General features: G+C 37.2%; 1 protein-coding gene across 15 annotated transcripts; it reads right to left on the bottom strand.

Annotated features, from left to right (window-relative positions):
• Positions 1-10,736: 10,736 nt before the first annotated feature.
• RNF111 (ring finger protein 111) lies at positions 10,737-91,515 on the bottom strand. Of its 15 annotated transcripts, none has more exons than XM_027123155.1 (15): positions 91,060-91,515; positions 90,099-90,145; positions 56,973-57,868; positions 45,014-45,140; positions 41,822-41,985; positions 38,873-39,067; positions 30,959-31,278; positions 27,450-27,708; positions 23,450-23,798; positions 21,621-21,773; positions 20,498-20,624; positions 16,893-16,985; positions 15,439-15,534; positions 14,068-14,195; positions 10,737-12,391 (listed from the first exon to the last, which is right to left on the bottom strand). In XM_027123155.1, exons 1-15 carry the CDS (start codon positions 91,066-91,068, stop codon positions 12,274-12,276), a joined length of 3,081 nt encoding a protein of 1,026 aa, XP_026978956.1. In that variant the 5' UTR covers positions 91,069-91,515; the 3' UTR covers positions 10,737-12,273. The 15 variants fall into 15 exon arrangements, with proteins under 15 accessions (XP_026978956.1, XP_026978961.1, XP_026978959.1 ...); XM_027123160.1 differs by having other exon boundaries at positions 14,068-14,171; positions 21,621-21,746; XM_027123158.1 differs by having other exon boundaries at positions 21,621-21,746; positions 91,060-91,514.
• Positions 91,516-117,867: the final 26,352 nt, after the last annotated feature.

The raw sequence follows: 117,867 nt of genomic DNA, 5'->3' as shown, positions 1-117,867 counted from the left end.
GGCTCACGGGCCCAGCCGCTCCGCAGCATGTGCAATCTTCCCAGACCGGGGCACAAACCCGCGTCCCCTGCATCGGCAGGCGGACTCTCAACCACTGCGCCACCAGGGAAGCCCTGGGGTCATTTTTTAAATTGAGGTATAATTGATACATATTAGTTTCAGGTGTACAACCTAATTATTTAACATTGTATATATTGCAAAATGATCACCACAATGAGTCTAATTAACATGTCATGTGTTATCTCAATCTAACAGATGAAGAAACTAAGGCTCAGAACAGTTCTATGTCTTGGACTGTGATTACAGTCCTCATAGGCTTCAGAGCTAGAGTTGCTACTCAAGTCTGATTGCAAAGCCCGTGCTCTTTCCACCGTATTTACCATTGTCCTCTCTACATTTGGCAGAAAGAGTGGGAAAAGCGTGAAACAGTCATCAAAGGGAATCAAACAGAAAATTAACCAAGGATAAATTTCCTGAAGGCCAATGGCCCTTTACATTATGGTAAAATTCTACATGATCAATACACTTTATTCTCATTTCTTGGTCAAGTACTGCTTCAAAAAGGTATGCATATGGGGCGGATATGGAGTGAAGGGAGAATATTGCGGGCATAGAGAGCACCCCAAGCAAAAGCACAGACCAATATTCGACCAGCATGACTGGAGACAAGGTGAGTGGCTTGGTTTGGCAGGAGTTATTGGACTTCAAGGTAGGTGTTGCCTAGTGTCTTCCAACCCCACGAAAGGACGTCTGAGACAGAAAGTCAGAGAGACAGATTCTGAGATTCCTACACAAATGTTTAGGTCCTGGAGTGCCAAACGGGAACTCTTCTTTTCTGACACCAAGATTCCTCAGTCTGGGGTAAAGTCTTACACTCTTGGCTGTCAGGACTATCCTGAATCTCCAGAGATTTGATTGCTGTTTGTCAGACCTTCCTCACTTCTAATTTCTTATTCAGCTACCCACCTTTTTCTCCTGTTCCTGGGATTCTTTCCCTCAGACTTCCAGGACCTTCCCCCAGTGGGAAAATTTCACAGTCAGATAGCCACTGTTGATGCAGAACTCAAGAACTTCAGGAGGCAAAAACTGTCCTGGGTCAGGTCAGAGCTGGAAACCTCACAGCTCTCCTAGAAGTGCCATCAACAGGCACTAGGACCATCTCAAGCTCAACCCAGCGAGCTGCTTCATTTGATCAAACATGCTAGATTATAAGCTACAGGAGGGCAGGGGTGTTGGTTCTGTGCCTAGAACAAATAAAGTGCTTATTTACTGTTGAATTTTTATTAGGATTTATGTGGGTTATGCACTAGATTATCATAAAAGTCCAAAAGCTCAGCTCATGGTCATGGTTTCTATATCCTTGAAGAATGCTTTTCTATTTCTGTTTTTGGTGACTTTCAGCAGCTGTTGTTCCAGATCACAGTGGAAGCATAAAGGGCCCAGTTTAACTTATACATCATTAATTGTGAATGAGACAATAAACAAATTACTATTTTCACCAGCTGATTTTTATCAGAACCCAGCTATCTTCCTAATTACTACCATGTTCTCTCCCTCAGTTGCTCTTATCCCATTTCTGTCCCCTACCCTAACTGCCTACCTCTTCCTGATTTCTTTTCTCTCTTAACTACCTAGAAGATAAATTTGCCATATTAAAATTAAAATGTCAGTGTTTGCAAGGCACTGCAGGGAACAGAGAGAAGGATAAAGTGCAAGCCATGCCCTCAAGTTCAAAACGAGGAAGGGGAGACAAATAGGAACAAAAGTATTTTAAGAGGCAGAACCCATAAAATATTGAGCAAAATAATATGATTAATTCAAAACAGGGATAGGTGAAGGAAGGCTTACTAGGAAGCGGACATTTGAGCTTTTAAAGGAAGGGTTAGATTTTGGCAAGCAGAGATGGCAAAGGCATTCAAGTAGAAACAATGAGAATAAATCTGTGGAAAAACAAAGCAGTCTGAGGCATCTGGATTATAGGAATGTTAAAGATAAAGCTGAAAAAGATCCAGAAAATGAGGAATCAAGGAACGTTTTTAAGAAGGATAATGACTTGGTTAGAACTTTGTTTTAGAAAGCTGACCCCTGGAGGCAGCACGAAGAATGGACTATGGAAAAAGTTTTCCCAGGTGAGATGTAACAAAAATCTGACTCGGATGAGTGTAGAGAATAAAAAAATGGAAACAGGTATGAGAGGCATTACTGAAGAAATGACAGAACCTTGATAAATGACTAAATATGGATGACAAGGGGAAAAAAATGCAAGGTAACTTAAAAGTTTTGAGTGGTTAGGTTAAAATTTTCTTTCAAATGTTACCCCAAATAAGTAACTTTCAATGCTAATTTCTTTGGGGGTAGGGGCAGGTCACTTTTCTTACAAAAAGAAAGACTTTTTTCTCTGCCTTGCTTGCATCCATCTTGACCCACTACTTTCACCTTGACCAATATGTAACCGTTATCTATCCCATGAAGGTAGCCTGGTTATCTGTTGCTGGCTGGGCAGGGTGCATGGGTATGTCCCAGTCTAGGGCCTGTAAGTCTGCTCAGTAGCAGGGAGACCCACAGAGGTAGAAAGACCTTTCTAGTACCTTCATGAGCCTCCACTCAAAATGAGTCTCTAAAATCTGGACCTCAAGCTTGCAGATTATTCAAGTTATTTTTGTTTTTTGTTTTGTTCTTTTAATCTACTAAATGCCTTGTATAAGCAAGAGGGCATTAAAAACTAGGTCCCTGCCCTCATGGTGCTTAAAATATAAGGTCCATGAAAGGATAACAATAGAATTTACTCATCCTTAGAAAGTGAGTAAAAAAGTAAAAGTTCTGTTGAGGATAATAAACCATTGTCTCGAGAGTTTTAATATTATGCTGTTCGATTATTCATGCATTTCCTGTTCTCTGTTATACCAGATAAACATTGTAAGACACTCTTAATTTTTGTATCATATCCTAATCAGCTTTGGTGGAAACTTGAGGAGCTACAGAATGCAGAGAATGTCCCAACTGGCGTATCAAGCTGGCTTTTCAGTAACTGCCCCCATTCTGGGCTAAACTGTGCCTGTGGGGTGTGCAGGCCTACCGGGACATGACAGCCAATCCCACTCTCACGCAGACGGTAGGGTGCAGACTGTGTCTCATTTCCCTTCAGTTTGTATTCCTTTTTCAATTTGTTCTTATTCTTTCCATTTCCACACCTTTCCTTTAGGAAACGTGTGCACCCTTGGAAAATACCACCATTCCAAGACCTAACTCATTAACATGAGTGAGTTCAGGTTAATGCCATACTTTTTAATGCTCAGGCCACAGCCAGAGTGATGATTACTTATAGGTATCATATTTTGAGGAATGTTTATAAACTAGAAATATCCAGAAAATGGTGACAAGAATAGGTAAGAGGCTTAAGATCCAGTCTAAACAAAAGGGTTCTAAGGATATTCCACTTTGAGAAGACACAAATAAATGAAGATGGCTGTCCTATAGTATCTGAAGAGCTAGCATATAGCAAGAAACCAGACTTATTTTTACATTGCTCCAAAATACAGAATAGGACCCTATGACTTATAGGAACATCTACCAAAGGAACAGAATTATTTTTTTTTAAGAATTAATGATTTTAACTGTTTACAAAAGAAATGTACTTCTTCAGTAAGTTGTGACCTCATCATCCCTGGAAGAATATAACCATGGGCATAATTGGATTAGTCAGGGTTCTTCAGAGATAGACAGATACATAGGGAATTGGCCCACACAATTGTGGAAGCTAACAAGTCCTACGATCTCCAGTCTGCAAGCTGGAGACTCAGAAGAGCCAAGGGTGTAGTTCCAGTCCAAGGCTGGTAGGCTAGCAACCCAGGAAGAGCCCATGTCTCAGTCTGAGTGCAGAGACACTCAGAGGGAAAAACAATGTCCCAACTTGAAAGCAGTGAAGAGGAGAAATTCTCCCTTACTCATGGGGTGTGGGAGGAGGAGAAGAGAGTCTTTTCGTTCTATTCAGGCCTTCAACTGATTGGATGAGGCCCACCTACATTAAGGAGATTGCTTTACACAGACTACAGATTCAAATCTTGATCTCATCTAGAAAACACCCCCCGAAATAGACCCAGAATAATGTTTCACCAAACGTCTGGGCACTCAATGGTGCAGTCAAATCGACACATTAAATTAACTTTCACAATAACCATCTATCAAGGACACTGCAGGACTTCCCTGGTGGTGCAGTGGTTAAGAATCTGCCTGCGAATGCAGGGGACACAGGTTCGAGCCCTGGTCTGGGAAGATCCCACATGCCGTGGAGCAACTAAGCCTGTGTACCACAACTACTGAGCCTGAGCTCTAGAGCCCACGAGCCACAACTACTGAAGCCCGCATGCCTAGGGCCCATGCTCCGCAACAAGAGAAGTCACTGCAATGAGAAGCCCACGCATTGGAACGAAGAGTAGCCCCTGCTAGCCACAACTAGAGAAAGCCCGCACGCAGCAATGGAGACCCAACACGGCCAAAAAATAAATTAAATTTTAAAAAAAGTTAAGAAAAAAAAAGAACACTGCAGAAAGAATTTCTAAATTACACAAAGATATGGCAGTCAAAGGAACAAAAATATCTCCATCACATAAGTTTCTTTTTCTCAAACATCAGTGTGGGGAAGTCAAAGTTCCTCCACCACTGATTCCTCCTCTGATGATTACACTTGAGAAAACAAACCATTTGCACACATGACTTCTCCATATGCTAAACTTTGGCTTGGGGGGAAAAATGTGTTCAGGAAGTTTGTACTAGGAATTATAACACAGCAATGGCACTTGTTTTACCTCACTGTGATTAATTAAAGATGGTCACAATTTTTTTTTTGCTGCTGCTACTTCTATTAATAGGTATAGTCTTTTTCCCCTCCCCTTGAATCTGGGCTAGTCTTGCTTTGACTCACAGAATATGGCAAAAATGACACTGTGCCAGTTCCAGGCCTAGGTCTTAGGAAGCCTGGCAGTTTCTTCTTTCTTAGAGCTCTGAGTCACCATGTAAAGAAGTCTAGCTCTCCCTCACTAGAGAAACCACATCAAGAGAGATGCCCAGGGACTTTCCTGGTGGTGCCGTGGTTAAGAATCTGCCTGCCAATGCAGGGGACACAGGTTCGAGCCCTGGTCCGGGAAGATCCCACATGCCACGGAGCAACTAAGCCCGTGAGCTGCAACTACTGAGCCTACGCTCTAGAGCCCGCGAGCCACAACTACTGAGCCCACGTGCCACAACTACTGAAGCCCGCGTGCCTAGGGCCCATGCTCCACAACAAGAAAAGCCACTGCAATGAGAAGCCCGCGCACCGCAATGAAGAGTAGCCCCCCTCGCCACAACTAGAGAAAGCCTGCACGCAGCAACGAAAACCCAACACAGCCAAAAATAAATTAATTAAAAAAAAAAAAAAAGAGAGAGAGATGCCCAGTGAGTCTTCAGCTGTCCCAGCCATCCCAGCTAAAGCATCAGACATCTAAGGGAGGCCACACTGGCATTCCATCCCAGTAGAGCTCCCAACTCAATACAGTCACATGAAGAACCCAGTGGTCACACCACACTGAGATATGAGCAGTTCCTGCCCAGCCCTGCCCATATTGTACAGTGATGACCAAATACATATTGTGTCTAAGTCACTAAGATTTGGTGTGGTTTGTTACACAATAGGTAACAGATATACTTACCTGGGAGTATTCTCAATCCTTGCACCAAATAAGCTTTTTTTGTTTGCTGGAAGTCTGTTTTGTTTTGTTTTGTTTTTCGCTGTATCAGGTCTTCATTGCTGCATGCAGGCTTTCTCTAGTTGTGGCGAGGGGGGTTACTCTTCACTGTGGTGCACGGGCTTCTCACTGTGGTGGTTTCTCTTGTTGTGGAGCATGGGCTCTAGGCACGTGGGCTTCAGTAGTTGCAGCACATGGGCTCAGTAGTTGTGGCTCACAGGCTTAGTTGCTCCGCAGCACGTGGGATCTTCCCGGACCAGGGATTGAACCCATGTCCCCTGCATTGGCAGGCGGATTCTTAACCACTGCACCACCAGGGGTATCCCTGCTACAAGTCTTGTATCTTACTGTTTCCTATGGTGTCATGGCTTAGGAAAACATAGCACAGTAGCTAGGATTTATAATTATTTGTAAACTGTGAACCTCAAAAACATTATTCTGGGACTTCCTTTGTGGTCCAGTGGTTAAGACTCTGTGCTTCCAATGCAGGGGGCCATGGGTTCGAACCCTGGTTGGGGAGCTAAGATCCCACATGCTGTGTGGCACAGCCAAAAAAAAAAAAAAATTATTCTTGGAAAATTTTTCACACGGGCAACTTGAATGCCTAAGCCATTTCCAGATATTTTGGCATTTGGTTACCTCCTGAGGGCACAGTTGATTTAGTGCTGAACCATGGGTCAGATGTAATGGAGAGCCCTGGGAAGGACTGAAACCAGTCTGATAGAATCTTTGGCCACAGAAGTCCAAGATGTCTAGAGACTGGGTCTTGACATAGGGGATAAGACAGTTACTAACTGTGGTGTTTTTAAAATGTGTACACAAATTCTTGCTATACCTTTCTTCAAATGTTGGAACCCAATCAACTCCTCTTGAATATAGGCTATATTTAGTGACTTGTTTCTAATGAATACAATGTGGCAAGAATGAGAGTATACCTTCTGTGACTAGATGAAAAATATCACTGTGGCTTCCTACTTGCTCTCTCTCTGTGGTCATTTGCTCTGGGGAAGCCAGCTACCCTGTTGTGAAGACATCTGAGTCCCACATAACAAGGAAGTGGGGTCTCTTGGCCAACAGCCAATAAGGAACTGAAGTCTCCTATCAACAGCCATGTGAGTGAGCCATCTTGGAAACACATCTTCCAGACCCAGTAATGACGAGAGATGACTGCAGCCCCAGCTATCACCTTGACTGTAACTTCATGAGACTCCCTGAGCCAGAAGCACCAAGCTAAGCTGCTCCCAAATTCCTGACCCACAGAAACTAAGATGTTTGATGTTTAAGCCACTAAGTTTTAGGGTCACCAAACAATAGGTAATACAAATCTTTGGGGTTTGGGGTGTGTGTGGCTAACAACAAAGTTCTAGGAACCCAGGTACACCACAGCTTATTCTCTGAGCAAATACTAACAGTACGGTAGTCTAGATAGCAGTTCAATAAAGATATCCATTCCTTTTTAAAGCCAAGCTGGAAGACTTACCATATCTCTTCCAATTCCCTTGTCGAAAACTCTTCTTGAGAATCTAAAAAACAGAATCCTTAGGATAACAAGTTTGGAGCATCCCATATTATGGGCCAGATTGGAAATCTGAGTATCTTGAGCTGTGCTACCAGCTACACAGGCAATGGCAGAAGCCAAACTCTTCCTTTCTGTAACACAACATATCAATAACAATCTGTAGAAGTTTACTCTCCAAAGCTCCCCGCCCCCGGCCCTGCACACATACTGTATATCACCACCTAAAGCAAAACTGACTCAGCGTAGCACACAATGAAAATTAGTATTTAGTGAATCTAACCATTCTCGGTAGCGATGATAAAGGATTAAAGGAGACATGCAATTTCTCTGGGCTAATCAAAAGCTTCTCCTGGCAACCTACAACTTCCACACACTCGTGGTCTCTCTAAGAATAAGCCTAGAAGCAGCTAATACAATAACAAAGGCAGCTCAGCAGTGTGCTTAATTAATCCTTAACGGGCACCAGATCCCTGCATAACACAATTTGATGGGAAGGAAAATTAGGAGAGATGGAGAAATTCTAGCTGTTAATCTCTCCGTAATATTTTATTTTAGCTCAGAGAGGCAAATGGTTTCATATCCTGTGCCACGTCTGATCTATTGGCAGCAGCTGCCTAAAACACAGCATTGGACGGTTTTTACGGGTAACTGTGCCTGATGTGACTTCAAAGCAAAGGAACATGTGCTGGGAATCTTCCATTCCTCTGGTAGAAGAAAAATTTGAAGGGCTGAAGAGGATTGTTCATTCTTATCTAGTAATCTGTTGCTTGGACTGGGTAAGAGTAAAGATTACAGCAAACACTGATCTATGGTTCAGCATCTTGCTATGCTACTATTTGTCAGCAAGGGCAAGGGTATTTGGGCGGTGGGGTGGGATGAGCAAGCACTGGGAGAACGTATCTTCTTAAGTATGTGCTATATGCAAAGCTCTTCACACTCATCTCATTTAATTCTAATAACAAACTATTTCTGTTACAGATAAGAAAGATGAAGCTCAGAAAGCTTAAGTTTTTTAGAGGTAAACAATTCTAAGCCCAAGTCTGTCTGACACCAGACTATATTCTTTTCAAAACTCCAAAAGATCAACTGTGTGGCCTGTGAATCTGTATAGAATACAGAGGAGAGAGAAAGAAAATATTCTTAGAAAGAAATAGCTGTTTTGGACATAACCCTTAATTCAAGGAAATGAGTGAAATCTATAACTGAGAGAAAATATTTCAATATTGCTATATCCAATATTGTGACATGTCAAGTCTTGAATAAGCAAGAAAATTTACTGTTGCCAGAGGTTTTGGAAGTTAAATTAGAAATCAGGATGCAGGGCTTCCCCGGTGGCACAGTGGTTAAGAACCCTCCTGCCAATGCAGGGGTGCCAGTGCAGGGGACACGCGTTCGAACCCTGGTCCGGGAAGGTCCCACATGCCGCGGAGCAGCTAAGTCCGTGCGCCACAACTAAGCCTGCACTCTAGAGCCCGCGAGCCACAACTACTGAAGCCTGAGTGCCACAACTTCTGAAGCCCACGCGCCTAGAGCTCACGTTCTGCAACAAGAGAAGCCACCGCAATGAGAAGCCCGCACACCGCAGCGAAGAGTAGCCCCCGCTCACCGCAACTAAAGAAAGCCCACGCGCGTAGCAACGAAGACCCAATACAGCCAAAAATAAACTAATTAATTTTTTAAAAATCAGGATGCAGTAATAACCAAAATGGGAAAAGAATTTGAAAAAGAATAGATCCATGTCTATGTATAACTGAATCACTCTGCTGTATACCTGAAACTAACAACATTGTAAATCAACTATACTCCAATATAAAATAAAAATTTTTAAAAATCAGAGATATGGGGACATATGTATATGTATAACTGATTCACTTTGTTATAAAGCAGAAACTAACACACCATTGTAAGGCAATTATACTCCAATAAAGATGTTAAAAAAAAATTCAGGATGCATTTTCTACAAAATTAAGCTATTCCCATTTATGAAAAACTAATTATGAAAAACTAATCATAAAATGTCTACAGCGTTTACATTTTAATTTGTATTACAAATAGCATTTTTAAAACAGAGCTAGTTTTCTGTCAAATAGTTATGGTTCAAATGATGAAATGTGCTAGCAGCTTAAACAAAATCACCAGATAAAAAAAATGTTTCAAGTATCAGTTTATCATTTGCTTATTAACAACGATGAACATTTCAAATGATGAAATGTGCTAGCAGCTTAAACAAAGTCACCAGATTAAAAAAAATGTTTCAAATATCAGTTTATCACTTGCATATTAACAACGATGAACATAAGGATTTGCTGACAAAAGAGTTTTTAAAGTATTTGGATAGCTATCACTGAAATTTTCGTTTTGACATGAGATGTAGCAGGATATGGAAGACACCAAAACAAAGCACAGAAAGTTAAAATACTAAAAATTATTTTCTTTCTCACTTGGTTCATTACTAATCACATTTTTCTGTAATTAATTGCAGTAGCTTAAGAAGCTCCTGCATTAACAATTCAGGTATATGCTACAAATACTTGCATAAAATAAATTTTAAAGTAATGATACTTTAGATTTTAAAAAAATCAGTAGCAATCATTAAACAGGTCAATAGGTAGTTGTGCATCTAAATCTGATATAATATTTAAAAAAGAGAGAAATCTATCTGTATTTGTGTTTTGGGGAGCATGAAGGCGGCCTCCATCGTATAGAATTCTCCCCATCTTAACCCTTGGCACAGACCCTGGGTTTTCCAGCGGTAAAGTCCTACATCCATCACAGGCTACCTGAAGACAGGCTACTAGCTCTTGTCCCTAGTAAGATGGCAGACAAAGTCTCTCTCTCTCTTTTTCTCTCTCTCATTCTGTCTTGCCACTCCTCCCACAACCCTTCTACAACTGCAGCTTAATCATCTAGTATTCTTTTTTTTTAATTTTTAAATTATTAATATAATTTTTTGGGGGGGCTGCATTGGGTCTTCATTGCGGTGCGCGGGCTTCTCATTGAGGTGGCTTCTTTTGTTGTGGAGCACGAGCTCTAGGCGCACGGGCTTCAGTAATTGCAGCACGCGGGCTCAGTAATTGTGGCTTGTGGGCTCTAGAGCGCAGACTCAGTAGTTGTGGCGCATGGGCTTAGTTGCCCGTCGGCAGGTGGGATCTTCCCGGACCAGGGGTCGAACCCGTGTCCCCTGCACTGGCAGGCTGATTCTTAACCACTGTACCACCAGGGAAGTCCCTAGTATTCTTTTTAAATATATTATTTTATATCCAAACTTATAAACCATAGTCCATCCTCCATCTCTACACATACTATGTTGAAGCATGCTGATACTGCCAATCACTACGGTGTAACATTTACTAATACAAAACAAGGGCAAGTAGCCATAACTGAATGAATACAAACATCAAATTATGCAAATGTCAACTTGAGCGAGATCACTGTTTTGAATTCCAAGACGTTCAGTGTAAACAGTTTTATAAAAATGAATTATGAAACACAAAGACAATAGAAATATAAGTTATTTATTAATCAATCCACTTACAAAGCAGGTGGCTTAATGCAAGCTTATCGACATCTTCACATATGACCCATGGGAACATGTCTTCCACATACAGACAGTGATGTTACTGACTGATGCATTTGCAATCTGGGGCATATTAAGCATATTTAGACAAATAAAATTAGGCTATCCTGTATATGAAAGTATCTTGATAATACACATCCTTAAGTGGATTAAAACTTTCTCCAAAGGAGAAATGTTAGTACATTAACTTAACTTTAATATTCTATATTATGCAGTAAATCTTAACTATAGAAATTAAAATTTTTAAATCAGTGATCGACTCTTGGTAATGTATGAAGTGGGAGTCTAAAACCAGAGCAACAGTAGGTTGACAGTATAATTTGTGCCTCACAGTATCTGCAGATTTACTGTTTTCAAGTTTAAAGAGAAATAAAACAAGAGACATGTAGATTCAGCTGACTTTATTTATCTTTAAACTAATAAAAATCCCTCTAAAAGTGATCCTGGGACCTTTAGAAGTTCTATGAATGCACAGATACCTGCCGATGACTGCAATTCTAAATCCTGACTAAATGTGTTTACAAAAATCAATGTAAGCAGATATCTTTAATATACGTGCTTAGCAGAAGACTGAACAAAATTCTACATGTCTTCTCCAATTTCCCTAAAATTTTGTTAAATCTGCAAGTATGTACAATCCAGCTAATTGAAATTACTATTTAGTGTTCATCAGAGCTGTTTCACAGCAGCAAAAATTGAATCTGGGAAATAAAGTTCTCAACAATGTAGGAAAAAGATAAATACAATCAGAACAGCAGTCTAGATGTATGATATCAATATTCAACTCTATCTGCATTGTGCTGAAAGGAAAAGGATACACCAAGAAAATTTCTATTGATCACTCTGGTGATGTGAATACCATCTGCATCTGATTGAAAATGGTTTGTATTCTGTTCCCAGTATCAAGAATGGTATTTAATTCAGAACTCCATATTGTAAATATACAGCAGCCATTTTGTCCTAATTAAGGAATGTCTTAATACACAATATTATCATTTTCTAGAGGATCTTTATACATTAAACTAAAGTACATGATTGATTAAATTAAACGTTAGTAATGGATAAAAAAAATTCGTAATTCTCAAGACCTGGTACTATGTAAAAAACAAAAAGACCACGAAGTTCTACTTACTAAAGCAGCTAATCTTGCCTGCAAGTTTAGGGTCACAAGCCCATAATATGTGCAAAGAAATGCAATACAAGGAACCATGCAAAAATACAGTAAAATGATACAGGAAAAATGTCAAATCTAGAAAAAAAAAAGCTTTTATAAATACATCAAAATCAACTGTATACATAAACTGTAGGTCTAGCATTAGTTGTACCATATAGCAGAGCCAGCACTCTAAGTTCACGGCTTCCAAATCTGCGCAGGTAAGTCATGCCATCTTTGGTAGACTGCAGTACCAGGAGGGTGGGAATGAGAGGGAGGGTAAGAGTTCTGAAACATGGTGTCAACTTTCACTTGGCAGCTGGGCCTCAATGTCCACTCTGCATATGGGGCACTTCTTATTGGTAATCAACCACTGGTCAACACACACTTGGTGGAAAAGGTGCATACAGGGAAGGCGTCTATTATAGGCAAACAAAACAAAAAGCAAAAATTAATTTTATGACAAGTGTAGTGGCATTTATTTTTAAACAAATGATACATGTAATAATTCAGTAATGTTCTGAAGTTACTAAACATTTTTCTCTTGTGTTAAAAAAACAAAACAAAAAAAACACCCCTCCGTACTCAAGAGTTACACCTACATTAAGTTAATACTCTGGGCAATATAATGTATAAATGACCAAGATAATTAACTGTCACAGGTATGGAATCAAATTATGTAAAATCTCAGGAATTTTAAGAACAACAATTACATTAGCAATTATTCCAGCTTTGCTTCTCTACATGAGCTGCCAATGCACTGGAGTTGGCAATATGTTTCCTGTAACATAATACTGTAAGTACATTTTTAAATATCAAATCATTGTATTTGTGAAGCACTTTCAAAAAAATCTCATTTAATTCTCTCTCAAAAGCCTTAGAAATTATGTTGTAAATATACAGCAGCCATATCATACTGATTAAGGAATGTCTTAATATGCAATATTATTTTCTGTCTACAGGATCTTTACATATTAAATTTAAGTACCTGATTGATTAAAGGTTAATAATATTGTTTTCATGTTATATCCACTTAATTCTACGCTACTCTTTTAAAATTAGGTTAAAAAGAGACGTTTACTTTAGTACACTACACTACCAATTGGAAATTGAGAAATAAAGAAAGCTTCCGTGCAATAACAGGGTAACATTAAATCTAAGTGTAACAGTAGGATAAAAGTTACTGACTTAAGTGTCCATTTCAACTTTCACCCCCGTTAAGAGTTGTCATACATTTCAGACTTCCTAATATTTTGTAAAAATAGCTAAAAAGAGGTGTTCCAATTATTCCTTGCACAGTATTGTCAATATTGTAAAAACAATTATCATCCATATTTATAAATCTTCACTGGAAATACAGTGTTCAAATAACCTTATACGTGGTATAGTAGACAACTTTTTATAACAATTTTTCTCTCTCTTAGCCAACTGAAGAAATACGATAAAGTTTTCCTTATAAACTAGGGCAACAAAACTACTATACAGTTTTTATATATGTTATAGAACTTGTTTCATATGGGATTATGTTACATTAGAAAAAACCAGAATAGGAACAAAACAATTAACTTAAGAGATTATAAAAAGAGAAGTCTAAAATTAATATTTGGTTAGCATAATAACATTTCCTAAATCACAAAGTTGCAAGAAGAAAACAGTCTACAAACTGAGAGGAAATTTTAGAACAAGATTACTTTATAAAAGATGCTGTAAAACAAACTGCATGGAGCTAATCTGGATCCCCCTCTTTAAGCTCTGGAGAATACATTAGTATATCTGTCTTGGCCTCCAAAGCCTCTCACCTCTCAAATTCTCCTTCCTGCAAGATTTAAAGAAGACATTTTTGACCACAAAATTTCCCTGGCCAAGTCTTGGTGTGGCCCCAAAACAGGCAGTATATTTCCCATCCACACCCCTTTGCTGTTAATACAGAGACTTTAATCTTTTTTATTTCACTCACTATAAGAAGGCAATTCTACATGTCAGAGACTGGTAACAGGGTATGCCAGGAGTAATCTTTATTTGGGTTCTGGTCTACTTTCAAATGAAATCTTGTACAGTTTTGACAATGGATTTTAGATAATTAGTGTCTAGTTACCTCACATCTTCACCTTCCTCTAAAATAGACAAACAGATAGTACATTTTTCCTCTGTGTCTTCCTCAGTCCCTTCTTCCCCATCTTGTTTGCAGTGCAGTTTCCTCTGTGAGAACCAATCAGTTGTTACCTTATTAGTAGAGATGACATTATTGAACAACTGAGTAAAGTCTGTGTTTATTTGAAAAACAAAACAAAACAAAACCACACATTCACCCACAACTTATTTCCCAGGCAAAACTGTCATGAATTCAAGGATGAATTAAGTGACTATTATCAACTAAGTGTTCTTGTAAGACCCTTAAATAATCAGCATCAAAAGCAAAATTAAAAGTAATAGAAATTCATTAGCTTGAAATTTATCATTTTTAATCCACAATTAGAATACTATATACTATTTTTGTCCTATCATGAGCACAGCCAAATAAACTTTATTTGGCTAATGAACATTTCAAATAACATTCAAAAAATTAATGCTAATTATAGTATTTAGCTTAAACAGTTGAAAGGACTTTAATGGTAATACCTCATTAATACTCTTAGAAAAAGGATGAACAATACAATGAACAGAAATTTCACACTTTATTAGTCTCTATAGCATAGAACACTGTTGTCTGTTGAAAGCAATTTATTTAACATGCCTAGTCCATAACTTCTAGATGTAATACTACATAAGGAATATAAGGGTAGAATATAAGAAATGTAGGTCAATTAAATGTCCATCAAAATAACTGACTAGTTAAATTATGGTACTACTGTGTGATGGAATTCTGTATAAGTGATTAAAAAGAATATGGATCATCTGTAGGTGCTGATACAGAATGAAAAGAAAATGTGCAAAAATGTGTGTATATTATCCCCTTTATTTTTAAAAGTGAAAGAAAAATATATACATATGCATATTATTAAAAATATGTGGAAGAATACCTAAGAAATGTTTAAGCATGATTTTTCTTCTGGGAAGGAAAACTAGGATCAGTAGGGTAACAGACTTCAGAGTATATATTTTTATACTTTCAATTTTTTAACTACATGCATGTATTGTTTTAATAATAAAAAATGTAGGGCTTCCCTGGTGGCGCAGTGGTTGAGAGTCCGCCTGCCGATGCAGGGGACGTGGGTTCATGCCCCGGTCCGGGAGGATCCCACATGCCGCGGAGCGGCTGGGCCCGTGAGCCATGGCCGCTGAGCCTGTGCGTCCGGAGCCTGTGCTCCGCAACGGGAGAGGCCACAACAGTGAGAGGCCCGCGTACCACAAAAAAAAAAAAAAAAAAAATGTAGTTGCTAGACTCCACAAACTCAAAGGAAGTCCATAATATTAAATGTTATGCATTTCAATAATAATGTAGATGTTTCATAAAATAAATTCTTACTTTTTTGTATTTATGTGGATATGTACATCTTTCAATTGTCCCCTGGGATGCTCCACGATTGACATTTCCTAGTCTTTCTTCCAAATGAATAAGTTCCTGAAGGTGAAGAATAACTAGTATTAAAAGTCAGGATGATTATTCCTTGAACAGCACTGTCAATACTGTAAAAGCAATAAAGTTCCATATTTATAAACCTGCAATGTAAATAGAGTATTCAAAAAGCCATATATACAGTAAGGCAAATGACTGTTTATAATTCTTTTCTCAGCCAACTGAAGTGGTATGGCAAAGTCATCCTTGCAGACTAGGGCAGCATATTACCGCATGGTACTATGTACATCAGTAAGCATGTGTGCATGCATGTAGAAGATGAAATCATTGTAGTAAAATAGGGAAACAGGTCAAACAATAGTTCTAAGTCCCAAAGACTCCAACTTCCAAACTGACATGAAGAAACAAAACTTTACATCAGGGACTTCCCTGGTGGTGCAGTGGTTAAGAATCCGCCTGCCAATGCAGGGGACAGGGGTTCGAGCCCTGGTCCAGGAAGATCCCACATGCCGCGGAGCAACTAAGCCCGTGTGCCGCAACTACTGAAGCCTGTGTGCCCTACAGCCCATGCTCCGCGACGAAGAGTAGCCCCCACTCGCCGTAACTAGAGAAAGCCCACGCGCCGCAACGAAGACCCAATGCAGCCAAAAATAAATAAATTTTTTAAAAAACCAAAAAACTTTACATCATATTCAAATGACTTGTTCTTCCTGAAAATTCAAACAAGAAGATATTTAGCGAAAAACTGAATTACTTAGGTTTATTTTTCTACAGCAATGCTTCTCTAAAAATTAAGCTTAGTCAAAAAGCATTAGGCATCGATTGTAGTAGGAAAATATTAGAAAAACCTAAATGATTTTCTAGGAGAATGGTTAAATTATATTCATCCACACAGTACAATATAAGAGCTATCGAAAACAATGAATTGGTCCAAAAAATGATAGTACTGATTTCCAAGATATATTGCAAAAGGTAGATTTATATAGAAAATGTTACTGCTCAATTCTAATGTATTACAAACATCACATGGGTTCAATAAAGCACGTGAGTCTACTGCATTTATTTTTGAAAAAAAGCATTAAGGTTTTTCTCCCACATTTGATAGTATGGTTCTTTATCTGATATTTATATTAATTCAATAAATTTCTACATTCTTCTGTATTAGATATTTTCATTTACTCTTCTTCAAATACTTGGGTAATTTCTGACACTAAAATTAATATCACTTATAAACTTTTCTATAATAATTCCTAGAAGCAATATCAGAAATTCAGGTATTTTACTGCTTTCTGATCCCCAGCCACTGCAGCAATCCTATACAGTTGTAAATATTAATATTACATATATTCTCTCTCTGCATTACGGATACTGTGGCAAATATCTTCATTAATTTTATTACATACCTCAAAATTGCCCCTGAAAGGACCTCTGAATGATGTTCCATCCAAGCCTGATGAAATGTAACGAATGTGAGGATAGCCTGCCATGTCAGGAACCTATTTTAGTAGAAGAGATAGGCTAAATCAATTAAGAATAGGCTCAAGTTTTGCTGCTACCATTGAATAATTCAGACACTCAATTCTCTCCATCCAGCTTCTCACAAAAATCAACTTCAATAAGTATTTATAGCTCCAAAAAAGCACTCTGTTAACAGGTTCCTCTTCAAAAATGATCTCTTTTATAATAACTCAAACCGTCATCAGAAGGAAAAAAAAAAGGGAACAGCAGTTCCACGAGACAACAATTCTCTTCTACTTGATTTATTTTGCACAAAGAATCCTAAGTAGAAAATACTCAAACCTAAGAACGATGTTCTTAGTAGCCTAAACGTATAAAGGCTAATATTTTATAAGATCTGATCAATTTCAGAGAGCTTTATTGAACAGTATTAAGAAACAGAAATGCACAAAACTTAACTTCAACATAAAAGTTTTACTCCCCTTCCTCTAACTCCCAAATAGTCAAAGGTACCCTTGGCTCCTTTTTTGGTTTGGCTCTGTTAGTGAAACTTTTAACAGTGTTTTCTAATTTTTTTGTTAGGCATGGTCAATCCTTATTATTCATGGATGTCTTTGTTGTGAACTCACCTACTTGAGAGAATTTATTTGAATTTATTTGTAACTCCAGAATCAATAGTCATGCTCTCACAGTCATTCATGGACCTGCACAGAGCAGCAAAAAATTTGACTTGCCCAATACGTGTTCCCAGCCTAGAGGAAGAAGACCCTGCCAAGTTGTTTCAGCTCTTACACTGGAAACAAGTGTCTTTTTTGCAATCTACTTAGTGCAATGTTTTTCACATTTTTGTGCTATTTATAGATCATTTTATTGTTTAAAATGGCTCCCAAACAAAATGCTTAATTGTTGGCTAGTGTTCCTAGTGCAAAAAGGTTGTGATGTGCTTTATGCAGAAAATATGTGTAGATAAGCTTCATTCAGGCATGAGTTATGGTGTTGCTGGCCATGAGATCAATGTTAATGAATCAACAGTATATGTCAAATAAGGTGTCTCTAAACAGAAAAACACATTAAAGCAACATAATGCATTGACTGGTTGTTGTGACTAGAAGCTTGCGATAACCTAGGGCTGTATTTACCCTTAGGAAAAATATTGGGTTAGCCAAAAAGTTCGTTCGGGGTTTTCTGTAACATCGTATGGAAAAACCCAAACGAACTTTTTGGCCACCCCAATAGTTCAACATCTCCTTAGTCAGCGTTCACAGCAAATCTACACAACATAACTACCATGAATAACAAGAGTTGACCGTAGTGTTAGGAAACGGAGATTCTGAGACAGAGCACCATCCTTCCATTTTTATAAATAAATCTCCAAAATTATTTTTTAATCAGCTTCCGCTGAATCGTAACATACTTCTAGCAGGTTTTACAGCTTTAAAAGACAATTCACACATGGAAAAGAATTTAAAATAAGCAATAACTTTTACCCTTAAAATAGCCTAGTATTTAAATATCTGCAATTTTCCTCATAATCAAGATCAATAGTATCCAGCTTTAAGCAGATAATCTAACTTCCTACACATCTCCAAGGCAAATGAAAAAAATCAGAAAGGAACTCCTGCCTTCCAAACCACTTAAAGCTGCACCTCTCCTGTAACCCTCCCTAGCCTCCTTTCTCTAGCTTTTAGGGGTAAACTTCCTCTTTCTCCTACTCAAAGGTCAGCTCTATCACCTGCTCCCCTCTTCTCCTATTCCCCGACCCTGGGTCATCCTTGATTAGCTGCTACCCACCCCTTTTCCGCGACATCTTCAAACAAGCCCTCCCTAATGCTAATGTTGTTCTGTCCTAAACCTAAAATTACCTTCAAGTTTCTCCAAACCTATATCACCTCTCTAAACCTGGAACAAATGCCAACCCTATTTCCCACTTTCCCTTCACAGCCAAGTTTATAAAGCAAGTAGTTTATATTCACAGTCTCCACCTTTTTTAACCTTCCTTACTGTAATCTAAGAGGCACCCCATCTCCATCCCTCACCACTACTGAAATCACTCTGACGAAAGCCGCCAATAACCATTCCCATGCCAAATGCATTCAACATTTTTCAAACTTTACTTTTTTGTGATGAAACGCTACTGACCATATTATTTTGACATACTTCTAACTTTATTTATCCTCAACTTCTCTAGCCAATTCTTGGAATTCTTTGTTTGAAGTACAGTATTATCATTTAAATATAGTATTATTATTCTCCAAGGTTTTTTTCAATCTCTTGTCAATCTGACAAATTAGATTAGATTAGATTTTCCTGGAAATCTAATCCTCTTCCATGGATTCATGTAATATGACAGATATGTGACACATATATATTGTACATTGACAGATCACAACCCATCTTTAACTCAGATACCAGTTTATTGTTTGGAGATCCAGACCATAAACCTAACTTCCTACTGGACATCCCACCTTGATACACATATTATCTCAGATTCAGTATGTCCAAAACCTAACTCACCTAATAACCCCTTCCCTAAACCCTCATCTAATATTCTCCAACTTAGTGAATGGCAACATCATATACCTAATAACCAAAGCTAGAAATCTGGAAGTCATCCTAAATATTACTCAAATGTATCCCATCATTTTTATGTCAACTGCCACTGCCCTTGTTCAGGCATTCACCAACTTTTATCTCTTCTACTATAATGTCCTATTTTACACACAACTAAAGAGGGGGTCTATTTAACTACAATCTGATTAAATCACTCTAACAACATAAATATGATCAAGACATTCCCCTTTCAATGGTTCCTGAGTCCTAGTTTCTTAGCAGGGCAGATACTTCATTGCTGAATGACCCTCACCCCTAAGATCTAGAAATACCAACTTACTTGGATTTCCTTGTGCTTATGCTATTTGAAAGCTCTTTACATGCTGTAGCCACTGTAAGAGTACCATTCCCAATTCTTCCAAAGCCTGCTTAGAAGTTGCATGTATAATAAAGTGTCTTGGCAACCTTCTCTGCAGTGCCTCTACCCCTACAAGACAAAACTACTCACTTCTCTGTACCACACAATATGTATTATGTGAAGAGCAAACTCAATTTTTGCGAAATTTGTTCTTTAGAACTCAAAATGGATCAACAAAATCTGAATCTGTTCAAATCAGATACAGAGAATTAATACAGTCCTGCTGATCAGAAAATAAAGTATGAATGCATTAGAACAGACCCATTACCACTTACAACAAAATAAAGCACATGTCCTAGGGAGAGTGGATCAAGATTGTCATCTTCACATAAAAAGAAAAAAATTTGTCATTTTTTACATTAAGAAGAATGTATTTTACAATGCAAATACAAACACATATTTTAATATATCTAATACCTTCTTATAGCACAGTTTCAATCTAATAATAATTCTCAACTTCTACTGAAACACCTATTAACAACTAATACATTAAAAATATTTCCAATAAAATATTTAATTTAGAAAAGGAAGAATAGTTTTCGAAGGCAACTATGTCAGAATTTTGAAAGGTTCCTATTTTACCATTAAAGGAAGAGCTCCTAATTGCAAGTGATGAAGTCGAGGTGGTGCATGGTAATGGGCCAAGTGAGGATGCAATGCTCCAGGTGTATAAGTAGCTGCAGTCACTCCAGCTTCAATTCCCAGTTCCCTGACAAAAGAGGAGAACAGTTTAAATTTTAGACATCTTTACAGTGTCTTTATTATCAACAGGAATGGGGGATGATGTTTACATTTTTTAAAGTAATCTGAAGATTCTTATCTTACTTAGCTGAGAAAAAAAGATAATTTAGCCCAAAGGATATAACTAATAATTTCAAATTCACTTTAGGAATTAACATTCAAAGATCCAATTTTGTGAGCGTGAGGAGCAAAGCACTTGCATTCAGCTTCACATCTCACAAAGGAAGGGAATACAATGAATGGCCCCTAAGGTTCCTTCCAATCTAAAAGTCTGATTCTTCTTGAGGAGCATATAGAATAGAGTTTGCTTTTTTGGTTTATATGAATGTGCTCGCAGGTCTTCCATTTGTTGGATAGTGCCTCTGGATTGTTGGCATCAAGGACAATTACCTTAGAAAGCAAGGGTAAACAAAATTTTAGAAAGAGTAAAATTTGGTAAATGCCAAATCTTCTTTTATTTATTTTCATTTTATGTTTTGTCTCTAAAGTCATTGTGGATCAAGATCTCAATGACTGCCCACAGACAACAGATCCAGAAAGAAAATTAATGCAAATCTGCTTCCATTTCTCTAGGAAAGAACACAAGCCTAGAGGATGCTGGCTGGATTTCCCCTGTCAACAGCAGGGGTTAAGGGTGGTACAGCAAATGTGAGTACAAAGGTGGGGGGCGGTGGATAAAGAAGTCATGAAAAGTTTAGGGAGTTAACTTTTGACGGTAGGTCCCTGAAAAACAACAACAACAAAAAGCTCTACTTCTGTTTGACACACTCCCTGCCCCAGAACTCAAGCTGCTACTCTTTCCTCTCCAGGTCTCTTAGGACTCACCCAGAGGCAGTGCTTCACAGATAAGCTGGAATTCAGTTTCTCCACACTACCCTTCTCTAGGCATTCCACTACAAAGTATCTCTTCCAGGTTTCCACCACAAGAAACTGAGCATAGCTTTGAAATAAACAAGATACTGACCAGGCAGATCTCTCTGGAGCCTGTCGAGGATGTGAGGACATAGTCTGAGGCACATGAATATGATGCCCATGACCATAGTTTGGATGCATCCTATGTGGATGGGGTGGGGGGCGTTCATGTGCCCGCCTGGAAACACAGAACACAAAAAGACCACTGGAAATAATTGAATAATTGGTTATTTCTTAGTGTAGAAAAAATAATATAGTATTACTATTACAAACATCTACAGATTAGTCTTGAAATTAATTCTATAAATTATAAAAATGTAATATAAAATAATTTAATGATTAATAATAAATCAAGAAACCATAATCCCACAAATTCTCACTGCTCATTTATTACAATGCCTCCAATCCGAATATCACCCAAGGAAAAAGGCAGTTTTAACATTATCTTGCATACCTGCTTTACAGCAAGTATTTTAAATAGAATAATAGGAACTAAATAAAATTTTAGAAATTAATATTCCAGCATATGCTACAGGCACAAAGAAGTTATTTTATATAAACATATAAAGCAGAAAAATGGAAACTATTTTATTTTGCTTCACCTTTATACTGTAATAATATTCATCCATTTTAATGGATAAAACTTCTAAGAAAAAAATTTTAACCTTGTGCATTTTTTTCAAACACACATGTCAACCCATCCAGGGAACTGACATTACCTCCATTCACACTTTGTCATCCCAGCTAATTATATTTTCTCTTTCTAGTCTAAAGTCTGTCAAATTTACAAATGCAAATAGTCATAAAGTTCTAAACAAATGGCACATAAGAAAAAACAGCTCCAGGGATTCATTTTTTATAGTCTAATTCTTACTATTAGTTTCGAACACATTTACAGATTTTGCATGTTTAATCTTAATTTTCTAGATACTGGAAGATATGAATATGAAATTGGTAACTTTCTATATAAAGGGTCACTATATTAGAATGGCAGAAACAGCCAGAGATTCTGAATATAACCTTAAATTATATAACTAAAGAAAGAAGTTACACAAGTGCCAGATTATTGATTAGATCAAGAGTTTTGCAAACGTTCTGGAAGGGCCAAATAGTTAATACTGTTCGCTCTATAGGCTACATGGTCTCTGTTGCAACTATTCAATTTAGTTTCTGTAGTGTGAAAGAAGCTACAGACAATACACAGATGAACAAGTGTAGCAGTTTTCCTGCAAACCTTTATTTACCAAAACAGGCAGGCAGAATAAGACCAACAAAGTATGCTGTCCTAAATTAGAACATCAGATCCTGAATTTTCAAAAGAAAACAAAAAGTTCAATTATAGTCTTTTCATAATGTTTGGGGAATATCTTTTTTTTGGGGGGGGGGATATCTTAATATTTAAATTTATAAATAAACTAAGTTAATAAGACTAGTTTTTCAATGTCAGCTGTTGAAAACTTCTACTAACACCCTTCTTCCCTCTGGTTGGTAACATAAAATAAATCAAACTCAATCTTTAATAACTTTACATCTTGTTACTCAGGATCACCAATTTTAACATTAATCTTTAGTATGGACTACTGAAGAAACAAAGATTAGCTTGCAAAAATAAATGACGTTGGGTTATATCCTGAAAGGGCTTTGATTTTATTAAATAACCTGATATAGATTTTTTTTTGTCAGCACCTACAACTCAGGATGAGACGGAGGAACATTCTGGTTCGTAAAGAATTAATTTCCCAGTGAACGGAGGATTAAGTTACATCACTATTAATTGAGGATAGCTACATCACTTCTACAGACTTTACAGGTTTAAAGACCAATGGAAATAGAAGGCGAAAGAATAAAGTGCGATTATTTTTTTAAAAACATAAAACATACGTTGGATGCTGCATCATTCTCCTTCTTTGAACTTCCATCCTCTGCATCACTTCATGAGGATGCAGTCTCTGTGCTGTAGGTGCTGTGGCTGGAATATGGTGTGAAATTGGCTGGTGCGTGGGAGGAAGATGCTGAGGGACTGGTGCAGCAGTACTGGCTAAATGCGTTGGAGGTGGAGGTGCCACGGGGTGAGATGTTGCATGAGAAGATATTTGAGAATGGAAAGCATGTACAGGATGAGGAATAACATAATCCACTTGAGGCGGAGGCTGAGTCTGAGGAGGAGGGTTTCCGTGAGAGTGGGGGCAGGCAGAGGTTTGATGATGAAGTGGTCTTGTCAAAGAAGCATCTGTAAGAAAAGCACAGGCACCATACAGTTGAGCATATATTGGCATAATACATTCCTATTATATTTTACAGACATATTAGCACATATTTAATTTTTATGAATACTTTATCGATGCTTGAGTCTGCTTAGTCCTGTTTGGCATCTTGCTTTCTTCTTTGAGTAATCATTGGTATCTTCTCATGTCAATATATATAGCTTTACTTCATTCACAGCTTCACAGCATTCCACTATACGAATGCACCAAAATTTATTGAAGAAATCGCCACTGATAAAAACTGGAAGTAATCCAAAGCTGCAATAAACATCTGTATGATTCCCCTTGTGCTCTTTCCTACATGCACGTACACGCGTGTGTACACACACGCATGTGCACGCACACACACACACACACTGCTCACAGAGGGTTTCTGTAGCATAAATTCCTATAAGCGGTTCTGAGTCTGAGAGAATAATTTAAATTCAGATACTGGTTGACAAAACACCCTTCCCAAAGTTTACATAATTAATTACCATCAGCAGTACACGAGAGCTCCTGCCTAATTACACTATCACTAAATTTTTTAAATGCTAACCAGAAAAAAATTATGTATTTATTTACCACTTACATTTCTTCCCAGAATTATCTATTCATATTCTTAGCCTATTATTCACCTTTTTCTTGTTGATTTATAAGTATTCCTTGTATACATGCAAGCTTTGTCATAAAAAGGTAGTATAAACATTTTTCCAAATTGTCTCCTGTCAATTTTACTCTGCCATACTCAAGTATTTTGCTTTTGTATAATCAAATGTATAAATTATATACTTATAAATACATAAATCTTGTTTTCCTTTGTCATTTACTGGTTATAGAGCACTAGAAAGAGGAAAGCAACTTGCGAGTCCTAGGCACAACTGCAAACATATACTTCCATTAGTGCACTTCTCCTCCTGCCCCATGCCACTTTTCCAGTACTACATTAAGAAGAAGGGGGTATATTTGCCAGGAACTTGCCACGGAAATCAGCCTTTATAAAGATGGTTTCGCCCATTTCTTCATCCTGAATCTTTATGTTGCAGAGTGACTGTTGAAAGGTCCCTCAGAGGAATACGTATCTCTCTTACTCTGAGGGATATGCATCTGTTTGAGGTCTAAAAATAAGTATGTCTCCTCTTTGGATTTTAGCTCTAATTTCATTTTATTTGTAAGATTTTTCTTGGTAGCCTGGTATGAAGCTACAGCAATTCTCTAGTTTCATTACAGAAAGACTGCCTTCAATTTTTAATTGCTTTGATTCATGCATCAGTGGTGAAAGTTAGGTAACCATGGACTCATTCAGCCATACTTCAAAGGAAACCTTGCTAGTATGTATTGTTATTTAAAGGAAATAGTCACTAAATATTCACAATATTTAAAGGAAACTTTCACTAAGCTCAATGTAAGTTGTGACATATTTTTAAACTGATTTTCTAAAAGTTATATTTTCAAATCAATGCTTTACGCTAAGAAGTCACAAAGCTCAGTACTCCTTGGTCATCAAAAAGGAAGTCACTAAGTTTTATCATTGTTAACTATCCTTCCTCAAATTTAGAGCATTTTTCCCAGTTTCATGTCAAGGTTTTCTACTTCTATAATCATTATACAAGAAAGAATATTCACAAATATAACAGAATTTTAAAGTCTTGTTTTGGAATGAATCAGTTTATTTAACTCTTCATTTTATTTTTTTCAACCTTACTGACGTATAATTAACAAATACAACAATATATTCAAAGTGTATAATATGATAATTTGACACATGTATACCACGTGAAATGATTACCACAATGTTTAATTAACATATCCATCACCTCACATAGTTGCCAGTTTTTGTGTGTGGTGAAAAATTCAGCCATCATTATAATACACTGTTTATCTAAACAAAACTGTATAAAGGTGACATATTCTGCCTTCCCACAGACCATTTCCCTTCTTCTCTATTTTATGTGTTCTTGCCACTAAAAACAAACAAACAAAAAACGTTCTTGATCTTGCTTCTTTAAAGTTCAGCATGTCACTTTAACCCAGCAATCTCACTCCCAGGAAGTTACCCTACACATAGACTAACAAACTACAAACAATTTAAGTGTCCATCAACAGAGGACTAATTTAATATACAATGGAATATTATGAGGTATTAAAAAAATGAGCTAGATTTTTATATTCTAATATGAAAAAAAATCTAAGATGTATTGTTGAATTTTAAAAAAACCAAAAATGAAAAAGCAAGAGGCAAATACTATGTTTGATATAATCCCATTTTTTAAAAAAAGGAGAGATATGTCATAATAACGTGTGGAGAAAGAAAATTTCTAAAAGGTTTTATAATAAACTATAAACAATTGGTACCTCTGAGGTATATTAGCATTAGTGGGAAGAAAGGAGAAGGGCTTTTAACTTCTCATTTTATATCATTCTGCAGTTTGAATTTCTTAGGATGTACACCAGTTACTTTTATGATAAAAGTAAAACCAGTTTAAGTCTAAAACATTTTTTTACTAGGACATAAAAGATGAATGGATACACTTATAAATTGCTTCAGTATATTATTTTTAAAGGGGAGGGGGAGAAAACCACACATTTTGAGTTCTCAATAAAAGATAATCAATTAAAGATGAATATCAACAAGTATTACAGAACAGCCTGTATATCATACCAGTGTTCACACACAGAATTTGCCCACTGGTCAATGCTTTGCAAAAACTAACTCGTTTCAAAACCTTTTTTCTACCTTATACTTTGAAGTTGCATTCTTGAAAAGCGATATATCACCAGATTTCATTGTACAAATTCTGGGTTGACTCCAGCTGTGCCTGCAGGACCCAGATTTTTAAAATTATAGGACTGGAAGAAGAGATCTAAGAAGATATATAATTGAAAATTATCCCTTGTATGTAATCAAAACAAAAGCAAATTTCCTTGCCAACTTTCTGGTTTACCCCTGGCATGAATTTTCAGTGTTTCTTTTAAATCAAAGTACTTAATAAGCTTCCATCTGATTATTAACCTATGATTTAACAGAGCAATAAATATATGTTACACAGCCTAAGGGTATTTCTCATTTCTTATGGTATCTCATAGATTTCAATTTCTTTAGAAAAGCCATGTCTGATTCTATTTTACTTGCTTGCATCAAATGAGTACAGAAACCTTTCTGCAACTGGCAAAGCTTTCTGTCAAGGAATTTTCTCTTGTGCCTCAGTTAAGCTTCAGAATTATTAATCAAAGTTTACTTTCCTATGTGTAGAAATGACTACTAAACTTACAAATTTCCTTTTACTCCTAAAGGATAAATCTAATTCCTTAAAATTTCCTTTTATAGGAATCTAAGGTGCCATTCAATGTACGAGTTCATAGATATTAATTAAAACGTAAATGTTAGTATGTCAAACAGACAAAATATACTTTTTTATTATTTTCCCAGACCTTTTACAACAACATCTGCCCTTTTTGCCTTAGAAGACTGTCTTGGGTACGTGAGGTAAATGAAATAGGAAAAATACACTCCACTCGTAGGCCAAGGAGGTACTAAAAATTTATAAACTAGTATTACTGAAAGGTTATTTCATGAGGAGAGGACGATGCTTCATCTATGTGCCTCTAAGCTCTTTGCCTGTTAAATTCATACTTACAAGGAGGCGGCATGTAATGTCGGCAAGATGACAGCGAGGCTTGTGGAGGGGGCTGGGGCTGGGGCTGTGCAACCACGCTGGATCCGTAACCATCTACTGATAATGGCTGGCTCGGGGCGGCAGCAGCAGCAGCCTGGTGGCCAAAGATTGCAGCTCGGGAAGAGGAAACAGGACAGCAGGGGTCAAAGGCAGATGCTCCATGAAAACCACCACTTCCATGACTTCTGATACCACTGCTGCTCAGGTCTACTGGCAATGCCTGCTGTATAAAGAGGAACTATGTTTTATCTTTCTAAAATTTGGTCAAAACATTGTTTCATGTTATATTATAAAAGTACTCCTAATGCAATCTAGAAAAATAGAATCTATGAATTTAAAACTGCTAAAAATTTTGAGTGTGAAGACCTACTGAGCACCAAGAAGATACTGTGTGCATCTTGGACTGTAAAAATTGTAGTGCTTATACACTTAAAATCTATAATCAATTTTAAATAATCAAGCATGAGATCATGCTGTAAGATGAACAAAAGTTAATTAATATATTATTTTAAGATCTGTTTCTCTTCCATTATCTAGATTTTAAGAGAGAAAGAAACTTTTAAATCATACTTCCATATCCTCCTTTACCCCAAAATTCTGATTGGTAATTTAGGACTCCTTTACAAAACATATTATCATACCACTGAAAACATTTAAGGCTCCAGGTAAAAATTTGTTCTGTTTTTAAACTGTACACAGCAAGCATTCAACTGAAACTCTTAATAGTGCAAACATTATCCAAGATAACAAAGGGCCTAAGATTATTCAAGCTAAACCATTAGCTAGCTTTTCCTCATAACTTTTTTCTCTTAAAAAAAAAAAGATTAAACCATGATTACTTTTATTAGGAATATAATTTTAGGGAAGGCCCATTTACCAAGTTGGAAAATCAAAGAGTCTAGATTCCATCTTTACTCAAAAGTAATTAAGTTTTTTCCCCTGAGCACTTTGAAAAGTGCTTAGTAAAACACTTTACCTTCTACTCTAGAGCAGATTACAGAAACAGAATTGCTTCTTTATATTCTTAAGTATTTTAAATACAAGTCTTTGCTTAGTGTTCAGTACAGCTGTAATTTTTAAAATATGATTAAAGAAAATAAAGATGTTATATATGGAATCACATGCAGGAATTGTTCAATACTGAAAGCTGAGGGGCTAGAGGTGAGGAAAGCTAGGGTAATGCATTTATTAGAGGCCCAGGTCACCCAGTCCACTGAGGAACCATAGTGGTCTTTGTACTTTTTAAAAATTTATTTTATTTTATTATTATTATTTTTTTAGAGACAGAGTTGTCTTTGTACTTTCAATGGCCTCCCAGCTCAGAGGATAACAGAAACATGAGAAACTCTGGATACTAAAAGGGAAGGAGGATGATGGTACAGGAGAAGCTGTAGGAAGGCGAAAAGAAAGAGCTACTTTCCTCTTCTATATTATGTGTCTACAATCAATTAAGTAAATGTCTGGGCTCTTTCTTTTAAGTTGGCAAATACAATATATGCTCCCAATTTGAATAAATAAAGTTTAAGAGTAATATTTTAAGACTGTGAATTATTACTTATGGTTCAAATCCTTTTCGTATTTTCCTATTTAGGCTAAAATTTGGCAAATGGACTGGAATATCAACATACTATGAAGGTGAGCAAATTTCCTATCTTCTTCTCCAGTCAGTGATTAAGAACACTCCCAGAGAGTGAGTTAAGTAGGGTGAAGGTCCTCCTAGAAGGAACCGAGGGTAAAGTTAAAAGTAGAGAATAAAAAGAAAAGGGGAAAAATCAACACAGAGAACCCTCTTCCTCAAAATTCCAACAGTTCATTCAATTATTATTATAGAAGGAAAAGGGAGGGTAAGCAAAATGGCACAGAAATGGCAAATATTACTTTACACAGCTCGTAAGTAGTGCATCACACTAAGTAAACTATTCTCTCAAAAGAGAAAGCTACATCAAAAGGAGTAGTACAGAGTCAAGTGATTACTGCAACTCCTCTCGTCAAGCCTAATCCTCCCCAATCTTTCTCTGCCTATCTACAGTCTGACACTCAATCATAAGACATCCACCCAATTATAAACCCTCAGATCAGTCTGCCTCTCCTCAACTTCCTGCTGTGTCCACACAGGTCTCAAACAGAGACTATACGAGGCTACCTCATGAGCATGTGTCTAATTTCAGAGTCCTACAAATAGCTACATCAATCTCAAAGCGTTCATATTTCCAAAACCTCATTCTTTGTTTACCTTCATACCCATTATAACCACTGAATGCCCGATCCTGCTGATTCTTCTCAAGCTTTGTGTACAGTCCAAACACCTCTACTTAGATATAGGTGAGTAGGTTACATCTATATTTTACACAAAAGAGATTCTTCCTCTAATTAACTCACTCAGGTTGCTTCCTCATTCCCAAGAGGTAGAACAGGTCTAGACAATCCATAGATGTTAATATGTAGAACTGTTATCAGAACCAAAACATCATCTAAAATCTCTTTAATAATATTTCCTACTAAACCCTTTCAGATTTCCTTTTGGTATCAGCAGCTAGTTTTTTCTTCTTAAGGGAACACCCCACTTTCTTAATTACTTTTAATTTGTCAGAACCAGAAGAGATAACCAGCGAAAATTTAAAAGATGAAGCAAGTACTTTAGGAAAGGTCAGAGGGTACAGTAAAGCAGCTGCTCTGAATTTCTTTTTGACTTTTTTCTAGCACATTTTTTAGCACGTGTCACTTACAGCTTTAAATTACATGTTTTGATTTTTAAAGTATGCACCACCAAGGTTTACGTCACGATTATACACAGAGACAATGGAGCAAAAGTTAAAACAGCACATAACACCTCACTTTATTTACTCCATGTGGCCACCAATATTAATGTAATATTATTTGACGTATCAAGCACTCACTAATAACATCAACTAATTTACTTAATTAGCAAAAAATTTCTTATAATTTTTGCTGACATTTCAATTTCCCACAAACTAAAAACCTCATCTGCTCCTGAGAAACGATGTCACAGGTCTGCATCTGAGACGGCTGTTTATTTCTAGATGAGTGGAGATTATAGGGAGGCTCCAGAATAGGAGGTAGGGTAGAGGAGGAAAAAATTGGGAGAATTCCCGAATTTCTCATGAATTAGGTTGACACTGCAGTTTCAACACTTTGTTTGAAATAAAATCCCAAAAGTTTAGATCCACCTACATTTAACTAAAAACACCTAAAAACATTCCAGAATAAAAATTAGTATCACGTCCAATTTTCTACATCCCTGGCCCCCTCAATTAGTTGCAATAATTTACATGAGAAAATCTTAAATACTTAATTTAAAAAAATCACACATCATTAAATTAGGCCACTCTTGCAGGGGCAACAAGAATGACTTATTTAGCATATAAAATTTATCATTAGGGTTTGTTTTTTTTCTTCTGAAGGAACCACAATTTTAAAAACTCAAGATGAACTCATCAAATTCCACATACCTGGTCATGGTAGCTGGTACCAGAACTACTATTTGCTCCACAAGGTGCCTGTACTTGTGGAGGTCTTTCCACAGGGCAAGTAGGATCACCAAAGGAGGGAGACACTGGCACAGCTGGGTGGGGAGTATGATGGTGGTGGTGATGATGCTGAAAATGGTGGCCATGCTGCTGAAAGCAACTTGCATGTGGATGTCCTAACGCATGGTGACTCTGAGACGACCCTCCACATGGCGAGTGCTGGGGACAGCAGGAAGGTAACCTTGGCATTGCAGGAGGGCCAGTTTCCGTTATAGCACTAGGTGCAGTTCTCCTTGAGTCATCTTGAAACGAAAAAATGCATAGAACCAAATGATCAAATATCACTGTGTAAAAGAAAGTGTATACTTCATATATGTGTATAAATGTGTATAAATAAGTAAATAATTAAGAAGTGATTACTGAATTCAAATATCTGTAAATAATAATGTGATACAGTCACATTCTTAACACGCATATCCTGTAATTTCAGGCAGTGATCTTCACTGGGATTTTCAGGCAAGCTTTAGGAGGCTTATATTTACCATGATGTTTAAATATGGCAATAGATCACCTTTTCCTAGGTCATTATAAATTATTAGGTTTTTTTTGTGTTTTTTTTTTGCGGTATGCGGGCCTCTCACTGTTGTGGCCTCTCCCGTTGCGGAGCACAGGCTCTGGATGTGCAGGCTCAGCGGCCATGGCTCACGGGCCCAGCCACTCCGCGGCATGTGGGATCTTCCCGGACCGGGGCACGAACCTGTGTCCCCTGCATCGGCAGGCGGACTCTCAACCACTGTGCCACCAGGGAAGCCCTAAATTGTATTTTAAAAACTCTAAAATAACATGGGAGTCTTTCCATTATATGCAACAAAGCTAAGGTTCTCCTGAGCTCCGTGAGCCTCCAATACTGTAAATCATTCCTATATAATGAAGACTACTATGTACTTCTTAAAATCTTATCCTCTTAAGACATAACTACACGGGCTTCCCTGGTGGCACAGTGGTTGAGAATCTGTCTGCCAATGCAGGGGACACGGGTTTGAGCCCTGGTCCGGGAACATCCCACACGCTGCGGAGCAACTAAGCCCGTGAGCCACAACTACTGAGCCTGTGCTCTAGAGCCCGCGAGCCACAACTACTGAGCCCGCATGCCACAACTACTGAAGCCCGGGTGCTTAGAGCCCATGCTCCGCAACAAGAGAAGCCACCGCACTGAGAAGCCCGCGAACCGCAACGAAGAGTAGCCCCCGCTCGCTGCAACTAGAGAAAGCCCACGCACAGCAATGAAGACCCAACGCAGCCAAAAATAAATAAATAAATTTATTAAAAAAAAAAAAAGATATAACCACCCAACTCAGAGCATATCTGGCTAAGTCTCATTAACTTCCAATGTCTTTTCCCTTCCTCTGGTCTCTAAACTCAGACCCAATAGAACATAAGAAATAAGACTCTACTATGTTGAAAATTAAAGGTCTCTTATAATGATCTAGTGACTCAAGGTGGAACAGTGGGAAAAAACATGGAGTCAGATGGGCCTGAGTTCTAATCCTGAGCCTGTCTAATCTGGAGCAATGTGACCTTAGGAAAGTTATTTAACCTCTTTCTCACCTATTAAATGTAGCAATAATTGCCTTGCATGGCTGTTGTTAGAAAAGATAATAATCCTCTAGGTATGAAATATCTGAGTCCTGATTATGCTCTGTCACATGCCCAGAGTTATTTTGAAGGTATATTCTTCCATGCCAAAAGAACAGCAGAAAGTGTCCCCAGAAGGTTTATCCTAGTGTTTCAAACTCCTCTAAAAAAAAGCACCCTTTCCTCAAACTACATGTTATGTGGAAATTAGATAAAACAGATAAAAATGGAGATAAATTTTTTTACTTAAAAATAAAAATTAGAAGAGTGGAAAACCCAAATCCCTGTCCTTCCCTTCCCCCACCCCCACGTGACTGATGAGGCATCTCTTCAGAGTCCTTAGGATTCTGGAGTACCACTGTTCTAGCCTTTTTTCTAGAGTAACCAATACCAGAGATACCCTGCTCCTATTTGGCTCACAGTACACAGCTATTCTATTCTGGGCCAATGTACCAAAATTAGGAATCTTCTGGTTCTTTACAAATAATACAAAAATCTAACCGAAACTGGCTTAAACAATAAAGGGAATTTATAGACTCACATAAATGAATCTGGGTAGGGATGCTTCAGGCTCTGACTGATGGGTCTGACTGCAGTACACCTCCCTGTAATTCTCCTGGGTCTGCCCTCCCATACATGTCCTATCCTGCTTTTGCTGATTCTCTTCTGGGCAAAGTCTGTGATCTAAACCCTGTTAGGCAGTATCTCTATTCTAAATCTATGTATATTGGTTCCCCCCACCCCAAGTTCCTACTCTGGCCTACTTGGGCTAATTTCCTGAACCCTTTTGTAAAGGTTCTTAACCTCAGAACTAGAATTCAGGAGTCTGTAAACTTGGATGGAAAAAAAATTACAAATTCTTACTAATCTCTAATAGCCTCCTGGAATTAGTACTACCTTGTTATCATCAGTTGAGAGGTTAAATATTACAAATAATTTGTATCAAAAAACAATGAAAGTCAAAAAGCTGTTCACTTTTAAAACATAAGTGACAGCAGATTCAAAGTCAGTTCTATAATTAAATCACTTTCATTCATTTGCATTCCAAATTTCTTGAGTAACCTGGACAGAGTCACAACTGGCATACCTGGAACTGACCATGATCAGCAGCCTATCTTCGCTATGCTGAATCAAACATTAAGTAGCTATTTCCCAAAGGCTGTAAGATTTACAACAATATCATTATTATAGGAACTTTACTTCCTACAACATTTTCAGGGTTATATCTCAGCCCCCACGTCAAAGTGTTACACAAGTAAATGTCATTTATTGTGTGTTACTTCAGAAAAGAAAATCGAAAACCTTTGGGACACTAAATCCATTCAGTGGATGGACTAAATGACCTTCATGATTCCTGCCAACTATGACACGTTAATTTTACAAACCCAATTATTTGAGGATTATGTGTAACTCTAAGACTCAGGAGATGAGTCTGTAACCAGAGCAAGAGGTCTAGGGACTGCTAGGGCCATGACTGAAGTAACAGATATGACACCTAACCTGTTTGGAAACGATCTGCCCTCTTGGTCTTCAATTATTTCACATACAAAACTCAGAGTGAGTGAAGAGGAAGCACAATGACTTTAATATCCTTAAGGCTGAACACATATTTAAGGGGTTATATGATTAACAGTATGGCCCCTAAAAGAGGACTGACCTTATAGCTCTACTTCTTATGGTACAGTTTTGGCTTCCAATTAAATTAATATCTATTTTCCTACAGTCCAGAAGCTCTTTGTTGCTCAAACAAGGTAGCAATCCAAAGTAAAGACAACTGAATCTCCTCTTGTTCAAGAGTTACTGACCAAAGAAAATTGCCACAGAGTAGAGGTGAAATACAAAGACATCTGATTGAGTAAATAAAACACTGCCTTTTTTATTAAAATTAGGCCGCTGAGTGGCCACTAAAAATAGATAATCGAAAATCTACACCGGAAGAATTAACTCCACAGCCCAGTGACACCAAGCTGGTTAAAATACTTTTATTGTAATTCTAGGAGGATTACTGAGATGTACTCATGCATTTATTCATTTATTTGGCAAGTCTTATACATAATAATGACATGGTTAAGGATCTACAAAGATACTGAAAAATGAAAGTCCTGGCCTTTAAAATAACGAATGGATATTGTCTGCCTTTGTTGTTTTATCTCTAGAAACTAGAAACATGCCTGCACAATGTAGGTGGTTCAATAAGCACTTGCTAAATTTAAGCTAACCGCACAGGGAGAAGAGGCATGCCTGCATGGTTGCAGCTTAGTGCTGAAAAAGAGAAAGACTTGACCTTTGGTCCTCAAGGAGCTCATCATCAAGTACGGAGAAAATTTAAAACAGAAATCAACCAGTATTATAACAGAAGCACTAGGTTCTAGGTACAGTATAGAGCAACACTGCCCCCCAGGGAATATCTGGCAACACCTGGGGATACTTTTGGTGTCACAGCTGGAGGGGAAGTAGTGCTACTGGTTATTAGTAGGGAGAAGCCAAGAATGCTGCTATGGCTACGGGGGCCGGGGTGGGGGGAAGGGGGGTGGGATGAATTGGGAGATTGGGATTGACATATTATACACTACTATGTATAAAAGTTAACTAATGAGAACCTACTGTACAGCACAGGGAACTCTACTCAATGCTCTGTGGTGACCTAAATGGGAAGGAAATCCAAGAAAGAGGGGATATATGTATACGTATAGCTGGTTCACTTTGCTGTACAGCAGAAACTAACACAACATTAAAGCATCTATACTCTAATAAAGATTAATTAAAAATATAATAATAATGCTGCTAATATCCTGCAATGCACAGGACAAGCCCCCCCCACACACACACACACAAACTGTCCAGCCCAAAGACAATAGTGCCAAGGTTGAGAAATCCTGGCATAAAGGAAGATTACAAGATCCAAGTCAGACTTTGTAGGTTTGAATTCTTGCTCCACTATCATATAACCTTAGACAAGTTACTTTACCTGTAAAATGAAAATAATAATAGAATCTGCCTCATAGGTTATTACAAAAATCAGAGTTAATATAAATAAATTATTGACCAATATTATGAGTTCAACAGATGTTAGCTATTATTATCCACTACAATTGTTAGCTCTGTTTATGTTGTGTTCCCGGTGTCTAGAACAGTGCCTGATACATAGTACGCAATCAATAAATACTTGCTGAATAAATGAATATATAAGATAGCATATACGCATAAAGCTAAGAACATTGAGAAGTCAGACAGATGATAAGCTGATTGGGGCATGTTGAGTTTGAGGTGACTGCAGAATGGTCCAGAGGAGAGGCGGTTGGATATGAAAGTTTAAAACAAGGAGAGTGTTCTGGAAGCACAATACGGTGAGTCATCGGCATACTGGTGGTAGGTGAAAACACCTACAGTTATGAGATGGACGAGTGAAAGAAGGGATGAAAATAGAGTCCTGGAAGAAAATAAGATGAGAAGAAAATTACTGCCAGATTTTTAAACATCATGTTTGTTTGTTCTGAAAGGAGTCAGAGTTAAAGTTAAATGAAGGAGTTTAAGGTGAAGAAGATCCACTTAGGTATACATAGACTTAACACAAATGTACACGTGCGTGTACGAAGGGGATGGAACCAACAAAGATGCTGAAGACACAGGGAAGATAACTGATAAAGCAAGGTCAAGGACACAAGAAAGGACAGGAGGTGGAGCATAGATAAAGAGACTGGAAACTATAAGAAGGAGTTAAGAGACCAGGAGTTAGGAGATATGGATAGGTATAAATACACAAAAGTTTTTATTAAAGGGACTGGAAGTTACAAGTATTCATGCTTGAGAACCTTCATTTATTTTTTTTATCCCCCCTACGCCCGGAAATGAGAGTCTTAAGAAGAATAAGAGAATTTTGGAATAGACACTGAGGGGAAGGAAAGAGAACCGATTGGGATTTATCACACTATGACAACTTATTACCAAAAGCCCAAGATTAGATACCATAAATTGATGAGGCATCAATCTGCATGGTTCTATGATTTTTACCAGTCCCATTTAGGAACCTGGATAAGAGAGAAGCTACATGGCTCAAGTGATTCAAGGTTGGAAATATACAAGAAGGTGCAAAGTAATGACAGGATGTGAAGAAAACAGGTAAATGATGTTCTACAGTCTTGGAAGGAAATAAAGCCAGCAGAATTGAACGCCCCTAATGTAATCTGAATATCTGTATGTGCTTCTATCAGATTCATATAGAGGAACAATCTGGCCTGGAACAAGGTTCTCCTAGTCTAGAGAAATACAACATGAGCAAGTCTATCCCAAGGGTGGTCATTAAAAGATAGAATAATATCATGAGAAGGCCATTCAGGCAGTGAAGTTACTACCTAATAGATTAAATGTGAATCCTAACTAAACAAGCGTGTTAAAAAATAAGTACATAAATAAAAGCTTTGAGACTGTCTTGAAATAAAGTTGGGACTGTTTCACATAACATCTAGATAAGCATAGGGTACATAAAGCTACCAGGAAAGACAGTGCACTCAATAAACGAAATAAAAGCCCGTTTCACTTCTGCCTACATTTTTTTTTTTTTCAAAGACACCCCTGAGAAATCTCCTTGTTTCCTCAAGTTTGCCTCAAGTCTCCTTTGCCTCAAGTTTCCAGGGAAGGGAGATCTAAACCAGACACAAGCAGTTTTCCAATCTGCTCAAGGTAAGTTACAGGGATATTATAAGAATTAAATATATTATTAAAAGCCAAAAAAAGATAGAAAATATATGGTGGTTTTGTTATTAATGGTGATATTATTGGTGATATAGTCAATCTACAAGCTATAGGGTCTATGATGTCTCTGTTACTAAACAGCAAGTTCCTATCTCTGTGCCGTCATTCAAGAGCGGAAAAAAGACTACTTTAAGACCCAGTTAATCTGAGATAAGAGTTAAAACTATAAAACTCTTAAAAGAAAACAGAGGAGTAAATCTTTGAGAACTTTGGTTAGGCAATGGTTTCTTAGATGTGACACCAAAAGAATAAACAACAACACAAAATATTGGGAAAATGACATCATCAAACTTTTTAAAACTCCCATTCCTATTTTCAATTCTTTTGGATACGGATCTAGGAGTGGACTTGTGGGTCATATGCTGCTAACTCTATGTTTCACTTTTTGAGGAACTGTCAAAGTGTTTTCTACAGTGGCTGCACCATTTTACATTCCCACCAGATATTAATAAAGGTTCCAGGGGCTTCCCTGGTGGCTCAGCGGTTAAGAATCCACCTGCCAGTGCGGGGGACATGGGTTTGAGCCCTGGTCCAGGAAGATCCCACATGCTGCAGAGCAAATGAGCCTGTGCACCACAACTACTGAGCCTGCGCTCTAGAGCCCGCAAGCCACAACTACTGAGCCCACGTGCCACAACTACTGAAGCCCGCGTACCTAGAGCCCGTGCTCTGCAATGAGAGAAGCTACCGCACTGAGAAGCCCGTGCACAGCAACGAAGAGTAGCCCCTGCTTGCCGCAACTAGAGAAAGCCCGCCTGCAGCAATGAAGACCCAACGCAGCCAAAAATAAATAAAATAAATAAATTTATAAAAAGAAAAATAAATAAAGGTTCCAATTTCTCTATATCCTTGTTAACCCTGCTTATCTTCTGATTTCCTGTTCTTTGTTTTTGTTTTGTTTAATTATAGATATCCTGGTGAGAGTAAAGTGGAATTTCATTCTGGTTTTGATTTGCTTTTCCCTAATAACGTTTTCATGTGCTTCTTGGTCATTTGTACAAATGACCTTCTTCTTTGGAAAAATGCCTATGTAAATTCTTTGCCCATTTTAAAACTGGGCTGCTTTTCTTTTTATTGTTGAGTTGTGCAAGTTCTTTATATATTCTGGATACTAGACCCTTATCCAATATATGATTTTTAAATATTTTTCTCCCATTCTGTAGGCTATCTTTTCACTTTCTTATAATTTCCTTTGATGTACAAAAATTTTAAATTTGATCAAGTCCTGTTTATTTATGTTTTTCTTTTGTTGCTTGTATTTTTGGTGTCAGCCATTCAATTCTCCCCCATCTCTTTCAGTTGAGCTGTAACACTCCAGTAACATAGCACACAGACTCAAATATGAAGTCGTAGTCTAATTCTAATAAAGACCACTTTGTTCACATATGATGCTTATTCTAAGAATACACTCTTGCTAACACAGCTAAAACCATAAAAACAACAATCCTTTTTCTAACAAAGAGTCCCCTCCCCGCTCTTCTTGTCTTTTCTTTTTCTTTTTTTACATACCTCCTGTAGAAGTACCACTCATACTATTGCTTGCAAGCATAGGTGAAGTCTCTGACACTGCGGAGGGTTGGCTACTAGTGACAGCTGAAGCAGTATCAGAGGGCTGCTCAGAGGTAGATGGATTTGAATTGTTAATGGAAGCGCTTGTGGTTTGTGATTCCATTCTCGTGGAAGTGGTTGGTACTACAGTAGGTTCTACAATATAGAAAATGTTTATTTAGCATTTCAAAGCAAATTAGGTAATGGGTTATATTTTAATAAAAGCTAACATTTTTATGATAATTATTAAAACAAAATATGAACCCTCTAATAAGTACAATATACAGTTAAAAAAAGTTTTCATAAAGTTAAACTGCAACATTAAAATGACATGTTATTGCATTTTTAAAAACCCAACACATATATGTATATTCCAATAATTCAAAGGACTAATATAGTTTTTTTGGGTAATGACCATGTAAGTTTTCTGATCACAAAGAAAAGAGGCAAAGTAAAAGTCCCTCTGCTATGTCCATACACATTGTCACAGGCTGTTAGAACAGTATACAAATTGTACTTTCTCTGGTTACATTATGGATTCTAGAGTCACACAGCTTGGATAGCAGTTCTGATTTCATCACTGACAGTATGATCTAGGATAAATTACTTAACCACTCTCTACTTCCCCACCTGTAGAACTAGGAAAGTACAGAATTTTCTTCATAGAACTGTGGTTAGGATGAACAGAGATCACACATATAAAGCACTTTATATGATGCTTTACAAGCAGTAGTCATTCAATAAACATTAGCTATGATTTTTAATAACCATTTTAATTTCTTACATGCCTTTTTGTATGTTTTTCCCCCAAATTTTTTGCCAATATTAATATTCATCAGTGCTTTCTAATAAAAAATTAAAGTTTTTATAGTAGAAATTAAAAGAAATTTCAGGCAGACCTTAACTTATGAATGAGTTATACTTTAGACCCTAATTGTTAAATGATTGTTTAAAAATTAAGAATAATGGGAATAAATCTGTGCAAAGCATAGTCACAATAATTAGACCTGAATTATCACTCTTTAAATGTGATATACAATGAGAGGACAACTATTCTATACAATGAAGTGAGGTCCGCTGATTCCTGAAACACAAATAGTACCTGTTAGTCTATATGGGACCCTGTACTTCAGATGCTTAAAGAAATATATTTGCCTAAACGTAAAAGGGGGAGGGAGGAACCTCTGTTGATTTGCAAATAGTTTATCTCAGTTTCTCAGTCTTATTGGTATTGACAGTGGCTGAATAATTCTTTGTTGGAGGTGGGAGGGGGGTCGGGGTGGACTGTCCTTTGCACTGTAGGATGTTTAGCAGCAACCCCAGCCTCTACCCATTAGATGTTAATAGCACTCTCCCCCAACTGTGAGAACCAAAAGTGTCTGTAGATATTGCCAAATGTCTCTAGGGGCACAAAATGGCCAGCAGGTAAGAACCACTGGTCTAACTGATAAACTTAAGTTTTGAATTTATTTTTAATAAGATAGAAGCCTTCCACTAAAAGAAACCAGTAGGGAGAAGGGGGCATCTGCTGATCACTGGAATACTTTTAACCTAAAAGTAAAAGTACTCTGTTTGAACTAAATTCTAGTGGGTTAAAAGGCTACTCTGTCACCTTTTGTTACTTTACCGGATGGCAGGTGTCACATGGGACAACACACAAAAAGTTTCCAAAAGAGCCATCAATATTTAATTGAGTAATCTTTAATTAATCCCTATTGTATTAACCACTGCCTTACAGATAATTTATGGTGCTTCAAAATAAAAACCGAGGGCTTCCCTGGTGGCGCAGTGGTTGAGAGTCCGTCTGCCGATGCAGGGGACGCGGGTTCGTGCCCCGGTCTGGGAAGATCCCACATGCCGCGGAGCGGCTGGGCCCGTTGAGCCAGGGCCGCTAAGCCTGCGCGTCTGGAGCCTGTGCTCCGCAACGGGAGAGGCCACAACAGTGAGAGGCCCGCATACCACAAAAAATAAATAAATAAAAATCATAAAAAAAATAAAAACCGAGACATTGTTAAATGAAATGTAGACAATGGGAATAAATTAGCCCTTAATAAACATCTTAATTCCAAAGTACTGCTACTCTGAAAGTTATGATCATCCAAACTGCAAACAGCCGATATGAGAGCTGATTGCACAAGGCCCCTAACTCTTCCTACCTAGCGAATGTATCTTTTCCAATTTATAGCTAACTGCCAAAATTAACAAATTCATATATGGCTTACTGTCTCCTTAAGGAAATTATGATTGACCATTTCCTTCTAAGATGTAACTATTACTATCTGAAGACCATTGTCACTATGAGGGAAAATTCACATGTCTTCATATATTCATACTTGCTACCACTTTCCCTAACCTCTGTTTACCAACTCTAGCTTTATTTCCTCAGTTACTTGGGTGCGGCTGTAAGCCAAAACAAAACACTAAAGCTGAGCAGCACATAAGGTAACCATATTATTACCCTGAAGGATAACACAACTTTTAAAAGAAAACTGAACATCTCAAATAACCAGTATTAACCATTTAAACTCAGTTATATTGCTTTCCTGTTCTGTATTTTTAAAGTGCTGTTTCTATTTTTCATAGCAAAGTTAAAGTATGATAACAATATTATAAATGAAAGTATCAATAACACGTAAGTCTGAGGATAGATCAAACCACCTCTTGTAAAAATAATTTTTTTCTAAGAAAATACCTACCAAGCAATGAAGTAATAATCAGAGAGAATTTTTAGACACAACTTACAAACTGAGGTTATTACATTAATTGAAAAATAACATTAGGATACCTGGCAACTTCCCTGTAATTTAACATATATTACCATTAAGCAGCAATAGAAGTTTCTAGCATATTAAGATACTTCATTTTAGCAAATCTTCTTCATAATTCTACACTGCTAGTGCTCCAACTTACCATCTTCATCAACAGTAAGGTCCACAACTTCTGCCGCATTCTGCCTCAAGGGCTGTATAACAGTAGAAATCCTACTGCGGTTCCGTGGCTCCTGTGGCCGACTTGTATGAGAACTTGAACCTTGGCTCCAGTGAGATCTATTGTGTCCAAGGGTTGAACGAGACCTTAAATAACAAAATTTTTAGTTACCTAAGAAATCATAAGCCTTTCTTACAAACTAAGTTGTGAAATTCTTCATTCAAGAATTCTCCAGAGGGGCTTCCCTGGTGGCGCAGTGGTTAAGAATCTGCCTGCCAATGCAGGGGACAAGGGTTCAAGCCCTGGTCTGGGAAGATCCCACATGCCGAAGAGCAACTAAGCCCGTGCGCCACAACTACTGAAGCCCACGCACCACAACTACTGAAGCCCGCAACAAGAGAAGCCACTGCAATGAGAAGCCCGCGCACCGCAATGAAGAGTAGCCCCCGCTCGCCGCAACTAGAGAAAGCCCGTGTACAGCAACGAAGACCCAACGCAGCCAAAAATAAATAAATAAATTAAATTAAAAAAAAAAAAGAATTCTCCAGAGAAATAATCATAATAGAATTTAAAATTCTGACTAGCATAATGTCTAGCACTCAATAAACATCTGCTGAATTAAATGTTCAACAAATGTTCACCAATCAACTGACCTCAGAAAATGAAAAATGATATGTTAGACCAATCACTGGTGTAAAATACAGGATTCTGTTTCAAGAATGCTGCTCCCTTTTCTATGTTTACTTTGAATATTCACCTGGGTTATAATCAATTATTTACATTTTATGTTAATACCTAAAATTATTCACCATAGGTATAATAACAAAAATATCAACACCCTAAACATTTAATGTTCACATGAATTTCTATGTTTAGTTTAGACTGGATCTGCAAAGCATGGCTTCGGGAGTCCCAAACCAAGCTAAGTTTCTGGGACTGTCTAAAAGAGATTCAAAGCACCGGAGAGAGTTCTTGCCATCAGGAGAGGTACGGATAGTTGTAGCTAGTTTACTATAAGAAACATCATCGTTTGAGCTGCTTTAGGCTTTAAAGGCATATAATCACAAACCCTCAACGCCGAATGCTTTTATCATCTTTTAATTATGTGTATTGTACTAAATTACTTACAGCATATATTTTATTTTAAAAAATTCTTAAAGGATTCACTGTAATGATCTGGACTAAGGGTACAGAGGGATAGTATGTAGAATATGCAGTCCTCAGGCTTCAAGGAGAAAAAGATAAATATGTTTTAGAAAGATGGGGCTTACGAAGTTGTTTTTTTCTCCTGCCCAAACTGAATGTAAAACTGCCTATAAGCTTATTGTCACTATGTATGGAAAGAGTGAGCCAGATGCACTAACATGCAGTCATCGTATAAGCTTGACCACTCAGAAGAGAACTCCGAAGTTCAAACTGAGCTGACAATGGCCTCAGCAATTACAGAGCCTAAAAGTTTAGAAAGAAGTTCAAATTCTAAAATTAAGTTTTCAAGTAACAGGAGTACAGAGGTTAAATCCTGAGACAGAGTTTTAAAAAAAAGACCGTGTATTCCAGCAAGAATTGTATAGATTAAGGCATGAAGGTAAACAAATATTTCAAGCTGAAATGGTTTTAGATAAGAATGATCACCATTTAAAATTCTTGAGAAACCAAGAGTATTTGATGAGAGACTGAGTAATCTATTATTTCTTAGAAGCTGTTAACAGCTGCAGAAACTTCCACGTCCACTATGCAGCACTTCTGTGAAAACTTCACAGGATGTCCTAACTCCAAATACAATGCTGAGTAAAGTACCAGCAAAAAACTTGATGTATGAGGAACAGTTTCACAGAGGCCTTAGTCGCCCCTATAATTAGTGGCAACTGTCAAATCTTGACACAAAGGGATCTGAAACACAGATACATTCTCTCTTGAACAGGAAGGGCCAAGAGCCAGCTAAAGTGACAAAGTTAATATTCTAGGTAACCATAAGGAAAATAAATATGGCTAATGAGCACTGTGTGTCTTTTTCAAGAGTACTGTCTATCACTATGTAAACGCATCTGCTTGAACATTTAAGCATCTACATGAAAGGAAAGCTCTCCAGTTCCACGAAAAAACAGGTCCTTAGTTTCAACAATTGTTATAGCTCATAAAAACTGAGTCAGCGTTGTACCAACCACTATGGACAGTCACAGAATAACTGTGGCACGTACTGTGGAGTATCAATTTTCCTCGGAGTCTGGGAAAATCATTTAAAACTTAAACAGGGATATATTATAGAGTGCTCTCTTCCATGCCATTAGAAGTAGTACTCCAATGGGAAAGTGGCAAGTAAAGAAGTACATTCTAGGTATGATTGTAACATGCTTCCAAAATAAGAATGCTTTTTTCTTAAATCAATAACAAATTAAAATACAATAAGCAAATGCATTTCTAAATTCATTCCAACACAAAAATTAAGATTCATCCACAGTTTGGTGTATCAGACGAAAGAGAGGAGTACTTCACTGCTTCCTTTACCAGTATTTGTAATCATCTAAAGCACAAAATGAATTGTGTTAGGGTCTCTCGCTCTCTTTTTTTTTTTCTGTCAAAGTGATTCTCAAAAGGGCAATGTCATTTCCAGTTATTTATCAAAACAAATGAGGATATATCATTCATTTTTTACTACAGGGCTTATATAAAATTACTGAGTGAAGGACAAAAAAATCCAAAAACTATGTTTTATACTAAGCTGTCCTACCATAATAGCATAAACATCACTAGTATTAATGAGATACCAATATCATTCCCAATACTTAAGTACTATTCACATCTACATTTCAGAGGAGTTTGTGAACTTTCTGAATCATAAAACAAATTCAATTTTATAAAACACCAAGTAAAACTGATGTTTATCTAGAGCAATGACTCAACACTCACTGTATACTTCGGTGCTTAAAAAAATACTGATTCCTAAGATTCTGGTTCAGCTGGTCTGGGCTATGATCCAGGCAACAATATATATTTTATCATCTTCCCAGATGAATCTAACACAGTCTGGTTTGACAACCACTAATCTGGTTGGTATACACACACTAAAACTAGGTAAAGAAAAAAAAAGTAAAAAATGCAAATATCTGCAGCACAAATGGGTCTAAACATTTACATCTAAAACTTCAAATATACAACCAGGAATTAAAATCTTACCGATAGCTTTCCCCAACTGTTACTATCTCCACTTCACTGTCAGTTGAGGTAACATTAATTTCTTCATTGGCAGTGATCTGGGGAGTGGAGGAAGCTTCTATCACCACAACATCTTCATCAATATTTCCTGGAAACAAAAAGAAAAAACATTTAAAGGGCATATGGGATAAACAACAAGGTCCTACTATACAGCACAAGGAACTATATTCAGTATCCTATGATAAACCACAATGGAAGAGAATACAAAAAATAAAAAAAAGGATGTGTATATATATATATATATATATATATGTATAACTAAATCACTTTGTATATATATGTTTAACTGAATACAAAAAAAGAATGTATATATATAACTGAATCACTTTGCAGAAATTAACACAACGTTGTAAATCAACTATACTTCAATTAAAAAAATAAAGAGCATATGCCTGTCAGCTAACTTAAAGACAAAATTTTTATTTTGACTTTGAAGACTGAAATTCATTATAAGAGTAAAATTCATCTGTCAAATCAAAGTTTTTAAAACCAGAGCTCACTATGCAAAGTGAAAACAGTACTTACTCTCTTAATTTGCACATTTGTTTCCTCTTATGATTTTTGTTTGTTCTTTACAAACTTTTAGTAGTTTCCATAAGAATTTGTATAATCTTATATAAAGATATTAATACTGTAATATCTAAAAGTACTGATTTAAGATCTTATGTAAGATATTCACATTCTATAAGATATCAACCCTTTGATATCTAAAATGAAGACACCACACTCTCTGTAAGTTTTCTTCAAGGTTTTTTAATTTATGTAATATGGTATTCTTTTAAGAAAAACACAGTAGCTTTTCAGTTTTGTGCTACAAAATCTGTAATTTTTTTGTACATGTTCTTTTCTAAAGTATTCCAAGTTCGGAAAGTGCTCACTCATCTAGAAGATGGTACATACTATATTTGGTGCAATGTGTTTCCTTAATATTTACTTCACCTAGAACTAATTTTTACTTATGGCATTAGATAAGATTATAAATAGAATCTGGCCCTGCTCAGTGAAATAACCCAGTCACAAAATAACACTGTATGATCTGACTTATGTGAGGCATCTAAAGTAGTCAAAGTCCTAGAGAAACTGGAATGGTGGTTACCAGAGCTGTGAGGCGGAAGGAAAAGGGAGTTGTTTAATGCGTATGGAGCTTCATATTGCAAGAAGAAAAAGTTCTGGAGATCTGTTTCACAACAACGTGAATATTCTTAAAACTACTGAACGGCATACTTTAAAATGGTCAAGATGGTTAAACAACAACAAAAAAGAAAAGTTATGCTCCATTTCTTCTCTTGCTATATTTTCCACAAATCTAGGGCTAAAATGTCTTTTTTTAAACATTCTTTTCTCTTCATTGCTATCACCTGTCAATGTAAAGATCAGACAACAGTTTACAAGTAATATCTTGTGAGAAGAATTTTCCCATAATAAGAATATTGAGAGCTTAAAATTTCACCCACTTTAAGTGTACATTTCACTGATTTTAGTGTGTTTATGGAGCACAGACATCATCTCAATCCAGTTTTAGAACATTTCCAACACCCTAAAAAGATCCCACATGCCCTATTTCAATCATTGTCCCTCTAACCCCATCCCTACATCCCTACAACAACTAACATGCTCTCTGTCATTATGGATTGATCTGTATTTTCAAGAGCTCAATATAAATGGAGTAATACATTACATATCCTTTCATATCTGGCTTATTTCACTGAGTGTACTTATTTTGCGATTCATTCATGTTGTGTGTATCAATAGTTCATTCTTTTTTACTGCTGGGCAGTATCCTATCATATGAATACATCACAGTTTGTTCATCCATTCTTCTGTTGATGGACATCTGAATTTTTCTCACTTTTGGCTATTACAAATAAATACACGTACTTCAGGCATACATGTACTTTCATTTTTCTTCGGTAAATACTTAGGAATGTAATTTCTAAATACTATGGTAAATTTATGTTTACCATTTTAATGAAGTGCCAAATTGTTTTCCTAAGTGACTGTTCAGTTTTACATTCCCACCAGGAAAATGGGGCTCCATTTTCTCTACATCTTCGCCACTAACTGTTACCATCTCTTTTTTATTATAGCTGTTCTACTGCATGTATAGTAGTATATATAGTAGTATATATTCTTTTCATTTTCTTAATGGTGTGTTATGAAACATAAAAGTCTTTCATTTTGATGAAGCCCAAATCAGCTATTTCTTTAATGGATCATGTTTTTGGTGAGCTTTTAAAGAAATCTCTGCATAACCAAAGGTGACTAAGAATTTGTATGTTTCTTCTAGAAGTTATATAATTTAGCTCTTACATTTAAGTCTGTGATCCATTTTGTTAATTTCTGTGTCTGACATGATATAAAAGGTCTAAATTCACCTTTTTAGCATGTAGATCCATAACTGTCCCAACACTATTTGTTGAAAAGACTGGAATAATTCTATTTTGATACTTAGTAGATTCAGGTTTTTCTAATTATTCTTCAGGATTATAAAATCAAGGGGAGAGAAAAATTCTTGAGATTTGGACTGGATTGGCATTAAGCATCACTAACAAAGCCCTGATATCTCTATAATATACATACTTTCATCCAAGAACATATCTGTCCAGTATCATATTTATAAACCTGTAGAAAAAGTGAAGGTTTGGTTTGATTATAATTGTAACTCTCTATAAAGCTACATAATTTTCTTCAAAGAAGCTAAATATACTCCTATTGAGATTATTCTTACACTCTTTATTCTCTTTGCTGCTCTTGTAAACATGCTCCCTTTCTTCATTACATTTTCTACTAGTACGGTGGCATTCCATTGATACCATATATTCATTTTTATCCAACTCTTACAGAACTCTTGCTTAGCACAATGACAACAAATGGCTCAACTTTCTTCTCGCTGTGGAATTTACGCAGTCTACATTCCTTCACCCGAGGCACCATTCCTAGACAACCTGGAATTTCATCTCTAATATACCTCTACATCATCAAATATCTGCACTACTTCAAAAGCTGGCCACTATCTGGAGGAGGTTACAAGCCCATGACAAAGATCTATAACATGCTCTCTGATACTCCAAAGAGGATAACAAGGAAGGCACTGGTAAATCACAGAGGCAATAAAAGATGATCTGATTGGAGAAATAGTTATTTTAAAAATATTCCAGGGCTTCCCTGGTGGCGCAGTGGTTGAGGGTCCGCCTGCCGGTGCAGGAGACACGGGTTCGTGCCCTGATCCGGGAGGATCCCACGTGCCGCGGAGCGGTTGGGCCCGTAAGCCATGGCTGCTGAGCCTGCGCGTCCGGAGCCTGTGCTCCGCAACGGGAGAGGTCACAACAGTGAAAGGCCCGCGTACCGCAAAAAAAAAAAAAAAAATTCCGTAATATTTCTATTTTGGAATACTTACAAATTGCTCTATCCATTAAATAGAAAAAAATTAAGATTTAAAAATTATGTGCAAATTTTTTAAAGTAGTTTCTAAGTTCTAAAGATTACACACATACACGTGTTCAGGTCAAACGTATTTTTAACAGCATAAATATAGGCAGAGAAAAACAAAATAGCAGCACTCAGTGGCTATTTAAAATAATATTATCGATTCAATTTCCAAATTACATTTCTAATTCTTCGTAATCACATACATGATGCAGCTTAAGGTAAGCGTACACAGGCAATCATATATTTAAAACTAAAAGCATTATATATAAAAATAAAAGACCGTGGTTTTTTTTTAAAAAAAAACCTCTCTTATTTTAACCCACCAACTGGACATTACCACTTCACATGGAGAAAAGCTACATCTATATATCAGCTTTATTAGTGATTTTTCTCCATATATGTATACATGAAATTTCTTTACAAGCCTGTTAAAAAAAAATCACCTAACATTATTAAACACCTTTTACACAGTTATGCAAAGTCAAATATAAATGTAACATTTTGAAGTTCCAATGATAAATGATACAAAGCTAGCTTTGCTAATGCATTAAAATTCAATTTATATAATTTTTTATGAACACAGAGATTGTATAACTAAAAGTTATATAAATAACTCATTTAGGCACTGTTACTCTTATTGCTTAAACATTTTTCTAAAAAGAATCTTTATAAGCATAACTTGAACATAATACATAAAAATTATGTAACTAAATAATAATCACAATTAGGCAAGATTTGGGCATCTTTAGAATGACTATTATTTAAAGCACAATTTAAAGGAAATATTCCTAAAATTATGAAGTTAACCTTAATACAGCTTTTAAAAAATCAAGACAATAGGTCACTTCTTATTGGGCCAATTTCATTTTCATGTCATTTGCATGCAGAAATATTAAAGGATGAGAGACTTGAGTGCAGCTAAGAGTGATGGGACTGCAGGTGATTTAGCTATTTCTTTTAAGATTACTTATTTTGCTTGTACTTATTTTGCTTGTACTTTTTAACATATTTTTGACTGGAGATGTAGTTTCGGCAAAAATCCCCCTGTCAATAATGTATTAATACATCATGAGAAAAATAAAATGTAATAAGCTGGGTAGTGTAACAATGGTAACAAAAACAATGGTTTCTCTGACAGAGGTCTTCAAGAACCCCCCAAAATCACTGATTATTCTGGTCCCCCTGTGCCTTACGTCTGGTATGATGCCAATAACAAGAATAGCTTGCAATATGTGAGCACATACTTTGTCCCATGTATAATATTCTGCATGTCTAGCTCCATGAAGAAACTGAAACTTAGAAAGTTTAAACGACTTGTCAAGCAAACATGAGCAACACTTGGAATTAACACCTAATTTCAATTCTAAACTCAGGCTCTTTACATGAAGTATATCACCATGCCGTAACTACTCAACAAGTTGGTGCTAATTACTATCAAATCTTCCTGTTACGCTACTGCTCCTGTCTTTTGCAGTCACAAAAGTTACTGAAGTTTTAACAGCTTTGACTCTTCTTTGGGACTCTTCTGTTGGGTATCTATCCAACAGAAACGAAAACATATACATACACAAAGAATCTGTACGCAAAGGTTCATAACAGCATTATTCACAATGGTCAAATACTAAAAACAATTAAATGTCCATCACCTGACTAATGGTAAACAAATCCATACAATGGAATACTATAAAGGAACTAAATAATAAAATAAGTAGAACAGAATAGAATTAAATTAAAATGAAATGAAATGAAATGAAACTAAGTACTGATATCTGCTACGACATGGATGAACCTCAAAAACACTATGCTAAGTAAAGAAGCCAGACACAAAAGACCACATATTGTATGATTTCATTTATATGAAATGTCCAGAAAAAGCGAGTCTATACAGACAGCAACAGATTAGAGGCTGTATGCGGAAGTGAGGGCAGGACAGGGATTAACTATAAACAAACAGGGATCCAGGATCTTTGGGGATTAATGGAAATGTTCTGAAACTGTACTGCAGTAATGGCTGCACAGCTCTGAATTTACTAAAAATCACTGAATTGTAAACTTAAAATGGATGAATTTTATGGTAGGTAAATTATACTTCAATGAAGCTGTTAAAAAAAAAAAACCCAAAAAAAACCACCTGTAAAACATTCCCTGCAAGATACAAAACTAGGGGGCTTCCCTGGTGGCACAGTGGTTGAGAATCCGCCTGCCAATGCAGAGGACACGGGTTCAATCCCTGGTCCGGGAAGATCCCACATGCCGTGGAGCAACTAAGCCCGTGCACCACAACTACTGAGCCCACGTGCCACAACTACTGAAGCCTGTGCGCCTAGAGCCCATGCTCCACAAGAGAAGCCACTGCAATGAGAAGCCCACACACTGCAACGAAGAGTGGCCCCCGTTCGCTGCAACTAGAGAAAGCCAGTGCACAGCAATGAAGACCCAACACAGCCAAAAATAAATAAATAAATAAAATAAATTTATTTTTAAAAAAAAGATACAAAACTAGATTTCAGTAAATGAAAAGACATTCCATACGCTCGAAGAGGAATACCCCAAATCCCAAAGATGTCAGATCACCCTAATTTAGCCTACAAATACAATCCCAATAAAAATATCATCATGTGTCTCCCCACTACCACCATCCTCAGATAAAAAGTTGATTATAAGTTCACTTGGAAGAATAAACAGGCAAGAATAACCAGGAAAACATGAAAGAGTCTATAATTAAAACAGTGTGCTTCTAGTGAGTGGACAGGCAGACCAACTAATGGAACAGTATGAAAGCTCCATAAATAGATCCAAATACTTATGGAAATTTAACATATGACAAGGGTGGCAACTCAAGTCAATAGGAAAGTTTTTAATGATTTGTTTGGGATAACTGGATAGCCACATGAGACAAAAAGGATCCATTCTTCACACTGTACATGAGGACAAACATCAAATAGATCTGTGCTTTATATGTTTAAAAAAAAAAAGGTAAACAATACAAGGGCTAGCGGGGAAATGGGTTAGTTTCCTTTTAAACTTGGAGTGGGAAAAACTTTCCTAATTATGATTCAAAAACCCAGAAACAGTAAAGGTCAATAAATGTGACTAATTCAAAAAAATTTTGGCAAGGTAAAGAAGTATTGCAGAGTCAAAAAACTAATGACCAATTTGAGGAAAATGTGTTATATAGGATGTATACCTCTAATATATAAAAAAAACTTCTAAAAATGAATGCAAGAATGAAGACCAACATTCTGACAGAAAAACAGGCAAATGAAATGAATAGATTGATCACAAGAAATGCAAATGACCTTTAAATACATGAAAAGACACACAAACATTAGTCATAAAAAATACAAATTAAAAATGTACTGACATACTATTTCTTGCCTCTCAGATGGGCCAAAAATTAAAATCTGACAACTAATTCTGCTGGAAAGGCTTTGGGAAAATAGGCACTTTCACACACTGCTGATGGACCCAAAATGGTTACGATCCTCTCAGAGAAATCTGGCCATATTTTTAAAATAACATACTCTTTTATCTTTGACTCAACAATTCCCTCCTAGAATTCTATCCCAAAGACACAATGGCAAAAACTATTAAATGACATATACAAAAAGCTATTCACTGCAATGCTATTCATAATAGTAAAAGTCTGCAAACTGTTCATCGATAGGGGACTAGTTGAACAAATTAGGGTATAACTATACAATGGAGTACTGTGGACCTGTGGAAAAAATAAAAGAGGAGTGAAAAAGAATGAATAGAGGGATGAAAGCCTATATATCCTTTATATCTCATCATATATAAACTTTTATTCCTCTATTATATCTCTATACTCTAACGACTGTATACATCGTTAAGTGAAAGAAAGAGATATATTTTGAGTAAGATAAGGGGAGGATGTATGTATGTGTGTGCGTATGTGTATATGTATATATATACATACACACACACATATATTTGATAATTTTTTAAATAAATATATTTTATTTATTTTACTTTTGTCTGTGTTGGGTCTTTGTTGCTACACGCGGGCTCTCTCTAGTTGCGGCGAGCGGGCGCTACTCTTCGTTATGTTGCATGTGCTTCTCATTGCGGTGGCTTCACTTGTTGCGGAGCTCGGCTCTCGGTGCGCGGGCTTCAGTAGTTGTGGCACACAGGCTCAGTAGTTGTGGCACGCAGGCTCAGTAGTTGTGGCGCACGGGCTAAGTTGCTCCGCAGCATGTGGGATCTTCCCAGACCAGGGCTTGAACCCATGTCCCCTGCACTGGCAGGCGGATTCTTAACCACTGTGCCACCAGGGAAGCCCTAATATTTTTGAGGAGAAAAAAAATGGAACAACAAACTAAAACAGAAACTAGTGAAAAATGATTATCTATTAGGGAGAAAAAGATAGGAAGAGAGGGCAGAGGTAGAAAACTAGACCTCAATGAATATATCTTGTTTAAAAGTTTTTACTTTGGAACCAGGTAAATATTTCACATAATTAAAAAGCAAAACTAAACAATTTTTACAAATCTCTTAAAAAACAAAACAAAATCCTTTGCAACAACCACAAATGATCCTAAATGCATATTAAATTGGTGGCATAACCACACAGAAAACCAGCCAAGGGAAAAAAAGGAACCACACAGAAAAATCTTTTATTATATTCAATAGAATTACTGTTAATAATAATTGTAGAGATTTTCATTTACATTCCTTTATGAGTGTTCACTTATGTCTACGTATTTATAGTTTGTATAGAATAAAAAAGTGATTAATAGTGTTAAGAATCCAGATTTTCAATGTGATAGTAAAGAGATCCAAAAATAAAACACAAGCTTACATAAAAACCCTAATCTTAAATTTTCAATGGAAATAGTCATATGAATTAATGATTTATCTTTCTAAAATCTTTACATTCCGAACTCTGTCCATTAAGAAAGACAAAAAGCAATGATAACCCAGTAGAACAATGAGCACTTTCGTTCCCAGTGGATAGCTTCTAACTATCACTTCTCAATAAAAGGAAATCAGGAGTGCTTGGAATGACTGGTTCCAGGTTTGGAACAGGAAATGTAAAGGATGAATCTGGACTATCTTGTTACATCAGAGAGTAATGAAGTTATCAAAGACTACTGGAGTGGCATCAAAAGGACACAAACCAGGGACTTCCCTTGTGACGCAGTGGTTAAGAACCCGCCTGCCAATGCAGGGGACACGGGTTCGAGCCCTGTTCTGGGAAGATCCCACATGCTGTGAAGCAACTGAGCCCGTGTGCCACAACTACTGAGCCTGCGTTCTAGAGCCTGCGAGCCACAGCTACTGAGCCCACGTGCTGCAACTACTGAAGCCCGCACACCTAGAGTCCATGCTCCGTAACAAGAGAAGCCACCACAATGAGAAGTCCACGCACAGCAACGAAGAGTAGCCCCCGCTCGCCGCAACTAGAGAAAGCCCGCATGCAGCAACGAAGACCCAACACAGCCAAAAATAAATAAAATTTTAAAAAAACAAACACACAAAAAGGACACAAACCAACTTGAAGATGCTCCCACTGGCCAAAGATGAAAGTATCTGAACATCAAAAAGAATAAAAAGACTGCAACACATCAACTATGCTAAAATTCATGAGTTCAAAATGATAATTGAAAATGAAAAACCTCTCTGAATATTGCTAAAGTTTATTCTGAAAAGTGGTAAATGAAGGTAAAGACTCAAGCATTCATCTTACATTTACTGTATCACCTTCATTTCAGAGTAAACAATTAGCTGATGCAGGGAGAATTCTTCCTTATGAAATAAGCTCCGTTAATAAATGTAACAGAATGATAGAAAGACAGCATTTTGCAACCCCTAATGAAATAATGGATCTAGGCAAGATCATCAAAGCTGCTGAAAGTATTACATGAAATGTTGATGGGGAACTTTATACTGGTAGGATCAGGATGACACCATCTGAAACCTCTAATCAATTTTAACATGCGATGCAACAGAAAGTACACAGCACCACCAAGGAAGAGTTGCTAAATCTAAGCAAGCTTTTAGATCCACCAGTTTGCAGGCAACATGTAGTATATAAAACAAGTTAAATGGTATGATGTCAGAAATTGTTCTGAATTCTCCACTAAAAAAAAAAAGTGAGAGATGGGCTTCCCTGGTGGCACAGCGGTTGAGGGTCCGCCTGACGATGCAGGGGACACGGGTTCGTGCCCCGCTCCGGGAAGATCCCACATGCCGCGGAGCGGCTGGGCCCGTAAGCCATGGCCGCTGAGCCTGCGCGTCCGGAGCCTGTGCTCCGCAACAGGAGAGGCCACAGCAGTGAAAGGCCCGTGTACGGCAAAAACGAAACAAAACAAAACAAAACAAAACAAAAACTGTCTAATGACTTAAAAAGTGGTTCTAGCAATTACCAAGTCACCAAAGTCTAAGGTGCCTGTGTGAATAAAACTGTTATCAGAAAATCTGGGTACCAATAAGCAATATTTCTAAATTGACATTTATTCAACATTTTATATATGCAAATAAATTAGTAACTTACTTTTAAGACATCTGACTTTTATTTTTGTGTGTGTGGTTTTTTAAAATATTTTTTAAATGTTTTATTATTAAAAACTAGTTTATAGGAAGGGTGGGAGGGAGACGCAAGAGGGAGGATATATGGGGATATATGTATATGTATAGCTGATTAACTTTGTTATAAAGCAGAAACTAACACACCCTTGTAAAGCAACTATACTCCAATAAAGATGTTTAAAAAAAAAAAAAACTAGTTTAAAACACTGATCTAGGAACCAGAAAACATCAGGAGTACTTGGCTTCAACTTTTGGATTTGTGTTTCGGAGACAAACAAGGATAATGTCTGAAAATAATGTAATTCTTCCAAGAGAGACAGTTTAAAAACCCACGTGCTACAATTAGTACTAAACAAGATTTTAAAATGAATTACAGAGTTCGCATTTATCTTGACTACTTGAGGATATATGAACTCCTTTCTTCCTAGATAAAAACAAAGATTCTGGCCTACATTTACTCTATTCTCATGCTTCCTACAAATACCAGGTCCTTAGAACTTCTGCTTTACATCACCAACCATCCTGCCTCATTAATTTCAAGCAGAAATTGGACTCTGCTGCTCCTACTCCCAAAACTAGAGTCTTCACATTCTAATTACCTGAGAAAAATGTGAAATGTGACATTAAGCAAGACAATGCCTATTCTCACCTCCCTCTTTCTCAAGAAACCTCAGGGAATGGTTGCTGTAACCGCCTTTCAGCTGCAGGTGATCTCAATTAACTCTTTTTAAAACAAATACTTGGGTAGGTTATAAAAAATGAACTAACCATAGCTAAGACTAAAATTAAGAACAAAGTTGCTGATTTCAGGGTTCTGGCAAGAATAGAAAAATAAACGTGGAAGAGGAAAGGGTGCCTTGGAAAAGGAAGGGACCCATATAGAAGGAGAGAAGAGGGAGAAATGGCATATCTGCACAGGAGACTAGTAAGTAGGCTTTGTCCTCAACAGGCAGGACATCAGGCAAAGACTAGGAAAGCGCTGTGTCAGTAATTGGAAACCATTATCTTAGCCGTTTAAAAAGCTCTCCCAACCCCACTTTCCTTACACTTTCACAAGAAATTAATCTTTTACCTCAGTTCAGACTTCACTCAATGCTCACTTCATCAAATTACCTTAAATTACAACAAACTGTAAAAATGGTTTATATGGAACATACACTTCAGAGACTGTACATGAACTTATTCTAGTTAAATATAACATTTATACACTTCAGAGACTGTACATGAACTTATTCTAAATATAACATTTACTGTGGTGAGGGGCGCACTCAAGCTAATCATCTATCGATTCATTTTTAACTGATTAATCATAGGCTCTACTGAGCACCCTCAGGACTAAAAGTTTGTGTTCCAGTATTAGAATAAAAGCTACCTCTCAAATGCTTGAAATTATTTTTCCGTTATAAAGAACATGACAAAGGAAGAGTAAACAGTAAGAATAGAGTACTTAAAAAAAAAATAAGCGTCTTTTTTTAGTGACTAGAATTGTTCTTACTGTAGTTGAATGTGAAAGAAATCTATCACATAGCTATCTGAAAAGGCACTCATAAAAGCTAAACGTAATAAGGAAGCACTATGGGAAAAAAAACTGTACCATAAATCAACAACTCACACAATATAATCTGATTATGTATAAAATAAAAACTTTTTCCAAAAAAAACCCCAATAAAACCTCTTGCTTTATTTTTGCCAGAAAAATAGAAAATTTTTAAATTTTCTATTTAAAATTTTAGAAATTTTTAAAATTTGTATCTTAGAATTGGGGTCATGGTTTAATACTACAGTTGGTAATTTATCTAGATGGCTTAAAAATTAAAGTTAATAGAGCCTCATATTCCTTCTAAATACAATGAAATCACTAAAATGTAGAAGAAAATAAGCACAAACACAATGCAATGGCTTCCATGCTATTCTGAAACTTAAGAAACAAAATTTTTACCTGAGGGAACAGTTGGATTGTTTTGGTGGTTTTCACTGGTAGAAACAAACAAATCTTCTCCTTCAGTTGATGAGCTGGAAGAGGATTCACTGCTGAGGTCATTCTCACTAGAACTACTAGAACTGGGGAGCAATGCATATTTTCTTCGGGCTAACACTTCTCGTTTTTTCCTCTGCATTAATATCCTCTCTTTTTGTTTCTGTGTCCTCTGGGAGGAATTATTTTTCACGAATCTCTTTCTGCATGGAAGTCTCCTTAATGAACTGCTATGAAAACAGGGTCTTTTCATTAACAATCCTGAAACAGATTCTGTCTCAGTCCGAGGCCACTTATGGGACCGTGCACTATGAGTTCTACTTTTAGCACTCAAAATTGCCTGGGAATGTCTTACAGAGACTTCTTTATCCTCATCTGAAGTCACAGTATCAGAGTCTCCAAAATGTAGACTAGATGAAGGAGAAGAAAGACAATCACTAAAAGAGGAATCGTTATCTTCATCACTTGGTGTTTCTAGGTGTTGTCTCAATCCTAATATTCCCTGGTTCTCTTTAGCACAATTTTGCATGTATGAAGGGCCAGCCTGCTGGCTTTTGCGTTTTTTCCTCACAACAACACTTTTTTCTTGCTCTTGTTGGTTACCATTCATGTCCTTCTCTTGTTTTTGAGAATCATCACACAAATGTGAGAATTCATTCCCCACTTTACTATTAATCATCTCAACTCTTGCAGGAAAACTTCTGGCTGCCCCAATGGGCTCTGGATGCAAGAGGATCCCTTTCAGACTCTCCTGTGTCTTTGGTGCATCAGAAGGAATCTCACTCTTCATATCCACTTTTAAGGTATAGAGCTTGTTATATTCAGGAGTCCATTGAGACATGGGAAACTTTAAGGAAGGCCTAGAAGACACAATAAGATATTAAAAAGATGGTTAATGTGTTTTATTATACTGTTTAAACAGTTCTCAGATTCCACTGAAAATATCCCTGTAATAGGGCAGAATTGCCTTTTCCTCATCAGAATATAAAATGGCTGTAACAAGTCAATTTTCTCTGATACCTCTTACCCCTAAACCCAATTTTTAGAAATAAAGATTACAGAACATAAGCCTACTTCAAAACTTCTATTAACCAAAAAACTGATCTTACTGTGTATCTTCCTAACTTTAGCAGCATAACATATTTGGTCAAAATCAAACAATTTCTCTAAAACCTATTATGGTAAAAATAGATAAAAGGATTAGAATTCAAAAGACTTTGATTAGTCAACACTGGTTTTCTCCTGGTATCACATTTTAAAGTGATAATTACATCAAATACTTTCTGTACATCTATATGGTTACTATGTTAGATATATTACTATAAACAACAAACTAATATAAATATAGCTTCTCTTTCATGGTTCTTTCCTTCATAGCACTCTAGTCTCTAACGAGAACCTGAACTCACCAATAGACAGTAGGCACAACTACTGCATTTCATAAAGTTTTAGATACATACCGAATGACCAGAGCCAAAACTGAACTGCTGAAGATCATTCAGTTAAAGCAACACAGCAGAGCATAAAATCAAACTTTCTACAGCTAATCTAAGAATCTAAATCATTAAATCTCTGAAATTATGAGCAGCTGAACAAGGGGACTTGAAATTATAGCATCTACATCAACTCAATGTACATATAAGAATGGTGATAATTTAAGGTAGTAAATATAATGACTCAAAATGGAATATACTTATTTAAAAGGTAGTTAATATGACAAATGAAAACCTTTACTAGTGCTAAAAATGATTTAAACAATGTTAACAATTTTAACTTAAGTTTTTATTGAAGTGTATAACAAAGACACATGTACTCTAAGTCTATAGCTCGGTGAATTCTCACACATCTATGTAACTAGCTCCAAGATCAAGAAACATAAGATAACCAGCACTCCAGAAATCCCCTTCCAGTCACTCCACCCACCAAGAGTTGTAACCATTAACTTAACTTCTAACACCATAGTTTTGTACTTAACGTGCACTTTGTAAACCACTTCCGAAAAAGAGAGGAAAAAAAGATAGATATTTAGTAGCAAGTTTTTTCTTCTCCACAAATGACAGTTACAGGAATAAACAACTTCACAGGTATATATTTTAGTATATAATTATTATCAAATAGATGAACAGATGACAGTAATTAAAAAATAAAACAACCTATTTCTATACGAAGCTATCAAAACCTCTATCTTCTTCAAGGGCAGGTGGTGGTGTATCCAAGATCAGTCATCAAGCCCTGTCTGGATCCACAGTAAAGGAGGAACAAAAAGATGGGTGAACACGTGGGTAGAGCAATGAGAAACTGTAAGAGGTGGCCAGTCACACAAGGATCACCATAATTAAATGCAAGAAAAAACAGGCCACAACGATAAGGCACAGGTATATGTGATTCAAGATTTAAGCTGGTCCCACTAGGATAGCTATAATAAAAAATACAGATAACAGCAAGTGCTGGCAAGGAAGTAAAGAAAATGGAACCCTCATACATTGCTGGTGGGAATGTAAAATGGTGTATACACTTTGGGAAAGTAGTTTGGCAGTTCCTCAAAAGATTAAACACAGAGTTATCATATGATCCAGCACTTCCACTCCAAGGTATACACCCAAGAGAAATAAAAACATACATCCATACAAAAATTTATACACAAATATTCATAACACCATTAGAGCTACTAATAAGAGCCAAAAAGTGTAAACAACATAAATGTCCATCAACTGATGAAAAAATAAATCCACAAAATGGATTAATACTCAGTAATCAAAAGAAATGAAGTACTGATTCATGTTACAACATGATACGAACCTCAAAAACACTATGCTAATTTAAAAAAAGGTAAAAAACCCCACATATTTTAAGATTCCTTTGATGGTTGTTCAACTCAGTGAATATTACGAAAACCACTGAGTTCAGTACACTTAAAGAGAGACTTGTATGGTATGTGGATTATATCTCGATAAAGCTGTTGCCAAAAAGTCAAGACGTAAAGTATCATAATTATCTGGGCATCAGATAATTATGAACCCCTCTTTTGATTCACATCAAAAAAATCATGTCACTTGAAAAAATCTGGGGTTCTTCTAGAAGTCATGTCTCCCAGGAGCTGTGCTGAGTTGGATCTCTGAGGAAACAGTCTTCATATGCTGAAGAAAAAAAGTGTCTTAGACTCCTCATCCTTAATTACTAAGTCACCCTCTGGGCCTTGGTAATGGAGATCCTGAGAGGCAATAAAAACTTGCCAAAAGAACAGATAAATTATGAGACCAGGAATATATAAGTGAATTTACAAAGAAGTGATTCATAGCATAATTTACTAAACTCAATTTCTTTTCCATCAGTTTATGCCCCAAAGCCAAAATAATGAACTCTTTATGGTTAACTCTGCTCTGGTTTTTGGTAAATTCTGTCTGCCCCATTCAAGGCAGGGAGGGAAAAAGGGAGAATGGTGGTGTATAATGTGGTGTGTGGTATGTGCATTTGTATACCAGTAACTGTTCTCTGCATTGTCATGCAGTCCTTAGATGCAATATTAACATCCCTTATAACCTGAGATGTTCCCACCAGGGGAGTACAAATGTATGCTCTATTTTGAACTAAGAAAAAGAAGAGAAGCAAGGTCATGTAAAGAAATAAATACCAATACTATATTTTTTTAACTAAAAAAGCAACAAGATTAACACAAAGGATCAATAAAGAATGTTCTGAACTATTTGCTATTTGATAAAATCATGATGTAGTCTTTTCTTTCTTTTTTTTTTAAATTTTATTTATTTACTTTTTTTTTTTTTTTTTGCGGTACGCGGGCCTCTCACTGCTGTGGCCTCTCCCGTTGCGGAGCACAGGCTCCGGACGCGCAGGCCCAGCGGCCATGGCTCACGGGCCCAAAACACTCTGCTGCATGTGGGATCCTCCCGGACCCGGGCACGAACCCACGTCCCCTGCATCGTCAGGCGGACTCAACCACTGCGCCACCAGGGAAGCCCTAGTCTTTTATTTCTGTAAAAATTACTGGCTGACCTAATTTACAAAGGAGGCAAGTTTGCACTAGATATATCTATCTCCTTGGCCACATTATGAATGGTTTGATATTATACAGTGTTTCAATACTGAAAACCATAACACTAGTCCCTCTTCGTACTGGTTTGATCCAATCATTTTATTGCTATAACAGCAGCATACCATTTACTCCTGACAGACAGTAGTTTAGGATACACAACTAGTAAATCTTGCATGAAAAAAAGCACAACAGCGGGCTTCGCTGGTGGCGCAGTGGTTGAGAGTCCACCTGCCGATGCAGGGGACACGGGTTCATGCCCCGGTCCAGGAAGATCCCACATGCCGCGGAGCGGCTGGGCCCGTGAGCCATGGCCGCTGAGCCTGTGCGTCCGGAGCCTATGCTCCGCGACGGGAGAGGCCACAACAGTGAGAGGCCCGCATACCGCAAAAAAAAAAAAAAAAAAAGCACGACAGCTAAAAAGGCTAACTTTCAGAACTAAAAATTAGGGTTAGGATTTGGCAATTTACATTATAAATTAAGCTTATATGAGGGTATAAGCTTAATAAGGGGGGTAAAAACCCATTAAGATTACCAATACAACTTTCAGGAACTGTACTTCTAAACTGTAATACAGTTTAGAAACAGTCACTATTATTAGTATGAACCTTCACTACCAAAGGTAAATATACTTTTTTATGATTTACACAATAGTTTAAATTTTGAATTTTTTAAATAATTAATTTTACAGAAATCTAAAGGAACAAGATTTTAAAAGAAATGTATAAGATAATTTTGAATCTTCTATAAAAGTTTTAGAGGTTTTCAGAAAATGAACTAGAAATATGTTTGCTGTTTATCTTCTTTCATATAATTACATGGAAAAAATTAATACTTGTGCCACAGGCATGTTTTAAACCTTTTCTCTTTCACTGATATTTATTTTACTTTGTGCCAGTTTAAGAATATTAAATCAATTGCCTGACAGAATACTTTCCTATTATTTAAATACTTTATAAAAACCACTACTTATAGCTAGATAACATAGACAGTATACTTTACATATTCCGAATAATGAAAATTCCATTAGTAAGAAAGAACAGTACCAACAGAGTGAAAAGGCAATCTACAGAATAGGAGAAAATGTTTGTAAATCATACATCAGATAAGGGATTGGTATGAAGAATATATAAAGAACTCCTGGAACTCAACAACAACAAAAAACAAATGACCCAATTAAAAATTAACTAAGGACTTGAATAGTCATTTTTCCAAAGAAGATATACAATAAGCACGTGAAATAAGCACATGTGCCGATAAGCACATGAAAATATGCCCAATGATTTCACTAACCATTACGGAAGTGTAAGTCAAAAATATGAGATACACTTCACCCATTAGGAAGGCTATCATCAAAAAAACCCAAAATAGCAAGTGCCAGTAAGGATGCACAAAAACTGGAACCCTTACGATGGTGGGAACATAAAATGGTGCAGTAGCTCCGGAAAAGGGTATGGCAATTCCTAAAACAATTAACACAGAATTAGTGTAGGATCTAGCAATTCCATTTCTGGTATATACCTAAAAGAAAGCAGGGACTTGAACAGATATTTCCGCACACACGTTCATAGCAGCATTATTCACAACAGCCAAAAGGTGGAAGCATCCTATGTGTCCAATGACAGATGAATGGATAAACAAAACGTGGTACACATACAACGGAATATTCAGCTTTAGAAATTTAGGAAGGAATCCACAGAAAAACCTGCACACATATGTTTACAGCAGCTTTATTCATAATTGGCAAAACTTGGAACCAAGATGTCCTTCAGGGGTTAATGGATAAACTGTGGTTTATCCAGACAACTGAATATTATTCAGTGCTAAAAAGAAAGAAGTTATCAAGTGATGAAAAGACATGGAAGTACCTTAAATGCATTATTATTACGTGAAAGAAGCCAACCTGAAAAGGCTACATTGTGTATGATTTCAACTATTTAACATTCTGGAAAAGGTAAAACTATGGAGAAAATCAGTGGTTGCAGATCAGTGGTTGCAGGGCAGGGGCTGGGGGAGGGGGAACAATGAATAGGTAGACCACAGAGGATTTTTCGGGCAGTGAAAATACTCCGATATTATGATGATGACTATATGCCATTATACATTTGTTTAAACCCACAGAAGGTACAACACCAAGAGTGAACCCTAAGGTAAACCATGAACCTTTGAGTGATTACGATGGGTCAATTTAGGTTCGTCCTTGGTTAAAAAAAAAGAAAAGTATCTTTTGATGACATATTGATAATGGGGAAGGCTATGCATACGTGGGGGCAGAAAGTATAAGAGGAATCTCTAAACCTTCCTTTCAATTTTGTTGTAAACCTAAAACTGCTCTAAAAACAAAAAGTTTAAAAAAAGAGGAAATTCTGACACATGCTACAACATGAACGGACCTTGAGGACATTAAGTGAAATAAGCCAGTCACAAAAGGTCAAATAGTATGAGTCCACTTATATAAGGTACATAGAGTAGTCAAATTCATAAAGACAGAAAGTAGAACGGTGGTTGCCAGGGACTAGGGGGAGGGGGAAGGGGAGTTAGTGTTACATGGGTACAGAGTTTCGGTTGGAGAGTACAAAAAAGTTCTGGACATGGATGGTGATGATGGTTGTACAGCAATGTGAATGTATTTAATGCCAAACCATATACTTAAAAATGGTTAAAATAGTAAATTTTATATTATGTGTAATTTACCACCACACACACACACAAAAATCCCTACACATTTAATCCTGTTGTGGTATCTGTTTCTCAAAGGACCTGGACTAACACACACTTCATTTAAAGAACGAATCTCGGGCTTCCCTGGTGGCGCAGTGGTTGAGAGTCCGCCTGCCGATGCAGGGGACACAGGTTCGTGCCCCGGTCTGGGAGGATCCCACATGCCGCAGAGCGGCTGGGCCCGTGAGCCATGGCCGCTGGGCCTGTGCGTCTGGAGCCTGTGCTCCGCAACGGGAGAGGCCACAGCAGTGAGAGGCCCGCGTACCGAAAAAAAAAAAAAAAAAAAAAAATCCAAAAGAACCAATCTCTTTTCCCCACCACTCTATATCACATCCTGATTTCTGTAAAGTAATTGACTTGCCAATTAAATGAAATTATCTCATTATTTACTGTACATTGTACAAGTTCCCTGACTAGAATGGAAGTTCAAAGAAAGCAGAAACCTTGTCTGTCCTATTCACTGCCTGACTTGTACTAATTAAAACAGGTGACTGGGAAGCAGCTGCATAACACAGGGAGATCAGCTCAGTGCTTTGTGACCACCTAGAGGGGTGGGATAGGGAGGGTGGGAGGGAGACGCAAGAGGGAAGAGATATGGGAACATATGTATACGTACAGTTGATTCACTTTGTTATATAGCAGAAACTAACACAACATTGTAAAGCAATTATACTCCAATAAAGATGTTAAAAAAAACCAAACAGGTGACTGGCACATAGTAGGCACTCAATGAATATTTTTAAATTGGATTAATCAGTAAAAGAATGCATGGATAAAAGTAAAAAATGACTGCTGTATTTTTTGCTTGGGTAACTAAGAATATGATGATACCAATCACTTAGATAGGAAAGAGGAGAATATGAAGAATGAGAATAATAGTAATAACAAAATTATGTAATAATTATGTCTAAGACTTCTTGAACATTTACCATGGCCCAATTTTCAGTTACAGAAGCTCTAGAACGACAGAAGACATCTATCTTATATTTGGGAGTCCAATAAGCCCTTAAACTAGAGAAACTGATCTCAAAAGGGAACAGTAGGGAAATAAGAGATTTTTCTTCTCTATAAAATTGGCAAACCTGATCTACATTGCTGCTTCTCAATGTATAGTAAGTATTAAATAGTGTTAAACAGTATTAAATACTGATTGCATCTTCCAGAAAGTCTGCAGAGACCACTTTTAATGTCTCTGAGGGCATCAAGGTCCAAGGTTAAAAAATAAATCTTCAGGGACTTCCCTGGCAGTCCAGTGGTTAAGACCCCGCACTCCCAACGCAGGGGGCCCAGGTTCAATCCCTGGTGAGGGAACTAGATCCCGCATGCTGCAACTAAAAGATCTCACATGCTGCAACTAAAGACCCTGCATGCTGCAACTAAGGAGCCCACATGCTGCAACTAAGGCCCAGCACAGCCCAATAAATAAATAAATAATAAATTTTTAATAAATAAATAAATCTTCAAACCAGAGAATTGGCTGGATTCAGTCATACACATGTTTTATTTGCCCTGCACAACTCAGGGGGAAAAAAAAGAAAAAAGAAAAACAACTGATAGTTAATGGTGAAACACTATAGGCATTCTCACTAAAATCAAGAAGAAAAATGGTTTTCATCATTATATAACACTGTTCTGGAAAGACTAGTCAAGTCATTCAAACAAGAGAATGGACATAAATTTTAAAAAGGAAATGATTTTTTTATCATTATTTGCAAATGACATTAACAGATGAGAACAGGAAAACCACTGGAAACAGTAAGACAGGACAGGTACATGTATGTTTACCAAAATAATACTCCAAAATCAATGACTTTCCTTTAAATAAACAGTAGCTAGTTAGAAAATATTACAGAATAACAAAAATATACCACTCACTATAGAGGTGAAAAGATTTGATACCTAGTATCAAATTTAACAAGAGACACACAGGACCTATAAGAAACAACTACTATCATGTCAATTATGCAAAAATTAATGGGAAATTTTCTTCAACTATAAAACAAGGGAAACTAGCATTCCAATTCTCTTCACCTTCAAAAATTCTGTTATCTATAGTCCTCTAGCATACTGCAGTTCATAGTTTTATGTTAAGCAGCTCAGAATTTCTCCTTACTTTTCCAAGTAAAATCTTGAAACCCTCTGAGTAGAGAAAGGGAAGGACAGGGAGTCTCACTGGAGGGCTAAAAGGGAGTATCCTATTATTTGCTAGAGTCACAGGTCAGTCTTAAGGTTGCATTTCAAAGTAAGTGAACTAAGAAGGATTCATATGGAGAGTGAAAGGATTGAGACCTAAATCCAGAGATGTTTACTCTACTCCTTAACCTAAACAGATATCCATAGAGACAATGACTTGAGAGGAAGTGGACATGGGATATCCAGCCTCCATTCCATGTTGCTCTGGACATTATTACTCATGGTATTAAAAGGAATGAAGGTACAGTACAATGGAGTTTAGAACTATCAAACTCCTGAAGTTGCCTTATGACAGGTCTGCCCAGGATCACTATCTCCCCTGAAAGGGTAAAAAGGAACCAAGAAGCACAGAAAGCACCCAGTTTACATTTAGAGTTCCCATGGGTTGATTATTTCATGGAAGGCTTACTCTGTGAATGTAGAATTTTTGTGCCCCACCATCCCACTACAAACTTGACCTCAAATGACTTAGAGTAGAGAACTAGCTGATTAACCAAACCACCAAGAGGAAGACTTCAAAAAAAGAAATCTTCTATCTCCAAAATATTCTAGGAAGCTAGAAAATAAAGACAGTACAATAATAATCAAAATAGCTATAGTGAATCTAAGGACTTTGGGAAAATACTACGGAAAAAAAAACACTCAAAGGATACTGAGTGAAAGGGAAGGTGATTATCCACATTTAAGTGGGATCACTGACAAAAAGGAGTAAATAGTCAAGCAAAGGTAAGTGTTATTCATTTGTGTACTAAAAAAATCTGGGTTCAAGTCTCTACCCCTGACTATCTGTGTAACCTAGGGCATATTACTTAAACTAACACTGTTTCCCCTCTATAAAATTGGGACAATAACAGTATCTACCTCGTAAAAGTGCTTTAACAGTTAAATTAGAGTACCTATCAGAGTGCCTGGCACAATGGCTGTTACTAATTCCTTTTCTACAGTTACACATATAAGGCATACAATGTTTAAGGCCTTCCCTTATACCTAGAAATAAATGAAGTCCTCAGAGTCAAAGAAGGGCATAAACTCGACTGTTCCTGCAGAACCTTAAAGTACAGAAATAAAGGCCTAAGATTCTTTCGCACAAAACGTATGAAAGCAAATAATTCTAGACTCTCCTTTACTATGGAGGATTAGTTTGGGGAGCTGGATGTTTCAGCTGCCCCATTTCTAACACTAGACATTATACTTTTGGAAAAAGAGAAATTAAATATCTGTCTAATAATAGGTTTCTATTACTCAATGAACTTAATGATTTTCTTGTTCGTCTTGTTTAAAGTACTCTAAAATCCCTAAGTATTAGTCATCAAAGAAAAACACAGCTAGCATCTATTTAGGTCTCCTATGAGTACAAACTGGGTGGAGTTCAATATATTATAGAGAGTCTACTGCTCTAGTCATGATTGTGTTATTATCATGGCCAGTAGCAAAATGAAGGGTGTATCTATCCTGGCAAGCCTGAAGAGTATCTGGCAGTCAGTTTCAACTAGTTAGTAAGGCAGTATTACAAATTATAGGGTACAATGCACAAATAGCTAACATTTCTGGCCTGGACTTTGGAATTTATATTACAACATGAAATATAAAGATATTGCTAATTATTATATAAAATATATTCTATCATGAAAATATGAAAGAATCAACCAAAAAAGGCTTATATCCGAAAAACTACAGAACTGTACAACACAATCCTCGTAAGTGGAGAGACACTTCATTTCTGAATGAGCAAACACTCCAAACTGGCTCTGTTACAAATTAGAATATACAAATTTTTAAAATATAAAACATAAATACCATCACCATAGACATCTTGGGCCTTTAAAAACATCATATATTTTTTAATAGTCTAAAGACATATATGTAAAGATTAATTCAAATTCATACTGTTTACATTCAGTTTCTCATCATTTTGTTCACTGAAAATTTCAAATAATCTTGAAACATTTCAACATTTAATTAAAAATAACAACTATACAGTTATATGTATAACTGAGGAGGGTAGAAGTGAAAGGGAAAATTTGAATTCAAACTTTTTTTTTCCTTTTTTAAAATCAAGCATTAATTTTTATAACAAAGATAAAATTAGGTACATCTTGTTATCACTTATATGTGGAATCTAAAAAATAAAACAAATGAATGAATATAATAAAACAGAAATAGACTCACAGATATAGAGAACAAACTACTGGTTACCAGTGGGGAGAATGAAGGAAGGGGGGCAAGATAGGAGTAGGGGATTAAGAGGCACAAACTACTACATATAAAATAAACAAGCTACAAGGATATATTGTACAACACAGGGAAATATAGCCATTATTTTATAATAACTTTAACTGCAGTATAACCTATAAAAATATTGAACCACTATGAAACCAATACACCTGAAACCAATAAAATATGGTAAATAAACTATACTTCAATTAAAAATTCAGGGTATATGCATAAAATAAGCTGCTATGCAGCCTTTAAAAATGAGGTAGGCGGGCTTCCCTGATGGCGCAGTGGTTGATGCAGGGGACACGGGTTCGTGCCCCGGTCCAGGAAGATCCCACATGCCGCGGAACAGCTAGGCCCGTGAGCCATGGCCGCTGAGCCTGCGCGTCCGGAGCCTGTGCTCCGCAACGGGAGAGGCCACAACAGTGAGAGGCCCGCGTACCGCAAAAAAAAAAAAAAAAAAATGAGGTAGGCTCTGTACAAACTGATAATTCTTTTAAAGCAGGTTGCAAATAAGTGTTATAATGCATGGGGAAAATACAGAAAAATATATACTTAGTTTGGGACTGAAACTGTAAGGTGGAGACTTAGAGCACTGGGTTAGGAGCATTTATCTTTAGTGTTACAAATTTCTGCATGGTTTGAATTTTTTATAAAATGATCATTTGCCACTTCTGAAATCAAAGTACAAGAAGTTGTTAAAGGAGTTAAAAAAAAATTAACTGAATATATTTTATTTTTCCTCTGGACTAGGACACAACTTTGTTAGTAGCAGATTACTATATAAATCAAATATATGATAGTATGATTTTTATGAGAACCTTGGCTAAGCATAAAATTCCTCCTTAGTGACCAGAAATGACCACCAGTCCTGGACAGCTTAATGAGAGAATAGGGCAGAAACTGATAGCATCTAATTGTTAGCAAATCTGAATGAAGTTGTCAAATTTGAGAGCTGATTATGCTTTTTAGTTACTGATACTAGTCTACCTAGGCACGTTGTTTCTGAACTTATCTGTATGAAGAAATTTTCATGCTTAGAAAGTAATAATCTATCATCAAATAATCTTTACCAATGAAAGTACAATAATTATTATAGTTAAGTGAAAAGTGCCCATAAAAACTCAAAAAAATGTTCAAGGAAAACAAACCTCCACAATCTTTTGTTCTTGATAGTTTTTCAAATGATCAATCTGCCAACTTTCAAAAAGCTTCAAATTCACAAATTTGAAGTGAATTGAGAGTTCTTTCTTTTTTAAAGTGATAGAGGCCAACATAAAGACAATATTTTTATTTTATATGTGGAAAGATATCTGCTTTAACTTGCCTAATTTCTTATCAAAATTTAATAATCTGCAAGAGCTAAATGTAGAATTAAACCATACTGCTAAATAAGATCTGACGTCTTTACCAGAGTACATTTAACATTATGAACTAATTTTTGTTAATAATTTTAAGTGATTTGGTCTTTTACTTACGAATAAACAGTCACATATGTTGAATGATGCTAAAGTAGTAAGGAGAAATCAAATCAAAAATACAAAAATAAAAATTGTGGCTTATGCAAGACTCTTTGAAGTCACAAAGAGTCACAACCTCAACGAAGCAGTGAGCACATCCTTGTGAGAAGCAGGAAAGACTATTTGAAATAGGTAGGGTGGAACCAAATGATGGTGGGCTGAAAAAGTCAAGATGAAAATTTCTGACTGATACAGTATATGCCTAGTTATTCAATTAGTTCTGGAATAACTACAAGTCTACGTCAAAGGCAAATGCAATAACCAACTTAAAGTGGACACACAAGAATCACTACCTATGAGGGCTTTGTGGATCTGTGGGCAGAGATATAAATAAGATATAGGGTCTTATCTTTCAAGAAGTTCATAATTTAGTACGACAAAAAGAACATAAAAGACCCAAAATACAGAATGCTATGAATAATGATATAAATAAAAGCACTCTCTATAGAACACAAAGGAGAAAGCATGTGGTGTCTCTGGTAAAGGATTCATATAGAAGGTGACATCTAAGTCAAACCATGAAGTATGCAGAAGGTGATGGCAGGCAGAGAAAATCCTTCATTTCAAACAATGCTGAGACATGGCAAAGAATGACAGTATCAAAGTACTCTGATGTTTGGGGTGTGGGGGTTTTTTTGGTTTTGTTTTTTAGTGGGAGAGACTAAGCTAGAGTCAAATCATCAAAAAGTGAGGGATAATGTTTCTACTTAACACAGTTTAGATTGAAGGTGGCGCTAACAGCAAGAGGCTGGAGAGAAAGCAGAGAGACCAGGGAGAAGGCTTTGCAGCAGTGGGGGCAAAAGGTGGTTTTAGGGTTGGAGGGTGGTGTGAAGGAAGGAGAACTTGTTTACCAAATCAAGGGCTGCATCCCCAGAATCGACCAAACTTGAGCCAAAACACCAAAATATGACCCTGAAGCTGTCTACATTTTTTCAGAGCACTGCTCAACAAGTGAGCTAGAACCACAAACTGCAGAACACTACAGAATTATGCCATTTTGGAATGAATGCTGTTTCTTCCTGGTACCACACTTGGCCTTAAACTTTATACCCCCTAAATGAAAAAAACAAGAAACAAAAAAAAACCTTCGTACTCCCACCCAAAAAAATACTCATGTTAAAATATGGTATCTTTCATAATTAAGTAACTTATAATTCCCTTGCATAAAATACTCTTCAGGTTTTATCATGTTGTTGAAATAACTCCCCTTTTCTCTTTCTGTAAGGCAGTAATAAATACTCCATTTATCTGGAAGTCAGATTTCCAACAACTTCAACTCTTGGGAACAGAGCCTAAAGGAAAATGATTCTACAAAGGTTCAAAATAATTGTCAGAAAGGCCACATGCAATTCAATACTCAGAGACTATTATTTTATATTTAATAGTAATAAGCTTAGTTGTCTGATTACAGGTATAACAGATGGAATACTGGTGGCAGCACCTAATAATTAAAAGATAGAAGAACTAAGCCACTTGTCCCAATGACTAAAAAGTCAGCAGTTTGCCTAGATTAAATAACATTATTTATGTAAACAGATTCTGAGGGCAACACTGTAATAAGCAAAGAATAAAAGCTGATGTTCAGAATCATGATTCTGAGCCATCCAGGGGACAGACTGTTCTTAGTAAAATAAACAAGCATACAGCATGTTTTAGACATATTTATAATAATATGGTTAAAAATTTTTAGTTGCTTACCAAGGGTTAACATGGTAACACATCAATTGTGACTAACAATATTATCTCAATTTTTATTGAAAATGTACAAATAAGATGACAATGTCGATGGTACAAAAAAACGCATATAAATTCACAAAAATGGTAAAAGAATAAAATATACAAAATACCTGCAAAATATGAAACTATATTCCTAATATGCAAAGTTTCTTCAAACTGACAAGAAGGAAAACATATGTGAATTCTACCTATAATGTTTTACTTACTTTTATTCTTTTTTTTTTTGAGAAATTTATAAAGCGAAATAACCAAATAGGAAAAAAAAAAAAAAGGAGAGAGATTCAGGTTTGTTATTTAAAAACTCTGGTCCCTAGTGGGTGTCAGATCTAAATTGCTAAATATAAGTAGGAGGACAAAGGCTGAACTATAGAATTTTTTAAAAATTAGAAATTAAGTTCAGAAAACCTTGTGAATATCACTGGCTCTTTCTTCGACTGTTATGACAAAGATGAACTCTGCTATTCTTTGACTAAAACCTTTTCTTAGAGCTACAGTTGCTATTTCAAATCAGGTTTTCCAAGAGAATTCAACAACAAACTCTTTCCTTGATCCAGATCCATTCATTTTCTAAAATACTTAGTAAAGTTTCAAGGCAGTAATAGATTAAAAGCTCCAATTTCCATTACTTGCAACCAAACTCCAGCAAAAGCAATTGGAAAGAGGCTCCAACCTCCCTAATCTTTTACCTGCCCTGACAGTCTACAAATCATTTGTAAATGACTTGTATGTTTAAAAACAAAAAATTTCAGCATTATGGAAAAGAAAGGTAAGGCTGGAATAACAGCAGTTATGGCAAAATAATATTATTGATGATGACAGCAATAATGATGATGATAATAATGGAGAGGAACAGGCTCAAGGAAGCCTGAAATTCCTGTTAGCAGAAGTTCTCAAAACACACTTCTTTGTCCATGGAAGGTTTCCTGATGACACCCTTCCTTTCTGCATCCAAAGAGAGTTCATCTTTTCTGAAATTCAGAATAAAACAGAAGAACCTAATGACTCTTCCCCATTTGCCTGCCCTAAAACAAGCATACATTCCTTAAAGCTTTCTGACTTTAACTTTTCTTTTTTTAAACACTTAGAAGTACTTTTAAAAATCTGCTTTTATGACTCCACAGCAGAAGACAAAGTCAACAAACACAGATACTATCAAGTACTATGATACAAATGTGTGATGCTATAACCACTCTACCATTCATCCAAATATTCAGACTTTCCACATTGTGCACAGGAATTGAGTCAAGAAAACGGCACTAGGACCCAGCACCCAGATCCTGATTTTTAATATCATTCTTCAACAAAAGGAATCAGGGCTCCTTGGAGGAATGGCTGATACTAGAACTGTGGCAAGAAAAACAGATGAGCCTGGAGCATCTTACAGTACCAAAAAGTAAAGGACACAAAACACAAAAGAATAGGGGCATGTCAAAGGGACACTGGAGCCAACCTGCAAGAGCTCCTAATGGCCAAAGCTAGAACAGTTGTGGCAACAAAATAAATAACAGTACTGAATTCAAACTCAAAGTATGAAATAAATACCCATTTAGTCCACACTGATATAAACAAATGATTAAATGAATAAGTGGGAGTGAAAAGACAGAAGAATTCCAAATGATTATTGTAGATACATCCCTTCCAGAAGGTGGAACTTTGAACAATTTGTCCCCCTTTAATGACTTGCTTCCAAAAAAAAAAAAAAAAAAAGACTAACAGGAAAGGACAGGAACTTTACTGTGGCGAAAGCTGGCAAACCCTACCTTGACCAGGTGATCAAGGATTAATATCATCAATCATAAGTCATGATGCTAACAAGGGCACTTCACCTCTGTGGTATTCTTCCCGGAATCCACAACCCGAGTCAAACCAATGAGAAAAATATTAGACAAACCCAAACTGAGGGACATTCTACAAAACACCCGATAAGCACTCCTCAAAACTGTTAAAGTCATGACAAACAAGGAAAGAAAAACTGTGAGAGCACAGGAGACTACAATCAAGTAATGTACTAATGTTGGTTTCTTAGTTGTGATAGATGTACAATAGCTAAGATGTTAACAATAGGAGAAACGGTGACAGATTTATGGGAATTCTGTGTACTATCTTTGCAACTTTTCTGTAAACGAAAAACTGTAAAATAAAAACTTTTTTTTAAGGGGAAGGGGGGCACTAGGGTATTATTTGCAAATTTCCCCCATTCCTAGGAAAGGGAGGAGACAAATGAGAGACAATGGAGCTTACCCTGCTCTCCAATCTCACCATTACCTCACTACTGCCAACAATATCCCCCAAAATCTTACACTGAACTACTAAGGGAGGAGGGAGTGGGACTCTAAGGCTGGAACTACCAAGGGAAAAGAAAGGACCTAATACTATCTGGTAGCTCCACTGGGATAGCAAGGCATGTATCTGTATACACTGGGAAATTATGTATAATTCATGGAATTTCTACAGAGAAATTATTGAATGATGTCACCTTTCCAAACTACCACTGGGAATTTGGCAAATAAAAATGTATTTCTTGGGCTCAACATCACTAATTATTGCAGAAATGCAAATCAAAATTACAATGAGGTACCACCTCACACTGGCCATCATTAAAAAGTCTACAACTAACAAATGCTGGGGCTTCCCTGGTGGCGCAGTGGTTAAGAATCCGCCTGCCAATTCAGGGAACACGGGTTCAATCCCTGGTCTGGGAAGATCCCACATGCCGCGAAGCAACTAAGCCCGTGTGCCACAACTACTGAGCCTGCGCTCTAGAGCCCGTGAGCCACAACTACTGAAGCCCACCTGCCACAACTACTGAAGCCCGCCCACAAATATCTGGACAAAACTATAATTCAAAAGATATATGCACCCCTATGTTCATAGAAACACTATTCACAATTGCCAAGGCATGGAAACAACCTAAATATCCATCGATAGATGAATGGATAAAGAAGATGTGGTACATATATGCAATGGAATACCACTCAGTCATAAAAAAAATGAAATCATGCCATTTGCAGCAACATGGATAGAACTAGAGATTATCATACTAAGTGAAGTAAGTCCGAAAGAGAAAGACAAACACCATATGATATCACTTATATGTGGAATCTAAAATATGAAACAAATGAACGTATCTACGAAACAGAAACAGATTCACAGGCATAGAGAACTGACTTGTGGTAGCCAAGGGGTGGGGGTGGGGTCGGGATGCAGTGGGAGTTTGGGGTTAGCAGATGTAAGCTATTATATATAGAATGGATAAACGACAAGGTCCTACTGTATAGCATAGGGAATTATATTCAATATCCTGTGACAAACCATAATGGAAAAGAATTAAAAAAAGAATGTATATATATGTACAACTGAATCACTTCACCATACAGCAGAAATTAACACAGCATTGTAAATGAACTGTACTTCCATTAAAAAAATTTATTTCTTGGGTTAAAATGTTCAGCAAAGATGCATTAACAGCCAATATGTACACAAAGCATTCATGTGCGCGAATGCATGTGTGAGTGTGTTTTATCACTTTTTTGTGATATAAACAGTGAAGGAAAGAAAACTTAGTAGTAGTAGTACTTCCAAGCACTAAAGGCTACAGCGTCTTAATCATTAAATATGTACGACAACTACATTAAGACAAAACACTAGAATTAAGCCATTTGTTCTTATACAAACTAGGAAATCTTTGGTCCCAACCTTGACAACCTTGGTTTGGTGTTGGACCATAACAAATCCCCTTCAGCTGGAATGTATGCCAAATCAAAAAATTCATGTGCTATGGACTGAATTGTGTCCCCTCAAAATTCATATGTTGAAACCTTAGCCCCCAGTACCTCAGAATGTGACTATATATAGGGCCTTCAAAGCAATAATTACGGTTAAATGAGGTCATATGAGTGGGCCCTAATCCAATCTGACTGGTGTCCTTTATAAAAAGAGGAAATCTGGACACTCAGAGAGACACAGAGAAAAGACCATGTGAGGATACAACAGGAAGGCGGCCATCTGCAAACCAAGGAGAGAGGCCTCAGGAGAAACCAAACCTGCCCACAACTTGTTCTTGGACTTCTTGTCTCCAGAACTGTGATGAAATAGATTTTTGTTGTTTAAGTCACCCAGCATGTGGTATTTTGTTATGGAAGCCCTAGCAAACAAATATACCATGCAATGAATACTTCCTAAGTGCTAGACTGTCCCAAATATTGCAAATACAAAGATGAATAAGACACAGACCTGTCCTTAAGAAGTTACAGACCAGCAGGTAGAGAAACCTATCAGTAGATAGTTAAAATACAGTATCATGAAAGAGGTATGCACTGAAACAAACCAGAGTAGAACTTAATTCAATTCTGAAGGGGAAGCTGTACCAAGGAAGGTTTTCCAGGAAGAATAAAAGGAAAAATAATGAAATGGGAAGAAACGAGACTTGATTACCCTATTTCCATGGCAGACGTTCTCTAAATGAACCACATATTTAATGATGAAGTACACCTAAAAAATTTTAAAAACCAGTGATCTGAAAGACACCATATGATCTTCTGAGAGACAACATATAATCTTCAAATATGCCATTCCACTTCAAACAACTAATTGTCTAGAACTTACTGTTAAGAAGAAAAGGAAAAAGTAAGATGACTTCTTGGGATACTTTTCAGCATATGAAAGAATAGACTAAGGTCCACAGAATTCCAAGATTTCCCCCAGAATTTGTTTTAATTTAGTAGGAGATGGAGGAATCTACTTCACAACAACTAAAGCCCTATGTTCTCCCTTCATTTCCACCCTTAACACTAAGCTCGCTGCCTACCACTCTAATCAGGCAGCACAGTCTCAACTTCACTACCTTTCAATAGGTAGAGAAGAATTGTAAGCTACAATACACTTAGAAGTTAAAACAGAATAAAGAGCAATCCCAAAACTTGTCTGGAATATACAAATAATCAGCAACATAAAATGAGCTGTATAATTAAAAATTAGCCTACAACGTGCATTCCAAAATCTGTTTTTAGCCATGATTTCACATGAGGGCATAAATGGAATGTTCACCATAGTCTCAAGTGACACAAAGCTGAAAAAGGATTACATATAAACTGAATGACAAAATCAAGACCTGAAAATAAAAGCTTAGAATGAGATGAGCAAAGTCATTTAAAAACAAAAACTTTAATTAATATAAAGAACAACTAAGTTTACCTTATATTCAGATTAAAAACATAGGGGAGGAATTTTTTTAATGTTTTTCACTGAATAATTTGCCTCAAGTCAATAACTGGGTAATATTCAGAGATATTCAGTTACAAATGCTCCAAGTTCTAATTTTGGTCTAGTTCTACAAAAAGAATATATGATATAACCATCTTTTTTTTAGCCTCAAATATCTAAGTTTTCTGGTCTGCATTTATCAAATTTAAAAGACATTTTCATAAATCATCACCATCTGGTCACTTCTGTGAAAGTGGAATGGAAAAAAGTGAGTTCTACCAGCATCTTCCTCATAAAGACACTCACCTTCACAAGGATTGATCTCTAGCCACCACCCCAAAATTTGAACAAAGAAATCCTCCCCAAACTACTAACATGTAAAAGTAAAATGTATGACAATAATAACACAAAGCACAGAAGGGGAGCAAAGAATAGACTGTTGTTTCTTACATTATACATGAAATAGTCTACTATTCCTTGAAGGCAGACTGTGAAAAGTTAAATATGCATAGTGTAAACCCAAAGAGACCATCAAAGATAAAAAATAAAACAAGTAGGTATAGCTAATAAGTCCATAGTGGAAGTAAAATGTAATGCAAAAAAACAAAACACAAAAACTAAAAAAAACTCAAGACTAAAGGGGACAAGAGAAGGGGGGAAAAAGGAACAGAGAATAAATGGGACAAACAGAAAACAAATAGCAAGATGACATTAAAGCCCAACTGTAACAAAACAGGGTGCTATTGGCATACAGATAGACTGGAAAGTCCAGAAATAGCCTCACACATATCGTCAAATGATTTTCAACAACAGTGCCAAGATAATAGGGAAGGAGTAAGTCTTTTCAACAAATGGTGGTGGAACAACTAGTGAGCTGTCTGGGAAAAATCTCAACCCCTACCTTACACCAGATACAAAACGTAACTCAAAACAGATCACAGACTTAAACCCAAAAGCTAAAACTTCAAAAAGAAATGAACAGAAAATTTATGTGATCACACCATGGGCAAAGATTTCATAGAAAACAAAAAGGACTAAACATTTTTTCTTAACTGATAAACTAGACTTTATAAAAATAAAAGCCTTCTATTCTTCAGAGATACCATTAAGAAAACAAAAAGGCAAGATAGCAAGCATAGAACAGAGAAAATTATATACATATATATAATTTACATATATATACAAATACACACCCAATCTGAATCCAGAATATATGTAAAACTCTCACATCTTAATAAGACAACCTCCCAAAAAACAGGCAAATAATTTTTAACATTTTTCTAAACATATACAAATGGCCAGTAAGTACATGAAAAAATGCTCAATATTTTCAGTTATCAGGGAAGTGCAAACTAAAACCACAGTGAGATACAACTGTATACCCAATAAAAGGCTAAAAGACTAAAAAGACCAAAACCACCAAATGTTAAGGATGTGGCACAACTGGAACTCCACACACAACTCTTAGTAGCTGCTAGTACAGTCACACATTCATCTAACCTATGATCCAGTAATTCCACACCTAGGTTGGAAAATACAGGTATACAAAAAGATTTGTATGGGAATGTTCAAAGCTTTACTCATAAGAACCCAAAACTGGGAAAAACAAATCTCCAACAAGTGAAAAGATAAACAAATTATGATCTATAGGTACAATGGGATACCAAACAGTAACAAGAACAACAGCAAAGAAGGAACTACTGATACAAGTAACATCACAGATGACTCAAAAACATCGTGCTAAGGGAAGGAAATCAGATATGAAACATCTATCTATATTGATTCCATTTATATGAAGTTCTAGATCAGGCAAATTTAGTCTAAGATGAAAAAAAGTCAAAACAGTGGTTGTGTTCTACAAAGGATAGGGGGAAATAATTGAACAGGAGGCACATGAGGGAACTTTTCCGAGGTGATGGTGATGTTCTACCTCTTCATAAGGATTTGGGTTACACAAATACATTTGGCAAAACTTAAATGGTACACTTAAGATTTGTGCATTTCACTGTATGTAATTTTACTTCAAAAACAAAGAACTGTAAACAAGTATCCAACTCTAGTTAATGACATGGAAGCTGAATTTGTTTAGGGGTAAAATGCACTGATGTCTGCAACTTAATTTGCAATACAAAGCCAAACAAACAAAACACCACACACACCAATAAACTTGGCTGATGAATGGTTAGAGGAATGGATAGATGGAATGATATGTGATAAGGGCAAAAAAGCAAATTGGTAACTGTAGAATCTAGGTGATAGGGAAATGGGTGCTTGCTGTACAATTCTTTCAACTTTTATATGTTTGCAAATTTTCACAAAAAAAAAGACAGAAAATATTTGATGAGCAGAAGAAGCCAGACACAAAACTGTAATACTACATGATTTGTATGTATATGAGGTTCTACAACAAACAAAACTAATCCATGATGTCAAAAATCAGATCAGTGGTTGCCTGGGACAGGAGATACGGATGACTTATTGCAAAGGAGCAAGAAAGAACTTTCTAGGGTGATGGAATGTTTTATGTCCTGATTGGGGTGTTGGTTACATGGATGTATATATTTGCCAAAACTCACTCAACTGTACAGTAAAATGTGTGCCTTTTATAAATTATACTTCAATAGATTTTTAAAATCTTCACTACAGAAAATCTAGAATACACAGAAAAAGCACAGAAAAATTAAGTCCCTCCTAATCACACCATCCAAATAAAATATCACCATCCTTCCCTCTCTTTTGACAAAGGCCATGCCCAGTGGAGATAAGAAAACAGCTTACTGTTTTCATTAAAGGTATTACAGAAATTCAGATTAAGCCCCTGAATTTTGGAATTCCTTTCTCATGTGACTCAAAACCTAATGAACTTTAAATCCCTTCAACTCCATCATTGCTGTGAGTCTTCATCAAGTTACTAACCATCCTGTGCCTAAATTTCCTCATCTGAAAAATGGAACTATTTACCTCAAAAGGTTGTTATAAATTTTTAAGCAAAATAATGTATGCACATATTGGCTTTTATTACTGTTTTTAAAGCTAAATAGTCAACTAGCTTTTAGAAATCATCTTGGCAAAAAAGTCCACAATCTGCCCCCATGAATTTTTCCTTTTTTTTTTTTTTTTTGGCAGGCCTTCAGTTCTGTAGGTACAACCAACTCAAGTTAGTCTTATTCAAGAGAACCTCAAATTCCTCTTGCAGATCAGACCAAAACCCTGAGTTGTTAAAGCCCCAAAGTAAAGGTTGGGGTAACAAAATAAAAATAAGACAGAAAACTAGATTAGAAAAGATGGCAGCTACTTTGAGAATGTAAGATCTAATATGCTGAGCACAAGTGTCCAAGGGAACAATTTCTCCCTGAATGAAGTCCAAGTGTACTTAGATAAAAGTTGGTTTTGCTCTACGTACGTGATCTAGGTCAAAATATGTAACCTGGGGAATATTAATTAATAGTATGTTCTAAAGAATGAGAAAAAGAGTCATAAGAGAAAAACCAGGAAGAGTTACTGACACTTTAATGACTGAAGGTAAAGGCTGAAAACTGGATAGGGGAACACCTCTGGATAGAGAGCACACTAATATAAATTCAACTATATGAAGAAAAAAAAAAATTTAAACCATGTAGATTATGCCTGCTATTCTGCTCAATGAGTGAATGCCCAAAATGAACACAAAAAGGTAATATTTTACTACTTTCTAGTTGGCCTTACTTCCCATGTGCCTCTCATGATATAAGTATCTTGCTGTGCTGTCAGATTCTAATGTTTAGAGCCATTTATTTTTCCCATAACATGGACCACAAACATAGCCTACAACTTCATCTAGTGTTTAACAATGAAACGTGATTTGTTCCAACACTAAAGGAAAAATAGGATGTGTTGGACTTTCAGAGACTGTATATCTATATATTTTATGGGCAACTTTAGGGATTTCCAAGGTTATTTGGACCAAATGACATTTTTGTCTTCCTTGAACCTGTGTATTCAGACAGCAAGTGAAAATCTTTGTGGCAAAAAGCAAAAACAGCAAGCTATTAAACAATCCCAGGGTACTGGTTTGGGGAAACCAAGGATTTTATTATCCAGTATACTAATGTCAGCTACTTTACTCAATAAACCTTTTTTAGTTTTTTGATACCAGACACTGCTCAAGGTAATAATTTAAAAGATAGTTAAGATGCTACCCTATTCCAAGAATTTCATATTCTAGATAAATATAGTAATCCTAACCTTAATGTGGATTCCTATACATGTCTAGCCTACAAACATTTACTCATATACTTTTTGGGTAATCTTCAGAACTTTGGTTTCAGTATACATAAACTGTGACTTCTTCTTGTTGGGGAAGAAAGTGGCAACTGAAAAAGAGGCAACTGAGGGTTAGTGAAGATGATAGGAGAGAAAAGAAGAAAATCTTTTAAACTGAAACTTGTTCAAGATAAAGGAAGATGACTGAAAAGTAAGTCGAGGCATTAGAACTGCTACCCAGAACTGCCATCTATGAGGAAAAATATTCACTCACACTGGAATAAAATGGATAAATGCAAGTGTAGGAAGAAGGTTTCAGAAAAGATCTATTCAGTTCTAGCAGGATAATTACAAGTCAGGTTATCCAAACTTTTTCTATCCCAAGCATCTGAAATCAGATCAGGATCTGGAAACAACACCCAAGTAACAGAAATGAATTTTACAGTAGTTTATTAATATTTTAGAAGATACAATATCACTGATAATACATTAGCTACCATTTATTTATGTATTGTGGTCATTCAATAAATATTTATTGAGAGCCCATTACAAGCTGGGCACCATTCTAGATACTGGGATCAGCAGTGAACAGAACACAGAAAGTCTCTCATGGAAACTGCATGCAAAGGAGGACAAACAAGACACGAGTAGACAAACAATCAAGATAATTTTAGAAATATGTGCTCTTAAGGAAATAAAACAAATGGTAAAGGTTAACCATCAACAGTCTCCTCGCTAAGAAACTAAAGACACGAATCATGAGAAGGAACCAGCCACCCACCAACCAAGCCACGCAGTTCTGGAAGAACACCATTCCTAGCAGGCGGAAACAGTAAGGAAAGACCATGTAGCAGGAACAGGCCTAACACGTACAAAGAACAGAAAGAAGGGGAGTGGGAAGAAAAGGAGATGGCACACAATAAGCATTTTTTTGTTTTTGTTTTGTTTTGTTTTGTTTGCGGTACGCGGGCCTCTCACTGTTGTGGCGTCTCCCGTTGCGGAGCACAGGCTCTGGACGCGCAAGCTCAGCGGCCATGGTTCACGGGCCCAGCCGCTCCGCAGCATGTGGGATCTTCCCGGACCGGGGCACAAACCCGTGTCCCCTGCATCGGCAGGCGGACTCTCAACCACTGCGCCACCAGGGAAGCCCAGCATTTTTTAAAAACTATGTGCATGGGCACACACACACACACACACAGAGGAACTAACAGCAAGTACAAAACAGCAACAAAATCCAATCATCTGACTTCACAAACAATTCCAAAAAGAGAACAGAGGAAAAAATGACTAAGTAGTTATCAAAGCTACAAAGAACATTTCGTAAAAATGAAGGACATAAACCCTTTCTACCTTTGTCCTAAGAGACCACCATTTTCTCCTCCACTCCACTCCAGCCGCAACAGCTTCTTGGCTGATTCCTCTGCCGGCCAAGCATACTATTGCTATTTAATCTGCTCGGAATGCTTGTCCCCAGGATATCCATAAGGCTCTCCTACCTGCTTCATTTGGGTCTGTGCTTAAATGTTTCCTTATCCTTGAGACCATCCCTGACCACCTTATACTTAAAAAGCTAACCCTACCCCCATCTTCTTTTCCCAGCCCAGTTATTTCCATAATCACCATCTGTAAAATTTACTTGTTTTCCCACTAAGGCCAAGACTTGATTTTCATCACTACTGTGTTGAACACATAGTTGGATTTCAGTAAATATATGCTGAATTGTTATTTAAAATATGCAACATACGAGACCATGGAGTTAAAGAAACCCAGAGACCTTTATCAATTAATTGACTGTGAATCGGTATAAAGAATAACAAAGCCTCTCTTAAAACATTTATATTCTTACAGTAAAAGGTTAAACTGATATTTATATAATAAAAGAGTAAATATGAAGTATGTTTTTGAAAAACAAAACAAAATAAAATAATCTAAAATTGTGATACAACTATATTGGGAGAAACGGTAAAGAGAGAAGTGTGAACTCCTTTTCCATAAGCAGTCAAAAAGTAATGCTTAAAACTGCTTAACCCTCTGGATTAACCAGCTGTAGCATCAGTTTTTAAACTTTTTGACTTGTGAACCCCTTTTCACTCTTAAAAAATAATTGAGGAACTCAAAGGGCTTTTATTATGTGGGTTGTATGTACTGGTAATAATATTATAGAGGAAAGCTGGTAAATGCTTTAAAATTTTTTATTTAAAATCAGCAAAGGTAAATCCACTCCATGCTAATAAGCAACATTTATGAATGTATTTTTCCAAAAAAATTAGTAAGAGTGGCACTGCTGTACATTTTTGCAAATTTCTTTAATAGAGAAACCCGATTTCTTATATCTGCTCCTGTAGTCAATCTAAAATGAAAATCCAGCTTCACACCAATATGTGGTTGATAAAAGAAGGAATATTTTTAATAACCTTTTCAGATAAGTGTGGATATTATTCTTCTTTGATATTAAGCCAAAACTTAACAAGCGTAATTCTGTAAAGGTTAGTTGCAAGGTGGACTCTGAAACCATATCAATGAAACTTTCCAGACCATTTCATTTAAAATCTATTGATCAAAAAAAAAAAATCTATTGATCTATCTTGCACTTAAGTAGGCCGTTATACCCACAGCATGATTCTGTTAATATCATGCATTGATCTTTTGAAAAAAGTTGGTCCACCGAGTTATGCACATCTTCCAAACAATGACACATTTCATTATAACACAGCAAATTAAAAAAAAAAATCACATTTGTTAATATCACCAACAATTTCATCAGCAAGGTCCTGAGATGTTGCCAAGATCACAGTGGCAGATATGTTTTCCAAAATTCTAATTTCTGCTTGAAAGCCTTAATTTTATCCTGGCAATAAATTCTGTTGGTTGTTTTCCCTGAAGTGACAGGCTCACTTCATTTATTTTTGAGAAAATATGTACAAATACCCAAGTTTAAATAACTACAGTTTGTCATTCTTTCAAGTAAAAATAGTGTTCCATGAAAAAAGCAACTAGTTTGCTAGTTGGGCTCGCAACTCAATCACACAAATATTTTTCTTCAAGACAAGCATCATACTTTGGTATGCAGCAGAAGTGTCGTATAACATTCTTTTCATTTTGTCACATGAAATATTAAAAAAACATGTACTCAAGGATCAAGATTAATAAAATTAACAAGCTTTACTGCTTCATGGAGGATATTCTTAAATGAAACCAGGTTTTTTTCCCCAACCGTTAATGTACAGTGATGAAGAATATGACTATTAGTACAATTTTTGCCACTGTCTTGATATGCACTGCAGGGCCAGTAGTTTTACCCATCACTGTGTTTGCACCATCAGTGCAAATGTCAACATAGTTAAGTAACAAAGAAGAAGTTAGTATTATTATGAAATAGTTTCAAACCAACAGAGAACTTGAAACATTTGAAGACCCCCCTCAAGACTCCACAGACCACAGAGAACCACTGCTCTGGAGATACATATAAACTAAGAAGAGGGAATATGTCTCCGGGGAAAAGAACTGGGTGGTGGGAAGACAGGGATGGCAAGAAGACTTATCTTTCCCTGTATGCCCTTTGTACCCTGTGAATTTAGTATCCTTTGTATTGATATGTATTTTATCTTAAAAATTAAATAATTATTTAAAAAACAAAAAATGTAAACTGACATCTAAAGTGGCTAAGTAGATATATAAGCATATTATTTAGAAATATGAAGGTAAATACCAAAAGAAAAAAAAATTTTAAGAGCTGAAAGTGTTCCCACTTAGGAAGTGGAACTAGGAGATTAGGAGGGGTTGCAGAGGGGACTGCTGTTTTTTTCACTATAAGCCATTTGGAACTAATTTTTAAACCATGTACAGACGTTAATTGGTTCAAAAATAAAAATCATTCAAAATACTGCCAGGAAAAATACTTAAAAGTTAAGTTTAAAAGACAAATAAAGCAAATACCGATGCAAAGGTGAGACAATGGCTGTGAAACATACCAAGATGTAACAGTAACTGCCTGGAATAATGTGCCTTTGAGTTCCCACTCTTATATGAAATATCATTCTATATTACAATAAAAACATTTTCATTTAAAAAGCTAGTTAAAAAGCAACAATTTCCTCAAACCAAAATGTCTGATGACTCAGTTAAAAACAGTTAAGTAGGGACTTCCCTGGTGGCGCACTGGTTAAGAATCGCCTGCCAATGCAGGGGACACGGGTTTGAGCCCTGGTCCAGGAGGACTTACTTGCGGAGCAACTAAGCCCGTGCGCCACAACTACTGAGCCTGCACTCTAGAGCCTGCAAGCCACAACTACGGAGCCCAAGTGCCACAAGTACTGAAGCCCGCGCACCTAGAGCCTGTGCGCCTAGAGCCCGTGCTCTAAAACAAAGAGAAGCCACCGCAAAGAGAAACCCGTGCACCGCAACGAACAGTAGCCCCCCGTTCGCCGCAACTAGAGAAAGCCCGCGGGCAAAAATGAAGACCCAATGCAGCCAAAAATAAAAAATATATATAAAAAAACAACAGTTAAGTATATAAAACTTAAGTCATTTTTTAACAGTTAAGTGGTTAAACCCTTCCCACACACATATACATACACACACACACACACACAAGGTAACATAAAATAAAATAACCCTTTTTCTTCTTCTATTTCATTTGATCACGATTAAGATCAAATTAGAACTTATGTATTTGAAAAAGGAAAGAATAAATAATTGCTTTACGGTAAATATAATTGCTAAGTCTTATGTAATTACTTCATAAACAAAATCTTCAGAGAAATACAAACCCATTATCAAAGTCTAATTTAAATTTAGTTTCTCAAAAGATGTCCTGATCCAGAAAAGAAGAGATTATTTCTATATATAAATAGATAACTCAAAAGCAAATTGGATTCCCCACTGTAAGGACCCAGGGCTCCTTGGAGAATGGCTGATTCCAGGACTGAGATGTGCAAAAAGAGAGGAAATACTCCAAAAAAATTATGAGAGTATGTCAAAAAGACACAGAATCCAGGGTAGAAAGGCTCCCACTGGACAAACCTGGGACAATCTGAGCATCAAAATAAATAAAGGCAATAACGGAGTATAACCCATTGAGTAAGATAGGAAGTACATAAGTCCATATTGATAACAGATAGATAAAAGGATGCTTCTGCCTTAAAACAGAACGCCTATTGACATAAAGAAACAGAGTCAGAAAATAACCATTTTGCAACCATCAATATAAACATCAGCACAGGCAAGAATCATCAATGGATGTTAAATGAAGGAGGGAAATTTGATGAAAATACAGATCTGATTAGAAGCAGGATATATGCTCTATCTCAAAGTTATCCCCACAGACTGCTTATTAGGTGAGAGGGGAAAAATAATTATACGTTCCTGTGAAGAAACCAGACAACACTGTGACCAGGTAACTAAAAATTAACATCACCAATGAGGGGCAGACCGATAACAGGTACTTCAATATCATACCCTGAGAAAGATACAAAATCCCCCGCTGGGGATGCATAACCTGAATCTAATTACTAGGAAACATCAGACAAATCCAAATTGAGAATACTCTATGAAATATATAGCCTGTATTCTTCAAAAATGTCAATACAATGAAAGAGAAAGGCTAAGATACTGTTCCAGATGAAAGGAGACTGAAGAGATATGACAACTAAATGCAATTTGCAATCCTGGCCTGGATCCTATGGGGAAAATGCTACAAAGGAACAAATGCTATTACTGGGACAAACTGACAAACCTGGAATAGGGGCTATAGATTAGATAGATTAGATAATATAGTATTATCAATGTTAGATTTCCTGAATCTGGTAACTGTATTGTGATAATGCAAAAGAATACAATACACAGTGAATATTTAGAGACTTGGGCATAATACATTCAATTTACTTTGAAGTGACTCAGAAGAGAGCATTAAAGCAAATGCAACAAAATTTTGAAAACTGGCAAATCTGACTAGAGGATATTGAAGAGTTCTCAGTACCATTTTTTAAACTTTAGGTTTGAAATTATTTCAAAATAAAAATTTTAAATAAAGGCAAACTGGGATGTCAAAAGGTGGTAAAGTAAAAAGGTGATTTATTCCGATGCCCTATAGAACATATGAATAAGGGAAATGAATACAACAGTGACTCAGACTGGCACACAGCTGCATACGGAACTTCCTAAACTCTCAATTCTCTAGAAAAAGAAAAAAACAATTTTTCTTTGGCCACACCATGCAGCATGCAGGATCTCAGGTCCCCAACCAGGGATTGAACCTGTGCCCCCTGCATTGGGAGCACAGAGTCTTAACCACTGGACCGCCAGGGATGTCCCAAGAAAAATATTTGTTTAGTAACCACATAAACACTAAGATGCTGATCCTGTGTACCCTCAGGAAAACACAGAAATCTATGATTTCATGTTAACACAGTCCACACTGAGGGTCTCTCTCTTCATCCAGCAAACCATAAGCTCCTCACAGGCAGTCCTTAAGGTCCTGCTCTTTGTTTTAACTCAAGCACTGACACAGTGCCTGAAATACAGTACTCATATTTGTTGAATAAATGATGAATGTTTAGAAAGAGGAACAAAAGTCTACATTTTACCAAAACTGGGAGGAAGAGAAAAAAAAGGAGAAGACATCTAAATAGGGTATAAATTATTTTAAATGCACTTTAAAGTAAGAACATTTTCAAACCTCACAAAAGGAGAACAATATTATTACTACACATATACCTATCACTCCAACACAACAATTATCAGGATTATTCCACACTTGCTTCATCTAACTCATCTCTCCCATCCTTTCTTTGCTCGGAAGTATTTTTAAACAAATTTCTCTTCCTCATTCTTCAGTCTCCATCTCTAAAAATGGGCATTTTCTTACATAAACATAATGCCATTAGCATCCCTCACAAAACTAACAATAATTCCTTGAAATCATCTAATACCTATCCACATTCAAATTTCCTCCAAAGTGCTTCAAAAATTACTTTCTACAGTTGGTTTGAGTCAGGATTTAAACAATGTCAACACATTACATTTGGTTACTACACATAAATATTTTTAACCTTCCTTTTACAATTGTCTATCAGTAATTATGAAAAAGACTAACAGACAAACCAAACAATTAATTCACAATTGTAGATTCTCCAGAATCAAACCCAATCTAATGTATTTACCGTTTGCTTTGTCTGCAGCACTCTTCCTCCAGATTGCCACTATGGCTGACTCTTTTTAATCACTGATCGCAAATCAAGTATTACCTCTAAAAAGAGGCCCTTTCTAACCTCTCAATGCACAGTAGAGCCCCACTTTCATTCATTCTCCATTACATGCCCCTATTTTCTTCATGGCACTTACCACTACATAAAGCTATTCTGTTTATTGTTTCCCCTAATAAAATATCCACTGCATGAAGGCACAGTGCCTTCTTCACTGAAGGCCAAGAATAATGCCAAGAGCATGAGACAATCAATAAATACTTGCAGAATGATTAAATAGTAATGCAGTACCTCTATCTAAAATGTAAGCTCAGTTTAGTATTTGTTTTTAAACATTTGTAGCTCACTCACTGCTCATGCCATGGTATAAACTGAGTACCTGCAGAAACTTGGGCCAGCTGTTACCAAAACACTATGGGATGCAGCAAAGAAAGAACAGAGATGTAAGGCATTCAAATGCATTTCTGGAAATTCACTGAACAATGATTATGGGTTTCTGAAAGCAAATTACTCAGGATGATTTAAAGAGCATTACCAGGAGTAAAAGTTTCATTTTTTAGTATCATATGAGAGCTAATCATGAGTAATATCTATAATGGGACAGAAGCATTATCTAGAACAACAAACATGGCTCAATCATTTGTTTTGTTTCGTTTTTTTCCCCGTCTCTAATATATACATACCATGAAGGAATTAATACTCTCAGTATAGCATTTCTTTCTGGGGACTGGATCATGATGAATACGATTAACACCAAAAACACCTAACTAAAAATGCAAACCATTAAAATTGGGACCTAGAGAAAACTAGAGTTACCTATCCCACACTTCTCATTTAACAGTTGAGAGAGATCTGAAGCCCCGGATGGATAATCATCCACAAAGTCACAGATCTAATGAATAGCAAGCAAAGCTAGATTTAAAATCCAGATCTCCTGTCTCTAGCCCTACACTCTTTATGTATAATAATGTCACCCACAGAATGTTAATGTCAAGTTATAACATACTTTACCATCATTTTTAGTACTGTCACTTTTTTTTTTCCTATTGAAATCCTAGCCACCAGGGGAAATGTCAAAACAAGGGCACATATAATTCCGCTCTAAGTAAAGCATGTTACAGAAACCCCTCTTTGACAAAATAATACAAGAAGCATCTAAAAAATTTAATTGGTTTGATTCAATGAGGTTTTTATTCCACATTTTAAATTTTAAAGTGAAAATAACTATTTAGGAGTATCTGCTGACTATTCCTTTGCTTTAGATGAGTAAATTGCTGACCTCTTATCTTAAAGATCAGTATAGCTATTTTTCAATTATCTGTAGAAATAGAGTACTGAAGTGAAATTTGTCACGGTATAACCTCCACTGCAATGCATTTTTCACCAAAATGAAATTATTTTTACTATATCTTTTGTCAAAAACCAACTCTAGTGAAAGAATTAATATGCAAGTGACCAAGAGACACCAAACAAAAGGGAAAAAGTGACAGAAGGATCCATACACACAAGATACAGCTTCCCTGATGTACAAGGAGAAACTCTAATCTTCCTAGTTTCCCTACAATATTGTTCAGACCAATTCATAAATACCCTCACCAGTTCTTAGAATACTCCTCTGAATTGTAGAGGCAAACAAATGCACAGGAGAGAGATGTCATTTGTCCAAGGTTAAATGACAAGAAATGGACAAAAGTAAAATAATTCAAGGCTTAAAAAAAAAACAATTTAAGATTCTTTTCAGAGTGAAAGGGTTTCTTTCTCACCCTACTTGTTTTGTCTCACAAACACGACCAAACACTACTGTTTTGTATGAAAAAATAACCTGGTTCACATTGACATGAAAATTTTTACTAAAAAACATATAGTAATGAAATATCAAAATGTAGATTTTTCACCCTAATAAAACCAAGTAAAACCAGTATTATAAAACTTCTATGTAATACCTTAATCACATACTAACATTTGAAAGCAATGACACAAAAAACAAAAATGGGAAAGGAAATGGAACCTTAGCTTATCTTTTCCCCAGTCTGTTCTTTTTGGTTGAAGAGGTCCCTAAAACAAGAAAATTAAACATAAAACACCAAATGAAATAAAGTTTGGATTAAGTCAGGTTCAAAAAGCTTTATGAACTATAAAATGAAGTCTATGTCAGCTGGCATTTTACCACCCCAGCGAGTTCTAAATTCATACTGCACATAAACCAAGAAACAGGAAAGCATGCAATACAATGGAATCACCCCACACTACAAACATGAACAAATTAAATGGATACCCTATACTTCCTGGCATTTTTTAAACGTTAAAACTTAGACGTGCGTTAAGAACTTATCTGTAAAGATCTACTATAACCTATGTAAGAACTATGGTGACAAACCTCTATTTCTGCAGCATAGAACAAATGTTTCCAACTACAACATTGTTACTGACTCTGATAAATTCTCTAAAAACAGTAACAAAAATATCAAGCTTCTTTTTTAATGACCAACCAGCCAACTCTATACAAAAATCTGACGGGTCTGTATCTCAGCTGTTCTGCGGTCTACGTTTCCTTGATCACAGAAGAAGGCAACTCCCTAACCGTCAGGGCTGACTTAGCGCCCTCCAACACCCCGGGTGCGGGTTACCTTCATCACTCCATTGTCAAATCGCACTCCCACGCCTCAGTCCTCAGCCCCCATCCTAAGACTCTAGAGAGAGTCGAAAAAGGGAAAGAAATCCCTTCACCCACAGCCCCTTACTGAGGGGGGTGGGTGTGTCTGTAGACAAATGCTTTGCTCAAACACAATTAAATCTTCTGCGGAGACCCAGACCCTAAGTCACTACGGAGCCAGCAATAACCGGCCGGTGGCCGACCCCAGCCTTCCGCGGCCGCAGCCCTTCCTCTTTCTCCCCTCCAGCCCGGCCCCTCCCCCGTTGCGCGCACGCGCGGCCTCCAATCGATCCCCTCCCCCCCCCGCCCTCCTCACCTTAATCATTAGCAACCCTCTTCCCAGGCTCCGGGAATCACTGGCCCAGGAAGGAAGACAGGAGATGTAAGGGGGGAAGAGGATGCGTCGAGAGTCAGTGATCCGCGCCTCGGATGTTGGCCTAATAGGCCCCTACAGTCAAGAGCAGCGTCTGTCACCGCCACCAAAACTGTACGAGCGGCAGCGCCTGGATCGGCCCAGCTGACCCGGCTTGGGTTCAGAATGCCTAATTTGGTCCCACGGGAACTCCTTTCCCGAAGCTGCGAGCGTTTCTATGCTGCGCAGACCGATCACCTCGCCACCGTCGCCGCCACTGCCGCTGCTCTCCGGCCGCCGCCGCCTAACCAATCCCTCCTCTACCGAGTGAGCACGACACTGGGGCCTTTACGACAGTTCGCAAAGTGAGAGCGCAGTAGCCTTCTCGCCTCCATTAACATCTGTTTGTTTCTGCGCTTGCTCAGATTCTCGTTTCTCACCGTGCCGCCCCCTCTTCCCCGAACCTTCCCCTTCGAACTCGCTTGATCAGTCTGTTGGAGAAACCGAACGACGTCATAAAGCTCTTTATTTTACTTTCCTTGGTGAAATGCGGTCAGTATTTAAACAAAATGCTGAGTACGTCTTGGCTGATTTTTTTCATAACTAAAAGTTACAACTAACCACAGAATTATTGACAGTACTTAAGGTAACAGACAAAAACATCGTGGTTTAGTGTCTTTCGCAGCAAACGATACTGAAATCATACTTGCCAATGACATGGAGATCATGGTACCTCGCCGTTAAGGTGAATTTGCTTCCGAAATCAGATCAAAAGTGGTGATAGGTATCCTGGGAACTAACTGTACAATCACATACGCCTTCTTACTTATTTTATAAAACTCAGTAGATAGCAAATGCTTCATTACGTGCATTAGGAGGATATAGGGGAAAAGGATGTAGGCTTTGGAATCAGTCAAACTTCCTTTCAAATCTCAGTGATGCCAGACTTAGAGAATGAATTTATGGTTAAGCGGGGGTGGGGGGGTGGGAGTGGGGAATAGACTGGGAGTTTGGGATTGACATGTACACACTGCTATGTGTAAAATAGATAACCAACAAAGACCTACTGTATAGCACAGGGAACTTTGCTCAATATTCTGTAATCTAAATGGGAAAAGAATTTGAAAAAGAATTCTAAAAATTAAAAAAAAAATCCCAGTGATGCCAATTAACAGCTAGGTGTCTAATTGATTAGACCTTTGTAAATCTGTTTCCAGAAAGGAAGGATAGGAGAGAAGGAGGAAGGGAGAGAGAGAGGGAGAAAAGAAAAGAAAGAAAATATCAATTATACCTCAATTTAAAAAAATAAAATAAAAGCATATTTAAAAATAAAATAAAAGCATATTTAAAAAACTAAAATAAAAGCATATTTAAAAATAAAATAAAAGCATTTTAGTTAAAATGAAAGCATATTTAAAACCTCAGTTTCCTCCTCTATAAACTGAGGTAACATCATTTCTCTCAAAGGGTTCTTGTGAAATTAAGACAGTTCACATAACGCTTCAAGCATTACTTACCAATTAAGTGTTCAATAAACATTAATTCCCTCCCTTTGTCATCAGCTTGTCTTTCTCAATACCCTTTCCTTTGTTCGTTCATGTTCTCCATATTGTTCAGTGAAGAAAATATTTTAAAATGATAATGATAATAAACAAGAAAGGGTAGCAGATTGTGTGGGGAGACCAGAAGAGCATTGGACTAGGATTTTTTCCTCAATCCTCCTATTTTCTCACCTAAATAAAAAATTCTTCCTCAACTATCTTATCTACTGCCATGGTTTTAACTGTTATCAACTTATGACTTCATAAAGCCATGTATTTCCAGACCGAACCATTTCTCTAAGGCTCTTGACCTATGCTCTTCAAAAAGGTAGACACTAGCCACATGTAGCTGTTGAGCACTTGAAATATGGCTAGTACAAACTGAGAAGTGCTGTGAAATCTATACATCCAATTTCAAAGATACAACACAAAAAGTTATTAAAATCTCAATAACTTTTAATATTGATTACATGTTGAAATAATAATTTGGCTATATTGGGTTGAATCGATGGTTCTCAAACAGGGGTGATTTGGTACCGTCTCCTCCCCCCGAGACATTTAACAATATCTGGAGACATTTTTGGTTGTCACAACTTGTGTGAGGAGGGAGCTATTGGCAACTACTAACAAGAGACCAGGGATGCTCTAAACATCCTACAATTCACAGGATAGCCCTACACAACAAAGAATTCTCTGGCACAAAATGTTAATAGTGCAGTCAACAAATCCAAGGTTAAGTAAAATATACTATTAAAATTAAATTAACCTATTTCTTTTACTTTTTAAAATATGGCTACCAGAAAATTTTAAATTACATTTGCAACTCACATTATACTTCTGTTGGACAGCATTGACTGGGATCTAGACCCATATGGCTGTTTACTGTATATGTCATTTCCACTTTAATGTGGCACAGGCATTTCTAACATATCGTGTCCAAAATAAATAAATGAATGTACATATACGGTGTTTAAACCCCATCCATCTCAGTCTTCCCTGTCTCAATCAATAGGACCAAGTTATCTAACTAGGAACATAATGGTCATCTGTGATAACTCTTCCTCACACCCTACCTCTAATTAGTCAATAAGTCCTTCCAATTCTGCCAGTGAAATATCTCATATATTGAAAATCGACCCATTCCTCTCTGTACTCTGCACCAGTCCAGGTCTTTAGTATATTTAGAACTATTCATTTATCAAGTACTTACTATGTGCTAGACATTGTGCTGCACATTGTGAGTACTAGGTACATAACCACTGCTTTACTTGAAATATTTTACAAGACCCAGAAAGCAAACCCACAATTTACACTGTAATGTGGAAAGTAAAGGACGATATACTCACGTTCTGAGAACACGAAGATGAAACACTGTAGTCAAACCAAGAGAAGATGAAACACTGTAGTCAAACATTAAACCAAAATTTAATGTTTAAATTTTGCAACATGAATGAAGACAGTTAAATAAAGCAAATAGAGAGGGCATTGCAGGCAGAAAGATCAGCACATGCTAAGCTACAGAATCCTCTAGTTGAAACAGCGTGAAACAAATTCTTTACTAGGATTGACTGAATGTGTCATGCAAGGAAACTATCAAAAGATGAGGGAAGAGCTTCCCTGGTGGTGCAGTGGTTGAGAGTCCGCCTGCTGATGCAGGGGACACGGGTTCGTGCCCCGGTCCGGAAAGATCCCACATGCCACGGAGCGGCTGGGCCCGTGAGCCATGGCCGCTGAGCCTGCGCAAGGATGAGGGAAGCAAAGTAGATAGAAATATATTAAGTAAGGTTTTTGCTAGGATAAGGAATTTGAACTATTTTATATTTAAAACTATGAGAAGCTATTAAAGGAAATCAATCAGAGGAATAAAAATCAGATTTGACTTTTAGAGACACCATTATATAAGCAGAGTAGAGGATAGATTGGAGAAGGGCAAGAGAAGAGGGGCAAAGACCAGTTGGAATTGCAGGTAAAAAGTGATGAGGGTAGTAGAAATGGGAGTAAGAAGCAAGGGACAGATACAGAAGATAAAAAGATTGAATAACTAAGTGGTTATAGGAGGTGAAGGAGGAGAATCTCAGAGGCTTCCAGATTTATGGTAAGTGGTTGGGTGGTGGCACCATCCAGGAAAGAGACACAGGCTTGAAAAACCCAACTTTGAGGGTTTGGGACTTTCAATTGCATGGGATAAGGGAGGAGGTTGAGAGAAAGGAAAGTATTACTTCTTTGGGGGGCAAGTCGAGTTTGAGATATCTAACATTTATCCAAAGTGGAGATTCCAGTTAAGCTGTTCAACATATGTGTCTGAAGCTTAGGAGAGAGGTCTGGGCTGAAGACAGAGATTTGGACTCATTAACTTATATGTGATAGCCAAAACAATGGTTTTGATGAGGTCACACAGAGCGTAAATGAGAGGAGACAGATACCTGGGGAAGTCTGGTATTTTAAGAGTTGAAGAATGAAAAGGAGTCCCAGAAGGATATGGATGGGCCAGAACAAAGGGAGAAACAGGTAACGAACAGGACCAGTGAGAAAAAAGTTTCAATAATGAAGTGAGTAATGAAGGGTATGTTTGGCAGTATGGAGATCTGTGAGTAGGAGCAGTTTCGGCAACTGGTCTACATTTTAGAACACAGGTTCTCAACTGGGGTTGATTTTGACCCCCAGGGGTTATCTGACAGCGTCTGGAGATATTTCTGGTTATTACAACTAGGTAGATGTTACTGGCATCTAGCAGCTTGAAGCAAGGGCTGTTGCTAAATATCCTACACAGGACAGCGCCCCCAGCAAAGAATTATCCGACTCAAAATGCCAACAATATTCCAACTAAGTCCTGGTTTAGAGAGGACGGAACAGTGTAGTTACACAAGCATCAGTACTTTGTCATGAAATTGGTAGTAAATGGAAAAAGAAAGACACATATCAAGCAGGATATGGAATTTTTAAAAGGCAGAGACTTGAATCCTATTGGTATATTGACGGGAACAGAGCCCGCTGAGAAAGAGAGGTGAATGATCATGGGAATAAAGAAATGCTCAATGGAAGCAGAGGAAATGGGATTCAAAGGTCAGATGGAAGAATTAGCGTTAGATAGGAGAAGGGCTAGTCCTTTCACTGAAGCAGGTGGGGAGAAGGAGGAAGTGATTGTATAAATGAATTAAGTTTGTTAGCTTCAGGGGGCAAACAAACTCAGGCTTGCTCATTGAATGGCCTTGATATCTCTGTAAAATGTGAGGTAAGGCCATCTACTAAGACATCAGGTTTGGAAATGGCTTGGTGGAGAGTAATGAGAAGAGGTAGGTTTAAAAAAATCAGAATAGTTACTAACATGATGGCAGGGCAGACAGTAGATGGGCAACAAATCAAAGCCAGGAAGCCCAGAGCAGAAAAGGGGTGAGACTGAAAGGACAGGTGCCACGGGTTGTATTTAGGGGAATAATAGCAGATTATAGGGGTGGGAGATATCTCTCATCTGAATTACACGCAATAGTTTCCTGATTTCTATGTTTCTACTCTACGAGCATCACCCTACCACTCCCAAATCCACCTTCAACCACTACCAGAGTATGGCAGAAACTGAGACACTAAGTTAAAATTCTTCAGTGATCCTCCATCACCTTCAGGATAAAATCCAAAATCCTTAGCTTGGCAAATAAAGCTCTTCAAAATCGAGATTCTCCAGAGCCATCTCACACCACCTCTTTCTACAATCCTACTCCTTGCCCCCACTTAAGACTTCAGCCGACTTCTCAAACTCCTTGCATTCTCTAGAAAACGTATACTGTTCCAAGATCTTCCTGGCTTTGCACCTGCTATTCCTTCTGTGCAAATACCCTCGCCCTCCCCCCCAACCCGTTTCACCTGCTTAGCAAACGCTCATCCATTCCTCAAAGCCCTCCTCCTTGAAGCATTTCCATACCTCTCTCCTCCCACTCCCACAAAAGACCTAATAATTACTCTGACTTTTGTACTCTCTTCAATCTTTGTATATACTTCTGTTAGAAGCATTATAATTATTTATATACATACCTGTCTGTTCCAAAAACTAAGATCAAAAAAATATATATATAATGTCCTTCTCTCTTTAGTAGAAAAATATCACTCAAAAATATTTACTGAACTTACTGAATAAGAAGATTGGGGTTCTACAGACTTGTGGTTGCCAAGGGGGTGCGGGGTTGGCGGAGGGATGGATTGGGGGTTTGGGATTAGCAGATGCAAACTATTATACATGGAATGGATAAATAACAAGGTCCTACTGTATAGCACAGGGAACTATAGTCAATCAATATCCTGTGATAAACCATAAAGGAAAAGAATATGAAAAAGAGTGTGTGTGTGTATGTATGTGTGTATATATATATATATATATATATATATATATATATATAAAACTGAATCACTTTTCTGTACAGCAGAAATTAACACACAACATTGCAAATCAACTATACTTCTACAAAAACTAATATGTAAAAAATGGATAACTAATAACCTGCTATATAAAAAAAAATTTTTAAATTAAAAAAAAAGATTGGGGTTCTAGTCTTAATTCTGCACTAAGAAAACAGAAATTCTTAGTCTTAATCAAATCACTTGAACTCTTCCAAAAATTAATTTTACTTACTGTGAAAAGATCAGGGGTATTCAACATATAGTCCAAACCAAATTCTGCCTGCTGGGAACTGCAGCAAAGTAATGTTTACCAAATTAGTCTGCACACGTGGGCCAGTAGTGCCTAACTATCTGGGAGACAAGAATTTAAGGAGCTTGTTCTAAACATGGAAATACTGAGCTGTATTAATGGATCACCTGCAATAAATGGGAAAAAAGGAAATTTTCTACAAATTATTGAAGTCATAGGGAAAGACTTGTATGCCCACCAACCATTGCATAAATACTATAACTCTATAACGTTTGCAAGTGAGAGTATGCGTATGTGGTCAGCTTTGTGAGCTCTGGAAGAAAATGAAACAAAGATTGGGGATTTGATGCAATGAAGGGATTTGGGGAACTTGTTGAAAATATTTACTAAAATATTTCCTCAGATGAAAAGTTTGGGGAAGAATTAAAAGGATCTAAGAAGTGCACTGGTCAGAACACTTAGTGATTCACAACATTTTACTTTCTTATTGATGTACCAAGGTCTCACTGGAACTTGAAACTAAAAGGAAAATTTTATAGATTCCACAACACTGCTGATTTAGTTGAGGCAAGGCAGGTCCTCATTAAAATTTTATATATATAATTTGATTTCAGACTATAAGATTGCAAACAGAGACTGTGTTTAGCTTGAAGATTACAATCTTTATTATACGTACAGAGAGTGACAGAGAAAAACAGAAGCAGAAAGTGAGGAGTCGTTAGGCACAGCACTTATTTCCTACTGCTAAACTGCTTTGAAGTCAATGAAATCATTTTGAAAAATTGAGGAGCTCTTTGGTGGAATGATAACATCAAAAGATAGGATAACTTTCATGAATATATATCACTTTTTAAAGTTTCTCTGATTGTCTTTGGAATATAACCTTCAAGGTATATTTGAATTGTCAAGCACTAATACTATCCGTGTGGCTCAGTTTTTGAAAAACAAAAATTATGGACTAACAAGGAGACACACAGTCTGCCTGGAATTTGGTAGACAAGCATTTGAAACTTCCAGTATCCTGAAATATTTCTGGCTATCTGGCCAAATTCTGGGCATGCTTGAGGCCACGTGGTCCTGTGAAAGTATATTTTTAAAATAAAACTGTAGAAAAATAAAAGAGAAAGCCACCATTCACCTATGGTTATGTAAGCCTAGCATCACACTGAGGTTTCCAGATTGATTGACAACTGTTCTAAGAATAGTTTAGTCTGTTAATTACTAGTATTTTCATACACTTTGTCAAAATTGGTCACAGGCTTACCAATTAACTTTTACAATAAGTTGTTTTAACTCTTTTTAGAATGTTTTTGCAATTTTTAAAAAAAATTTTTGTTTATTATTTATTGATTTATTTATATTTTTATTTTTGGCTGCATCGGGTCTTAGTTGCGGCACGCGGGATCTTTGCTGAGGCACGCGGGATCTTTCCTTTCGGCGTGAGGGCTTCTCTCTAGTTGTGGCATGCAGTTTTCTCTTCTGCAGTTGTGGCGCATGGGCTCCAGAGCGTGTGGGGCCTGTGGTTTGCAGCACACGGGCTCTCTAGTTGAGGCACTCAGGCTCCGTACTTGTGGTGCACGGGCTTAGTTGCCCCGTGGTATGTGGGATCCTAGTTCCCTGACCAGGGATCAAGCCCGGGTCCCCTGCACTGGAAGGTGGATTCTTTACCACTGCACCACCAGGGAAGTCCCCTGCAATGTTTTTTTTTTTTTTTTTTTGCGGTACGCGGGCCTCTCACTGTTGTGGCCTCTCCCGTTGCGGAGCACAGGCTCCGGACGCGCAGGCTCAGCGGCCATGGCTCACGGGCCCAGCTGCTCCACGGCATGTGGGATCTTCCCGGACCGGGACACGAACCCGCGTCCCCTGCATCGGCAGGCGGACTCTGAACCACTGCGCCACCAGGGAAGCCCCCCTGCAACGTTTTTAAAAACCATAATTTCTAAAGGGTTCACTTCTGTAAGCAGTAAACAAAACTTTAAAAGTTTAAGATCATTAAAAAGTTAGTCTTATACTCTCCAAAGTCCCATAAAGCTCTAACATTTCATGATTTGCTTCAGACCTAATAAGATTTATGTGAATGCTGTGAATATTACAGTTTCAAGCGTGATTTACAGACTGGTAAATTATTTGCAAATTCAGAACAGGAAGTTAAGATGTTTCTATGTACTAGCTTGTTATTTATAGATTATGTAAAGTTTTCCAAAAGCACTAAATGTTTCCCTAAACTATATTAGTATTTATTTAATTGCTTAACATGTATCTTGACAATGATTTTGGATTACAGAATTGTAAACAGAGATTGTGTTTTGTTTAGTTTATAGATTGTACAACTATATCAGTACATTTAAAATACTGATATACTCGGGGAATATTCAAAAGGAAGGATATAGAAGAAAAGAGAATGAAATGAAACTCTCTAAGTAATAAGAGGAAATTTTAAAAATATTTAACAACTTAAATCTGAATGCCATTAGTACTCAGGACTTCTGATAAGATTTTAATTATTTTTAACTTTTGATAGAGCATAAGTCACTATTAACACTACTGTTTCAGAAATCTGGAAAGATTGGAGATTTTAGTTTTAGATTTTTACTTTGAAATTTAACTCAAAAATTTTAAGTTGTGAAAATATAAATTGGTCAAAGTTGATGATAACCAAACTCTGAAAATGTATTTATTTGGATTATAAGGATAAATAAAATGTTTCTACCCTGAACCCTTCAAACACTAATTTAGGATTGAGTTAAACTAGGAAAGAGTGCCACCTACTGAATCAAAATTATTTAAACACCTCAACATTAAGTTCATTTTCAGAACATCTGAAGTTCTAGCATCAAAGCTGTACATTTTAGAGAATCTTCATACAGAAAATACCCTCTGAAAAATTATTCAACTAAGTATTTCCTTCTAGTGGAAGAATAGCAGACTGGTCATGTGTGCTTATCGTGCCCGACATCACCCGACAAACGACAAAGGAATCAAAATGGTACAAACCCAAAACAACAAGAGAGTGGGAGCGTGTCATAAGCAAGCAAGTTATTTCACCAAATATCTGAAATGAGATACAGAACAGGTGACTGCTGAGGCAGAGTGAAGAAGCTACACCATGAAATACTACCAGAGGGGCTGTACCAATTAGGAAGCTGATACGCTTTGCAGAATACACCAGAGGCTAAAGACTCAGGCCAAAGACAAGGAAGGCCAAGGAAAAATATTTAGAAATTAAAAAGAGATTAATTGTAAGTCTGTATGTGTCATGGTCAAACCTCTCCACGCCTCTCTTCACCACATAAAGAATGTATAGCATCTAGGATTTGAAGTTCTAGGCTAAAAACAAGGGCAGGGAGTTCTGGAAAAACAAAAAAGAAGAAGGAGAAGAAAAGAAAACAAACAGATTGAACTAGTTGAGATCTAGAACGGCTGGTGTGACAGCCCACACTCAATACTTCAATTGGAATACTAATAGGTCCCACCTGCCAACACCTGCCTGGCAGTAGACATCATCCTTTTACACATTTAGTTCTTATACTACATAATTTTAAAACATTTAGTTTTTATACTACATAATTTTAAAATATTTATTGAAAACCAAGATATGCCAGGTATTTGAGGAAAACTTGTAATGTGAAAGGGACCAACCTAACATTAAAAGAAACTGCAGAGAGTAAAGATAATTTAACATAGGGAAGGGGAAAATATTTTAACCCCACTAATATCCTCAGAAATTTTTAAAAAGTGACACTGCATCCTTATAACAGAAAAAGGATACTAGGAAAAAAGCAAGAAAGAATGCTTGGAAATTAAAATGATGATTTCTGAAATTAAACTTCAATAGAAAGTTTGAAAGACAAGAGCAAGAAAATATTCCAGGATGTAAGACAAAAAAGGAAAGGAATATGAGAGAAAAGGTAAGAGTTATAGAGGACCAATCCTAGAGGTAAAATATCCAGTAGAAGTTCCAGAAAGGGAGAACAAAGAATATGGAGAGAAGAAATTATGAAAGAAGTAATAAGAAAGTTCCCAAACTGAAGAAGATTTCTGAAGTTCTAAAATTGTTTATTCATTCATCTCTCGAGTGACACTCAGGTTGTTTCTACCTTTTGGCTACTGTGAATAATGCTGTTATGAGCACTCATGTACAAGTCTCTGTCTGAGTCCCTGTTTTCTATTCTTTTTGGTGTGTATGATTTCTATGAGTGGAAATGTTGGGTCACACCGTCACACTTAGCTTTTTGAGGAACCATTTTCCTCAAACTATTTTCCATAGTGGATGCACAGTTTTATATTCCTATTAGCAAAATATGAGGGTTCCAGTATCTCCATATCCTGGCCAACACTTGTTATTGTCTGTCTTTTTTATTATAGTCATCCTAGTGGGTGTAAAGTGGCATCTCTTTGTGGTCACACTGTTTTACTCTCTTAGTGATTACTTTAGAAATTCCTTAACTAAACCGTATTTACTTAATAAAACCTAATACTGTGGGACTTCCCTCGTGGTGCAGTGGTTAAGAATCCACCTGCCAATGCAGGGGACACGGTTTCAATCCCTGGTCCAGGCAGATCCCACGTGCTGCAGAGCAACTAACCCCGCAAGCCACAACTACTGAGCCCACGTGCCACAACTACTGAAGCCCATGCACCTAGAGCCCATGCTCCGCAACAAGAGAAGCCACCGCAATGAGAAGCCCGCACACCACAACGAAGAGTAGCCCCCCGCTCGCCAAAACTAAAGAAAGCCTGCGTTCAGCAACGAAGACCCAATGCAGCCAAAAATAAATAAATAAATAAATAAAATTTTTTAAAAACCTAATATTGTTACCTTTATTATCCTCCTGGGGAAGAATCTAAACGGTGTAACAGCATTTACCACATACACCCCCAACATGCACACACATCACTTGTGATATTTTTGTCATGTAGTATTGTAATTCTATATCATTTAAATGCCACACTGTTATTTCTTCACACCCCCTACTTTCACAGTCAATGTGATTTAGATTTATTCTCATAATTATCATTTTCTTTGGTCTCTATCAATTTCTGCATCTGATCTTTCATGCAAGATGATTTTCTTTCTGCATGATGAACCACTTACAGAATATTCTTTAAAGCTTATCTCCTGTTGGCAATATCTCTTATTTTTCTCAAAAATGTATTAATTTTACCCTCTTTATTGAATTATATCTAGAGGGGTAGTTGTTTTCTTACAGCACCTTAGAGGTAACATTTCACTGCCTTCTGAAGCTCTTGTCATTGAGATGTCAGTGTTGGGTTTAACTGTAGCTTGTTCGAACTTAACATCTTTTTTTTGTGTGGCTGTTTTAAGATTTTTATCTCTCTTTTTTTTCTTTTTTTCCTTTGGCTGCGTTGGGACTTTGCTGCTGCGCACAGGTTTTCTCTAGTTTCGGTGAGCAGGGGCTACTCTTTGTTGCAGTGCATGGGCTTTCTCTAGTTGCTGTGGCTTCTCTTGTAGCAGAGCACGGGCTCTAGGCGTGTGGGCTTTAGTAGCTGGAGCACGCAGGCTCAGTAGTTGTGGCTCGCGGGACCTAGAGCGCAGGCTCAGTAGTTGTGGTGCACGGGATTAGTGGCTCCGTGGCATGTGGGAATCTTCCCGAACCAGGGATCAAACCCGTGTCCCCTGCATTGGCAGGCGGATTCTTAACCACTGCACCACCAGGGAAGTCCTTTATCTCGTCTTGATGTGCTGAAGTTTTATTTTTATGTGTTTAGTTAAGGATTTATTTTTATTGGGCTTTGTAGGGATTCTTGAATCAGATTATTAATGATCATCTCTTCAAAATATTGCCTCAGATCCATTCTTTCTCTTTTTCTTCTGGGACTTCAGTTGAACACGTTAGGTCTCCTCACTGTATCTGATATATACCTCTCTCCCTTTATACTGTATTACCTATTTTTTAATTTCTCCTTGCTTCATTCTGCATAGTTTCTTCTGAAATTTATTTGAGTCACCTAATTTGCTCTTCACCTGTGACTAACCCACTAATCAAAATTTTTTAAATTTGGTATTAAATTTTCACTTCTGGATTTCATTCTCCCCCCTACATCTGTTATGTCACTTTTTTATAGTTTACAGCTCCCTGCTAAAATTTTCAAGTTTGATTTTATCCCTTGAATGCAATAATCATAGTTTTGTTTTATTTTGTTTTGATTTTTTAGTTTAGTTTAGTTTTGCTTTGTTTTTATCTGCACCTCATAATTCCAATTTCCAGAGTCCCTGTAAATCTTTTTCCGCTATTTGGTTTTCCTGCTGGTTCTAATTCATGGCATCTTTTGTCTCTTTGTGTGCCTCTTTATCTTTAATTATATTCAGAATCCTGGGCTTGAAATTTTATTACAGACATCATCCTAGATCTGTTCCCATACAAAGGGGTTTTGCATGTATCGGCCAGATGCTCAAGGTGGTCAGCAGTGCCAGACCAAGATGTGGTTTGCTGCATCACCACGTGACGTGAAGGGAGACAGCAATCCATATCCTTTCCCCCAGAGTATAGACGTGTCATGGCCCTAGCACAAAGTTGGTGAACTCCATCTACCAGTCCTCATTCCTTCAGCCCAGCAAGGCTTCCATAAGTGCAGCTTAGTCTTTCATCTGCCTTCTTAGGATTGGTGTACATACCTAGGACCAAAGTGCTCCTGAAACTAATGTAATGTGATGTGTCAACTATACTTCAATTTTTTTAAAACATCTTTATTGGAGTATAATTGCTTTACAGTGGTGTGTTAGTTTCTGCTTTATAGCAAAGTGAATCAGCTATACATATACATATATCCCCATATCTCCTCCCTCTTACTTCTCCCTCCCACCCTCCCTATCCCACCCCTCTAGGTGGTCACAAAGCACCGAGCTGATCTCCCTGTGCTATGCAGCTGCTTCCCACTAGTTATCTATTTTATTTTATTTTTTAACATCTTTATTGGAGTATAATTGCTTTACAATGTTGTGTTACTTTCTGCTGTATGACAAAGTGAATCAGCTATACATATACATATATCCCCATATCTCCTCCCTTTGCAGCTCCCTCCTACCCTCCCTATCCCACCCCTCTAGGTGGTCACAAAGCACTGAGCTGATCTCCCTTGTGCTATGTGGCTGCTTCCCACTAGCTATCTATTTTACATTTGGTAGTATATATAAGTCCATGCCAATCTCTCACTTCGTCCCAGCTTACCCTTCCCCCTCCCCGTGTCCTCAAGTCCATTCTCTATGTCTGCATCTTTATTCCTGTCCTACCCCTAGATTCTAAAAAAAAAAAAAAAAAGTGCTCCTAAATGGCTTATGTCTTTGGACCCCTAACCTCTCCCATATCTTGCCTTGTAATTATTCGCTATAATATTAAATGTTTCATGATATTTTTAAATTTACTTTTTTATTTGGTTGTGCTGGGTCTTAGTTGCAGCAGGCGGGCTCTTTAGTCGCGGCTCGTGGACTCTTAGTTGTGGCATGTATGTTGGATCTAGTTCCCTGACCAGGGATCAAACCCAGGCCCCCTGCATTGGGAGCACAGAGTCTTAAACACTTTGCCACCAGGGAAGTTCCCTTTTTAATGATTTTTAAGAAGACTTTATAGCTTATCTATCTTTTTAAGTTACATTCAGTGAGAAGGTAGGTAAAATTTATTTAGTTTACCATAATTTAAAGCCAAGTAACCTGCCTTCAAGTTTTAGTCTCTGGGGTTTCCGTTTAGTTCTCACTGTATGTCACTCTCTCCCTAAGTAATTTTATATGCTACTTCATGTATAAGCTGATATTTGAAAATTTTATATCTTTGTCTACATATTTCTTCTGAGCATCAGATATATATATGTTCAACTGCCTATTCTACATCTCCACTTGAGTGTCCCACAGGAACACCCAAACCCAACATATATAGAATTGGATCTGCATCTATATGTTAGTGATTCCAGTCCATATAAATAACATATGTATTCCAGTAATATGTATATTATTTCATTCAATTTCTAAATCTTCCAGCTAGGCATTATCACCAAAATTTTAGTTTATATTTCCATGATCCCTAGTGAGATTGAATACTTTTCATTTGCTGTCATGCCAGATTTACGGAAAGAGAATCAGAGAGTATAAGTCATTTTCCATAATCTCTAACTCTACTGTGACCTTCTAAAGTCTAAGTCCTTTGTTTTACTCACGTTTGTATGAATGTTTGTTGAATAATTCAATTAAGAGTCGTAAAGGGTCTTAAGGATCATCTAGTTGAGTCATCCTATTTTCCACTAGAGAAAAATAAACCCTAGAGAGATCAAGTAGCTTTCCAATATCCCACATCAATTTAGTTAGTAGCAATAATCGATTCTGGTTTTTTCATCTAAGAGGTACTATTGCCTTGAACTAATCGTTAAGTGAAGTCAGCTTTATTCACATTTTAAATGAGACAATTATAGCTAAGACAGTTTAAATTACTTGCCCATGGCCAATATGAAGTGTGAAGCAGTACACAGGGACAAGATGTTTCACATTAAAAATATTTTTGTTGTTGGAGGAAGCATATTTTCCACTGCTTCACCTTTGGTTTATGCAACAAAACCTGTCTTAACAATGAGATAATGAACTTAGAAATGCAATCTAAAATTTTGAAACTATGACTTTTAAAATGTGAAATACTCACTAATGCCTTGCTATAAGTGCTACTTTAAATGAACCATATTTTATTATATTTACTTACGTGTTTAAACATTCCCAATCCTATTCTCTAATAGTATTTTCAAGAGCTTAACGTGAACACAAGTAATATCAGGGTAGAAACCTAAATAGAATGAGACTTTAGATAAACAATGAAAAATAAATGAGGATAGGAAAATTTAGCCAGAGGTAATTATGCAGAAATACATAGTGGAGAATCCTGGACAAATTCTAGATAAGAGCCACAAACCTAGCTTTAGATTCCTTTCAGCCAAAGGCAATAGGAAAATGCAGTCAGTTACAAGATTCACAAGTATCAATAAGGTAATATGCCTCAGAAGAAGAAATTTTCCTTACATTGAGACCTGAAAGAAATATTATTAAAGGGACACCGTGTGACAGTAAACATGCCTGTAATGATTATCATGGTGAGTTTCATGAAGAGAAAGGAGCTGAGGAGACCTATACCACAGTGAGATCCTCCCATAGCTCTTTAAGAAATTATTATAATAAGTCTTAAAATTAGACAGTGTGAGTTCCCAAATTTGTTCCCTTTTTGAAAATTGTTTTGCTCTTCAAGGTCCTTTACATTTCCATATAACTTTGAGAATCAGTTTTCCAATTTCTACCAAAAATGTATGGGATTTTAGTTGGAACTGGGTTAAACCTATAGATCAGTTTGGATGTAAAGGACCTTATTATTATAAGGTAACAATAATCAAGACAATGTGGCAATCCTGTAAGGATAGATACACAGCTCAATGGAACACAAAGAGAGTTCAGTAATAGTTCAAAACATATATGTTCAGTTGATTTTCCATAATGTTGCCAAGGTAATTCAATGGGGCAATTAATGTAATAAAATGAACTTTGATTGTTATCTCACACCATATACAAAAATTAACTCACAATGGATCAGAAGCTTAAGAGTTAAAACTATAGTACTTTCAGAAGAAAACATCAGGTAAAATCTTTGTGTCCTTTGGTTAGGCAACTATTTTTTAGATAAGATGTAAAAGCATTAATCATGAAAATAATGACAGACTGGACTTCCTAAAAGTTTAAAAGTCCTGTTCTTTGAAAATACTCCTAATAAAACTATGGTAGAAGCTAGAGAACAAGAGGAAATATCTGAAGGTCATATATCTAAAAGAGGACTTAGGGACTTACCTGCTGGCGCAGTGGTTAAGAATCTGCCTGCCAATGTAGGGGACATGGGTTCAACCCCTGGTCTGGGAAGATTTCACATGTCGCGGAGCAACTAAGCCCATGAGCCACAACTACTGAGCCCGCAGGCCTAGAGCCCGTGCTCCGCAACAAGAGAAGCCACTGAAATGAGAAGCCTGGGCACCGCAACCAACAGTAGCCCCCGCTCGCCACAACTAGAGAAAGCCCATGCACAGCAACAAAGACCCAACGCAGCCTAAATGAATGAATGAATGAATGAATAAATAAATAAATAAAAGAAGACTTATATGGGACTTCCCTGGTAGTCCAGTGGTAAAGAATCCACCTTGCAATGCAGGACTCTGGTTCGATCCCTCATCTGGGAACTAAGATCCCACATGGTGTGGGACAACTAAGCCCGCGTGCTGCAGCTAGAGAGCCCGCATGCCTCAAAGTACAGAGCCCAAGCGTTGCAACTACAGAGAAGCCCGTGCGCTGCGATGAAGAGCCTGCGTGCCACAACAAAAGATCTCGCGTGCCACAATGAAGATCCCGTGTGCTGCAAGACCCGAAACAGCCAAAAATAAATTATTAAAAAAAAATAAAAGAGGACTTATATGCATACTATTAAAAAAACTTTAAACCATAATAAAAAATAAGACAATGAACCCAATTTTTATTAATTTTATTTATTTATTTTTATATTTGTTTGGCCGCTCCACACGCAGGATCTTAGTTCCCCAGCCAGGGATCAAACCCGAGCCCCTTGCATTGGAAACACGGAGTCTTAACTACTGGACCACCAGGGAAGTCCCAATGAACCCAATTTTTAAAATGAGCAAAAGATTTGAACAGACACTTCACCATATATACAGATGGCAAATAAGCACATGAAAATGTATGCAAAATTATTAGGCATTAGAGAAATGCAAATTAAAATGACAATAAAATGACACTACATATCTACTAGAATGGTTAAAATTTAAAAAGACTGAGCATATTAAGTGCCTATAAGAATTTAGAGCAACTGAAACCCTCAGATATTGCTGGTGGGGATGGAAAATGGCATATCTGGAAAACAGCTTGGTGGTTTCTCCAGAAGTTAAATATACAATCTCCATATTACCTATTTCTAGGTACCTACTCAAGGAAAATGAAAACATATGTCTATACAAATACCTGTGTGTGAATGTTTATAGCAGCAGCTTTATTCATAATATTCAAAACAACTCAAATTCCCATCAATTGGTGCATGGATAAACAAATTATGGTACAACCACATAATGGAATCCTGCTCAGCCACTAAACAGAAGGAAGTACATGCAAGAACATAGATGGAGCTCAACAGCATTAAGCTATGTAAAATAAGCCAAAACTAAAAGGTTTCATAGTATATGATTCCATTCATATGACAAGTTGGAAAAGGCAAACCAATGTGACAGAAGTTAGGTCAGTGGTTGCCAGCAACTGGGAATTCACCAACACTCGCTTCCAGGACTAGTGTGATTTCATCTCATATTTAAATATCTAATCCAGGGACTTCCCTGGTGGCGCAGTGGTTAAGAACCTGCCTGCCAGTGCAGGGGACATGGGTTCGATCCCTGGTCCGGGAAGATCCCACATGCCTCAGAGCAACTAAGCCCATGCACCACAACTACTGAGCCTGCGCTCTAGACCCCGCGTGCCACAACTACCGAGCCCGTGCGCCTAGAGCCAGTGCTCCACAACAAGAGAAACCACTGCAATGAGAAGCCCGCACACTGCAATGAAGAGTAGTCCCCACTTGCCACAATTAGAGAAAGCCCATTCACAGCAATGAAGACACAACGCATCCAAAAATAAAATAAATAAATAAATATATTTATATAAAAAATAAATATCTAATCCATTTGGAATTCATCCTGGTGTTAGAAATGGATTCACTTTGGTTATTAAAAACCCCCAATTCTGATGAGACATTACTACTACCTATTAAAACAGCTAACATTTTTTAAGTGACAATACCAAATACTGGCAAGAATGTGGAAGAGCTGGCTGTCTCATAAATTGCTAGTGGGAATATGAAATGGTACAGCCACACCGGAAAAGTGTGACAGTTTATTAAAAAATGAAACATACTTACCACATACCTTTTCCTCCTCTAGTTTTCGATGCTCTTTTTAAATTAGGGATATTAACTTTTCATTTTTGACACAGCATTCACACTCCTGGGCATCTGTCCCAGGAAAATGACTGGAATCTACACACAAATCTTTACATAAGCGTAGAAAGCAGCTTATTTGTGATAGTTAAAGGCCAAAAGGTTTTTTTTCAATAAGTGAGTGAGTAAACAAACTGTGGTACCTCCATACAATGGAATACTAAATAAAATAAATCTAAATAATATAAAAGAATAAAGGAACAAACTATTGATATATGCAACATCTTAGATCTCGAGGGACTTATGCTGTGTAGGAAAAAAAGACCATTTCAATGATTCTATTTCTGTAACATTCTTCAAATAAATTATAGAAATGAAGAATAGATAAGTGGTTGCCAGGGATTAGGTTTGATGGGGGTGGGGGAGAGGAGTGGGTGTCCTACTAAAGTAGCAGCCCTAGGGAGATGTTTGTGGCAATAGAATAGTTCTGCATCTTGATTGTAGTGGTGGTTACATGAACCTGTGTATGACAAAATGGCGTAGAATTATACACATGCATTGTACCAATATCAATTTCCTGATTCTGATATTGTGGTATAGTTACATAAGATGTAACCATCTAGAGAAACTGGATGAAGTGTATATGGGAACTCTATTATTTTTGTAACTCTCTTAACTGTATCTTCTGTTTTTTTTAATAAATAAATTTATTTATTTATTTATTTATGGTTGTGTTGGGTCTTCGTTGCTGCACGTGGGCTTTCTCTAGTGTGGCGAGTGGGGTTGTTGCAGTGTGCGGGCTTCTCATCGCAGTGACTTCTCTTGTTTCAGAGCACAGGCTCTAAGCACGTGGGCTTCAGTAGTTGTCGCACGCAGGCTCAGTAGTTGTGGTTCCTGGGCTGCGGAGCATAGGCTCAGTAGTGGCACATGGGCTTATTTGCCCTGTGGCATGTGGGATCTTCCCAGACCAGGGCTCGAACCCGTGTCTCCTGAATTGGCAGGTAGATTCTTAACCACTGTGTCACCAGGGAAGTCCCAATTGTATCTTCTGATGAGCAAAATTCTTAATTTTAATGAAGTCAAATATATCAATCTTTTCCTTTGCAGTTAGTGCTTTTTGTGTCATTATAAATATTTTTTTCCTAATCCAAGGTCATAATAATATTCTCCTAATATTATCTTTGAGGAGAGACAAATCTAAGGGCTAACCCTCATATCAAGCCTGCCTGTTTGAGCAGGGACATCAGTCTTCTTCTGCATGTGGACCTGGATTTACACCACTGGCTCCAGTGGTTCTCAGGTGTTTGGACTTGGATTGGAATTATGCCAATGGCTTTCCTGGGTGTAAAATCAGGAAATCTTCTTTGTTTTTTTTTTTTTTTTGCCGTACGCAGGCCTCTCACTGTTGTGGCCTCTCCTGCTGCGGAGCACAGGCTCCAGACGCGCAGGCTCAGCGGCCATGGCTCACGGGCCCAGCCGCTCCGCGGCATGTGGGACCTTCCCGGACTGGGGCACGAACTCGTGTCCCCTGCATCGGCAGGCAGACTCTCAACCACTGCGCCACCAGGGAAGCCCAGGAAATCTTCTTGATCTATAGATTTAAGAAGTCCAACAAAGCCCAAGTAGGATACGTTTTTTGAAAACAGACATGAAGATGCATGTCCAGATTGTAGATAGCAGATCTTGGGACTTCTCAGCCTCCATAACGATATGAGCCAAGTCTATATATGTCTATGTCTATGTCTATGTTTATGTCTATGTCTATGTCTATGTCTATCTCTGTCTCTATCTATATATATCCTATTGGTTGTATTTCTCTGGAGAACCCTGACAAACATCCAAATCTCAGAGTAATTACATTAAATGTTAATGCTTTAAATATTTCAGGTAAAAGAGATGATTGTCAGCCTCGATTAAAACAAAACCAAAACCAAAACCAATCATATGCTAGTTAGAAAAGCACATTTAAGGAACACACAAAAAAGGCTGAAGGCAAAACTTTGTAAACACTCACCAAGAGAAAGCTGGTATAGTATTAAAGGGAGAAAAACCCACTAAAGATGAAAGGCTCATTTAATAATGACGAAGATATAACAACTGTACTTTTGTATGCACCTAATAACAAAGCCTTAAAATATATAAATTAACATTTGACAGTTCTACAAAGAAAATCAACAAATCCACATTCTTGGTGGGAAATTTTTAACCCACCTCTCTCGGTAAACAATATAACAAGCAGAAAGAAAATCAGTAAGTACATAGAAGATTTGAACTATGTATTTGGTCAAGCATTCTGTTATCTTCAGAGGGAGCACGTATCTAATTTACTTCCTCTGTCATTACCAGAAGCTATACACTTTTCCATTAGGAGAAGGATACAATAATGGAACTATTGCCAACAGTAAATATGGAGGTCAAGCAAGGGTATTTCAAGATATAAAAGATTTCAAAGCCTACCTGAAAGTAAGAGTAAAGAACAAAGATGTTGGGCATGAAGATGGTAAGAAGAGACTAAGGTGTCTCCAGAAAAATGGAGTGAATGGTATAAATTGGGACCTAGCTTTAGGACAAAGGAAGAAAGCTCTTTTGGGGAATGCAAATAAACTTTGATGGAAAACAAGATGTTACATTTTTAAAAATGCAGTAGGTTTGGAATCCTCCTAGATCTTCCATTTACTAACTCTATGATCTTGGACTACTTATTGACATTTTTGAACTTCAGGTTTCTCTTTCCTAAAATAAGGATCATTCTATCTATCCCTATAAGGGTTAAATGTTTCTATTATTGGTTCTCAGAGCACTGTGTATTTCTCCTTCATTCCCCTAGCTACATTTGCAATTTTACATGTGCTTTTAAGATTGATTGTGTCTTAGTTTGCCTCACAAGTGCAGGCCAGTCTGTTTTCCTTCAAGCAATCAGTATTTATTGAGTTTCTACACTGTGTTAGGAGCCCACAAAATGGTGAACAATATAGATGAGGTAATCATTTTCTTCCTAGAGCTTGGCATGCCTGGCAGGTAGTAAATATTCCATAGATATTTGTTTAATGATGAGCTTTTATAAAAAACAAATTAACATAATGAGTTCCGTGTCTAAGGGAGCGACTGCAGAGGCTTGGGACCAACCGTTGTGAGTAAGAAGCTTCCTCAGCCAGCTGAGCGCTGAGCGGGGAGATTCAAGGCTGTTTCTGGGGAGAAATCCCAGCACAAACTCGGAGAAAATGGAGATCCTTTGAGTGGGATGTGAATACACTAAATACTCAATATTGGGACCTTCCAGGAAAATGAGCTGGGGACCCGCTTTCCAAGTCATGTTGGAACCAGAACCCCAAGGTCTTGGTGCCCCGGCCTGGTGTCAGGCCTGAGCCTCTGAAGTGGGAGAGCCGAGTTTAGGACATTGGAGCAACAGAGACCTCCCAGGCCCACATAATATCAATCAGCGAGAGCTCTCCCAGATATCGCCGTTTCACGCCATCTCACGCTGTCTCACGCTAAGACCCAGCTCCACCCAAGGGCCAGCAAGCTCCAGTGCTGGACGTCCCATGGCAAATAACTAGCAAGACAGGAACACAACCCTACCCATTAGCAGAGAGGCTGCCTAAAATCATTCTGAGTTCACAGTCACCCCAAAACACACTACCAGAGGTGGCCCTGCCCACCAGAAAGACAAGATCCAGTCCCATCCACCAGAACACACGCACCAGTCCCCTCCACCAGGAAGCCTACACAAGACACTGAACCAACCTCACCTATTGGGGGCAGACACCAAAAACAATGGGAACTATGAACCTGCAGCCTGTGAAAAGGAGACCCCAAACACAGTAAGTTAAACAAAATGAGAAGACACAGAAATATGCAGCAGATGAAGCAGCAAGGTAAAAACCCACCAGACCAAACAAATGGAGAGGAAATAGGCAGTCTACCTGAAAAAGAATTCATAGTAATGATAGTAGAGATGATCCAAAATCTTGGAAATAGAATGGAGAAAATACAAGAAATGTTTAACAAGGACTTAGAAGAACTAAAGAGCAAACAAACAGTGATGAACAACAACAATAAATGAAATTAAAAATTCTCTAGAAGGAAACAATAGCAGAAAAACTGAGGCAGAAGAACAGATAAGTGACCTGGAAGATAAAATAGTGGAAATAACTACCGCAGAGCAGAATAAAGAAAAAAGAGTGAAAAGAATAGAGGACAGTCTCCGAGACCTCTGGGACAACATTAAATGCACCAACATTCGAATTATAGGGGTCCCAGAAGAAGAAGAGAAAAAGAAAGGGTCTGAGAAAATATTTGAAGAGATTAGAGTTGAAAACTCCTCTAACATGGGAAAGGAAATAGTCAAGTCCAGGAAGCACAGCAAGCCCCAAACAGGATAAATCCAAGGAGAAACACACCAAGACATATATTAATCAAACTATCAAAAATTAAATACAAAGAAAACATATTAAAAGCAGCAAGGGAAAAGCAACAAATAACATACAAGAGAATCCCCATAAGGTTAACAGCTGATCTTTCAGCAGAAACTCTGCAAGCCAGAAGAGAGCGGCAGGACATAGTTAAAGTGATGAAAGGGAAAAACCTACAACCAACATTACTCTACCCAACAAGGATCTCATTCAGATTTGACGGAGAAATTAAAACCTTTACAGACAAGCAAAAGCTAAGAGAATTCAGCACCACCACATGAGATTTACAACGAACGCAAAAGGAACTTTTCTAGGCAAGAAACACAAGAGAAGGAAAAGACCTACAAAAATAAACCCAAAACAATTAAGAATATGGTAATAGGAACATACATATTGATAATTACCTTAAATGTAAATGGATTAAATGCTCCAACCCAAAGATATAGACTGGCTGAATGGATGCAAAAATAAGACCCATATATATGCTGTCTACAAGAGACCCAATTCAGGGCTTCCCTGGTAGCACAGTGGTTGAGAGTCTGCCTGCCAATTCAGGGGACACAGGTGGGTGCCCCAGTCCAGGAAGATTGCACGTGCTGTGGAGCGGCTGGGCCCGTGAGCCATGGCCGCTGAGCCTGTGCGTCCGGAGCCTGTGCTCCACAACAGGAGAGGCCACAACAGTGAGAGGCCCGCGTACTGCAAAAACAAACAAACAAACAAAAAAAAAAGAGACCCAATTCAGACCTAGGGACACATACAGACTGAAAGTGAGGGGATGGAAAAAGATATTCCATGCAAATGGCAATCAAAAGAAAGCTGGAGTAGCAATTCTCATATCAGACAAGACAGACTTTAAAATAAAGACTATTACAAGAGACAAAAAAGGACACTACATAACGATCAGGGATCAATTCAAGAAGAAGATATAACAGTTGTAAATATTTATGCACCCAACATAGGAGCACCTCAATACAAAAGGCAAATGCTAACAGCCATAAAAGGGGAAATCAACAGTAACACAGTAATTGTAGGTGACTTTAACACCCCACTTTACCAATGGACAGATCATCCAAAATGAAAATAAATAAGGAAACACAGGGGCTTCCTTGCTGGCACAGTGGTTGAGAGTCCGCCTGCTGATGCAGGGGACACGGGTTCGTGCCCCGGTCCGGGAAGATCCCACATGCTGCAGAGTGGCTGGGCCCGTGAGCCATGGCCGCTGAGCCTGCGTGTCCAGAGCCTGTGCTCTGCCATGGGAGAGGCCATAGCAGTGAGAGGCCTGCGTACCACAAAAAAAAAAAAAAAAAAAAATCTTCCAACAAACAAAAGCCCAGGACCAAATGGCTTCACAGGCGAACTCTATCAAACTTTTAGAGAAGAGCTAACACCTATACTTCTCAAACTCTTCCAAAATATAGCAGAGGGAGGAACACTCCCAAACTCATTCTACAAGGCCACCATCACCCTGATACCAAAACCAGACAAAGATGTCACAAAAAGAGAAAACTACAGGCCAATATCACTGATGAACATAGATGCAAAAATCCTCAACAAATACTAGCAAACAGAATCCAACAGCACATTAAGGATCATAAACCATGATCAAGTGGGTTTATCCCAGGAATGCAAGGATTCTTCAATATACGCAAATCAATCAATGTGATACACCATATTAACAAATTCAAGGATAAAAACCATATGATCATCTCAATAGATGCAGAAAAAGATTTCAACAAAATTCAACACCCATTTATGATAAAAACTTTCCAGAATGTAAGCCTAGAGGGAACTTACTTCAACATAATAAAGGCCATATATGACAAACTCACAGCCAACATCGTTCTCAGTGGTGAAAAACTCAAGCCATTTTCTCTAAGGTCAGGAACAAGACAAGGTTGCCCACTCTCACCACTATTATTCAACATAGTTTTGGAAGTTTTAGCCACAGCCATCAGAGAAGAAAAAGAAATAAAAGGAATCCAAATTGGAAAAGAAGAAGTAAAGCTGTCACTGTTTGCAGATGACATGATACTATACATAGAAAATACTAAAGGTGCTACCAGAGAACTACTAGAGGTAATTGATGAATTTGGTAAAGTAGCAGGATACAGAATTAATGCACAGAAATCTCTTGCATTCCTATACACTAATGATGAAAAATCTGAAAGAAAAATTAAAGAAACACTCCCATTTACCATTGCAACAAAAAGAATAAAATACCTAGGAATAAACCTACCTAAGGCAAAAAAAGACCTGTATGCAGAAAACTATAAGACACTGATGAAAGACATTAAAGATGATACAAACAGATGGAGAGATATACCATGTTCTTGGATTGTAAGAATCAACATTGTGAAAATGACTATACTACCCAAAGCAATCTACAGATTCAATGCAATTCCTATCAAACTACCAAAGGCATTTTTCACAAAACTAGAACAAAAAATTTCACCATCTGTATGGAAACACAAAAGACCCCGAATAGCCAAAGCAGTCTTGAGAATGAAAAAAGGAGCTGGAGGAATCAGGCCCCCAGACTTCAGACTATATTACAAAGCTACAGTAATCAAGACAGTATGGTACTGGCACAAAAACAGAAATATAGATCAATGGAACAGGATAGAAAGCCCAGAGATAAACCCATGCACATATGGTCACCTTATCTTTGATAAATGAGGCAAGAATATACAATGGAGAAAAGACAGCCTCTCCAATACGTGGTACTGGGAAAACTGGACAGCTACATGTAAAGGAATGACGTTAAAACACACCCTAACACTATACACAAAAATAAACTCAAAATGGATTAAAGACCTAAATGTAAGGCCAGACACTATAAAATACTTAGAGGAAAAATAGGCAGAACACTCTATGCCATAAATCACAGCAAGATCCTTTTTGGCCCACCTCCTAGAGAAAGGGAAATAAAAACAAAAATAAACAAATGGGACCTAATGAAACTTAAAAGCTTTTGCACAGCAAGGAAACCATAAAGAAGACGAAAAGACAGCCCTCAGAATGGGAGAAAATATTTGCAAATGAAGCAACTGACAAAGGGCAGCTCATGCAGCTCAATATCAAAAAAACAAACAACCCAATCCAAATATGGGTAGAAGACCTAAATAGACATTTCTCCAAAGAAGATATACAGATGGCCAACAAACACATGAAAGGATGCTGAACATCACTAATCATTAGAGAAATGCAAATCAAAACTACAATGAGGTGTCATCTCACACCAGTCAGAATGGCCAGCATCAAAAAATCTACAAACAATAAATGCTGGAGAGGGTGTGGAGAAAAGGGAACCCTCTCGCACTGTTGGTGGGAATGTAAATTGATACAGCCACTATGGAGAACAGTATGGTGGTTCCTTAAAAAACTAAAGATAGAACTACCATATGACTCAGCAATCCCACTACTGGGCATATACCCTGAGAAAACCATAATTCAAAAGGAGTCATGTACCACAATGTTCATTGCAGCTCTGTTTACAATAGCCAGGACATGGAAGCAACCTAAGTGTCCATCAACAGATGAATGGATAAAGAAGATGTGGCACATATATACAATGGAATATTACTCAGCCATGAAAAGAAATGAAACTGAATTATTTGTAGTGAGGTGGATGGACCTAGAGTCTGTCATACAGAGTGAAGTAAGTCAGAAAGAAAAAAACAAATACCGTATGCTTACACATATATATGGATATATGGAATGTAAAAAAAAAAAAGGTTCTGATGAACCTAGAGTGAGGACAGGAATAAAGATGCAGACGCAGAGAATGGACTTGAGGATGTGGGGAGGGGGAAGGGTAAGCTGGGACGAAGTGAGAGAGCAGCATTGACATATATACACTACCAAATGTAAAACAGCTAGCTAGTGGGAAGCAGCTGCATAGCACAGGGAGATCAGCTCAGTGCTTTGTGACCACCTACAGGGGTGGGATAGGGAGGGTGGGAGGGAGATGCAAGAGGGAGGGTATATGGGGATATATATATACGTATAGCTGATTCACTTCGTCATACAGCAGAAACTAAGACAACATTGTAAAGCAATTATACTCCAATACCAATAAAGATGTTAATAAAAAAGTTATCATATATTCACCACCTATTCAGCACCCTGGACCCCCATGGAACCCTGTCAACCCTGATCTTTTTAACGTCTGTATAATTTTGTCCTTTTCAGAATGTAATATAAATCAGATCATA

The sequence above is a fragment of the Aethalodelphis obliquidens genome, unplaced genomic scaffold (genome assembly GCF_003676395.1).
Source record: "Aethalodelphis obliquidens isolate GAN/ISIS:26980383/991018 unplaced genomic scaffold, ASM367639v1 scaffold26, whole genome shotgun sequence".
Taxonomy (NCBI): Eukaryota; Metazoa; Chordata; class Mammalia; order Artiodactyla; family Delphinidae; genus Aethalodelphis; species Aethalodelphis obliquidens.
This window is presented reverse-complemented; position numbering and strand designations above follow the sequence as displayed.

Excerpts from the sequence above, each read along its gene's own strand:
- RNF111 (XM_027123153.1), bottom strand. Across the intron at positions 23,799-27,449 it reads ACATTACATGCCGCCTCCTT|ATGCTTCTTTGACAAGACCA; the intron begins GTAAGTATGAAT and ends CTTTTCTTACAG. Across the intron at positions 20,625-21,620 it reads GCTCCAGAGAGATCTGCCTG|GGAACTGGGAATTGAAGCTG; the intron begins GTCAGTATCTTG and ends CTCTTTTGTCAG.